The sequence below is a fragment of the Ascaphus truei genome, chromosome 4 (assembly GCF_040206685.1).
Source record: "Ascaphus truei isolate aAscTru1 chromosome 4, aAscTru1.hap1, whole genome shotgun sequence".
Classification (NCBI taxonomy): Eukaryota; Metazoa; Chordata; class Amphibia; order Anura; family Ascaphidae; genus Ascaphus; species Ascaphus truei.
Genome location: NC_134486.1, coordinates 160,151,513 through 160,295,691, shown reverse-complemented (window position 1 = coordinate 160,295,691; position 144,179 = coordinate 160,151,513).

Genomic DNA, 144,179 nt, shown 5'->3' with positions numbered 1-144,179 from the left:
TTTCACTCTCACAACATTATGGCTGGTTGGAGACAGTCCGAACCACAAGTACCGGGTCCATGGTTCTGGGCGTATACTGGGGGGACGGGGACGACTCCCATTAACCCCTGACTATACCGGGGATACGCTTATCACAATGCCTTTCTGGTCTGTGCTGAAGCAGGACATTCTGGCAGCCAAGTGGCTTGACCTTTATTAGTGAGCCTGGTTACCTGCTCTCGGAACCACAGACTTAGAAATCGCCAGCTCGTATACAGTGCATAAAATATATTTAAATATATACCCTTATACACCATTTTAATAAAAAATATCACAAAATTCTTCTAAGTCCCTCAGGAAGAGTGAAAGATGCGCACGTTCATTGACAGAGCTCCTAGACCTTCCTATAAGAAGTTAGCCAAAAAGTAGCTTCGAAAAACGCTTAGGTTAAGTTTGAGAGTTGCTTCTAATGTACCAAAGCTGGAAATAGACATAATTTCACTCACAACATTATGGCTGGTTGGAGACAGTCCGAACCACAAGTACCGGGTCCATGGTTCTGGGCGTATACTGGGGGGACGGGAACGACTCCCATTAACCCCTGACTATACCGGGGATACGCTTATCACAATGCCTTTCTGGTCTGTGCTGAAGCAGGACATTCTGGCAGCCAAGTGGCTTGACCTTTATTAGTGAGCCTGGTTACCCCCTCTCGGAACCACAGACTTAGAAATCGCCAGCTCATATACAGTGCATAAAATATATTTAAATATATACCCTTATACACCATTTTAATAAAAAACACCACAAAATTCTTCTAAGTCCCTCAGGAAGAGTGAAAGATGCGCACGTTCATTTTCAGAGCTCCTAGACCTTCCTATAAGAAGTTAGCCAAAAAGTAGCTTCGAAAAACGCTTAGGTTAAGTTTGAGAGTTGCTTCTAATGTACCAAAGCTGGACTTAGACATAATTTCACTCACAACATTATGGCTGGTTGGAGACAGTCCGAACCACAAGTACCGGGTCCATGGTTCTGGGCGTATACTGGGGGGACGGGGACGACTCCCATTAACCCCTGACTATACCGGGGATACGCTTATCACAATGGCTTTCTGGTCTGTGCTGAAGCAGGGCATTCTGGCAGCCAAGTGGCTTGACCTTTATTAGTGAGCCAGGTTACCCCCTCTCGGAACCACAGACTTAGAAATCGCCAGCTCATATACAGTGCATAAAATATATTTATATAATATATTTATATATATACCCTTATACACCACTTTAATAAAAAATATCACAAAATTCTTCTAAGTCCCTTGGGAAGAGTGAACGAAGCGCACGTTCATTTTCAGAGCTCCTAGACCTTCCTATAAGAAGTTAGCCAAAAAGTAGCTTCGAAAAACGCTTAGGTTAAGTTTCAGAGTTGCTTCTAATGTACCAAAGCTGGACTTAGACATAATTTCACTCTCACAACATTATGGCTGGTTGGAGACAGTCCGAACCACAAGTACCGGGTCCATGGTTCTGGGCGTATACTGGGGGGACGGGGACGACTCCCATTAACCCCTGACTATACCGGGAATACGCTTATCACAATGCCTTTCTGGTCTGTGCTGAAGCAGGGCATTCTGGCAGCCAAGTGGCTTGACCTTTATTAGTGAGCCTGGTTACCCCCTCTCGGAACCACAGACTTAGAAATCGCCAGCTCATATACAGTGCATAAAATATATTTAAATATATACCCTTATACACCATTTTAATAAAAAATATCACAAAATTCTTCTAAGACATTCGGGAAGAGTGAAAGATACGCACGTTTATTTTCAGAGCTCCTAGACCTTCCTATAAGAAGTTAGCCAAAAAGTAGCTTCGAAAAACGCTTAGGTTAAGTTTGAGAGTTCCTTCTAATGTACCAAAGCTGGACTTAGACATAATTTCACTCACAACATTATGGCTGGTTGGAGACAGTCCGAACCACAAGTACCGGGTCCATGGTTCTGGGTGTATTCTGGGGGGACGGGGACGACTCCCATTAACCCCTGACTATACCGGGGATACGCTTATCACACTGCCTTTCTGGTCTGTGCTGAGGCAGGACATTCTGGCAGCCAAGTGGCTTGACCTTTATTAGTGAGCCTGGTTACCCCCTCTCGGAACCACAGACTTAGAAATCGCCAGCTCATATACAGTGCATACAATATATTTAAATATATACCCTTATACACCATTTTAATAAAAAATATCACAAAATTCTTCTAAGTCCCTCGGGAAGAGTGAAAGATGCGCACGTTCATTTTCAGAGCTCCTAGACATTCCTAAAGGAAGTTAGCCAAATAGTAGCTTCGAAAAGCGCTTAGGTTACAGTAAGTTTGAGAGTTGCTACTAATGTACCAAAGCTGGACATAGACATAATTTCACTCTCACAACATTATGGCTGTTTGGAGACAGTCCGAACCACAAGTACCGGGTCCATGGTTCTGGGTGTATTCTGGGGGGACGGGGACGACTCCCATTAACCCCTGACTATACCGGGGATACGCTTATCACAATGCCTTTCTGGTCTGTGCTGAAGCAGGACATTCTGGCAGCCAAGTGGCTTGACCTTTATTAGTGAGCCTGGTTACCCCCTCTCGGAACCACAGACTTAGAAATCGCCAGCTCATATACAGTGCATAAAATATATTTAAATATATACTCTTATACACCATTTTATTAAAAAATATCACAAAATTCTTCTAAGTCCCTCAGGAAGAGTGAAAGATGCGCACGTTCATTGACAGAGCTCCTAGACCTTCCTATAAGAAGTTAGCCAAAAAGTAGCTTCGAAAAACGCTTAGGTTAAGTTTGAGAGTTGCTTCTAATGTACCAAAGCTGGAAATAGACATAATTTCACTCACAACATTATGGCTGGTTGGAGACAGTCCGAACCACAAGTACCGGGTCCATGGTTCTGGGCGTATACTGGGGGGACGGGAACGACTCCCATTAACCCCTGACTATACCGGGGATACGCTTATCACAATGCCTTTCTGGTCTGTGCTGAAGCAGGACATTCTGGCAGCCAAGTGGCTTGACCTTTATTAGTGAGCCTGGTTACCCCCTCTCGGAACCACAGACTTAGAAATCGCCAGCTCATATACAGTGCATAAAATATATTTAAATATATACCCTTATACACCATTTTAATAAAAAATACCACAAAATTCTTCTAAGTCCCTCAGGAAGAGTGAAAGATGCGCACGTTCATTTTCAGAGCTCCTAGACCTTCCTATAAGAAGTTAGCCAAAAAGTAGCTTCGAAAAACGCTTAGGTTAAGTTTGAGAGTTGCTTCTAATGTACCAAAGCTGGACTTAGACATAATTTCACTCACAACATTATGGCTGGTTGGAGACAGTCCGAACCACAAGTACCGGGTCCATGGTTCTGGGCGTATACTGGGGGGACGGGGACGACTCCCATTAACCCCTGACTATACCGGGGATACGCTTATCACAATGGCTTTCTGGTCTGTGCTGAAGCAGGGCATTCTGGCAGCCAAGTGGCTTGACCTTTATTAGTGAGCCAGGTTACCCCCTCTCGGAACCACAGACTTAGAAATCGCCAGCTCATATACAGTGCATAAAATATATTTATATAATATATTTATATATATACCCTTATACACCACTTTAATAAAAAATATCACAAAATTCTTCTAAGTCCCTTGGGAAGAGTGAACGAAGCGCACGTTCATTTTCAGAGCTCCTAGACCTTCCTATAAGAAGTTAGCCAAAAAGTAGCTTCGAAAAACGCTTAGGTTAAGTTTCAGAGTTGCTTCTAATGTACCAAAGCTGGACTTAGACATAATTTCACTCTCACAACATTATGGCTGGTTGGAGACAGTCCGAACCACAAGTACCGGGTCCATGGTTCTGGGCGTATACTGGGGGGACGGGGACGACTCCCATTAACCCCTGACTATACCGGGAATACGCTTATCACAATGCCTTTCTGGTCTGTGCTGAAGCAGGGCATTCTGGCAGCCAAGTGGCTTGACCTTTATTAGTGAGCCTGGTTACCCCCTCTCGGAACCACAGACTTAGAAATCGCCAGCTCATATAAAGTGCATAAAATATATTTAAATATATACCCTTATACACCATTTTAATAAAAAATATCACAAAATTCTTCTAAGACATTCGGGAAGAGTGAAAGATACGCACGTTTATTTTCAGAGCTCCTAGACCTTCCTATAAGAAGTTAGCCAAAAAGTAGCTTCGAAAAACGCTTAGGTTAAGTTTGAGAGTTCCTTCTAATGTACCAAAGCTGGACTTAGACATAATTTCACTCACAACATTATGGCTGGTTGGAGACAGTCCGAACCACAAGTACCGGGTCCATGGTTCTGGGTGTATTCTGGGGGGACGGGGACGACTCCCATTAACCCCTGACTATACCGGGGATACGCTTATCACACTGCCTTTCTGGTCTGTGCTGAGGCAGGACATTCTGGCAGCCAAGTGGCTTGACCTTTATTAGTGAGCCTGGTTACCCCCTCTCGGAACCACAGACTTAGAAATCGCCAGCTCATATACAGTGCATAAAATATATTTAAATATATACCCTTATACACCATTTTAATAAAAAATATCACAAAATTCTTCTAAGTCCCTCGGGAAGAGTGAAAGATGCGCACGTTCATTTTCAGAGCTCCTAGACATTCCTAAAGGAAGTTAGCCAAATAGTAGCTTCGAAAAACGCTTAGGTTACAGTAAGTTTGAGAGTTGCTACTAATGTACCAAAGCTGGACATAGACATAATTTCACTCTCACAACATTATGGCTGTTTGGAGACAGTCCGAACCACAAGTACCGGGTCCATGGTTCTGGGTGTATTCTGGGGGGACGGGGACGACTCCCATTAACCCCTGACTATACCGGGGATACGCTTATCACAATGCCTTTCTGGTCTGTGCTGAAGCAGGACATTCTGGCAGCCAAGTGGCTTGACCTTTATTAGTGAGCCTGGTTACCCCCTCTCGGAACCACAGACTTAGAAATCGCCAGCTCATATACAGTGCATAAAATATATTTAAATATATACCCTTATACACCATTTTATTAAAAAATATCACAAAATTCTTCTAAGTCCCTCAGGAAGAGTGAAAGATGCGCACGTTCATTGACAGAGCTCCTAGACCTTCCTATAAGAAGTTAGCCAAAAAGTAGCTTCGAAAAACGCTTAGGTTAAGTTTGAGAGTTGCTTCTAATGTACCAAAGCTGGAAATAGACATAATTTCACTCACAACATTATGGCTGGTTGGAGACAGTCCGAACCACAAGTACCGGGTCCATGGTTCTGGGCGTATACTGGGGGGACGGGAACGACTCCCATTAACCCCTGACTATACCGGGGATACGCTTATCACAATGCCTTTCTAGTCTGTGCTGAAGCAGGACATTCTGGCAGCCAAGTGGCTTGACCTTTATTAGTGAGCCTGGTTACCCCCTCTCGGAACCACAGACTTAGAAATCGCCAGCTCATATACAGTGCATAAAATATATTTAAATATATACCCTTATACACCATTTTAATAAAAAATACCACAAAATTCTTCTAAGTCCCTTAGGAAGAGTGAAAGATGCGCACTTTCATTTTCAGAGCTCCTAGACCTTCCTATAAGAAGTTAGCCAAAAAGTAGCTTCGAAAAACGCTTAGGTTAAGTTTCAGAGTTGCTTCTAATGTACCAAAGCTGGACTTAGACATAATTTCACTCTCACAACATTATGGCTGGTTGGAGACAGTCCGAACCACAAGTACCGGGTCCATGGTTCTGGGCGTATACTGGGGGGACGGGGACGACTCCCATTAACCCCTGACTATACCGGGGATACGCTTATCACAATGCCTTTCTGGTCTGTGCTGAAGCAGGGCATTCTGGCAGCCAAGTGGCTTGACCTTTATTAGTGAGCCTGGTTACCCCCTCTCGGAACCACAGACTTACTGTAGAAATCGCTAGCTCATATACAGTGCATAAAATATATTTAAATATATACCCTTATACACCATTTTAATACAAAATACCACAAAATTCTTCTAAGTCCCTCAGGAAGAGTGAAAGATGCGCACTTTCATTTTCAGAGCTCCTAGACCTTCCTATAAGAAGTTAGCCAAAAAGTAGCTTCGAAAAACGCTTAGGTTAAGTTTGAGAGTTGCTTCTAATGTACCAAACCTGTACTTAGACATAATTATACTCTCACAACATTATGGCTGGTTGGAGACAGTCCGAACCACAAGTACCGGGTCCATGGTTCTGGGCGTATACTGGGGGGACGGGGACGACTCCAATTAACCCCTGACTATACCGGGGATACGCTTATCACAATGCCTTTCTGGTCTGTGCTGAAGCAGGGCATTCTGGCAGCCAAGTGGCTTGACCTTTATTAGTGAGCCTGGTTACCCCCTCTCGGAACCACAGACTTAGAAATCGCCAGCTCATATACAGTGCATAAAATATATTTAAATATATACCCTTATACACCATTTTAATACAAAATACCTCAAAATTCTTCTAAGTCCCTCAGGAAGAGTGAAAGATGCGCACTTTCATTTTCAGAGCTCCTAGACCTTCCTATAAGAAGTTAGCCAAAAAGTAGCTTCGAAAAACGCTTAGGTTAAGTTTCAGAGTTGCTTCTAATGTACCAAAGCTGGACTTAGACATAATTTCACTCTCACAACATTATGGCTGGTTGGAGAGAGTCCGAACCACAAGTACCGGGTCCATGGTTCTGGCCGTATACTGGGGGGACGGGGACGACTCCCATTAACCCCTGACTATACCGGGGATACGCTTATCACAATGCCTTTCTGGTCTGTGCTGAAGCAGGGCATTCTGGCAGCCAAGTGGCTTGACCTTTATTAGTGAGCCTGGTTACCCCCTCTCGGAACCACAGACTTAGAAATCGGCAGCTCATATACAGTGCATAAAATATATTTAAATATATACCCTTATACAGCATTTTAATAAAAAATATCACAAAATTCTTCTAAGTCCCTCGGGAAGAGTGAAAGATGCGCACGTTGATTTTCAGAGCTCCTAGACCTTCCTATAAGAAGTTAGCCAAAAAGTAGCTTCGAAAAACGCTTAGGTTAAGTTTGAGAGTTGCTTCTAATGTACCAAAGCTGGACTTAGACATAATTTCACTCTCACAACATTATGGCTGGTTGGAGACAGTCCGAACCACAAGTACCGGGTCCATGGTTCTGGCCGTATACTGGGGGGACGGGGACGACTCCCATTAACCCCTGACTATACCGGGGATACGCTTATCACAATGCCTTTCTGGTCTGTGCTGAAGCAGGGCATTCTGGCAGCCAAGTGGCTTGACCTTTATTAGTGAGCCTGGTTACCCCCTCTCGGAACCACAGACTTAGAAATCGCCAGCTCATATACAGTGCATAAAATATATTTATATATATACCCTTATACACCATTTTAATAAAAAATATCACAAAATTCTTCTAAGTCCCTCACGAAGAGTGAAAGATGCGCACGTTCATTTTCAGAGCTCCTAGACCTTCCTATAAGAAGTTAGCCAAAAAGTAGCTTCGAAAAACGCTTAGGTTAAGTTTGAGAGTTGCTTCTAATGTACCAAAGCTGGACTTAGACATAATTTCACTCTCACAACATTATGGCTGGTTGGAGACAGTCCGAACCACAAGTACCGGGTCCATGGTTCTGGCCGTATACTGGGGGGACGGGGACGACTCCCATTAACCCCTGACTATACCGGGGATACGCTTATCACAATGCCTTTCTGGTCTGTGCTGAAGCAGGGCATTCTGGCAGCCAAGTGGCTTGACCTTTATTAGTGAGCCTGGTTACCCCCTCTCGGAACTACAGACATAGAAATCGGCAGCTCATATACAGTGCATAAAATATATTTAAATATATACCCTTATACACCATTTTAATAAAAAATATCACAAAATTATTCTAAGTCCCTCGGGAAGAGTGAAAGATGCGCACGTTGATTTTCAGAGCTCCTAGACCTTCCCATAAGAAGTTAGCCAAAAAGTAGCTTCGAAAAACGCTTAGGTTAAGTTTGAGAGTTGCTTCTAATGTACCAAAGCTGGACTTAGACATAATTTCACTCTCACAACATTATGGCTGGTTGGAGACAGTCCGAACCACAAGTACCGGGTCCATGGTTCTGGCCGTATACTGGGGGGACGGGGACGACTCCCATTAACCCCTGACTATACCGGGGATACGCTTATCACAATGCCTTTCTGGTCTGTGCTGAAGCAGAGCATTCTGGCAGCCAAGTGGCTTGACCTTTATTAGTGAGCCTGGTTACCCCCTCTCGGAACCACAGACTTAGAAATCGCCAGCCCATATACAGTGCATAAAATATATTTAAATATATACCCTTATATACCATTTTAATAAAAAATATCACAAAATTCTTCTAAGACCTTCGGAAAGACTGAAAGATGTGCACGTTCATTTTCAGAGCTCCTAGACCTTCCTATAAGAAGTTAGCCAAAAAGTAGCTTCGAAAAACGCTTAGGTTAAGTTTGAGAGTTGCTTCTAATGTACCAAAGCTGGACTTAGACATAATTTCACTCTCACAACATTATGGCTGGTTGGAGACAGTCCGAACCACAAGTACCGGGTCCATGGTTCTGGGCGTATACTGGGGGGACGGGGACGACTCCCATTAACCCCTGACTATACCGGGGATACGCTTATCACAATGCCTTTCTGGTCTGTGCTGAAGCAGGGCATTCTGGCAGCCAAGTGGCTTGACCTTTATTAGTGAGCCTGGTTACCCCCTCTCGGAACCACAGACTTAGAAATCGCCAGCTCATATACAGTGCATAAAATATATTTAAATATATACCCTTATACACCATTTTAATAAAAAATATCACAAAATTCTTCTAAGTCCCTCGGGAAGAGTGAAAGACGCGCACGTTCATTTTCAGAGCTCCTAGACCTTCCTATAAGAAGTTAGCCAAAAAGTAGCTTCGAAAAACGCTTAGGTTAAGTTTGAGAGTTGCTTCTAATGTACCAAAGCTGGACTTAGACATAATTTCACTCTCACAACATTATGGCTGGTTGGAGACAGTCCGAACCACAAGTACCGGGTCCATGGTTCTGGGCGTATACTGGGGGGACGGGGACGACTCCCATTAACCCCTGACTATACCGGGGAAACGCTTATCACAATGCCTTTCTGGTCTGTGCTGAAGCAGGGCATTCTGGCAGCCAAGTGGCTTGACCTTTATTAGTGAGCCTGGTTACCCCCTCTCGGAACCACAGACTTAGAAATCGCCAGCTCATATACAGTGCATAAAATATATTTAAATATATACCCTTATACACCATTTTAATAAAAAATATCACAAAATTCTTCTAAGTCCCTCGGGAAGAGTGAAAAATGCGCACGTTCATTTTCAGAGCTCCTAGAAATTCCTATAAGAAGTTAGCCAAATAGTAGCTTCGAAAAACGCTTAGGTTAAGTTTGAGAGTTGCTTCTAATGTACCAAAGCTGGATATAGACATAATTTCACTCTCACAACATTATGGCTGGTTGGAGACAGTCCGAACCACAAGTACCGGGTCCATGGTTCTGGGCGTATACTGGGGGGACGGGGACGACTCCCATTAAACCCTGACTATACCGGGGATACGCTTATCACAATGCCTTTCTGGTCTGTGCTGAAGCAGGGCATTCTGGCAGCCAAGTGGCTTGACCTTTATTAGTGAGCCTGGTTACCCCCTCTCGGAACGACAGACTTAGAAATCGCCAGCTCATATACAGTGCATAAAATATATTTATATATATACCCTTATACACCATTTTAATAAAATATATCACAAAATTCTTCTAAGTCCCTCGGGAAGAGTGAAAGATGCGCACGTTCATTTTCAGAGCTCCTAGACCTTCCTATAAGAAGTTAGTCAAAAAGTAGCTTCGAAAAACGCTTAGGTTAAGTTTGAGAGTTGCTTCTAATGTACCAAAGCTGGACTTAGACATAATTTCACTCTCACAACATTATGGCTGGTTGGAGACAGTCCGAACCACAAGTACCGGGTCCATGGTTCTGGCCGTATACTGGGGGGACGGGGACGACTCCCATTAACCCTTGACTATACCGGGGATACGCTTATCACAATGCCTTTCTGGTCTGTGCTGAAGCAGGGCATTCTGGCAGCCAAGTGGCTTGACCTTTATTAGTGAGCCTGGTTACCCCCTCACGGAACCACAGACTTAGAAATCGCCAGCTCATATACAGTGCATAAAATATATTTATATATATACCCTTATACACCATTTTAATAAAAAATATCACAAAATTCTTTTAAGTCCCTCGTGAAGAGTGAAAGACGCGCACGTTCATTTTCAGAGCTCCTAGACCTTCCTATAAGAAGTTAGCCAAAAAGTAGCTTCGAATAACGCTTAGGTTAAGTTTGAGAGTTGCTTCTAATGTACCAAAGCTGGACTTAGACATAATTTCACTCTCACAACATTATGGCTGGTTGGAGACAGTCAGAACCACAAGTACCGGGTCCATGGTTCTGGGCGTATACTGGGGGGACGGGAACGACTCCCATTAACCCCTGACTATACCGGGGTGATACGCTTATCACAATGCCTTTCTGGTCTGTGCTGAAGCAGGGCATTCTGGCAGCCAAGTGGCTTGACCTTTATTAGTGAGCCTGGTTACCCCCTCTCGGAACCACAGACTTAGAAATCGCCAGCTCATATACAGTGCATAAAATATATTTAAATATATACCCTTATACACCATTTTAATAAAAAATATCACAAAATTCTTCTAAGTACCTCGGGAAGAGTGAAAGACGCGCACGTTCATTTTTAGAGCTCCTAGACCTTCCTATAAGAAGTTAGCCAAAAAGTATCTTCGAAAAACGCTTACTGTAGGTTAAGTTTGAGAGTTGCTTCTAATGTACCAAAGCTGGACTTAGACATAATTTCACTCACAACATTATGGCTGGTTGGAGACAGTCCGAACCACAAGTACCGGGTCCATGGTTCTGGGCGTATACTGGGGGGACAGGAACGACTCCCATTAACCCCTGACTATACCGGGGATACGCTTATCACAATGCCTTTCTGGTCTGTGCTGAAGCAGGGCATTCTGGCAGCCAAGTGGCTTGACCTTTATTAGTGAGCCTGGTTACCCCCTCTCGGAACCACAGACTTAGAAATCGCCAGCTCATATACAGTGCATAAAATATATTTAAATATATACCCTTATACACCATTTTAATAAAAAATATCACAAAATTCTTCTAAGTCCCTCAGGAAGAGTGAAAGATGCGCACGTTCATTTTCAGAGCTCCTAGACCTTCCTATAAGAAGTTAGCCAAAAAGTAGCTTCGAAAAACGCTTAGGTTAAGTTTGAGAGTTGCTTCTAATGTACCAAAGCTGGACTTAGACATAATTTCACTCTCACAACATTATGGCTGGTTGGAGACAGTCCGAACCACAAGTACCGGGTCCATGGTTCTGGGCGTATACTGGGGGGACGGGGACGACTCCCATTAACCCCTGACTATACCGGGGATACGCTTATCACAATGCCTTTCTGGTCTGTGCTGAAGCAGGGCATTCTGGCAGCCAAGTGGCTTGACCTTTATTAGTGAGCCTGGTTACCCCCTCTCGGAACGACAGACTTAGAAATCGCCAGCTCATATACAGTGCATAAAATATATTTATATATATACCCTTATACACCATTTTAATAAAAAATATCACAAAATTCTTCTAAGTCCCTCGGGAAGAGTGAAAGATGCGCACGTTCATTTTCAGAGCTCCTAGACCTTCCTATAAGAAGTTAGCCAAAAAGTAGCTTCGAAAAACGCTTAGGTTAAGTTTGAGAGTTGCTTCTAATGTACCAAAGCTGGACTTAGACATAATTTCACTCTCACAACATTATGGCTGGTTGGAGACAGTCCGAACCACAAGTACCGGGTCCATGGTTCTGGCCGTATACTGGGGGGACGGGGACGACTCCCATTAACCCTTGACTATACCGGGGATACGCTTATCACAATGCCTTTCTGGTCTGTGCTGAAGCAGGGCATTCTGGCAGCCAAGTGGCTTGACCTTTATTAGTGAGCCTGGTTACCCCCTCTCGGAACCACAGACTTAGAAATCGCCAGCTCATATACTGTACAGTGCATAAAATATATTTATATATATACCCTTATACACCATTTTAATAAAAAATATCACAAAATTCTTCTACTGTAAGTCCCTCAGGAAGAGTGAAAGATGCGCACGTTCATTTTCAGAGCTCCTAGACCTTCCTATAAGAAGTTAGCCAAAAAGTAGCTTCGAAAAACGCTTAGGTTAAGTTTGAGAGTTGCTTCTAATGTACCAAAGCTGGACTTAGACATAATTTCACTCTCACAACATTATGGCTGGTTGGAGACAGTCCGAACCAGAAGTACCGGGTCCATGGTTCTGGGCGTATACTGGGGGGACGGGGACGACTCCCATTAACCCCTGACTATACCGGGGATACGCTTATCACAATGCCTTTCTGGTCTGTGCTGAAGCAGGGCATTCTGGCAGCCAAGTGGCTTGACCTTTATTAGTGAGCCTGGTTACCTGCTCTCGGAACCACAGACTTAGAAATCGCCAGCTCGTATACAGTGCATAAAATATATTTAAATATATACCCTTATACACCATTTTAATAAAAAATATCACAAAATTCTTCTAAGTCCCTCAGGAAGAGTGAAAGATGCGCACGTTCATTTTCAGAGCTCCTAGACCTTCCTATAAGAAGTTAGCCAAAAAGTAGCTTCGAAAAACGCATAGGTTAAGTTTGAGAGTTGCTTCTAATGTACCAAAGCTGGACTTAGACATAATTTCACTCTCACAACATTATGGCTGGTTGGAGACAGTCCGAACCACAAGTACCGGGTCCATGGTTCTGGGCGTATACTAGGGGGACGGGGACGACTCCCATTAACCCCTGACTATACCGGGGATACGCTTATCACAATGCCTTTCTGGTCTGTGCTGAAGCAGGGCATTCTGGCAGCCAAGTGGCTTGACCTTTATTAGTGAGCCTGGTTACCCCCTCTCGGAACCACAGACTTAGAAATCGCCAGCTCATATACTGTACAGTGCATAAAATATATTTATATATATACCCTTATACACCATTTTAATAAAAAATATCACAAAATTCTTCTAAGTCCCTCGTGAAGAGTGAAAGACGCGCACGTTCATTTTCAGAGCTCCTAGACCTTCCTATAAGAAGTTAGCCAAAAAGTAGCTTCGAATAACGCTTAGGTTAAGTTTGAGAGTTGCTTCTAATGTACCAAAGCTGGACTTAGACATAATTTCACTCTCACAACATTATGGCTGGTTGGAGACAGTCAGAACCACAAGTACCGGGTCCATGGTTCTGGGCGTATACTGGGGGGACGGGAACGACTCCCATTAACCCCTGACTATACCGGGGATACGCTTATCACAATGCCTTTCTGGTCTGTGCTGAAGCAGGGCATTCTGGCAGCCAAGTGGCTTGACCTTTATTAGTGAGCCTGGTTACCCCCTCTCGGAACCACAGACTTAGAAATCGCCAGCTCATATACAGTGCATAAAATATATTTAAATATATACCCTTATACACCATTTTAATAAAAAATATCACAAAATTCTTCTACTGTAAGTCCCTCAGGAAGAGTGAAAGATGCGCACGTTCATTTTCAGAGCTCCTAGACCTTCCTATAAGAAGTTAGCCAAAAAGTAGCTTCGAAAAACGCTTAGGTTAAGTTTGAGAGTTGCTTCTAATGTACCAAAGCTGGACTTAGACATAATTTCACTCTCACAACATTATGGCTGGTTGGAGACAGTCCGAACCAGAAGTACCGGGTCCATGGTTCTGGGCGTATACTGGGGGGACGGGGACGACTCCCATTAACCCCTGACTATACCGGGGATACGCTTATCACAATGCCTTTCTGGTCTGTGCTGAAGCAGGACATTCTGGCAGCCAAGTGGCTTGACCTTTATTAGTGAGCCTGGTTACCTGCTCTCGGAACCACAGACTTAGAAATCGCCAGCTCGTATACAGTGCATAAAATATATTTAAATATATACCCTTATACACCATTTTAATAAAAAATATCACAAAATTCTTCTAAGTCCCTCAGGAAGAGTGAAAGATGCGCACGTTCATTTTCAGAGCTCCTAGACCTTCCTATAAGAAGTTAGCCAAAAAGTAGCTTCGAAAAACGCATAGGTTAAGTTTGAGAGTTGCTTCTAATGTACCAAAGCTGGACTTAGACATAATTTCACTCTCACAACATTATGGCTGGTTGGAGACAGTCCGAACCACAAGTACCGGGTCCATGGTTCTGGGCGTATACTGGGGGGACGGGGACGACTCCCATTAACCCCTGACTATACCGGGGATACGCTTATCACAATGCCTTTCTGGTCTGTGCTGAAGCAGGGCATTCTGGCAGCCAAGTGGCTTGACCTTTATTAGTGAGCCTGGTTACCCCCTCTCGGAACCACAGACTTAGAAATCGCCAGCTCATATACAGTGCATAAAATATATTTAAATATATACCCTTATACACCATTTTAATAAAAAATATCACAAAATTCTTCTAAGTCCCTCGGGAAGAGTGAAAGACGCGCACGTTCATTTTCAGAGCTCCTAGACCTTCCTATAAGAAGTTAGCCAAAAAGTAGCTTCGAAAAACGCTTAGGTTAAGTTTGAGAGTTGCTTCTAATGTACCAAAGCTGGACTTAGACATAATTTCACTCTCACAACATTATGGCTGGTTGGAGACAGTCCGAACCAGAAGTACCGGGTCCATGGTTCTGGGCGTATACTGGGGGGACGGGGACGACTCCCATTAACCCCTGACTATACCGGGGATACGCTTATCACAATGCCTTTCTGGTCTGTGCTGAAGCAGGACATTCTGGCAGCCAAGTGGCTTGACCTTTATTAGTGAGCCTGGTTACCTGCTCTCGGAACCACAGACTTAGAAATCGCCAGCTCGTATACAGTGCATAAAATATATTTAAATATATACCCTTATACACCATTTTAATAAAAAATATCACAAAATTCTTCTAAGTCCCTCAGGAAGAGTGAAAGATGCGCACGTTCATTTTCAGAGCTCCTAGACCTTCCTATAAGAAGTTAGCCAAAAAGTAGCTTCGAAAAACGCATAGGTTAAGTTTGAGAGTTGCTTCTAATGTACCAAAGCTGGACTTAGACATAATTTCACTCTCACAACATTATGGCTGGTTGGAGACAGTCCGAACCACAAGTACCGGGTCCATGGTTCTGGGCGTATACTGGGGGGACGGGGACGACTCCCATTAACCCCTGACTATACCGGGGATACGCTTATCACAATGCCTTTCTGGTCTGTGCTGAAGCAGGGCATTCTGGCAGCCAAGTGGCTTGACCTTTATTAGTGAGCCTGGTTACCCCCTCTCGGAACCACAGACTTAGAAATCGCCAGCTCATATACAGTGCATAAAATATATTTAAATATATACCCTTATACACCATTTTAATAAAAAATATCACAAAATTCTTCTAAGTCCCTCGGGAAGAGTGAAAGACGCGCACGTTCATTTTCAGAGCTCCTAGACCTTCCTATAAGAAGTTAGCCAAAAAGTAGCTTCGAAAAACGCTTAGGTTAAGTTTGAGAGTTGCTTCTAATGTACCAAAGCTGGACTTAGACATAATTTCACTCTCACAACATTATGGCTGGTTGGAGACAGTCCGAACCACAAGTACCGGGTCCATGGTTCTGGGCGTATACTGGGGGGACGGGGACGACTCCCATTAACCCCTGACTATACCGGGGATACGCTTATCACAATGCCTTTCTGGTCTGTGCTGAAGCAGGGCATTCTGGCAGCCAAGTGGCTTGACCTTTATTAGTGAGCCTGATTACCCCCTCTCGGAACCACAGACTTAGAAATCGCCAGCTCATATACAGTGCATAAAATATATTTAAATATATACCCTTATACACCATTTTAATAAAAAATATCACAAAATTCTTCTAAGTCCCTCAGGAAGAGTGAAAGATGCGCACGTTCATTTTCAGATAAGAAGTTAGCCAAAAAGTAGCTTCGAAAAACGCTTAGGTTAAGTTTGAGAGTTGCTTCTAATGTACCAAAGCTGGACTTAGACATAATTTCACTCTCACAACATTATGGCTGGTTGGAGACAGTCCGAACCACAAGTACCGGGTCCATGGTTCTGGGCGTATACTGGGGGGACGGGGACGACTCCCATTAACCCCTGACTATACCGGGGATACGCTTATCACAATGCCTTTCTGGTCTGTGCTGAAGCAGGGCATTCTGGCAGCCAAGTGGCTTGACCTTTATTAGTGAGCCTGGTTACCCCCTCACGGAACCACAGACTTAGAAATCGCCAGCTCATATACAGTGCATAAAATATATTTATATATATACCCTTATACACCATTTTAATAAAAAATATCACAAAATTCTTCTAAGTCCCTCGGGAAGAGTGAAAGATGCGCACGTTCATTTTCAGAGCTCCTAGACCTTCCTATAAGAAGTTAGCCAAAAAGTAGCTTCGAAAAACGCTTAGGTTAAGTTTGAGAGTTGCTTCTAATGTACCAAAGCTGGACTTAGACATAATTTCACTCTCACAACATTATGGCTGGTTGGAGACAGTCCGAACCACAAGTACCGGGTCCATGGTTCTGGCCGTATACTGGGGGGACGGGGACGACTCCCATTAACCCTTGACTATACCGGGGATACGCTTATCACAATGCCTTTCTGGTCTGTGCTGAAGCAGGGCATTCTGGCAGCCAAGTGGCTTGACCTTTATTAGTGAGCCTGGTTACCCCCTCACGGAACCACAGACTTAGAAATCGCCAGCTCATATACAGTGCATAAAATATATTTAAATATATACCCTTATACACCATTTTAATAAAAAATATCACAAAATTCTTCTAAGTCCCTCGGGAAGAGTGAAAAATGCGCACGTTTATTTTCAGAGCTCCTAGAAATTCCTATAAGAAGTTAGCCAAATAGTAGCTTCGAAAAACGCTTAGGTTAAGTTTGAGAGTTGCTTCTAATGTACCAAAGCTGGATATAGACATAATTTCACTCTCACAACATTATGGCTGGTTGGAGACAGTCCGAACCACAAGTACCGGGTCCATGGTTCTGGGCGTATACTGGGGGGACGGGGACGACTCCCATTAAACCCTGACTATACCGGGGATACGCTTATCACAATGCCTTTCTGGTCTGTGCTGAAGCAGGGCATTCTGGCAGCCAAGTGGCTTGACCTTTATTAGTGAGCCTGGTTACCCCCTCTCGGAACGACAGACTTAGAAATCGCCAGCTCATATACAGTGCATAAAATATATTTATATATATACCCTTATACACCATTTTAATAAAAAATATCACAAAATTCTTCTAAGTCCCTCGGGAAGAGTGAAAGATGCGCACGTTCATTTTCAGAGCTCCTAGACCTTCCTATAAGAAGTTAGCCAAAAAGTAGCTTCGAAAAACGCTTAGGTTAAGTTTGAGAGTTGCTTCTAATGTACCAAAGCTGGACTTAGACATAATTTCACTCTCACAACATTATGGCTGGTTGGAGACAGTCCGAACCACAAGTACCGGGTCCATGGTTCTGGCCGTATACTGGGGGGACGGGGACGACTCCCATTAACCCTTGACTATACCGGGGATACGCTTATCACAATGCCTTTCTGGTCTGTGCTGAAGCAGGGCATTCTGGCAGCCAAGTGGCTTGACCTTTATTAGTGAGCCTGGTTACCCCCTCACGGAACCACAGACTTAGAAATCGCCAGCTCATATACAGTGCATAAAATATATTTATATATATACCCTTATACACCATTTTAATAAAAAATATCACAAAATTCTTCTAAGTCCCTCGTGAAGAGTGAAAGACGCGCACGTTCATTTTCAGAGCTCCTAGACCTTCCTATAAGAAGTTAGCCAAAAAGTAGCTTCGAAAAACTCATAGGTTAAGTTTGAGAGTTGCTTCTAATGTACCAAAGCTGGACTTAGACATAATTTCACTCTCACAACATTATGGCTGGTTGGAGACAGTCCGAACCACAAGTACCGGGTCCATGGTTCTGGGCGTATACTGGGGGGACGGGGACGACTCCCATTAACCCCTGACTATACCGGGGATACGCTTATCACAATGCCTTTCTGGTCTGTGCTGAAGCAGGGCATTCTGGCAGCCAAGTGGCTTGACCTTTATTAGTGAGCCTGGTTACCCCCTCTCGGAACCACAGACTTAGAAATCGCCAGCTCATATACAGTGCATAAAATATATTTAAATATATACCCTTATACACCATTTTAATAAAAAATATCACAAAATTCTTCTAAGTCCCTCGGGAAGAGTGAAAGACGCGCACGTTCATTTTCAGAGCTCCTAGACCTTCCTATAAGAAGTTAGCCAAAAAGTAGCTTCGAAAAACGCTTAGGTTAAGTTTGAGAGTTGCTTCTAATGTACCAAAGCTGGACTTAGACATAATTTCACTCTCACAACATTATGGCTGGTTGGAGACAGTCCGAACCACAAGTACCGGGTCCATGGTTCTGGGCGTATACTGGGGGGACGGGGACGACTCCCATTAACCCCTGACTATACCGGGGATACGCTTATCACAATGCCTTTCTGGTCTGTGCTGAAGCAGGGCATTCTGGCAGCCAAGTGGCTTGACCTTTATTAGTGAGCCTGGTTACCCCCTCTCGGAACCACAGACTTAGAAATCGCCAGCTCATATACAGTGCATAAAATATATTTAAATATATACCCTTATACACCATTTTAATAAAAAATATCACAAAATTCTTCTAAGTCCCTCAGGAAGAGTGAAAGATGCGCACGTTCATTTTCAGATAAGAAGTTAGCCAAAAAGTAGCTTCGAAAAACGCTTAGGTTAAGTTTGAGAGTTGCTTCTAATGTACCAAAGCTGGACTTAGACATAATTTCACTCTCACAACATTATGGCTGGTTGGAGACAGTCCGAACCACAAGTACCGGGTCCATGGTTCTGGGCGTATACTGGGGGGACGGGGACGACTCCCATTAACCCCTGACTATACCGGGGATACGCTTATCACAATGCCTTTCTGGTCTGTGCTGAAGCAGGGCATTCTGGCAGCCAAGTGGCTTGACCTTTATTAGTGAGCCTGGTTACCCCCTCACGGAACCACAGACTTAGAAATCGCCAGCTCATATACAGTGCATAAAATATATTTAAATATATACCCTTATACACCATTTTAATAAAAAATATCACAAAATTCTTCTAAGTCCCTCGGGAAGAGTGAAAAATGCGCACGTTCATTTTCAGAGCTCCTAGAAATTCCTATAAGAAGTTAGCCAAATAGTAGCTTCGAAAAACGCTTAGGTTAAGTTTGAGAGTTGCTTCTAATGTACCAAAGCTGGATATAGACATAATTTCACTCTCACAACATTATGGCTGGTTGGAGACAGTCCGAACCACAAGTACCGGGTCCATGGTTCTGGGCGTATACTGGGGGGACGGGGACGACTCCCATTAAACCCTGACTATACCGGGGATACGCTTATCACAATGCCTTTCTGGTCTGTGCTGAAGCAGGGCATTCTGGCAGCCAAGTGGCTTGACCTTTATTAGTGAGCCTGGTTACCCCCTCTCGGAACGACAGACTTAGAAATCGCCAGCTCATATACAGTGCATAAAATATATTTATATATATACCCTTATACACCATTTTAATAAAAAATATCACAAAATTCTTCTAAGTCCCTCGGGAAGAGTGAAAGATGCGCACGTTCATTTTCAGAGCTCCTAGACCTTCCTATAAGAAGTTAGCCAAAAAGTAGCTTCGAAAAACGCTTAGGTTAAGTTTGAGAGTTGCTTCTAATGTACCAAAGCTGGACTTAGACATAATTTCACTCTCACAACATTATGGCTGGTTGGAGACAGTCCGAACCACAAGTACCGGGTCCATGGTTCTGGCCGTATACTGGGGGGACGGGGACGACTCCCATTAACCCTTGACTATACCGGGGATACGCTTATCACAATGCCTTTCTGGTCTGTGCTGAAGCAGGGCATTCTGGCAGCCAAGTGGCTTGACCTTTATTAGTGAGCCTGGTTACCCCCTCACGGAACCACAGACTTAGAAATCGCCAGCTCATATACAGTGCATAAAATATATTTATATATATACCCTTATACACCATTTTAATAAAAAATATCACAAAATTCTTCTAAGTCCCTCGTGAAGAGTGAAAGACGCGCACGTTCATTTTCAGAGCTCCTAGACCTTCCTATAAGAAGTTAGCCAAAAAGTAGCTTCGAATAACGCTTAGGTTAAGTTTGAGAGTTGCTTCTAATGTACCAAAGCTGGACTTAGACATAATTTCACTCTCACAACATTATGGCTGGTTGGAGACAGTCCGAACCACAAGTACCGGGTCCATGGTTCTGGGCGTATACTGGGGGGACGGGAACGACTCCCATTAACCCCTGACTATACCGGGGATACGCTTATCACAATGCCTTTCTGGTCTGTGCTGAAGCAGGGCATTCTGGCAGCCAAGTGGCTTGACCTTTATTAGTGAGCCTGGTTACCCCCTCTCGGAACCACAGACTTAGAAATCGCCAGCTCATATACAGTGCATAAAATATATTTAAATATATACCCTTATACACCATTTTAATAAAAAATATCACAAAATTCTTCTAAGTCCCTCGTGAAGAGTGAAAGACGCGCACGTTCATTTTCAGAGCTCCTAGACCTTCCTATAAGAAGTTAGCCAAAAAGTAGCTTCGAATAACGCTTAGGTTAAGTTTGAGAGTTGCTTCTAATGTACCAAAGCTGGACTTAGACATAATTTCACTCTCACAACATTATGGCTGGTTGGAGACAGTCCGAACCACAAGTACCGGGTCCATGGTTCTGGCCGTATACTGGGGGGACGGGGACGACTCCCATTAACCCTTGACTATACCGGGGATACGCTTATCACAATGCCTTTCTGGTCTGTGCTGAAGCAGGGCATTCTGGCAGCCAAGTGGCTTGACCTTTATTAGTGAGCCTGGTTACCCCCTCACGGAACCACAGACTTAGAAATCGCCAGCTCATATACAGTGCATAAAATATATTTATATATATACCCTTATACACCATTTTAATAAAAAATATCACAAAATTCTTCTAAGTCCCTCGTGAAGAGTGAAAGACGCGCACGTTCATTTTCAGAGCTCCTAGACCTTCCTATAAGAAGTTAGCCAAAAAGTAGCTTCGAATAACGCTTAGGTTAAGTTTGAGAGTTGCTTCTAATGTACCAAAGCTGGACTTAGACATAATTTCACTCTCACAACATTATGGCTGGTTGGAGACAGTCCGAACCAGAAGTACCGGGTCCATGGTTCTGGGCGTATTCTGGGGGGACGGGGACGACTCCCATTAACCCCTGACTATACCGAGGATACGCTTATCACAATGCCTTTCTGGTCTGTGCTGAAGCAGGACATTCTGGCAGCCAAGTGGCTTGACCTTTATTAGTGAGCCTGGTTACCCCCTCTCGGAACCACAGACTTAGAAATCGCCAGCTCATATACAGTGCATAAAATATATTTAAATATATACCCTTATACACCATTTTAATAAAAAATATCACAAAATTCTTCTAAGTCCCTCAGGAAGAGTGAAAGATGCGCACGTTCATTTTCAGAGCTCCTAGACCTTCCTATAAGAAGTTAGCCAAAAAGTAGCTTCGAAAAACGCTTAGGTTAAGTTTGAGAGTTGCTTCTAATGTACCAAAGCTGGACTTAGACATAATTTCACTCTCACAACATTATGGCTGGTTGGAGACAGTCCGAACAACAAGTACCGGGTCCATGGTTCTGGGCGTATACTGGGGGGACGGGGACGACTCCCATTAACCCTTGACTATACCGGGGATACGCTTATCACAATGCCTTTCTGGTCTGTGCTGAAGCAGGGCATTCTGGCAGCCAAGTGGCTTGACCTTTATTAGTGAGCCTGGTTACCCCCTCTCGGAACCACAGACTTAGAAATCGCCAGCTCATATACAGTGCATAAAATATATTTATATAATATATTTATATATATACCCTTATACACCATTTTAATAAAAAATATCACAAAATTCTTCTAAGTCCCTCGGGAAGAGTGAAAGACGCGCACGTTCATTTTCAGAGCTCCTAGACCTTCCTATAATAAGTTAGCCAAAAAGTATCTTCGAAAAACGCTTACTGTAGGTTAAGTTAGAGAGTTGCTTCTAATGTACCAAAGCTGGACTTAGACATAATTTCACTCACAACATTATGGCTGGTTGGAGACAGTCCGAACCACAAGTACCGGGTCCATGGTTCTGGGCGTATACTGGGGGGACAGGAACGACTCCCATTAACCCCTGACTATACCGGGGATACGCTTATCACAATGCCTTTCTGGTCTGTGCTGAAGCAGGGCATTCTGGCAGCCAAGTGGCTTGACCTTTATTAGTGAGCCTGGTTACCCCCTCTCGGAACCACAGACTTAGAAATCGCCAGCTCATATACAGTGCATAAAATATATTTAAATATATACCCTTATACACCATTTTAATAAAAAATATCACAAAATTCTTCTAAGTCCCTCAGGAAGAGTGAAAGATGCGCACGTTCATTTTCAGAGCTCCTAGACCTTCCTATAAGAAGTTAGCCAAAAAGTAGCTTCGAAAAACGCTTAGGTTAAGTTTGAGAGTTGCTTCTAATGTACCAAAGCTGGACTTAGACATAATTTCACTCTCACAACATTATGGCTGGTTGGAGACAGTCCGAACCACAAGTACCGGGTCCATGGTTCTGGGTGTATACTGGGGGGACGGGGACGACTCCCATTAACCCCTGACTATACCGGGGATACGCTTATCACAATGCCTTTCTGGTCTGTGCTGAAGCAGGGCATTCTGGCAGCCAAGTGGCTTGACCTTTATTAGTGAGCCTGGTTACCCCAGCTCGGAACGACAGACTTAGAAATCGCCAGCTCATATACAGTGCATAAAATATATTTATATATATACCCTTATACACCATTTTAATAAAAAATATCACAAAATTCTTCTAAGTCCCTCGGGAAGAGTGAAAGATGCGCACGTTCATTTTCAGAGCTCCTAGACCTTCCTATAAGAAGTTAGCCAAAAAGTAGCTTCGAAAAACGCTTAGGTTAAGTTTGAGAGTTGCTTCTAATGTACCAAAGCTGGACTTAGACATAATTTCACTCTCACAACATTATGGCTGGTTGGAGACAGTCCGAACCACAAGTACCGGGTCCATGGTTCTGGCCGTATACTGGGGGGACGGGGACGACTCCCATTAACCCTTGACTATACCGGGGATACGCTTATCACAATGCCTTTCTGGTCTGTGCTGAAGCAGGGCATTCTGGCAGCCAAGTGGCTTGACCTTTATTAGTGAGCCTGGTTACCCCCTCTCGGAACCACAGACTTAGAAATCGCCAGCTCATATACAGTGCATAAAATATATTTATATATATACCCTTATACACCATTTTAATAAAAAATATCACAAAATTCTTCTAAGTCCCTCGTGAAGAGTGAAAGACGCGCACGTTCATTTTCAGAGCTCCTAGACCTTCCTATAAGAAGTTAGCCAAAAAGTAGCTTCGAATAACGCTTAGGTTAAGTTTGAGAGTTGCTTCTAATGTACCAAAGCTGGACTTAGACATAATTTCACTCTCACAACATTATGGCTGGTTGGAGACAGTCAGAACCACAAGTACCGGGTCCATGGTTCTGGGCGTATACTGGGGGGACGGGAACGACTCCCATTAACCCCTGACTATACCGGGGATACGCTTATCACAATGCCTTTCTGGTCTGTGCTGAAGCAGGGCATTCTGGCAGCCAAGTGGCTTGACCTTTATTAGTGAGCCTGGTTACCCCCTCTCGGAACCACAGACTTAGAAATCGCCAGCTCATATACAGTGCATAAAATATATTTAAATATATACCCTTATACACCATTTTAATAAAAAATATCACAAAATTCTTCTACTGTAAGTCCCTCAGGAAGAGTGAAAGATGCGCACGTTCATTTTCAGAGCTCCTAGACCTTCCTATAAGAAGTTAGCCAAAAAGTAGCTTCGAAAAACGCTTAGGTTAAGTTTCAGAGTTGCTTCTAATGTACCAAAGCTGGACTTAGACATAATTTCACTCTCACAACATTATGGCTGGTTGGAGACAGTCCGAACCAGAAGTACCGGGTCCATGGTTCTGGGCGTATTCTGGGGGGACGGGGACGACTCCCATTAACCCCTGACTATACCGAGGATACGCTTATCACAATGCCTTTCTGGTCTGTGCTGAAGCAGGACATTCTGGTACCCAAGTGGCTTGACCTTTATTAGTGAGCCTGGTTACCCCCTCTCGGAACCACAGACTTAGAAATCGCCAGCTCATATACAGTGCATAAAATATATTTAAATATATACCCTTATACACCATTTTAATAAAAAATATCACAAAATTCTTCTAAGTCCCTCAGGAAAAGTGAAAGATGCGCACGTTCATTTTCAGAGCTCCTAGACCTTCCTATAAGAAGTTAGCCAAAAAGTAGCTTCGAAAAACGCTTAGGTTACGTTTGAGAGTTGCTTCTAATGTACCAAAGCTGGACTTAGACATAATTTCACTCTCACAACATTATGGCTGGTTGGAGACAGTCCGAACAACAAGTACCGGGTCCATGGTTCTGGGCGTATACTGGGGGGACGGGGACGACTCCCATGAACCCTTGACTATACCGGGGATACGCTTATCACAATGCCTTTCTGGTCTGTGCTGAAGCAGGGCATTCTGGCAGCCAAGTGGCTTGACCTTTATTAGTGAGCCTGGTTACCCCATCTCGGAACCACAGACTTAGAAATCGCCAGCTCATATACAGTGCATAAAATATATTTATAAAATATATTTATATATATACCCTTATACACCATTTTAATAAAAATTATCACAAAATTCTTCTAAGTCCCTCGGGAAGAGTGAAAGACGCGCACGTTCATTTTCAGAGCTCCTAGACCTTCCTATAAGAAGTTAGCCAAAAAGTATCTTCGAAAAACGCTTACTGTAGGTTAAGTTTGAGAGTTGCTTCTAATGTACCAAAGCTGGACTTAGACATAATTTCACTCACAACATTATGGCTGGTTGGAGACAGTCCGAACCACAAGTACCGGGTCCATGGTTCTGGGCGTATACTGGGGGGACAGGAACGACTCCCATTAACCCCTGACTATACCGGGGATACGCTTATCACAATGCCTTTCTGGTCTGTGCTGAAGCAGGGCATTCTGGCAGCCAAGTGGCTTGACCTTTATTAGTGAGCCTGGTTACCCCCTCTCGGAACCACAGACTTAGAAATCGCCAGCTCATATACAGTGCATAAAATATATTTAAATATATACCCTTATACACCATTTTAATAAAAAATATCACAAAATTCTTCTAAGTCCCTCAGGAAGAGTGAAAGATGCGCACGTTCATTTTCAGAGCTCCTAGACCTTCCTATAAGAAGTTAGCCAAAAAGTAGCTTCGAAAAACGCTTAGGTTAAGTTTGAGAGTTGCTTCTAATGTACCAAAGCTGGACTTAGACATAATTTCACTCTCACAACATTATGGCTGGTTGGAGACAGTCCGAACCACAAGTACCGGGTCCATGGTTCTGGGCGTATACTGGGGGGACGGGGACGACTCCCATTAACCCCTGACTATACCGGGGATACGCTTATCACAATGCCTTTCTGGTCTGTGCTGAAGCAGGGCATTCTGGCAGCCAAGTGGCTTGACCTTTATTAGTGAGCCTGGTTACCCCCTCTCGGAACCACAGACTTAGAAATCGCCAGCTCATATACAGTGCACAAAATATATTTATATATATACCCTTATACACCATTTTAATAAAAAATATCACAAAATTCTTCTAAGTCCCTCGTGAAGAGTGAAAGACGCGCACGTTCATTTTCAGAGCTCCTAGACCTTCCTATAAGAAGTTAGCCAAAAAGTAGCTTCGAAAAACGCTTAGGTTAAGTTTGAGAGTTGCTTCTAATGTACCAAAGCTGGACATAGACATAATTTCACTCTCACAACATTATGGCTGGTTGGAGACATTCCGAACTACAAGTACCGGGTCCATGGTTCTGGGCGTATTCTGGGGGGACGGGGACGACTCCCATTAATCCCTGACTATACCGAGGATACGCTTATCACAATGCCTTTCTGGTCTGTGCTGAAGCAAGACATTCTGGCAGCCAAGTGGCTTGACCTTTATTAGTGAGCCTGGTTACCCCCTCTCGGAACCACAGACTTAGAAATCGCCAGCTCATATACAGTTCATAAAATATATTTGTATATACCCTTATACACCATTTTAATAAAAAATATCACAAAATTCTTCTAAGTCCCTCAGGAAGAGTGAAAGATGCGCACGTTCATTTTCAGAGCTCCTAGACCTTCCTATAAGAAGTTAGCCAAAAAGTAGCTTCGAAAAACGCTTAGGTTAAGTTTGAGAGTTGCTTCTAATGTACCAAAGCTGGACTTAGACATAATTTCACTCTCACAACATTATGGCTGGTTGGAGACAGTCCGAACAACAAGTACCGGGTCCATGGTTCTGGGCGTATACTGGGGGGACGGGGACGACTCCCATTAACCCTTGACTATACCGGGGATACGCTTATCACAATGCCTTTCTGGTCTGTGCTGAAGCAGGGCATTCTGGCAGCCAAGTGGCTTGACCTTTATTAGTGAGCCTGGTTACCCCCTCTCGGAACCACAGACTTAGAAATCGCCAGCTCATATACAGTACAGTGCATAAAATATATTTAAATATATACCCTTATACACCATTTTAATAAAAAATATCACAAAATTCTTCTAAGACCCTCGGGAAGAGTGAAAGATGTGCACGTTCATTTTCAGAGCTCCTAGACCTTCCTATAAGAAGTTAGCCAAAAAGTAGCTTCGAAAAACGCTTAGGTTAAGTTTAAGAGTTGCTTCTAATGTACCAAAGCTGGACTTAGACATAATTTCACTCTCACAACATTATGGCTGGTTGGAGACAGTCCGAACCACAAGTACCGGGTCCATGGTTCTGTGCATATTCTGGGGGGACGGGGACGACTCCCATTAATCCCTGACTATACCGAGGATACGCTTATCACAATGCCTTTCTGGTCTGTGCTGAAGCAGGACATTCTGGCAGCCAAGTGGCTTGACCTTTATTAGTGAGCCTGGTTACCCCCTCTCGGAACGACAGACTTAGAAATCGCCAGCTCATATACAGTGCATAAAATATATTTAAATATATACCCTTATACACCATTTTAATAAAAAATATCACAAAATTCTTCTAAGTCCCTCGGGAAGAGTGAAAGATGCGCACGTTCATTTTCAGAGCTCCTAGACATTCCTATAAGAAGTTAGCCAAATAGTAGCTTCGAAAAACGCTTAGGTTAAGTTTGAGAGTTGCTTCTAATGTACCAAAGCTGGATATAGACATAATTTCACTCTCACAACATTATGGCTGGTTGGAGACAGTCCGAACCACAAGTACCGGGTCCATGGTTCTGGGCGTATACTGGGGGGGACGGGGACGACTCCCATTAACCCCTGACTATACCGGGGATACGCTTATCACAATGCCTTTCTGGTCTGTGCTGAAGCAGGGCATTCTGGCAGCCAAGTGGCTTGACCTTTATTAGTGAGCCTGGTTACCCCCTCTCGGAACGACAGACTTAGAAATCGCCAGCTCATATACAGTGCATAAAATATATTTAAATATATACCCTTATACACCATTTTAATAAAAAATATCACAAAATTCTTCAAAGTCCCTCAGGAAGAGTGAAAGATGCGCACGTTCATTTTCAGAGCTCCTAGACCTTCCTATAAGAAGTTAGCCAAAAAGTAGCTTCGAAAAACGCTTAGGTTAAGTTTGAGAGTTGCTTCTAATGTACCAAAGCTGGACTTAGACATAATTTCACTCTCACAACATTATGGCTGGTTGGAGACAGTCCGAACCACAAGTACCGGGTCCATGGTTCTGTGCGTATTCTGGGGGGACGGGGACGACTCCCATTAATCCCTGACTATACCGAGGATACGCTTATCACAATGCCTTTCTGGTCTGTGCTGAAGCAAGACATTCTGGCAGTCAAGTGGCTTGACCTTTATTAGTGAGCCTGGTTACCCCCTCTCGGAACCACAGACTTAGAAATCGCCAGCTCATATACAGTGCATAAAATATATTTGTATATACCCTTATACACCATTTTAATAAAAAATATCACAAAATTCTTCTAAGTCCCTCAGGAAGAGTGAAAGATGCGCACGTTCATTTTCAGAGCTCCTAGACCTTCCTATAAGAAGTTAGCCAAAAAGTAGCTTCGAAAAACGCTTAGGTTAAGTTTGAGAGTTGCTTCTAATGTACCAAAGCTGGACTTAGACATAATTTCACTCTCACAACATTATGGCTGGTTGGAGACAGTCCGAACAACAAGTACCGGGTCCATGGTTCTGGGCGTATACTGGGGGGACGGGGACGACTCCCATTAACCCTTGACAATACCGGGGATACGCTTATCACAATGCCTTTCTGGTCTGTGCTGAAGCAGGGCATTCTGGCAGCCAAGTGGCATGACCTTTATTAGTGAGCCTGGTTACCCCCTCTCGGAACCACAGACTTAGAAATCGCCAGCTCATATACAGTGCATAAAATATATTTGTATATACCCTTATACACCATTTTAATAAAAAATATCACAAAATTCTTCTACAGTAAGTCCCTCGGGAAGAGTGAAAGACGCGCACGTTCATTTTCAGAGCTCCTAGACCTTCCTATAAGAAGTTAGCCAAAAAGTAGCTTCGAAAAACGCTTAGGTTAAGTTTGAGAGTTGCTTCTAATGTACCAAAGCTGGACTTAGACATAATTTCACTCTCACAACATTATGGCTGGTTGGAGACAGTCCGAACCAGAAGTACCGGGTCCATGGTTCTGGGCGTATTCTGGGGGGACGGGGACGACTCCCATTAACCCCTGACTATACCGAGGATACGCTTATCACAATGCCTTTCTGGTCTGTGCTGAAGCAGGACATTCTGGCAGCCAAGTGGCTTGACCTTTATTAGTGAGCCTGGTTACCCCCTCTCGGAACCACAGACTTAGAAATCGCCAGCTCATATACAGTGCATAAAATATATTTAAATATATACCCTTATACACCATTTTAATAAAAAATATCACAAAATTCTTCTAAGTCCCTCAGGAAGAGTGAAAGACGCGCACGTTCATTTTCAGAGCTCCTAGACCTTCCTATAAGAAGTTAGCCAAAAAGTAGGTTCTAAAAACGCTTAGGTTAAGTTTGAGAGTTGCTTCTAATGTACCAAAGCTGGACATAGACATAATTTCACTCTCACAACATTATGGCTGGTTGGAGACAGTCCGAACCACAAGTACCGGGTCCATGGTTCTGGGCGTATTCTGGGGGGACGGGGACGACTCCCATTAACCCCTGACTATACCGAGGATACGCTTATCACAATGCCTTTCTGGTCTGTGCTGAAGCAGGACATTCTGGCAGCCAAGTGGCTTGACCTTTATTAGTGAGCCTGGTTACCCCTCTCGGAACCACAGACTTAGAAATCGCCAGCTCATATACAGTGCATAAAATATATTTAAATATATACCCTTATACACCATTGTAATAAAAAATATCACAAAATTCTTCTAAGTCCCTCGGGAAGAGTGAAAGATGCGCACGTTCATTTTCAGAGCTCCTAGACATTCCTATAAGAAGTTAGCCAAATAGTAGCTTCGAAAAACGCTTAGGTTAAGTTTGAGAGTTGCTTCTAATGTACCAAAGCTGGACTTAGACATAATTTCACTCTCACAACATTATGGCTGGTTGGAGACAGTCCGAACCACAAGTACCGGGTCCATGGTTCTGGGCGTATACTGGGGGGACGGGGACGACTCCCATTAACCCCTGACTATACCGGGGATACGCTTATCACAATGCCTTTCTGGTCTGTGCTGAAGCAGGGCATTCTGGCAGCCAAGTGGCTTGACCTTTATTAGTGAGCCTGGTTACCCCCTCTCGGAACCACAGACTTAGAAATCGCAAGCTCATATACAGTGCATAAAATATATTTATATATATATACCCTTATACACCATTTTAATAAAAAATATCACAAAATTCTTCTAAGTCCCTCAGGAAGAGTGAAAGATGCGCACGTTCATTTTCAGAGCTCCTAGACCTTCCTATAAGAAGTTAGCCAAAAAGTAGCTTCGAAAAACGCTTAGGTTAAGTTTGAGAGTTGCTTCTAATGTACCAAAGCTGGACTTAAACATAATTTCACTCACAACATTATGGCTGGTTGGAGACAGTCCGAACCACAAGTACCGGGTCCATGGTTCTGGGCGTATACTGGGGAGACGGGGACGACTCCCATTAACCCTTGACTATACCGGGGATACGCTTATCACAATGCCTTTCTGGTCTGTGCTGAAGCAGGGCATTCTGGCAGCCAAGTGGCTTGACCTTTATTAGTGAGCCTGGTTACCCCCTCTCGGAACCACAGACTTAGAAATCGCCAGCTCATATACAGTGCATAAAATATATTTATATATATACCCTTATACACCATTTTAATAAAAAATATCACAAAATTCTTCTAAGTCCCTCAGGAAGAGTGAAAGATGCGCACGTTCATTTTTAGAGCTCCTAGACCTTCCTATAAGAAGTTAGCCAAAAAGTAGCTTCGAAAAACGCTTACTTTAGGTTAAGTTTGAGAGTTGCTTCTAATGTACCAAAGCTGGACTTAGACATAATTTCACTCTCACAACATTATGGCTGGTTGGAGACAGTCCGAACCACAAGTACCGGGTCCATGGTTCTGGGCGTATACTGGGGGGACGGGGACGACTCCAATTAACCCCTGACTATACCGGGGATACGCTTATCACAATGCCTTTCTGGTCTGTGCTGAAGCAGGGCATTCTGGCAGCCAAGTGGCTTGACCTTTATTAGTGAGCCTGGTTACCCCCTCTCGGAACCACAGACTTAGAAATCGCCAGCTCATATACAGTGCATAAAATATATTTATATATATACCCTTATACACCATTTTAATAAAAAACATCACAAAATTCTTCTAAGTCCCTCAGGAAGAGTGAAAGATGCGCACGTTCATTTTTAGAGCTCCTAGACCTTCCTATAAGAAGTTAGCCAAAAAGTAGCTTCGAAAAACGCTTACTGTAGGTTAAGTTTGAGAGTTGCTTCTAATGTACCAAAGCTGGACTTAGACATAATTTCACTCTCACAACATTATGGCTGGTTGGAGACAGTCCGAACCACATGTACCGGGTCCATGGTTCTGGGCGTATACTGGGGGGACGGGGACGACTCCCATTCACCCCTGACTATACCGGGTATACGCTTATCACAATGCCTTTCTGGTCTGTGCTGAAGCAGGACATTCTGGCAGCCAAGTGGCTTGACCTTTATTAGTGAGCCTGGTTACCCGCTCTCGGAACCACAGACTTAGAAATCGCCAGCTCATATACAGTGCATAAAATATATTTATATATATACCCTTATACACCATTTTAATAAAAAATATCACAAAATTCTTCTAAGTCCCTCAGGAAGAGTGAAAGATGCGCACGTTCATTTTCAGAGCTCCTAGACCTTCCTATAAGAAGTTAGCCAAAAAGTAGCTTCGAAAAACGCTTAGGTTAAGTTTGAGAGTTGCTTCTAATGTACCAAAGCTGGACTTAAACATAATTTCACTCACAACATTATGGCTGGTTGGAGACAGTCCGAACCACAAGTACCGGGTCCATGGTTCTGGGCGTATACTGGGGAGACGGGGACGACTCCCATTAACCCTTGACTATACCGGGGATACGCTTATCACAATGCCTTTCTGGTCTGTGCTGAAGCAGGGCATTCTGGCAGCCAAGTGGCTTGACCTTTATAAGTGAGCCTGGTTACCCCCTCTCGGAACCACAGACTTAGAAATCGCCAGCTCATATACTGTACAGTGCATAAAATATATTTATATATATACCCTTATACACCATTTTAATAAAAAATATCACAAAATTCTTCTAAGTCCCTCGTGAAGAGTGAAAGACGCGCACGTTCATTTTCAGAGCTCCTAGACCTTCCTATAAGAAGTTAGCCAAAAAGTAGCTTCGAAAAACGCTTAGGTGAAGTTTCAGAGTTGCTTCTAATGTACCAAAGCTAGACTTAGACATAATTTCACTCTCACAACATTATGGCTGGTTGGAGACAGTCCGAACCACAAGTACCGGGTCCATGGTTCTGGGCGTATACTGGGGGGACGGGGACGACTCCAATTAACCCCTGACTATACCGGGGATACGCTTATCACAATGCCTTTCTGGTCTGTGCTGAAGCAGGGCATTCTGGCAGCCAAGTGGCTTGACCTTTATTAGTGAGCCTGGTTACCCCCTCTCGGAACCACAGACTTAGAAATCGCCAGCTCATATACAGTGCATAAAATATATTTATATATATACCCTTATACACCATTTTAATAAAAAATATCACAAAATTCTTCTAAGTCCCTCAGGAAGAGTGAAAGATGCGCACGTTCATTTTTAGAGCTCCTAGACCTTCCTATAAGAAGTTAGCCAAAAAGTAGCTTCGAAAAACGCTTACTGTAGGTTAAGTTTGAGAGTTGCTTCTAATGTACCAAAGCTGGACTTAGACATAATTTCACTCTCACAACATTATGGCTGGTTGGAGACAGTCCGAACCACATGTACCGGGTCCATGGTTCTGGGCGTATACTGGGGGGACGGGGACGACTCCCATTCACCCCTGACTATACCGGGTATACGCTTATCACAATGCCTTTCTGGTCTGTGCTGAAGCAGGACATTCTGGCAGCCAAGTGGCTTGACCTTTATTAGTGAGCCTGGTTACCCGCTCTCGGAACCACAGACTTAGAAATCGCCAGCTCATATACAGTGCATAAAATATATTTATATATATACCCTTATACACCATTTTAATAAAAAATATCACAAAATTCTTCTAAGTCCCTCAGGAAGAGTGAAAGATGCGCACGTTCATTTTCAGAGCTCCTAGACCTTCCTATAAGAAGTTAGCCAAAAAGTAGCTTCGAAAAACGCTTAGGTTAAGTTTGAGAGTTGCTTCTAATGTACCAAAGCTGGACTTAAACATAATTTCACTCACAACATTATGGCTGGTTGGAGACAGTCCGAACCACAAGTACCGGGTCCATGGTTCTGGGCGTATACTGGGGAGACGGGGACGACTCCCATTAACCCTTGACTATACCGGGGATACGCTTATCACAATGCCTTTCTGGTCTGTGCTGAAGCAGGGCATTCTGGCAGCCAAGTGGCTTGACCTTTATAAGTGAGCCTGGTTACCCCCTCTCGGAACCACAGACTTAGAAATCGCCAGCTCATATACTGTACAGTGCATAAAATATATTTATATATATACCCTTATACACCATTTTAATAAAAAATATCACAAAATTCTTCTAAGTCCCTCGTGAAGAGTGAAAGACGCGCACGTTCATTTTCAGAGCTCCTAGACCTTCCTATAAGAAGTTAGCCAAAAAGTAGCTTCGAAAAACGCTTAGGTGAAGTTTCAGAGTTGCTTCTAATGTACCAAAGCTAGACTTAGACATAATTTCACTCTCACAACATTATGGCTGGTTGGAGACAGTCCGAACCACAAGTACCGGGTCCATGGTTCTGGGCGTATACTGGGGGGACGGGGACGACTCCAATTAACCCCTGACTATACCGGGGATACGCTTATCACAATGCCTTTCTGGTCTGTGCTGAAGCAGGGCATTCTGGCAGCCAAGTGGCTTGACCTTTATTAGTGAGCCTGGTTACCCCCTCTCGGAACCACAGACTTAGAAATCGCCAGCTCATATACAGTGCATAAAATATATTTATATATATACCCTTATACACCATTTTAATAAAAAATATCACAAAATTCTTCTAAGTCCCTCAGGAAGAGTGAAAGATGCGCACGTTCATTTTTAGAGCTCCTAGACCTTCCTATAAGAAGTTAGCCAAAAAGTAGCTTCGAAAAACGCTTACTGTAGGTTAAGTTTGAGAGTTGCTTCTAATGTACCAAAGCTGGACTTAGACATAATTTCACTCTCACAACATTATGGCTGGTTGGAGACAGTCCGAACCACAAGTACCGGGTCCATGGTTCTGGGCATATACTGGGGGGACGGGGACGACTCCCATTAACCCCTGACTATACCGGGGATACGCTTATCACAATGCCTTTCTGGTCTGTGCTGAAGCAGGGCATTCTTGCAGCCAAGTGGCTTGACCTTTATTAGTGAGCCTGGTTACCCCCTCTCGGAACCACAGACTTAGAAATCGCCAGCTCATATACAGTGCATAAAATATATTTATATATATACCCTTATACACCATTTTAATAAAAAATATCACAAAATTCTTCTACAGTAAGTCCCTCGGGAAGAGTGAAAGACGCGCACGTTCATTTTCAGAGCTCCTAGACCTTCCTATAAGAAGTTAGCCAAAAAGTAGCTTCGAAAAACGCTTAGGTTAAGTTTGAGAGTTGCTTCTAATGTACCAAAGCTGGACTTAGACATAATTTCACTCTCACAACATTATGGCTGGTTGGAGACAGTCCGAACCAGAAGTACCGGGTCCATGGTTCTGGGAATATTCTGGGGGGACGGGGACGACTCCCATTAACCCCTGACTATACCGAGGATACGCTTATCACAATGCCTTTCTGGTCTGTGCTGAAGCAGGACATTCTGGCAGCCAAGTGGCTTGACCTTTATTAGTGAGCCTGGTTACCCCCTCTCGGAACCACAGACTTAGAAATCGCCAGCTCATATACAGTGCATAAAATATATTTAAATATATACCCTTATACACCATTTTAATAAAAAATATCACAAAATTCTTCTAAGTTCCTCAGGAAGAGTGAAAGATGCGCACGTTCATTTTCAGAGCTCCTATACCTTCCTATAAGAAGTTAGCCAAAAAGTAGCTTCGAAAAACGCTTAGGTTAAGTTTGAGAGTTGCTTCTAATGTACCAAAGCTGGACTTAGACATAATTTCACTCTCACAACATTATGGCTGGTTGGAGACAGTCCGAACAACAAGTACCGGGTCCATGGTTCTGGGCGTATACTGGGGGGACGGGGACGACTCCCATTAACCCTTGACTATACCGGGGATACGCTTATCACAATGCCTTTCTGGTCTGTGCTGAAGCAGGGCATTCTGGCAGCCAAGTGGCTTGACCTTTATTAGTGAGCCTGGTTACCCCCTCTCGGAACCACAGACTTAGAAATCGCCAGCTCATATACAGTGCATAAAATATATTTATATATATACCCTTATACACCATTTTAATAAAAAATATCACAAAATTCTTCTAAGTCCCTCAGGAAGAGTGAAAGATGCGCACGTTCATTTTTAGAGCTCCTAGACCTTCCTATAAGAAGTTAGCCAAAAAGTAGCTTCGAAAAACGCTTACTGTAGGTTAAGTTTGAGAGTTGCTTCTAATGTACCAAAGCTGGACTTAGACATAATTTCACTCTCACAACATTATGGCTGGTTGGAGACAGTCCGAACCACATGTACCGGGTCCATGGTTCTGGGCGTATACTGGGGGGACGGGGACGACTCCCATTCACCCCTGACTATACCGGGTATACGCTTATCACAATGCCTTTCTGGTCTGTGCTGAAGCAGGACATTCTGGCAGCCAAGTGGCTTGACCTTTATTAGTGAGCCTGGTTACCCGCTCTCGGAACCACAGACTTAGAAATCGCCAGCTCATATACAGTGCATAAAATATATTTATATATATACCCTTATACACCATTTTAATAAAAAATATCACAAAATTCTTCTAAGTCCCTCAGGAAGAGTGAAAGATGCGCACGTTCATTTTTAGAGCTCCTAGACCTTCCTATAAGAAGTTAGCCAAAAAGTAGCTTCGAAAAACGCTTACTGTAGGTTAAGTTTGAGAGTTGCTTCTAATGTACCAAAGCTGGACTTAGACATAATTTCACTCTCACAACATTATGGCTGGTTGGAGACAGTCCGAACCACATGTACCGGGTCCATGGTTCTGGGCGTATACTGGGGGGACGGGGACGACTCCCATTCACCCCTGACTATACCGGGTATACGCTTATCACAATGCCTTTCTGGTCTGTGCTGAAGCAGGACATTCTGGCAGCCAAGTGGCTTGACCTTTATTAGTGAGCCTGGTTACCCGCTCTCGGAACCACAGACTTAGAAATCGCCAGCTCATATACAGTGCATAAAATATATTTATATATATACCCTTATACACCATTTTAATAAAAAATATCACAAAATTCTTCTAAGTCCCTCAGGAAGAGTGAAAGATGCGCACGTTCATTTTCAGAGCTCCTAGACCTTCCTATAAGAAGTTAGCCAAAAAGTAGCTTCGAAAAACGCTTAGGTTAAGTTTGAGAGTTGCTTCTAATGTACCAAAGCTGGACTTAAACATAATTTCACTCACAACATTATGGCTGGTTGGAGACAGTCCGAACCACAAGTACCGGGTCCATGGTTCTGGGCGTATACTGGGGGGACGGGGACGACTCCCATTAACCCCTGACTATACCGGGGATACGCTTATCACAATGCCTTTCTGGTCTGTGCTGAAGCAGGGCATTCTGGCAGCCAAGTGGCTTGACCTTTATTAGTGAGCCTGGTTACCCCTCTCGGAACCACAGACTTAGAAATCGCAAGCTCATATACAGTGCATAAAATATATTTATATATATACCCTTATACACCATTTTAATAAAAAATATCACAAAATTCTTCTAAGTCCCTCAGGAAGAGTGAAAGATGCGCACGTTCATTTTCAGAGCTCCTAGACCTTCCTATAAGAAGTTAGCCAAAAAGTAGCTTCGAAAAACGCTTAGGTTAAGTTTGAGAGTTGCTTCTAATGTACCAAAGCTGGACTTAAACATAATTTCACTCACAACATTATGGCTGGTTGGAGACAGTCCGAACCACAAGTACCGGGTCCATGGTTCTGGGCGTATACTGGGGGGACGGGGACGACTCCCATTAACCCTTGACTATACCGGGGATACGCTTATCACAATGCCTTTCTGGTCTGTGCTGAAGCAGGGCATTCTGGCAGCCAAGTGGCTTGACCTTTATAAGTGAGCCTGGTTACCCCCTCTCGGAACCACAGACTTAGAAATCGCCAGCTCATATACAGTGCATAAAATATATTTATATATATACCCTTATACACCATTTTAATAAAAAATATCACAAAATTCTTCTAAGTCCCTCGTGAAGAGTGAAAGACGCGCACGTTCATTTTCAGAGCTCCTAGACCTTCCTATAAGAAGTTAGCCAAAAAGTAGCTTCGAAAAACGCTTAGAGTAGGTTAAGTTTCAGAGTTGCTTCTAATGTACCAAAGCTGGACTTAGACATAATTTCACTCTCACAACATTATGGCTGGTTGGAGACAGTCCGAACCACAAGTACCGGGTCCATGGTTCTGGGCGTATACTGGGGGGACGGGGACGACTCCAATTAACCCCTGACTATACCGGGGATACGCTTATCACAATGCCTTTCTGGTCTGTGCTGAAGCAGGGCATTCTGGCAGCCAAGTGGCTTGACCTTTATTAGTGAGCCTGGTTACCCCCTCTCGGAACCACAGACTTAGAAATCGCCAGCTCATATACAGTGCATAAAATATATTTATATATACCCTTATACACCATTTTAATAAAAAATATCACAAAATTCTTCTAAGTCCCTCAGGAAGAGTGAAAGATGCGCACGTTCATTTTTAGAGCTCCTAGACCTTCCTATAAGAAGTTAGCCAAAAAGTAGCTTCGAAAAACGCTTACTGTAGGTTAAGTTTGAGAGTTGCTTCTAATGTACCAAAGCTGGACTTAGACATAATTTCACTCTCACAACATTATGGCTGGTTGGAGACAGTCCGAACCACAAGTACCGGGTCCATGGTTCTGGGCGTATACTGGGGGGACGGGGACGACTCCCATTAACCCTTGACTATACCGGGGATACGCTTATCACAATGCCTTTCTGGTCTGTGCTGAAGCAGGGCATTCTGGCAGCCAAGTGGCTTGACCTTTATTAGTGAGCCTGGTTACCCCCTCTCGGAACCACAGACTTAGAAATCGCCAGCTCATATACAGTGCATAAAATATATTTAAATATATACCCTTATACAGTACACCATTTTAATAAAAAATATCACAAAATTCTTCTAAGTCCCTCAGGAAGAGTGAAAGATGCGCACGTTCATTTTCAGAGCTCCTAGACCTTCCTATAAGAAGTTAGCCAAAAAGTAGCTTCGAAAAACGCTTAGGTTAAGTTTGAGAGTTGCTTCTAATGTACCAAAGCTGGACTTAGACATAATTTCACTCTCACAACATTATGGCTGGTTGGAGACAGTCCGAACCACAAGTACCGGGTCCATGGTTCTGGGCGTATACTGGGGGGACGGGGACGACTCCCATTAACCCCTGACTATACCGGGGATACGCTTATCACAATGCCTTTCTGGTCTGTGCTGAAGCAGGGCATTCTGGCAGCCAAGTGGCTTGACCTTTATTAGTGAGCCTGGTTACCCCCTATCGGAACCACAGACTTAGAAATCGCCAGCTCATATACAGTGCACAAAATATATTTATATATATACCCTTATACACCATTTTAATAAAAAATATCACAAAATTCTTCTAAGTCCCTCGAGAAGAGTGAAAGATGCGCACGTTCATTTTCAGAGCTCCTAGACCTTCCTATAAGAAGTTAGCCAAAAAGTAGCTTCGAAAAACGCTTAGGTTAAGTTTGAGAGTTGCTTCTAATGTACCAAAGCTGGACTTAGACATAATTTCACTCTCACAACATTATGGCTGGTTGGAGACAGTCCGAACCACAAGTACCGGGTCCATGGTTCTGGGCGTATACTGGGGGGACGGGGACGACTCCCATTAACCCTTGACTATACCGGGGATACGCTTATCACAATGCCTTTCTGGTCTGTGCTGAAGCAGGGCATTCTGGCAGCCAAGTGGCTTGACCTTTATTAGTGAGCCTGGTTACCCCCTCTCGGAACCACAGACTTAGAAATCGCCAGCTCATATACAGTGCATAAAATATATTTAAATATATACCCTTATACAGTACACCATTTTAATAAAAAATATCACAAAATTCTTCTAAGTCCCTCAGGAAGAGTGAAAGATGCGCACGTTCATTTTCAGAGCTCCTAGACCTTCCTATAAGAAGTTAGCCAAAAAGTAGCTTCGAAAAACGCTTAGGTTAAGTTTGAGAGTTGCTTCTAATGTACCAAAGCTGGACTTAGACATAATTTCACTCTCACAACATTATGGCTGGTTGGAGACAGTCCGAACCACAAGTACCGGGTCCATGGTTCTGGGCGTATACTGGGGGGACGGGGACGACTCCCATTAACCCCTGACTATACCGGGGATACGCTTATCACAATGCCTTTCTGGTCTGTGCTGAAGCAGGGCATTCTGGCAGCCAAGTGGCTTGACCTTTATTAGTGAGCCTGGTTACCCCCTATCGGAACCACAGACTTAGAAATCGCCAGCTCATATACAGTGCACAAAATATATTTATATATATACCCTTATACACCATTTTAATAAAAAATATCACAAAATTCTTCTAAGTCCCTCGAGAAGAGTGAAAGACGCGCACGTTCATTTTCAGAGCTCCTAGACCTTCCTATAAGAAGTTAGCCAAAAAGTAGGTTCGAAAAACGCTTAGGTTAAGTTTGAGAGTTGCTTCTAATGTACCAAAGCTGGACATAGACATAATTTCACTCTCACAACATTATGGCTGGTTGGAGACAGTCCGAACCACAAGTACCGGGTCCATGGTTCTGGGCGTATTCTGGGGGGACGGGGACGACTCCCATTAACCCCTGACTATACCGAGGATACGCTTATCACAATGCCTTTCTGGTCTGTGCTGAAGCAGGGCATTCTGGCAGCCAAGTGGCTTGACCTTTATTAGTGAGCCTGGTTACCCCCTCTCGGAACCACAGACTTAGAAATCGCCAGCTCATATACAGTGCATAAAATATATTTAAATATATACCCTTATACACCATTTTAATAAAAAATATCACAAAATTCTTCTAAGACCCTCGGGAAGAGTGAAAGATGTGCACGTTAATTTTCAGAGCTCCTAGACCTTCCTATAAGAAGTTAGCCAAAAAGTAGCTTCGAAAAACGCTTAGGTTAAGTTTGAGAGTTGCTTCTAATGTACCAAAGCTGGACTTAGACATAATTTCACTCTCACAACATTATGGCTGGTTGGAGACAGTCCGAACCACAAGTACCGGGTCCATGGTTCTGGGCGTATACTGGGGGGACGGGGACGACTCCCATTAACCCCTGACTATACCGGGGATACGCTTATCACAATGCCTTTCTGGTCTGTGCTGAAGCAGGGCATTCTGGCAGCCAAGTGGCTTGACCTTTATTAGTGAGCCTGGTTACCCCCTCTCGGAACCACAGACTTAGAAATCGCCAGCTCATATACAGTGCACAAAATATATTTATATATATACCCTTATACACCATTTTAATAAAAAATATCACAAAATTCTTCTAAGTCCCTCGTGAAGAGTGAAAGACGCGCACTTTCATTTTCAGAGCTCCTAGACCTTCCTATAAGAAGTTAGCCAAAAAGTATCTTCGAAAAACGCTTAGGTTAAGTTTGAGAGTTCCTTCTAATGTACCAAAGCTGGACTTAGACATAATTTCACTCTCACAACATTATGGCTGGTTGGAGACAGTCCGAACCACAAGTACCGGGTCCATGGTTCTGGGCGTATACTGGGGGGACGGGGACGACTCCCATTAACCCCTGACTATACCGGGGATACGCTTATCACAATGCCTTTCTGGTCTGTGCTGAAGCAGGGCATTCTGGCAGCCAAGTGGCTTGACCTTTATTAGTGAGCCTGGTTACCCCCTCTCGGAACCACAGACTTAGAAATCGCCAGCTCATATACAGTGCATAAAATATATTTATATATATACCCTTATACACCATTTTAATAAAAAATATCACAAAATTCTTCTAAGACCCTCGGGAAGAGTGAAAGATGCGCACGTTCATTTTTAGAGCTCCTAGACCTTCCTATAAGAAGTTAGCCAAAAAGTAGCTTCGAAAAACGCTTAGGTTAAGTTTGAGAGTTGCTTCTAATGTACCAAAGCTGGACTTAGACATAATTTCACTCTCACAACATTATGGCTGGTTGGAGACAGTCCGAACCACAAGTACCGGGTCCATGGTTCTGGGCGTATACTGGGGGGACGGGGACGACTCCCATTAACCCCTGACTATACCGGGGATACGCTTATCACAATGCCTTTCTGGTCTGTGCTGAAGCAGGGCATTCTGGCAGCCAAGTGGCTTGACCTTTATTAGTGAGCCTGGTTACCCCCTCTCGGAACCACAGACTTAGAAATCGCCAGCTCATATACAGTGCACAAAATATATTTATATATATACCCTTATACACCATTTTAATAAAAAATATCACAAAATTCTTCTAAGTCCCTCGTGAAGAGTGAAAGACGCGCACTTTCATTTTCAGAGCTCCTAGACCTTCCTATAAGAAGTTAGCCAAAAAGTATCTTCGAAAAACGCTTAGGTTAAGTTTGAGAGTTCCTTCTAATGTACCAAAGCTGGACTTAGACATAATTTCACTCTCACAACATTATGGCTGGTTGGAGACAGTCCGAACCACAAGTACCGGGTCCATGGTTCTGGGCGTATACTGGGGGGACGGGGACGACTCCCATTAACCCCTGACTATACCGGGGATACGCTTATCACAATGCCTTTCTGGTCTGTGCTGAAGCAGGGCATTCTGGCAGCCAAGTGGCTTGACCTTTATTAGTGAGCCTAGTTACCCCCTCTCGGAACCACAGACTTAGAAATCGCCAGCTCATATACAGTGCATAAAATATATTTAAATATACTGTATACCCTTATACACCATTTTAATAAAAAATATCACAAAATTCTTCTAAGTCCCTCGGGAAGAGTGAAAGAAGCGCACGTTCATTTTCAGAGCTCCTAGACCTTCCTATAAGAAGTTAGCCAAAAAGTAGGTTCGAAAAACGCTTAGGTTAAGTTTGAGAGTTGCTTCTAATGTACCAAAGCTGGACATAGACATAATTTCACTCTCACAACATTATGGCTGGTTGGAGAAAGTCCGAACCACAAGTACCGGGTCCATGGTTCTGGGCGTATTCTGGGGGGACGGGGACGACTCCCATTAACCCCTGACTATACCGAGGATTCGCTTATCACAATGCCTTTCTGGTCTGTGCTGAAGCAGGACATTCTGGCAGCCAAGTGGCTTGACCTTTATTAGTGAGCCTGGTTACCCCCTCTCGGAACCACAGACTTAGAAATCGCCAGCTCATATACAGTGCATAAAATATATTTAAATATATACCCTTATACACCATTTTAATAAAAAATATCACAAAATTCTTCTAAGTCCCTCGGGAAGAGTGAAAGATGCGCACGTTCATTTTCAGAGCTCCTAGACCTTCCTATAAGAAGTTAGCCAAATAGTAGCTTCGAAAAACGCTTAGGTTAAGTTTGAGAGTTGCTTCTAATGTACCAAAGCTGGATATAGACATAATTTCACTCTCACAACATTATGGCTGGTTGGAGACAGTCCGAACCACAAGTACCGGGTCCATGGTTCTGGGCGTATACTGGGGGGACGGGGACGACTCCCATTAACCCTTGACTATACCGGGGATACGCTTATCACAATGCCTTTCTGGTCTGTGCTGAAGCAGGGCATTCTGGCAGCCAAGTGGCTTGACCTTTATTAGTGAGCCTGGTTACCCCCTCTCGGAACCACAGACTTAGAAATCGCCAGCTCATATACAGTGCATAAAATATATTTAAATATATACCCTTATACAGTACACCATTTTAATAAAAAATATCACAAAATTCTTCTAAGTCCCTCAGGAAGAGTGAAAGATGCGCACGTTCATTTTCAGAGCTCCTAGACCTTCCTATAAGAAGTTAGCCAAAAAGTAGCTTCGAAAAACGCTTAGGTTAAGTTTGAGAGTTGCTTCTAATGTACCAAAGCTGGACTTAGACATAATTTCACTCTCACAACATTATGGCTGGTTGGAGACAGTCCGAACCACAAGTACCGGGTCCATGGTTCTGGGCGTATACTGGGGGGACGGGGACGACTCCCATTAACCCCTGACTATACCGGGGATACGCTTATCACAATGCCTTTCTGGTCTGTGCTGAAGCAGGGCATTCTGGCAGCCAAGTGGCTTGACCTTTATTAGTGAGCCTGGTTACCCCCTATCGGAACCACAGACTTAGAAATCGCCAGCTCATATACAGTGCACAAAATATATTTATATATATACCCTTATACACCATTTTAATAAAAAATATCACAAAATTCTTCTAAGTCCCTCGAGAAGAGTGAAAGACGCGCACGTTCATTTTCAGAGCTCCTAGACCTTCCTATAAGAAGTTAGCCAAAAAGTAGGTTCGAAAAACGCTTAGGTTAAGTTTGAGAGTTGCTTCTAATGTACCAAAGCTGGACATAGACATAATTTCACTCTCACAACATTATGGCTGGTTGGAGACAGTCCGAACCACAAGTACCGGGTCCATGGTTCTGGGCGTATTCTGGGGGGACGGGGACGACTCCCATTAACCCCTGACTATACCGAGGATACGCTTATCACAATGCCTTTCTGGTCTGTGCTGAAGCAGGGCATTCTGGCAGCCAAGTGGCTTGACCTTTATTAGTGAGCCTGGTTACCCCCTCTCGGAACCACAGACTTAGAAATCGCCAGCTCATATACAGTGCATAAAATATATTTAAATATATACCCTTATACACCATTTTAATAAAAAATATCACAAAATTCTTCTAAGACCCTCGGGAAGAGTGAAAGATGTGCACGTTAATTTTCAGAGCTCCTAGACCTTCCTATAAGAAGTTAGCCAAAAAGTAGCTTCGAAAAACGCTTACTGTAGGTTAAGTTTGAGAGTTGCTTCTAATGTACCAAAGCTGGACTTAGACATAATTTCACTCTCACAACATTATGGCTGGTTGGAGACAGTCCGAACCACAAGTACCGGGTCCATGGTTCTGGGCGTATACTGGGGGGACGGGGACGACTCCCATTAACCCCTGACTATACCGGGGATACGCTTATCACAATGCCTTTCTGGTCTGTGCTGAAGCAGGGCATTCTGGCAGCCAAGTGGCTTGACCTTTATTAGTGAGCCTGGTTACCCCCTCTCGGAACCACAGACTTAGAAATCGCCAGCTCATATACAGTGCACAAAATATATTTATATATATACCCTTATACACCATTTTAATAAAAAATATCACAAAATTCTTCTAAGTCCCTCGTGAAGAGTGAAAGACGCGCACTTTCATTTTCAGAGCTCCTAGACCTTCCTATAAGAAGTTAGCCAAAAAGTATCTTCGAAAAACGCTTAGGTTAAGTTTGAGAGTTCCTTCTAATGTACCAAAGCTGGACTTAGACATAATTTCACTCTCACAACATTATGGCTGGTTGGAGACAGTCCGAACCACAAGTACCGGGTCCATGGTTCTGGGCGTATACTGGGGGGACGGGGACGACTCCCATTAACCCCTGACTATACCGGGGATACGCTTATCACAATGCCTTTCTGGTCTGTGCTGAAGCAGGGCATTCTGGCAGCCAAGTGGCTTGACCTTTATTAGTGAGCCTGGTTACCCCCTCTCGGAACCACAGACTTAGAAATCGCCAGCTCATATACAGTGCATAAAATATATTTATATATATACCCTTATACACCATTTTAATAAAAAATATCACAAAATTCTTCTAAGACCCTCGGGAAGAGTGAAAGATGCGCACGTTCATTTTTAGAGCTCCTAGACCTTCCTATAAGAAGTTAGCCAAAAAGTAGCTTCGAAAAACGCTTAGGTTAAGTTTGAGAGTTGCTTCTAATGTACCAAAGCTGGACTTAGACATAATTTCACTCTCACAACATTATGGCTGGTTGGAGACAGTCCGAACCACAAGTACCGGGTCCATGGTTCTGGGCGTATACTGGGGGGACGGGGACGACTCCCATTAACCCCTGACTATACCGGGGATACGCTTATCACAATGCCTTTCTGGTCTGTGCTGAAGCAGGGCATTCTGGCAGCCAAGTGGCTTGACCTTTATTAGTGAGCCTGGTTACCCCCTCTCGGAACCACAGACTTAGAAATCGCCAGCTCATATACAGTGCACAAAATATATTTATATATATACCCTTATACACCATTTTAATAAAAAATATCACAAAATTCTTCTAAGTCCCTCGTGAAGAGTGAAAGACGCGCACTTTCATTTTCAGAGCTCCTAGACCTTCCTATAAGAAGTTAGCCAAAAAGTATCTTCGAAAAACGCTTAGGTTAAGTTTGAGAGTTCCTTCTAATGTACCAAAGCTGGACTTAGACATAATTTCACTCTCACAACATTATGGCTGGTTGGAGACAGTCCGAACCACAAGTACCGGGTCCATGGTTCTGGGCGTATACTGGGGGGACGGGGACGACTCCCATTAACCCCTGACTATACCGGGGATACGCTTATCACAATGCCTTTCTGGTCTGTGCTGAAGCAGGGCATTCTGGCAGCCAAGTGGCTTGACCTTTATTAGTGAGCCTAGTTACCCCCTCTCGGAACCACAGACTTAGAAATCGCCAGCTCATATACAGTGCATAAAATATATTTAAATATACTGTATACCCTTATACACCATTTTAATAAAAAATATCACAAAATTCTTCTAAGTCCCTCGGGAAGAGTGAAAGAAGCGCACGTTCATTTTCAGAGCTCCTAGACCTTCCTATAAGAAGTTAGCCAAAAAGTAGGTTCGAAAAACGCTTAGGTTAAGTTTGAGAGTTGCTTCTAATGTACCAAAGCTGGACATAGACATAATTTCACTCTCACAACATTATGGCTGGTTGGAGAAAGTCCGAACCACAAGTACCGGGTCCATGGTTCTGGGCGTATTCTGGGGGGACGGGGACGACTCCCATTAACCCCTGACTATACCGAGGATTCGCTTATCACAATGCCTTTCTGGTCTGTGCTGAAGCAGGACATTCTGGCAGCCAAGTGGCTTGACCTTTATTAGTGAGCCTGGTTACCCCCTCTCGGAACCACAGACTTAGAAATCGCCAGCTCATATACAGTGCATAAAATATATTTAAATATATACCCTTATACACCATTTTAATAAAAAATATCACAAAATTCTTCTAAGTCCCTCGGGAAGAGTGAAAGATGCGCACGTTCATTTTCAGAGCTCCTAGACATTCCTATAAGAAGTTAGCCAAATAGTAGCTTCGAAAAACGCTTAGGTTAAGTTTGAGAGTTGCTTCTAATGTACCAAAGCTGGATATAGACATAATTTCACTCTCACAACATTATGGCTGGTTGGAGACAGTCCGAACCACAAGTACCGGGTCCATGGTTCTGGGCGTATACTGGGGGGACGGGGACGACTCCCATTAACACCTGACTATACCGGGGATACGCTTATCACAATGCCTTTCTGGTCTGTGCTGAAGCAGGGCATTCTGGCAGCCAAGTGGCTTGACCTTTATTAGTGAGCCTGGTTACCCCCTCTCGGAACCACAGACTTAGAAATCGCCAGCTCATATACAGTGCATAAAATATATTTATATAATATATTTATATATATACCCTTATACACCATTTTAATAAAAAATATCACAAAATTCTTCTAAGTCCCTCGGGAAGAGTGAAAGACGAGCACGTTCATTTTCAGAGCTCCTAGACCTTCCTATAAGAAGTTAGCCAAAAAGTATCTTCGAAAAACGCTTACTATAGGTTAAGTTTGAGAGTTGCTTCTAATGTACCAAAGCTGGACTTAGACATAATTTCACTCACAACATTATGGCTGGTTGGAGACAGTCCGAACCACAAGTACCGGGTCCATGGTTCTGGGCGTATACTGGGGGGACAGGAATGACTCCCATTAACCCCTGACTATACCGGGGATACGCTTATCACAATGCCTTTCTGGTCTGTGCTGAAGCAGGGCATTCTGGCAGCCAAGTGGCTTGACCTTTATTAGTGAGCCTGGTTACCCCCTCTCGGAACCACAGACTTAGAAATCGCCAGCTCATATACAGTGCATAAAATATATTTAAATATATACCCTTATACAGTACACCATTTTAATAAAAAATATCACAAAATTCTTCTAAGTCCCTCAGGAAGAGTGAAAGATGCGAACGTTCATTTTCAGAGCTCCTAGACCTTCCTATAAGAAGTTAGCCAAAAAGTAGCTTCGAAAAACGCTTAGGTTAAGTTTGAGAGTTGCTTCTAATGTACCAAAGCTGGACTTAGACATAATTTCACTCTCACAACATTATGGCTGGTTGGAGACAGTCCGAACCACAAGTACCGGGTCCATGGTTCTGGGCGTATACTGGGGGGACGGGGACGACTCCCATTAACCCCTGACTATACCGGGGATACGCTTATCACAATGCCTTTCTGGTCTGTGCTGAAGCAGGGCATTCTGGCAGCCAAGTGGCTTGACCTTTATTAGTGAGCCTGGTTACCCCCTATCGGAACCACAGACTTAGAAATCGCCAGCTCATATACAGTGCACAAAATATATTTATATATATACCCTTATACACCATTTTAATAAAAAATATCACAAAATTCTTCTAAGTCCCTCGAGAAGAGTGAAAGACGCGCACGTTCATTTTCAGAGCTCCTAGACCTTCCTATAAGAAGTTAGCCAAAAAGTAGGTTCGAAAAACGCTTAGGTTAAGTTTGAGAGTTGCTTCTAATGTACCAAAGCTGGACATAGACATAATTTCACTCTCACAACATTATGGCTGGTTGGAGACAGTCCGAACCACAAGTACCGGGTCCATGGTTCTGGGCGTATTCTGGGGGGACGGGGACGACTCCCATTAACCCCTGACTATACCGAGGATACGCTTATCACAATGCCTTTCTGGTCTGTGCTGAAGCAGGGCATTCTGGCAGCCAAGTGGCTTGACCTTTATTAGTGAGCCTGGTTACCCCCTCTCGGAACCACAGACTTAGAAATCGCCAGCTCATATACAGTGCATAAAATATATTTAAATATATACCCTTATACACCATTTTAATAAAAAATATCACAAAATTCTTCTAAGACCCTCGGGAAGAGTGAAAGATGTGCACGTTAATTTTCAGAGCTCCTAGACCTTCCTATAAGAAGTTAGCCAAAAAGTAGCTTCGAAAAACGCTTAGGTTAAGTTTGAGAGTTGCTTCTAATGTACCAAAGCTGGACTTAGACATAATTTCACTCTCACAACATTATGGCTGGTTGGAGACAGTCCGAACCACAAGTACCGGGTCCATGGTTCTGGGCGTATACTGGGGGGACGGGGGGGACTCCCATTAACCCCTGACTATACCGGGGATACGCTTATCACAATGCCTTTCTGGTCTGTGCTGAAGCAGGGCATTCTGGCAGCCAAGTGGCTTGACCTTTATTAGTGAGCCTGGTTACCCCCTCTCGGAACCACAGACTTAGAAATCGCCAGCTCATATACAGTGCACAAAATATATTTATATATATACCCTTATACACCATTTTAATAAAAAATATCACAAAATTCTTCTAAGTCCCTCGTGAAGAGTGAAAGACGCGCACTTTCATTTTCAGAGCTCCTAGACCTTCCTATAAGAAGTTAGCCAAAAAGTATCTTCGAAAAACGCTTAGGTTAAGTTTGAGAGTTCCTTCTAATGTACCAAAGCTGGACTTAGACATAATTTCACTCTCACAACATTATGGCTGGTTGGAGACAGTCCGAACCACAAGTACCGGGTCCATGGTTCTGGGCGTATACTGGGGGGACGGGGACGACTCCCATTAACCCCTGACTATACCGGGGATACGCTTATCACAATGCCTTTCTGGTCTGTGCTGAAGCAGGGCATTCTGGCAGCCAAGTGGCTTGACCTTTATTAGTGAGCCTGGTTACCCCCTCTCGGAACCACAGACTTAGAAATCGCCAGCTCATATACAGTGCATAAAATATATTTATATATATACCCTTATACACCATTTTAATAAAAAATATCACAAAATTCTTCTAAGACCCTCGGGAAGAGTGAAAGATGCGCACGTTCATTTTTAGAGCTCCTAGACCTTCCTATAAGAAGTTAGCCAAAAAGTAGCTTCGAAAAACGCTTAGGTTAAGTTTGAGAGTTGCTTCTAATGTACCAAAGCTGGACTTAGACATAATTTCACTCTCACAACATTATGGCTGGTTGGAGACAGTCCGAACCACAAGTACCGGGTCCATGGTTCTGGCCGTATACTGGGGGGACGGGGATGACTCCCATTAACCCCTGACTATACCGGGGATACGCTTATCATAATGCCTTTCTGGTCTGTGCTGAAGCAGGGCATTCTGGCAGCCAAGTGGCTTGACCTTTATTAGTGAGCCTAGTTACCCCCTCTCGGAACCACAGACTTAGAAATCGCCAGCTCATATACAGTGCATAAAATATATTTAAATATACTGTATACCCTTATACACCATTTTAATAAAAAAATATCACAAAATTCTTCTAAGTCCCTCGGGAAGAGTGAAAGAAGCGCACGTTCATTTTCAGAGCTCCTAGACCTTCCTATAAGAAGTTAGCCAAAAAGTAGGTTCGAAAAACGCTTAGGTTAAGTTTGAGAGTTGCTTCTAATGTACCAAAGCTGGACATAGACATAATTTCACTCTCACAACATTATGGCTGGTTGGAGAAAGTCCGAACCACAAGTACCGGGTCCATGGTTCTGGGCGTATTCTGGGGGGACGGGGACGACTCCCATTAACCCCTGACTATACCGAGGATTCGCTTATCACAATGCCTTTCTGGTCTGTGCTGAAGCAGGACATTCTGGCAGCCAAGTGTCTTGACCTTTATTAGTGAGCCTGGTTACCCCCTCTCGGAACCACAGACTTAGAAATCGCCAGCTCATATACAGTGCATAAAATATATTTAAATATATACCCTTATACACCATTTTAATAAAAAATATCACAAAATTCTTCTAAGTCCCTCGGGAAAAGTGAAAGATGCGCACGTTCATTTTCAGAGCTCCTAGACATTCCTATAAGAAGTTAGCCAAATAGTAGCTTCGAAAAACGCTTAGGTTAAGTTTGAGAGTTGCTTCTAATGTACCAAAGCTGGATATAGACATAATTTCACTCTCACAACATTATGGCTGGTTGGAGACAGTCCGAACCACAAGTACCGGGTCCATGGTTCTGGGCGTATACTGGGGGGACGGGGACGACTCCCATTAACACCTGACTATACCGGGGATACGCTTATCACAATGCCTTTCTGGTCTGTGCTGAAGCAGGGCATTCTGGCAGCCAAGTGGCTTGACCTTTATTAGTGAGCCTGGTTACCCCCTCTCGGAACCACAGACTTAGAAATCGCCAGCTCATATACAGTGCATAAAATATATTTATATATATACCCTTATACACCATTTTAATAAAAAATATCACAAAATTCTTCTAAGTCCCTCGGGAAGAATGAAAGACGCGCACGTTCATTTTTAGATCTCCTAGACCTTCCTATAAGAAGTTAGCCAAAAAGTAGCTTCGAAAAACGCTTAGGTTAAGTTTGAGAGTTGCTTCTAATGTACCAAAGCTGGACTTAGACATAATTTCACTCTCACAACATTATGGCTGGTTGGAGACAGTCCGAACCACAAGTACCGGGTCCATGGTTCTGGGCGTATACTGGGGGGACGGGGACGACTCCCATTAACCCCTGACTATACCGGGGATACGCTTATCACAATGCCTTTCTGGTCTGTGCTGAAGCAGGGCATTCTGGCAGCCAAGTGGCTTGACCTTTATTAGTGAGCCTGGTTACCCCCTCTCGGAACCACAGACTTAGAAATCGCCAGCTCATATACAGTGCATAAAATATATTTATATATATACCCTTATACACCATTTTAATAAAAAATATCACAAAATTCTTCTAAGTCCCTCAGGAAGAGTGAAAGATGCGCACGTTCATTTTCAGAGCTCCTAGACCTTCCTATAAGAAGTTAGCCAAAAAGTAGCTTCGAAAAACGCTTAGGTTAAGTTTGAGAGTTGCTTCTAATGTACCAAAGCTGGACTTAAACATAATTTCACTCACAACATTATGGCTGGTTGGAGACAGTCCGAACCACAAGTACCGGGTCCATGGTTCTGGGCGTATACTGGGGGGACGGGGACGACTCCCATTAACCCTTGACTATACCGGGGATACGCTTATCACAATGCCTTTCTGGTCTGTGCTGAAGCAGGGCATTCTGGCAGCCAAGTGGCTTGACCTTTATAAGTGAGCCTGGTTACCCCCTCTCGGAACCACAGACTTAGAAATCGCCAGCTCATATACAGTGCATAAAATATATTTATATATATACCCTTATACACCATTTTAATAAAAAATATCACAAAATTCTTCTAAGTCCCTCGTGAAGAGTGAAAGACGCGCACGTTCATTTTCAGAGCTCCTAGACCTTCCTATAAGAAGTTAGCCAAAAAGTAGCTTCGAAAAACGCTTACAGTAGGTTAAGTTTCAGAGTTGCTTCTAATGTACCAAAGCTGGACTTAGACATAATTTCACTCTCACAACATTATGGCTGGTTGGAGACAGTCCGAACCACAAGTACCGGGTCCATGGTTCTGGGCGTATACTGGGGGGACGGGGACGACTCCCATTAACCCCTGACTATACCGGGGATACGCTTATCACAATGCCTTTCTGGTCTGTGCTGTAGTAGGGCATTCTGGCAGCCAAGTGGCTTGACCTTTATTAGTGAGCCTGGTTACCCCCTCTCGGAACCACAGACTTAGAAATCGCCAGCTCATATACAGTGCATAAAATATATTTATATATATACCCTTATACACCATTTTAATAAAAAATATCACAAAATTCTTCTAAGTCCCTCAGGAAGAGTGAAAGATGCGCACGTTCATTTTTAGAGCTCCTAGACCTTCCTATAAGAAGTTAGCCAAAAAGTAGCTTCGAAAAACGCTTACTGTAGGTTAAGTTTGAGAGTTGCTTCTAATGTACCAAAGCTGGACTTAGACATAATTTCACTCTCACAACATTATGGCTGGTTGGAGACAGTCCGAACCACAAGTACCGGGTCCATGGTTCTGGGCGTATACTGGGGGGACGGGGACGACTCCCATTAACCCCTGACTATACCGGGGATACGCTTATCACAATGCCTTTCTGGTCTGTGCTGAAGCAGGGCATTCTAACAGCCAAGTGGCTTGACCTTTATTAGTGAGCCTGGTTACCCCCTCTCGGAACCACAGACTTAGAAATCGCCAGCTCATATACAGTGCATAAAATATATTTATATATATACCCTTATACACCATTTTAATAAAAAATATCACAAAATTCTTCTAAGTCCCTCAGGAAGAGTGAAAGATGCGCACGTTCATTTTTAGAGCTCCTAGACCTTCCTATAAGAAGTTAGCCAAAAAGTAGCTTCGAAAAACGCTTACTGTAGGTTAAGTTTGAGAGTTGCTTCTAATGTACCAAAGCTGGACTTAGACATAATTTCACTCTCACAACATTATGGCTGGTTGGAGACAGTCCGAACCACAAGTACCGGGTCCATGGTTCTGGGCGTATACTGGGGGGACGGGGACGACTCCAATTAACCCCTGACTATACCGGGGATACGCTTATCACAATGCCTTTCTGGTCTGTGCTGAAGCAGGGCATTCTAACAGCCAAGTGGCTTGACCTTTATTAGTGAGCCTGGTTACCCCCTCTCGGAACCACAGACTTAGAAATCGCCAGCTCATATACAGTGCATAAAATATATTTATATATATACCCTTATACACCATTTTAATAAAAAATATCACAAAATTCTTCTAAGTCCCTCAGGAAGAGTGAAAGATGCGCACGTTCATTTTTAGAGCTCCTAGACCTTCCTATAAGAAGTTAGCCAAAAAGTAGCTTCGAAAAACGCTTACTGTAGGTTAAGTTTGAGAGTTGCTTCTAATGTACCAAAGCTGGACTTAGACATAATTTCACTCTCACAACATTATGGCTGGTTGGAGACAGTCCGAACCACATGTACCGGGTCCATGGTTCTGGGCGTATACTGGGGGGACGGGGACGACTCCCATTCACCCCTGACTATACCGGGTATACGCTTATCACAATGCCTTTCTGGTCTGTGCTGAAGCAGGACATTCTGGCAGCCAAGTGGCTTGACCTTTATTAGTGAGCCTGGTTACCCGCTCTCGGAACCACAGACTTAGAAATCGCCAGCTCATATACAGTGCATAAAATATATTTATATATATACCCTTATACACCATTTTAATAAAAAATATCACAAAATTCTTCTAAGTCCCTCAGGAAGATTGAAAGATGCGCACGTTCATTTTCAGAGCTCCTAGACCTTCCTATAAGAAGTTAGCCAAAAAGTAGCTTCGAAAAACGCTTAGGTTAAGTTTGAGAGTTGCTTCTAATGTACCAAAGCTGGACTTAAACATAATTTCACTCACAACATTATGGCTGGTTGGAGACAGTCCGAACCACAAGTACCGGGTCCATGGTTCTGGGCGTATACTGGGGGGACGGGGACGACTCCCATTAACCCTTGACTATACCGGGGATACGCTTATCACAATGCCTTTCTGGTCTGTGCTGAAGCAGGGCATTCTGGCAGCCAAGTGGCTTGACCTTTATAAGTGAGCCTGGTTACCCCCTCTCGGAACCACAGACTTAGAAATCGCCAGCTCATATACAGTGCATAAAATATATTTATATATATACCCTTATACAGTACACCATTTTAATAAAAAATATCACAAAATTCTTCTAAGTCCCTCGTGAAGAGTGAAAGACGCGCACGTTCATTTTCAGAGCTCCAAGACCTTCCTATAAGAAGTTAGCCAAAAAGTAGCTTCGAAAAACGCTTACAGTAGGTTAAGTTTCAGAGTTGCTTCTAATGTACCAAAGCTGGACTTAGACATAATTTCACTCTCACAACATTATGGCTGGTTGGAGACAGTCCGAACCACAAGTACCGGGTCCATGGTTCTGGGCATATACTGGGGGGACGGGGACGACTCCCATTAACCCCTGACTATACCGGGGATACGCTTATCACAATGCCTTTCTGGTCTGTGCTGAAGCAGGGCATTCTGGCAGCCAAGTGGCTTGACCTTTATTAGTGAGCCTGGTTACCCCCTCTCGGAACCACAGACTTAGAAATCGCCAGCTCATATACAGTGCATAAAATATATTTATATATATACCCTTATACACCATTTTAATAAAAAATATCACAAAATTCTTCTAAGTCCCTCAGGAAGAGTGAAAGATGCGCACGTTCATTTTTAGAGCTCCTAGACCTTCCTATAAGAAGTTAGCCAAAAAGTAGCTTCGAAAAACGCTTACTGTAGGTTAAGTTTGAGAGTTGCTTCTAATGTACCAAAGCTGGACTTAGACATAATTTCACTCTCACAACATTATGGCTGGTTGGAGACAGTCCGAACCACATGTACCGGGTCCATTGTTCTGGGCGTATACTGGGGGGACGGGGACGACTCCCATTCACCCCTGACTATACCGGGTATACGCTTATCACAATGCCTTTCTGGTCTGTGCTGAAGCAGGACATTCTGGCAGCCAAGTGGCTTGACCTTTATTAGTGAGCCTGGTTACCCGCTCTCGGAACCACAGACTTAGAAATCGCCAGCTCATATACAGTGCATAAAATATATTTATATATATACCCTTATACACCATTTTAATAAAAAATATCACAAAATTCTTCTAAGTCCCTCAGGAAGATTGAAAGATGCGCACGTTCATTTTCAGAGCTCCTAGACCTTCCTATAAGAAGTTAGCCAAAAAGTAGCTTCGAAAAACGCATAGGTTAAGTTTGAGAGTTGCTTCTAATGTACCAAAGCTGGACTTAAACATAATTTCACTCACAACATTATGGCTGGTTGGAGACAGTCCGAACCACAAGTACCGGGTCCATGGTTCTGGGCGTATACTGGGGGGACGGGGACGACTCCCATTAACCCTTGACTATACCGGGGATACGCTTATCACAATGCCTTTCTGGTCTGTGCTGAAGCAGGGCATTCTGGCAGCCAAGTGGCTTGACCTTTATTAGTGAGCCTGGTTACCCCCTCTCGGAACCACAGACTTAGAAATCGCCAGCTCATATACAGTGCATAAAATATATTTATATATATACCCTTATACACCATTTTAATAAAAAATATCACAAAATTCTTCTAAGTCCCTCAGGAAGAGTGAAAGATGCGCACGTTCATTTTTAGAGCTCCTAGACCTTCCTATAAGAAGTTAGCCAAAAAGTAGCTTCGAAAAACGCTTACTGTAGGTTAAGTTTGAGAGTTGCTTCTAATGTACCAAAGCTGGACTTAGACATAATTTCACTCTCACAACATTATGGCTGGTTGGAGACAGTCCGAACCACATGTACCGGGTCCATGGTTCTGGGCGTATACTGGGGGGACGGGGACGACTCCCATTCACCCCTGACTATACCGGGTATACGCTTATCACAATGCCTTTCTGGTCTGTGCTGAAGCAGGACATTCTGGCAGCCAAGTGGCTTGACCTTTATTAGTGAGCCTGGTTACCCGCTCTCGGAACCACAGACTTAGAAATCGCCAGCTCATATACAGTGCATAAAATATATTTATATATATACCCTTATACACCATTTTAATAAAAAATATCACAAAATTCTTCTAAGTCCCTCAGGAAGATTGAAAGATGCGCACGTTCATTTTCAGAGCTCCTAGACCTTCCTATAAGAAGTTAGCCAAAAAGTAGCTTCGAAAAACGCTTAGGTTAAGTTTGAGAGTTGCTTCTAATGTACCAAAGCTGGACTTAAACATAATTTCACTCACAACATTATGGCTGGTTGGAGACAGTCCGAACCACAAGTACCGGGTCCATGGTTCTGGGCGTATACTGGGGGGACGGGGACGACTCCCATTAACCCTTGACTATACCGGGGATACGCTTATCACAATGCCTTTCTGGTCTGTGCTGAAGCAGGGCATTCTGGCAGCCAAGTGGCTTGACCTTTATAAGTGAGCCTGGTTACCCCCTCTCGGAACCACAGACTTAGAAATCGCCAGCTCATATACAGTGCATAAAATATATTTATATATATACCCTTATACAGTACACCATTTTAATAAAAAATATCACAAAATTATTCTAAGTCCCTCGTGAAGAGTGAAAGACGCGCACGTTCATTTTCAGAGCTCCAAGACCTTCCTATAAGAAGTTAGCCAAAAAGTAGCTTCGAATAACGCTTAGGTTAAGTTTCAGAGTTGCTTCTAATGTACAGTACCAAAGCTGGACTTAGACATAATTTCACTCTCACAACATTATGGCTGGTTGGAGACAGTCCGAACCACAAGTACCGGGTCCATGGTTCTGGGCGTATACTGGGGGGACGGGGACGACTCCCATTAACCCCTGACTATACCGGGGATACGCTTATCACAATGCCTTTCTGGTCTGTGCTGAAGCAGGGCATTCTGGCAGCCAAGTGGCTTGACCTTTATTAGTGAGCCTTGTTACCCCCTCTCGGAACCACAAACTTAGAAATCGCCAGCTCATATACAGTGCATAAAATATATTTATATATATACCCTTATACACCATTTTAATAAAAAATATCACAAAATTCTTCTAAGTCCCTCGGGAAGAGTGAAAGACGCGCACGTTCATTTTCAGAGCTCCTAGACCTTCCTATAAGAAGTTAGCCAAAAAGTAGGTTCGAAAAACGCTTAGGTTAAGTTTGAGAGTTGCTTCTAATGTACCAAAGCTGGACATAGACATAATTTCACTCTCACAACATTATTGCTGGTTGGAGACAGTCCGAACCACAAGTACCGGGTCCATGGTTCTGGGCGTATTCTGGGGGGACGGGGACGACTCCCATTAACCCCTGACTATAACGAGGATACGCTTATCACAATGCCTTTCTGGTCTGTGCTGAAGCAGGGCATTCTGGCAGCCAAGTGGCTTGACCTTTATAAGTGAGCCTGGTTACCCCCTCTCGGAACCACAGACTTAGAAATCGCCAGCTCATATACAGTGCATAAAATATATTTATATATATACCCTTATACACCATTTTAATAAAAAATATCACAAAATTCTTCTAAGTCCCTCGTGAAGAGTGAAAGACGCGCACGTTCATTTTCAGAGCTCCAAGACCTTCCTATAAGAAGTTAGCCAAAAAGTAGCTTCGAAAAACGCTTACAGTAGGTTAAGTTTCAGAGTTGCTTCTAATGTACCAAAGCTGAACTTAGACATAATTTCACTCTCACAACATTATGGCTGGTTGGAGACAGTCCGAACCACAAGTACCGGGTCCATGGTTCTGGGCATATACTGGGGGGACGGGGACGACTCCCATTAACCCCTGACTATACCGGGGATACGCTTATCACAATGCCTTTCTGGTCTGTGCTGAAGCAGGGCATTCTGGCAGCCAAGTGGCTTGACCTTTATTAGTGAGCCTGGTTACCCCCTCTCGGAACCACAGACTTAGAAATCGCCAGCTCATATACAGTGCATAAAATATATTTATATATATACCCTTATACACCATTTTAATAAAAAATATCACAAAATTCTTCTAAGTCCCTCGTGAAGAGTGAAAGATGCGCACGTTCATTTTCAGAGCTCCTAGACCTTCCTATAAGAAGTTAGCCAAAAAGTAGCTTCGAGTAACGCTTAGGTTAAGTTTCAGAGTTGCTTCTAATGTACAGTACCAAAGCTGGACTTAGACATAATTTCACTCTCACAACATTATGGCTGGTTGGAGACAGTCCGAACCACAAGTACCGGGTCCATGGTTCTGGGCGTATTCTGGGGGGACGGGGACGACTCCCATTAACCCCTGACTATACCGAGGATACGCTTATCACAATGCCTTTCTGGTCTGTGCTGAAGCAGGACATTCTGGCAGCCAAGTGGCTTGACCTTTATTAGTGAGCCTGGTTACCCCCTCTCGGAACCACAGACTTAGAAATCGCCAGCTCATATACAGTGCATAAAATATATTTATATATATACCCTTATACACCATTTTAATAAAAAATATCACAAAATTCTTCTAAGTCCCTCGTGAAGAGTGAAAGACGCGCACGTTCATTTTCAGAGCTCCAAGACCTTCCTATAAGAAGTTAGCCAAAAAGTAGCTTCGAAAAACGCTTACTGTAGGTTAAGTTTGAGAGTTGCTTCTAATGTACCAAAGCTGGACTTAGACATAATTTCACTCTCACAACATTATGGCTGGTTGGAGACAGTCCGAACCACAAGTACCGGGTCCATGGTTCTGGGCGTATACTGGGGGGACGGGGACGACTCCCATTAACCCCTGACTATACCGGGGATACGCTTATCACAATGCCTTTCTGGTCTGTGCTGAAGCAGGGCATTCTGGCAGCCAAGTGGCTTGACCTTTATTAGTGAGCCTGGTTACCCCCTCTCGGAACCACAGACTTAGAAATCGCCAGCTCATATACAGTGCATAAAATATATTTATATATATACCCTTATACACCATTTTAATAAAAAATATCACAAAATTCTTCTAGGTCCCTCAGGAAGAGTGAAAGATGCGCACGTTCATTTTTAGAGCTCCTAGACCTTCCTATAAGAAGTTAGCCAAAAAGTAGCTTCGAAAAACGCTTACTGTAGGTTAAGTTTGAGAGTTGCTTCTAATGTACCAAAGCTGGACTTAGACATAATTTCACTCTCACAACATTATGGCTGGTTGGAGACAGTCCGAACCACATGTACCGGGTCCATGGTTCTGGGCGTATACTGGGGGGACGGGGATGACTCCCATTCACCCCTGACTATACCGGGTATACGCTTATCACAATGCCTTTCTGGTCTGTGCTGAAGCAGGACATTCTGGCAGCCAAGTGGCTTGACCTTTATTAGTGAGCCTGGTTACCCGCTCTCGGAACCACAGACTTAGAAATCGCCAGCTCATATACAGTGCATAAAATATATTTATATATATACCCTTATACACCATTTTAATAAAAAATATCACAAAATTCTTCTAAGTCCCTCAGGAAGAGTGAAAGATGCGCACGTTCATTTTCAGAGCTCCTAGACCTTCCTATAAGAAGTTAGCCAAAAAGTAGCTTCGAAAAACGCTTACAGTAGGTTAAGTTTCAGAGTTGCTTCTAATGTACCAAAGCTGGACTTAGACATAATTTCACTCTCACAACATTATGGCTGGTTGGAGACAGTCCGAACCACAAGTACCGGGTCCATGGTTCTGGGCATATACTGGGGGGACGGGGACGACTCCCATTAACCCCTGACTATACCGGGGATACGCTTATCACAATGCCTTTCTGGTCTGTGCTGAAGCAGGGCATTCTGGCAGCCAAGTGGCTTGACCTTTATTAGTGAGCCTGGTTACCCCCTCTCGGAACCACAGACTTAGAAATCGCCAGCTCATATACAGTGCATAAAATATATTTAAATATATACCCTTATACACCATTTTAATAAAAAATATCACAAAATTCTTCTAAGTCCCTCAGGAAGAGTGAAAGATGCGCACGTTCATTTTCAGAGCTCCTAGACCTTCCTATAAGAAGTTAGCCAAAAAGTAGCTTCGAAAAACGCTTAGGTTAAGTTTGAGAGTTGCTTCTAATGTACCAAAGCTGGACTTAGACATAATTTCACTCTCACAACATTATGGCTGGTTGGAGACAGTCCGAACAACAAGTACCGGGTCCATGGTTCTGGGCGTATACTGGGGGGACGGGGACGACTCCCATTAACCCTTGACTATACCGGGGATACGCTTATCACAATGCCTTTCTGGTCTGTGCTGAAGCAGGGCATTCTGGCAGCCAAGTGGCTTGACCTTTATTAGTGAGCCTGGTTACCCCCTCTCGGAACCACAGACTTAGAAATCGCCAGCTCATATACAGTGCATAAAATATATTTATATAATATATTTATATATATACCCTTATACACCATTTTAATAAAAAATATCACAAAATTCTTCTAAGTCCCTCGGGAAGAGTGAAAGACGCGCACGTTCATTTTCAGAGCTCCTAGACCTTCCTATAAGAAGTTAGCCAAAAAGTATCTTCGAAAAATGCTTACTATAGGTTAAGTTTGAGAGTTGCTTCTAATGTACCAAAGCTGGACTTAGACATAATTTCACTCACAACATTATGGCTGGTTGGAGACAGTCCGAACCACAAGTACCGGGTCCATGGTTCTGGGCGTATACTGGGGGGACAGGAACGACTCCCATTAACCCCTGACTATACCGGGGATACGCTTATCACAATGCCTTTCTGGTCTGTGCTGAAGCAGGGCATTCTGGCAGCCAAGTGGCTTGACCTTTATTAGTGAGCCTGGTTACCCCCTCTCGGAACCACAGACTTAGAAATCGCCAGCTCATATACAGTGCATAAAATATATTTAAATATATACCCTTATACAGTACACCATTTTAATAAAAAATATCACAAAATTCTTCTAAGTCCCTCAGGAAGAGTGAAAGATGCGCACGTTCATTTTCAGAGCTCCTAGACCTTCCTATAAGAAGTTAGCCAAAAAGTAGCTTCGAAAAACGCTTAGGTTAAGTTTGAGAGTTGCTTCTAATGTACCAAAGCTGGACTTAGACATAATTTCACTCTCACAACATTATGGCTGGTTGGAGACAGTCCGAACCACAAGTACCGGGTCCATGGTTCTGGGCGTATACTGGGGGGACGGGGACGACTCCCATTAACCCCTGACTATACCGGGGATACGCTTATCACAATGCCTTTCTGGTCTGTGCTGAAGCAGGGCATTCTGGCAGCCAAGTAGCTTGACCTTTATTAGTGAGCCTGGTTACCCCCTATCGGAACCACAGACTTAGAAATCGCCAGCTCATATACAGTGCACAAAATATATTTATATATATACCCTTATACACCATTTTAATAAAAAATATCACAAAATTCTTCTAAGTCCCTCGAGAAGAGTGAAAGACGCGCACGTTCATTTTCAGAGCTCCTAGACCTTCCTATAAGAAGTTAGCCAAAAAGTAGGTTCGAAAAACGCTTAGGTTAAGTTTGAGAGTTGCTTCTAATGTACCAAAGCTGGACATAGACATAATTTCACTCTCACAACATTATGGCTGGTTGGAGACAGTCCGAACCACAAGTACCGGGTCCATGGTTCTGGGCGTATTCTGGGGGGACGGGGACGACTCCCATTAACCCCTGACTATACCGAGGATACGCTTATCACAATGCCTTTCTGGTCTGTGCTGAAGCAAGACATTCTGGCAGCCAAGTGGCTTGACCTTTATTAGTGAGCCTGGTTACCCCCTCTCGGAACCACAGACTTAGAAATCGCCAGCTCATATACAGTGCATAAAATATATTTGTATATACCCTTATACACTATTTTAATAAAAAATATCACAAAATTCTTCTAAGTCCCTCAAGAAGAGTGAAAGATGCGCACGTTCATTTTCAGAGCTCCTAGACCTTCCTATAAGAAGTTAGCCAAAAAGTAGCTTCGAAAAACGCTTAGGTTAAGTTTGAGAGTTGCTTCTAATGTACCAAAGCTGGATTTAGACATAATTTCACTCTCACAACATTATGGCTGGTTGGAGACAGTCCGAACAACAAGTACCGGGTCCATGGTTCTGGGCGTATACTGGGGGGACGGGGACGACTCCCATTAACCCTTGACTATACCGGGGATACGCTTATCACAATGCCTTTCTGGTCTGTGCTGAAGCAGGGCATTCTGGCAGCCAAGTGGCTTGACCTTTATTAGTGAGCCTGGTTACCCCCTCTCGGAACCACAGACTTAGAAATCGCCAGCTCATATACAGTGCATAAAATATATTTAAATATATACCCTTATACACCATTTTAATAAAAAATATCACAAAATTCTTCTAAGACCCTCGGGAAGAGTGAAAGATGTGCACGTTAATTTTCAGAGCTCCTAGACCTTCCTATAAGAAGTTAGCCAAAAAGTAGCTTCGAAAAACGCTTAGGTTAAGTTTGAGAGTTGCTTCTAATGTACCAAAGCTGGACTTAGACATAATTTCACTCTCACAACATTATGGCTGGTTGGAGACAGTCCGAACCACAAGTACCGGGTCCATGGTTCTGGGCGTATACTGGGGGGACGGGGACGACTCCCATTAACCCCTGACTATACCGGGGATACGCTTATCACAATGCCTTTCTGGTCTGTGCTGAAGCAGGGCATTCTGGCAGCCAAGTGGCTTGACCTTTATTAGTGAGCCTGGTTACCCCCTCTCGGAACCACAGACTTAGAAATCGCCAGCTCATATACAGTGCACAAAATATATTTATATATATACCCTTATACACCATTTTAATAAAAAATATCACAAAATTCTTCTAAGTCCCTCGTGAAGAGTGAAAGACGCGCACTTTCATTTTCAGAGCTCCTAGACCTTCCTATAAGAAGTTAGCCAAAAAGTATCTTCGAAAAACGCTTAGGTTAAGTTTGAGAGTTCCTTCTAATGTACCAAAGCTGGACTTAGACATAATTTCACTCTCACAACATTATGGCTGGTTGGAGACAGTCCGAACCACAAGTACCGGGTCCATGGTTCTGGGCGTATACTGGGGGGACGGGGACGACTCCCATTAACCCCTGACTATACCGGGGATACGCTTATCACAATGCCTTTCTGGTCTGTGCTGAAGCAGGGCATTCTGGCAGCCAAGTGGCTTGACCTTTATTAGTGAGCCTGGTTACCCCCTCTCGGAACCACAGACTTAGAAATCGCCAGCTCATATACAGTGCATAAAATATATTTAAATATACTGTATACCCTTATACACCATTTTAATAAAAAATATCACAAAATTCTTCTAAGTCCCTCGGGAAGAGTAAAAGAAGCGCACGTTCATTTTCAGAGCTCCTAGACCTTCCTATAAGAAGTTAGCCAAAAAGTAGTTTCGAAAAACGCTTAGGTTAAGTTTGAGAGTTGCTTCTAATGTACCAAAGCTGGACATAGACATAATTTCACTCTCACAACATTATGGCTGGTTGGAGAAAGTCCGAACCACAAGTACCGGGTCCATGGTTCTGGGTGTATTCTGGGGGGACGGGGACGACTCCCATTAACCCCTGACTATACCGAGGATTCGCTTATCACAATGCCTTTCTGGTCTGTGCTGAAGCAGGACATTCTGGCAGCCAAGTGGCTTGACCTTTATTAGTGAGCCTGGTTACCCCCTCTCGGAACCACAGACTTAGAAATCGCCAGCTCATATACAGTGCATAAAAGATATTTAAATATATACCCTTATACACCATTTTAATAAAAAATATCACAAAATTCTTCTAAGTCCCTCGGGAAGAGTGAAAGATGCGCACGTTCATTTTCAGAGCTCCTAGACATTCCTATAAGAAGTTAGCCAAATAGTAGCTTCGAAAAACGCTTAGGTTAAGTTTGAGAGTTGCTTCTAATGTACCAAAGCTGGATATAGACATAATTTTACTCTCACAACATTATGGCTGGTTGGAGACAGTCCGAACCACAAGTACCGGGTCCATGGTTCTGGGCGTATACTGGGGGGACGGGGACGACTCCCATTAACACCTGACTATACCGGGGACACGCTTATCACAATGCCTTTCTGGTCTGTGCTGAAGCAGGGCATTCTGGCAGCCAAGTGGCTTGACATTTATTAGTGAGCCTGGTTACCCCCTCTCGGAACCACAGACTTAGAAATCGCCAGCTCATATACAGTGCATAAAATATATTTATATATATACCCTTATACACCATTTTAATAAAAAATATCACAAAATTCTTCTAAGTCCCTCGGGAAGAATGAAAGACGCGCACGTTCATTTTTAGAGCTCCTAGACCTTCCTATAAGAAGTTAGCCAAAAAGTAGCTTCGAAAAACGCTTAGGTTAAGTTTGAGAGTTGCTTCTAATGTACCAAAGCTGGACTTAGACATAATTTCACTCTCACAACATTATGGCTGGTTGGAGACAGTCCGAACCACAAGTACCGGGTCCATGGTTCTGGGCGTATACTGGGGGGACGGGGATGACTCCCATTAACCCCTGACTATACCGGGATACGCTTATCACAATGCCTTTCTGGTCTGTGCTGAAGCAGGGCATTCTGGCAGCCAAGTGGCTTGACCTTTATTAGTGAGCCTGGTTACCCCCTCTCGGAACCACAGACTTAGAAATCGCCAGCTCATATACAGTGCATAAAATATATTTATATATATACCCTTATACACCATTTTAATAAAAAATATCACAAAATTCTTCTAAGTCCCTCAGGAAGAGTGAAAGATGCGCACGTTCATTTTCAGAGCTCCTAGACCTTCCTATAAGAAGTTAGCCAAAAAGTAGCTTCGAAAAACGCTTAGGTTAAGTTTGAGAGTTGCTTCTAATGTACCAAAGCTGGACTTAAACATAATTTCACTCACAACATTATGGCTGGTTGGAGACAGTCCGAACCACAAGTACCGGGTCCATGGTTCTGGGCGTATACTGGGGGGACGGGGACGACTCCCATTAACCCTTGACTATACCGGGGATACGCTTATCACAATGCCTTTCTGGTCTGTGCTGAAGCAGGGCATTCTGGCAGCCAAGTGGCTTGACCTTTATAAGTGAGCCTGGTTACCCCCTCTCGGAACCACAGACTTAGAAATCGCCAGCTCATATACAGTGCATAAAATATATTTATATATATACCCTTATACACCATTTTAATAAAAAATATCACAAAATTCTTCTAAGTCCCTCGTGAAGAGTGAAAGACGCGCACGTTCATTTTCAGAGCTCCTAGACCTTCCTATAAGAAGTTAGCCAAAAAGTAGCTTCGAAAAACGCTTACAGTAGGTTAAGTTTCAGAGTTGCTTCTAATGTACCAAAGCTGGACTTAGACATAATTTCACTCTCACAACATTATGGCTGGTTGGAGACAGTCCGAACCACAAGTACCGGGTCCATGGTTCTGGGCGTATACTGGGGGGACGGGGACGACTCCCATTAACCCCTGACTATACCGGGGATACGCTTATCACAATGCCTTTCTGGTCTGTGCTGTAGCAGGGCATTCTGGCAGCCAAGTGGCTTGACCTTTATTAGTGAGCCTGGTTACCCCCTCTCGGAACCACAGACTTAGAAATCGCCAGCTCATATACAGTGCATAAAATATATTTATATATATACCCTTATACACCATTTTAATAAAAAATATCACAAAATTCTTCTAAGTCCCTCAGGAAGAGTGAAAGATGCGCACGTTCATTTTTAGAGCTCCAAGACCTTCCTATAAGAAGTTAGCCAAAAAGTAGCTTCGAAAAACGCTTACTGTAGGTTAAGTTTGAGAGTTGCTTCTAATGTACCAAAGCTGGACTTAGACATAATTTCACTCTCACAACATTATGGCTGGTTGGAGACAGTCCGAACCACAAGTACCGGGTCCATGGTTCTGGGCGTATACTGGGGGGACGGGGACGACTCCAATTAACCCCTGACTATACCGGGGATACGCTTATCACAATGCCTTTCTGGTCTGTGCTGAAGCAGGGCATTCTAACAGCCAAGTGGCTTGACCTTTATTAGTGAGCCTGGTTACCCCCTCTCGGAACCACAGACTTAGAAATCGCCAGCTCATATACAGTGCATAAAATATATTTATATATATACCCTTATACAGTACACCATTTTAATAAAAAATATCACAAAATTCTTCTAAGTCCCTCGTGAAGAGTGAAAGACGCGCACGTTCATTTTCAGAGCTCCAAGACCTTCCTATAAGAAGTTAGCCAAAAAGTAGCTTCGAAAAACGCTTACAGTAGGTTAAGTTTCAGAGTTGCTTCTAATGTACCAAAGCTGGACTTAGACATAATTTCACTCTCACAACATTATGGCTGGTTGGAGACAGTCCGAACCACAAGTACCGGGTCCATGGTTCTGGGCATATACTGGGGGGACGGGGACGACTCCCATTAACCCCTGACTATACCGGGGATACGCTTATCACAATGCCTTTCTGGTCTGTGCTGAAGCAGGGCATTCTGGCAGCCAAGTGGCTTGACCTTTATTAGTGAGCCTGGTTACCCCCTCTCGGAACCACAGACTTAGAAATCGCCAGCTCATATACAGTGCATAAAATATATTTATATATATACCCTTATACACCATTTTAATAAAAAATATCACAAAATTCTTCTAAGTCCCTCGTGAAGAGTGAAAGACGCGCACGTTCATTTTCAGAGCTCCTAGACCTTCCTATAAGAAGTTAGCCAAAAAGTAGCTTCGAATAACGCTTAGGTTAAGTTTCAGAGTTGCTTCTAATGTACCAAAGCTGGACATAGACATAATTTCACTCTCACAACATTATGGCTGGTTGGAGACAGTCCGAACCACAAGTACCGGGTCCATGGTTCTGGGCGTATACTGGGGGGACGGGGACGACTCCCATTAACCCCTGACTATACCGGGGATACGCTTATCACAATGCCTTTCTGGTCTGTGCTGAAGCAGGGCATTCTGGCAGCCAAGTGGCTTGACCTTTATTAGTGAGCCTTGTTACCCCCTCTCGGAACCACAAACTTAGAAATCGCCAGCTCATATACAGTGCATAAAATATATTTATATATATACCCTTATACACCATTTTAATAAAAAATATCACAAAATTCTTCTAAGTCCCTCGGGAAGAGTGAAAGACGCGCACGTTCATTTTCAGAGCTCCTAGACCTTCCTATAAGAAGTTAGCCAAAAAGTAGGTTCGAAAAACGCTTAGGTTAAGTTTGAGAGTTGCTTCTAATGTACCAAAGCTGGACATAGACATAATTTCACTCTCACAACATTATGGCTGGTTGGAGACAGTCCGAACCACAAGTACCGGGTCCATGGTTCTGGGCGTATTCTGGGGGGACGGGGACGACTCCCATTAACCCCTGACTATAACGAGGATACGCTTATCACAATGCCTTTCTGGTCTGTGCTGAAGCAGGGCATTCTGGCAGCCAAGTGGCTTGACCTTTATAAGTGAGCCTGGTTACCCCCTCTCGGAACCACAGACTTAGAAATCGCCAGCTCATATACAGTGCATAAAATATATTTATATATATACCCTTATACACCATTTTAATAAAAAATATCACAAAATTCTTCTAAGTCCCTCGTGAAGAGTGAAAGACGCGCACGTTCATTTTCAGAGCTCCAAGACCTTCCTATAAGAAGTTAGCCAAAAAGTAGCTTCGAAAAACGCTTACAGTAGGTTAAGTTTCAGAGTTGCTTCTAATGTACCAAAGCTGGACATAGACATAATTTCACTCTCACAACATTATGGCTGGTTGGAGACAGTCCGAACCACAAGTACCGGGTCCATGGTTCTGGGCATATACTGGGGGGACGGGGACGACTCCCATTAACCCCTGACTATACCGGGGATACGCTTATCACAATGCCTTTCTGGTCTGTGCTGAAGCAGGGCATTCTGGCAGCCAAGTGGCTTGACCTTTATTAGTGAGCCTGGTTACCCCCTCTCGGAACCACAGACTTAGAAATCGCCAGCTCATATACAGTGCATAAAATATATTTATATATATACCCTTATACACCATTTTAATAAAAAATATCACAAAATTCTTCTAAGTCCCTCGTGAAGAGTGAAAGATGCGCACGTTCATTTTCAGAGCTCCTAGACCTTCCTATAAGAAGTTAGCCAAAAAGTAGCTTCGAATAACGCTTAGGTTAAGTTTCAGAGTTGCTTCTAATGTACAGTACCAAAGCTGGACTTAGACATAATTTCACTCTCACAACATTATGGCTGGTTGGAGACAGTCCGAACCACAAGTACCGGGTCCATGGTTCTGGGCGTATACTGGGGGGACGGGGACGACTCCCATTAACCCCTGACTATACCGAGGATACGCTTATCACAATGCCTTTCTGGTCTGTGCTGAAGCAGGACATTCTGGCAGCCAAGTGGCTTGACCTTTATTAGTGAGCCTGGTTACCCCCTCTCGGAACCACAAACTTAGAAATCGCCAGCTCATATACAGTGCATTAAATATATTTATATATATACCCTTATACACCATTTTAATAAAAAATATCACAAAATTCTTCTAAGTCCCTCGGGAAGAGTGAAAGACGCGCACGTTCATTTTCAGAGCTCCTAGACCTTCCTATAAGAAGTTAGCCAATAAGTAGGTTCGAAAAACGCTTAGGTTAAGTTTGAGAGTTGCTTCTAATGTACCAAAGCTGGACATAGACATAATTTCACTCTCACAACATTATGGCTGGTTGGAGACAGTCCGAACCACAAGTACCGGGTCCATGGTTCTGGGCGTATACTGGGGGGACGGGGACGACTCCAATTAACCCCTGACTATACCGGGGATACGCTTATCACAATGCCTTTCTGGTCTGTGCTGAAGCAGGGCATTCTAACAGCCAAGTGGCTTGACCTTTATTAGTGAGCCTGGTTACCCCCTCTCGGAACCACAGACTTAGAAATCGCCAGCTCATATACAGTGCATAAAATATATTTATATATATACCCTTATACTGTACACCATTTTAATAAAAAATATCACAAAATTCTTCTAAGTCCCTCAGGAAGAGTGAAAGATGCGCACGTTCATTTTTAGAGCTCCTAGACCTTCCTATAAGAAGTTAGCCAAAAAGTAGCTTCGAAAAACGCTTACTGTAGGTTAAGTTTGAGAGTTGCTTCTAATGTACCAAAGCTGGACTTAGACATAATTTCACACTCACAACATTATGGCTGGTTGGAGACAGTCCGAACCACATGTACCGGGTCCATGGTTCTGGGCGTATACTGGGGGGACGGGGACGACTCCCATTCACCCCTGACTATACCGGGTATACGCTTATCACAATGCCTTTCTGGTCTGTGCTGAAGCAGGACATTCTGGCAGCCAAGTGGCTTGACCTTTATTAGTGAGCCTGGTTACCCGCTCTCGGAACCACAGACTTAGAAATCGCCAGCTCATATACAGTGCATAAAATATATTTATATATATACCCTTATACACCATTTTAATAAAAAATATCACAAAATTCTTCTAAGTCCCTCGTGAAGAGTGAAAGACGCGCACGTTCATTTTCAGAGCTCCTAGACCTTCCTATAAGAAGTTAGCCAAAAAGTAGCTTCGAATAACGCTTAGGTTAAGTTTGAGAGTTGCTTCTAATGTACCAAAGCTGGACTTAAACATAATTTCACTCACAACATTATGGCTGGTTGGAGACAGTCCGAACCACAAGTACCGGGTCCATGGTTCTGGGCGTATACTGGGGGGACGGGGACGACTCCCATTAACCCTTGACTATACCGGGGATACGCTTATCACAATGCCTTTCTGGTCTGTGCTGAAGCAGGGCATTCTGGCAGCCAAGTGGCTTGACCTTTATAAGTGAGCCTGGTTACCCCCTCTCGGAACCACAGACTTAGAAATCGCCAGCTCATATACAGTGCATAAAATATATTTATATATATACCCTTATACAGTACACCATTTTAATAAAAAATATCACAAAATTCTTCTAAGTCCCTCGTGAAGAGTGAAAGACGCGCACGTTCATTTTCAGAGCTCCAAGACCTTCCTATAAGAAGTTAGCCAAAAAGTAGCTTCGAAAAACGCTTACAGTAGGTTAAGTTTCAGAGTTGCTTCTAATGTACCAAAGCTGGACTTAGACATAATTTCACTCTCACAACATTATGGCTGGTTGGAGACAGTCCGAACCACAAGTACCGGGTCCATGGTTCTGGGCATATACTGGGGGGACGGGGACGACTCCCATTAACCCCTGACTATACCGGGGATACGCTTATCACAATGCCTTTCTGGTCTGTGCTGAAGCAGGGCATTCTGGCAGCCAAGTGGCTTGACCTTTATTAGTGAGCCTGGTTACCCCCTCTCGGAACCACAGACTTAGAAATCGCCAGCTCATATACAGTGCATAAAATATATTTATATATATACCCTTATACACCATTTTAATAAAAAATATCACAAAATTCTTCTAAGTCCCTCGTGAAGAGTGAAAGACGCGCACGTTCATTTTCAGAGCTCCTAGACCTTCCTATAAGAAGTTAGCCAAAAAGTAGCTTCGAATAACGCTTAGGTTAAGTTTCAGAGTTGCTTCTAATGTACCAAAGCTGGACATAGACATAATTTCACTCTCACAACATTATGGCTGGTTGGAGACAGTCCGAACCACAAGTACCGGGTCCATGGTTCTGGGCGTATACTGGGGGGACGGGGACGACTCCCATTAACCCCTGACTATACCGGGGATACGCTTATCACAATGCCTTTCTGGTCTGTGCTGAAGCAGGGCATTCTGGCAGCCAAGTGGCTTGACCTTTATTAGTGAGCCTTGTTACCCCCTCTCGGAACCACAAACTTAGAAATCGCCAGCTCATATACAGTGCATAAAATATATTTATATATATACCCTTATACACCATTTTAATAAAAAATATCACAAAATTCTTCTAAGTCCCTCGGGAAGAGTGAAAGACGCGCACGTTCATTTTCAGAGCTCCTAGACCTTCCTATAAGAAGTTAGCCAAAAAGTAGGTTCGAAAAACGCTTAGGTTAAGTTTGAGAGTTGCTTCTAATGTACCAAAGCTGGACATAGACATAATTTCACTCTCACAACATTATGGCTGGTTGGAGACAGTCCGAACCACAAGTACCGGGTCCATGGTTCTGGGCGTATTCTGGGGGGACGGGGACGACTCCCATTAACCCCTCACTATAACGAGGATACGCTTATCACAATGCCTTTCTGGTCTGTGCTGAAGCAGGGCATTCTGGCAGCCAAGTGGCTTGACCTTTATAAGTGAGCCTGGTTACCCCCTCTCGGAACCACAGACTTAGAAATCGCCAGCTCATATACAGTGCATAAAATATATTTATATATATACCCTTATACACCATTTTAATAAAAAATATCACAAAATTCTTCTAAGTCCCTCGTGAAGAGTGAAAGACGCGCACGTTCATTTTCAGAGCTCCAAGACCTTCCTATAAGAAGTTAGCCAAAAAGTAGCTTCGAAAAACGCTTACAGTAGGTTAAGTTTCAGAGTTGCTTCTAATGTACCAAAGCTGGACATAGACATAATTTCACTCTCACAACATTATGGCTGGTTGGAGACAGTCCGAACCACAAGTACCGGGTCCATGGTTCTGGGCATATACTGGGGGGACGGGGACGACTCCCATTAACCCCTGACTATACCGGGGATACGCTTATCACAATGCCTTTCTGGTCTGTGCTGAAGCAGGGCATTCTGGCAGCCAAGTGGCTTGACCTTTATTAGTGAGCCTGGTTACCCCCTCTCGGAACCACAGACTTAGAAATCGCCAGCTCATATACAGTGCATAAAATATATTTATATATATACCCTTATACACCATTTTAATAAAAAATATCACAAAATTCTTCTAAGTCCCTCGTGAAGAGTGAAAGATGCGCACGTTCATTTTCAGAGCTCCTAGACCTTCCTATAAGAAGTTAGCCAAAAAGTAGCTTCGAATAACGCTTAGGTTAAGTTTCAGAGTTGCTTCTAATGTACAGTACCAAAGCTGGACTTAGACATAATTTCACTCTCACAACATTATGGCTGGTTGGAGACAGTCCGAACCACAAGTACCGGGTCCATGGTTCTGGGCGTATACTGGGGGGACGGGGACGACTCCCATTAACCCCTGACTATACCGAGGATACGCTTATCACAATGCCTTTCTGGTCTGTGCTGAAGCAGGACATTCTGGCAGCCAAGTGGCTTGACCTTTATTAGTGAGCCTGGTTACCCCCTCTCGGAACCACAAACTTAGAAATCGCCAGCTCATATACAGTGCATAAAATATATTTATATATATACCCTTATACACCATTTTAATAAAAAATATCACAAAATTCTTCTAAGTCCCTCGGGAAGAGTGAAAGACGCGCACGTTCATTTTCAGAGCTCCTAGACCTTCCTATAAGAAGTTAGCCAATAAGTAGGTTCGAAAAACGCTTAGGTTAAGTTTGAGAGTTGCTTCTAATGTACCAAAGCTGGACATAGACATAATTTCACTCTCACAACATTATGGCTGGTTGGAGACAGTCCGAACCACAAGTACCGGGTCCATGGTTCTGGGCGTATTCTGGGGGGACGGGGACGACTCCCATTAACCCCTGACTATACCGAGGATACGCTTATCACAATGCCTTTCTGGTCTGTGCTGAAGCAGGACATTCTGGCAGCCAAGTGGCTTGACCTTTATTAGTGAGCCTGGTTACCCCCTCTCGGAACCACAGACTTAGAAATCGCCAGCTCATATACAGTGCATAAAATATATTTATATATATACCCTTATACACCATTTTAATAAAAAATATCACAAAATTCTTCTAAGTCCCTCGTGAAGAGTGAAAGACGCGCACGTTCATTTTCAGAGCTCCAAGACCTTCCTATAAGAAGTTAGCCAAAAAGTAGCTTCGAAAAAAGCTTACAGTAGGTTAAGTTTCAGAGTTGCTTCTAATGTACCAAAGCTGGACTTAGACATAATTTCACTCTCACAACATTATGGCTGGTTGGAGACAGTCCGAACCACAAGTACCGGGTCCATGGTTCTGGGCATATACTGGGGGGACGGGGACGACTCCCATTAACCCCTGATTATACCGGGGATACGCTTATCACAATGCCTTTCTGGTCTGTGCTGAAGCAGGGCATTCTGGCAGCCAAGTGGCTTGACCTTTATTAGTGAGCCTGGTTACCCCCTCTCGGAACCACAGACTTAGAAATCGCCAGCTCATATACAGTGCATAAAATATATTTATATATATACCCTTATACACCATTTTAATAAAAAATATCACAAAATTCTTCTAAGTCCCTCGTGAAGAGTGAAAGATGCGCACGTTCATTTTCAGAGCTCCTAGACCTTCCTATAAGAAGTTAGCCAAAAAGTAGCTTCGAATAACGCTTAGGTTAAGTTTCAGAGTTGCTTCTAATGTACAGTACCAAAGCTGGACTTAGACATAATTTCACTCTCACAACATTATGGCTGGTTGGAGACAGTCCGAACCACAAGTACCGGGTCCATGGTTCTGGGCGTATACTGGGGGGACGGGGACGACTCCCATTAACCCCTGACTATACCGAGGATACGCTTATCACAATGCCTTTCTGGTCTGTGCTGAAGCAGGACATTCTGGCAGCCAAGTGGCTTGACCTTTATTAGTGAGCCTGGTTACCCCCTCTCGGAACCACAAACTTAGAAATCGCCAGCTCATATACAGTGCATAAAATATATTTATATATATACCCTTATACACCATTTTAATAAAAAATATCACAAAATTCTTCTAAGTCCCTCGGGAAGAGTGAAAGACGCGCACGTTCATTTTCAGAGCTCCTAGACCTTCCTATAAGAAGTTAGCCAATAAGTAGGTTCGAAAAACGCTTAGGTTAAGTTTGAGAGTTGCTTCTAATGTACCAAAGCTGGACATAGACATAATTTCACTCTCACAACATTATGGCTGGTTGGAGACAGTCCGAACCACAAGTACCGGGTCCATGGTTCTGGGCGTATTCTGGGGGGACGGGGACGACTCCCATTAACCCCTGACTATACCGAGGATACGCTTATCACAATGCCTTTCTGGTCTGTGCTGAAGCAGGACATTCTGGCAGCCAAGTGGCTTGACCTTTATTAGTGAGCCTGGTTACCCCCTCTCGGAACCACAGACTTAGAAATCGCCAGCTCATATACAGTGCATAAAATATATTTAAATATATACCCTTATACACCATTTTAATAAAAAATATCACAAAATTATTCTAAGTCCCTCGGGAAGAGTGAAAGATGCGCACATTCATTTTCAGAGCTCCTAGACATTCCTATAAGAAGTTAGCCAAAAAGTAGCTTCGAAAAACGCTTACTGTAGGTTAAGTTTGAGAGTTGCTTCTAATGTACCAAAGCTGGACTTAGACATAATTTCACTCTCACAACATTATGGCTGGTTGGAGAGAGTCCGAACCACAAGTACCGGGTCCATGGTTCTGGGCGTATACTGGGGGGACGGGGACGACTCCCATTAACCCCTGACTATACCGGGGATACGCTTATCACAATGCCTTTCTGGTCTGTGCTGAAGCAGGGCATTCTGGCAGCCAAGTGGCTTGACCTTTATTAGTGAGCCTGGTTACCCCCTCTCGGAACCACAGACTTAGAAATCGCCAGCTCATATACAGTGCATAAAATATATTTATATATATACCCTTATACACCATTTTAATAAAAAATATCACAAAATTCTTCTAAGTCCCTCAGGAAGAGTGAAAGATGCGCACGTTCATTTTCAGAGCTCCTAGACCTTCCTATAAGAAGTTAGCCAAAAAGTAGCTTCGAAAAACGCTTACTGTAGGTTAAGTTTGAGAGTTGCTTCTAATGTACCAAAGCTGGACTTAGACATAATTTCACTCTCACAACATTATGGCTGGTTGGAGACAGTCCGAACCACATGTACCGGGTCCATGGTTCTGGGCGTATACTGGGGGGACGGGGATGACTCCCATTCACCCCTGACTATACCGGGTATACGCTTATCACAATGCCTTTCTGGTCTGTGCTGAAGCAGGACATTCTGGCAGCCAAGTGGCTTGACCTTTATTAGTGAGCCTGGTTACCCGCTCTCGGAACCACAGACTTAGAAATCGCCAGCTCATATACAGTGCATAAAATATATTTATATATATACCCTTATACACCATTTTAATAAAAAATATCACAAAATTCTTCTAAGTCCCTCAGGAAGAGTGAAAGATGCGCACGTTCATTTTCAGAGCTCCTAGACCTTCCTATAAGAAGTTAGCCAAAAAGTAGCTTCGAAAAACGCTTACAGTAGGTTAAGTTTCAGAGTTGCTTCTAATGTACCAAAGCTGGACTTAGACATAATTTCACTCTCACAACATTATGGCTGGTTGGAGACAGTCCGAACCACAAGTACCGGGTCCATGGTTCTGGGCATATACTGGGGGGACGGGGACGACTCCCATTAACCCCTGACTATACCGGGGATACGCTTATCACAATGCCTTTCTGGTCTGTGCTGAAGCAGGGCATTCTGGCAGCCAAGTGGCTTGACCTTTATTAGTGAGCCTGGTTACCCCCTCTCGGAACCACAGACTTAGAAATCGCCAGCTCATATACAGTGCATAAAATATATTTATATATATACCCTTATACACCATTTTAATAAAAAATATCACAAAATTCTTCTAAGTCCCTCGTGAAGAGTGAAAGATGCGCACGTTCATTTTCAGAGCTCCTAGACCTTCCTATAAGAAGTTAGCCAAAAAGTAGCTTCGAATAACGCTTAGGTTAAGTTTCAGAGTTGCTTCTAATGTACAGTACCAAAGCTGGACATAGACATAATTTCACTCTCACAACATTATGGCTGGTTGGAGACAGTCCGAACCACAAGTACCGGGTCCATGGTTCTGGGCGTATTCTGGGGGGACGGGGACGACTCCCATTAACCCCTGACTATACCGAGGATACGCTTATCACAATGCCTTTCTGGTCTGTGCTGAAGCAGGACATTCTGGCAGCCAAGTGGCTTGACCTTTATTAGTGAGCCTGGTTACCCCCTCTCGGAACCACAGACTTAGAAATCGCCAGCTCATATACAGTGCATAAAATATATTTATATATATACCCTTATACACCATTTTAATAAAAAATATCACAAAATTCTTCTAAGTCCCTCAGGAAGAGTGAAAGATGCGCACGTTCATTTTTAGAGCTCCTAGACCTTCCTATAAGAAGTTAGCCAAAAAGTAGCTTCGAAAAACGCTTACTGTAGGTTAAGTTTGAGAGTTGCTTCTAATGTACCAAAGCTGGACTTAGACATAATTTCACACTCACAACATTATGGCTGGTTGGAGACAGTCCGAACCACATGTACCGGGTCCATGGTTCTGGGCGTATACTGGGGGGACGGGGACGACTCCCATTCACCCCTGACTATACCGGGTATACGCTTATCACAATGCCTTTCTGGTCTGTGCTGAAGCAGGACATTCTGGCAGCCAAGTGGCTTGACCTTTATTAGTGAGCCTGGTTACCCGCTCTCGGAACCACAGACTTAGAAATCGCCAGCTCATATACAGTGCATAAAATATATTTATATATATACCCTTATACACCATTTTAATAAAAAATATCACAAAATTCTTCTAAGTCCCTCGTGAAGAGTGAAAGACGCGCACGTTCATTTTCAGAGCTCCTAGACCTTCCTATAAGAAGTTAGCCAAAAAGTAGCTTCGAATAACGCTTAGGTTAAGTTTGAGAGTTGCTTCTAATGTACCAAAGCTGGACTTAAACATAATTTCACTCACAACATTATGGCTGGTTGGAGACAGTCCGAACCACAAGTACCGGGTCCATGGTTCTGGGCGTATACTGGGGGGACGGGGACGACTCCCATTAACCCTTGACTATACCGGGGATACGCTTATCACAATGCCTTTCTGGTCTGTGCTGAAGCAGGGCATTCTGGCAGCCAAGTGGCTTGACCTTTATAAGTGAGCCTGGTTACCCCCTCTCGGAACCACAGACTTAGAAATCGCCAGCTCATATACAGTGCATAAAATATATTTATATATATACCCTTATACAGTACACCATTTTAATAAAAAATATCACAAAATTCTTCTAAGTCCCTCGTGAAGAGTGAAAGACGCGCACGTTCATTTTCAGAGCTCCAAGACCTTCCTATAAGAAGTTAGCCAAAAAGTAGCTTCGAAAAACGCTTACAGTAGGTTAAGTTTCAGAGTTGCTTCTAATGTACCAAAGCTGGACTTAGACATAATTTCACTCTCACAACATTATGGCTGGTTGGAGACAGTCCGAACCACAAGTACCGGGTCCATGGTTCTGGGCATATACTGGGGGGACGGGGACGACTCCCATTAACCCCTGACTATACCGGGGATACGCTTATCACAATGCCTTTCTGGTCTGTGCTGAAGCAGGGCATTCTGGCAGCCAAGTGGCTTGACCTTTATTAGTGAGCCTGGTTACCCCCTCTCGGAACCACAGACTTAGAAATCGCCAGCTCATATACAGTGCATAAAATATATTTATATATATACCCTTATACACCATTTTAATAAAAAATATCACAAAATTCTTCTAAGTCCCTCGTGAAGAGTGAAAGACGCGCACGTTCATTTTCAGAGCTCCTAGACCTTCCTATAAGAAGTTAGCCAAAAAGTAGCTTCGAATAACGCTTAGGTTAAGTTTCAGAGTTGCTTCTAATGTACCAAAGCTGGACATAGACATAATTTCACTCTCACAACATTATGGCTGGTTGGAGACAGTCCGAACCACAAGTACCGGGTCCATGGTTCTGGGCGTATACTGGGGGGACGGGGACGACTCCCATTAACCCCTGACTATACCGGGGATACGCTTATCACAATGCCTTTCTGGTCTGTGCTGAAGCAGGGCATTCTGGCAGCCAAGTGGCTTGACCTTTATTAGTGAGCCTTGTTACCCCCTCTCGGAACCACAAACTTAGAAATCGCCAGCTCATATACAGTGCATAAAATATATTTATATATATACCCTTATACACCATTTTAATAAAAAATATCACAAAATTCTTCTAAGTCCCTCGGGAAGAGTGAAAGACGCGCACGTTCATTTTCAGAGCTCCTAGACCTTCCTATAAGAAGTTAGCCAAAAAGTAGGTTCGAAAAACGCTTAGGTTAAGTTTGAGAGTTGCTTCTAATGTACCAAAGCTGGACATAGACATAATTTCACTCTCACAACATTATGGCTGGTTGGAGACAGTCCGAACCACAAGTACCGGGTCCATGGTTCTGGGCGTATTCTGGGGGGACGGGGACGACTCCCATTAACCCCTGACTATAACGAGGATACGCTTATCACAATGCCTTTCTGGTCTGTGCTGAAGCAGGGCATTCTGGCAGCCAAGTGGCTTGACCTTTATAAGTGAGCCTGGTTACCCCCTCTCGGAACCACAGACTTAGAAATCGCCAGCTCATATACAGTGCATAAAATATATTTATATATATACCCTTATACACCATTTTAATAAAAAATATCACAAAATTCTTCTAAGTCCCTCGTGAAGAGTGAAAGACGCGCACGTTCATTTTCAGAGCTCCAAGACCTTCCTATAAGAAGTTAGCCAAAAAGTAGCTTCGAAAAACGCTTACAGTAGGTTAAGTTTCAGAGTTGCTTCTAATGTACCAAAGCTGGACATAGACATAATTTCACTCTCACAACATTATGGCTGGTTGGAGACAGTCCGAACCACAAGTACCGGGTCCATGGTTCTGGGCATATACTGGGGGGACGGGGACGACTCCCATTAACCCCTGACTATACCGGGGATACGCTTATCACAATGCCTTTCTGGTCTGTGCTGAAGCAGGGCATTCTGGCAGCCAAGTGGCTTGACCTTTATTAGTGAGCCTGGTTACCCCCTCTCGGAACCACAGACTTAGAAATCGCCAGCTCATATACAGTGCATAAAATATATTTATATATATACCCTTATACACCATTTTAATAAAAAATATCACAAAATTCTTCTAAGTCCCTCGTGAAGAGTGAAAGATGCGCACGTTCATTTTCAGAGCTCCTAGACCTTCCTATAAGAAGTTAGCCAAAAAGTAGCTTCGAATAACGCTTAGGTTAAGTTTCAGAGTTGCTTCTAATGTACAGTACCAAAGCTGGACTTAGACATAATTTCACTCTCACAACATTATGGCTGGTTGGAGACAGTCCGAACCACAAGTACCGGGTCCATGGTTCTGGGCGTATACTGGGGGGACGGGGACGACTCCCATTAACCCCTGACTATACCGAGGATACGCTTATCACAATGCCTTTCTGGTCTGTGCTGAAGCAGGACATTCTGGCAGCCAAGTGGCTTGACCTTTATTAGTGAGCCTGGTTACCCCCTCTCGGAACCACAAACTTAGAAATCGCCAGCTCATATACAGTGCATAAAATATATTTATATATATACCCTTATACACCATTTTAATAAAAAATATCACAAAATTCTTCTAAGTCCCTCGGGAAGAGTGAAAGACGCGCACGTTCATTTTCAGAGCTCCTAGACCTTCCTATAAGAAGTTAGCCAATAAGTAGGTTCGAAAAACGCTTAGGTTAAGTTTGAGAGTTGCTTCTAATGTACCAAAGCTGGACATAGACATAATTTCACTCTCACAACATTATGGCTGGTTGGAGACAGTCCGAACCACAAGTACCGGGTCCATGGTTCTGGGCGTATTCTGGGGGGACGGGGACGACTCCCATTAACCCCTGACTATACCGAGGATACGCTTATCACAATGCCTTTCTGGTCTGTGCTGAAGCAGGACATTCTGGCAGCCAAGTGGCTTGACCTTTATTAGTGAGCCTGGTTACCCCCTCTCGGAACCACAGACTTAGAAATCGCCAGCTCATATACAGTGCATAAAATATATTTATATATATACCCTTATACACCATTTTAATAAAAAATATCACAAAATTCTTCTAAGTCCCTCGTGAAGAGTGAAAGACGCGCACGTTCATTTTCAGAGCTCCAAGACCTTCCTATAAGAAGTTAGCCAAAAAGTAGCTTCGAAAAAAGCTTACAGTAGGTTAAGTTTCAGAGTTGCTTCTAATGTACCAAAGCTGGACTTAGACATAATTTCACTCTCACAACATTATGGCTGGTTGGAGACAGTCCGAACCACAAGTACCGGGTCCATGGTTCTGGGCATATACTGGGGGGACGGGGACGACTCCCATTAACCCCTGATTATACCGGGGATACGCTTATCACAATGCCTTTCTGGTCTGTGCTGAAGCAGGGCATTCTGGCAGCCAAGTGGCTTGACCTTTATTAGTGAGCCTGGTTACCCCCTCTCGGAACCACAGACTTAGAAATCGCCAGCTCATATACAGTGCATAAAATATATTTATATATATACCCTTATACACCATTTTAATAAAAAATATCACAAAATTCTTCTAAGTCCCTCGTGAAGAGTGAAAGATGCGCACGTTCATTTTCAGAGCTCCTAGACCTTCCTATAAGAAGTTAGCCAAAAAGTAGCTTCGAATAACGCTTAGGTTAAGTTTCAGAGTTGCTTCTAATGTACAGTACCAAAGCTGGACTTAGACATAATTTCACTCTCACAACATTATGGCTGGTTGGAGACAGTCCGAACCACAAGTACCGGGTCCATGGTTCTGGGCGTATACTGGGGGGACGGGGACGACTCCCATTAACCCCTGACTATACCGAGGATACGCTTATCACAATGCCTTTCTGGTCTGTGCTGAAGCAGGACATTCTGGCAGCCAAGTGGCTTGACCTTTATTAGTGAGCCTGGTTACCCCCTCTCGGAACCACAAACTTAGAAATCGCCAGCTCATATACAGTGCATAAAATATATTTATATATATACCCTTATACACCATTTTAATAAAAAATATCACAAAATTCTTCTAAGTCCCTCGGGAAGAGTGAAAGACGCGCACGTTCATTTTCAGAGCTCCTAGACCTTCCTATAAGAAGTTAGCCAATAAGTAGGTTCGAAAAACGCTTAGGTTAAGTTTGAGAGTTGCTTCTAATGTACCAAAGCTGGACATAGACATAATTTCACTCTCACAACATTATGGCTGGTTGGAGACAGTCCGAACCACAAGTACCGGGTCCATGGTTCTGGGCGTATTCTGGGGGGACGGGGACGACTCCCATTAACCCCTGACTATACCGAGGATACGCTTATCACAATGCCTTTCTGGTCTGTGCTGAAGCAGGACATTCTGGCAGCCAAGTGGCTTGACCTTTATTAGTGAGCCTGGTTACCCCCTCTCGGAACCACAGACTTAGAAATCGCCAGCTCATATACAGTGCATAAAATATATTTAAATATATACCCTTATACACCATTTTAATAAAAAATATCACAAAATTATTCTAAGTCCCTCGGGAAGAGTGAAAGATGCGCACATTCATTTTCAGAGCTCCTAGACATTCCTATAAGAAGTTAGCCAAAAAGTAGCTTCGAAAAACGCTTACTGTAGGTTAAGTTTGAGAGTTGCTTCTAATGTACCAAAGCTGGACTTAGACATAATTTCACTCTCACAACATTATGGCTGGTTGGAGACAGTCCGAACCACAAGTACCGGGTCCATGGTTCTGGGCGTATACTGGGGGGACGGGGACGACTCCCATTAACCCCTGACTATACCGGGGATACGCTTATCACAATGCCTTTCTGGTCTGTGCTGAAGCAGGGCATTCTGGCAGCCAAGTGGCTTGACCTTTATTAGTGAGCCTGGTTACCCCCTCTCGGAACCACAGACTTAGAAATCGCCAGCTCATATACAGTGCATAAAATATATTTATATATATACCCTTATACACCATTTTAATAAAAAATATCACAAAATTCTTCTAAGTCCCTCAGGAAGAGTGAAAGATGCGCACGTTCATTTTCAGAGCTCCTAGACCTTCCTATAAGAAGTTAGCCAAAAAGTAGCTTCGAAAAACGCTTACTGTAGGTTAAGTTTGAGAGTTGCTTCTAATGTACCAAAGCTGGACTTAGACATAATTTCACTCTCACAACATTATGGCTGGTTGGAGACAGTCCGAACCACATGTACCGGGTCCATGGTTCTGGGCGTATACTGGGGGGACGGGGATGACTCCCATTCACCCCTGACTATACCGGGTATACGCTTATCACAATGCCTTTCTGGTCTGTGCTGAAGCAGGACATTCTGGCAGCCAAGTGGCTTGACCTTTATTAGTGAGCCTGGTTACCCGCTCTCGGAACCACAGACTTAGAAATCGCCAGCTCATATACAGTGCATAAAATATATTTATATATATACCCTTATACACCATTTTAATAAAAAATATCACAAAATTCTTCTAAGTCCCTCAGGAAGAGTGAAAGATGCGCACGTTCATTTTCAGAGCTCCTAGACCTTCCTATAAGAAGTTAGCCAAAAAGTAGCTTCGAAAAACGCTTACAGTAGGTTAAGTTTCAGAGTTGCTTCTAATGTACCAAAGCTGGACTTAGACATAATTTCACTCTCACAACATTATGGCTGGTTGGAGACAGTCCGAACCACAAGTACCGGGTCCATGGTTCTGGGCATATACTGGGGGGACGGGGACGACTCCCATTAACCCCTGACTATACCGGGGATACGCTTATCACAATGCCTTTCTGGTCTGTGCTGAAGCAGGGCATTCTGGCAGCCAAGTGGCTTGACCTTTATTAGTGAGCCTGGTTACCCCCTCTCGGAACCACAGACTTAGAAATCGCCAGCTCATATACAGTGCATAAAATATATTTATATATATACCCTTATACACCATTTTAATAAAAAATATCACAAAATTCTTCTAAGTCCCTCGTGAAGAGTGAAAGATGCGCACGTTCATTTTCAGAGCTCCTAGACCTTCCTATAAGAAGTTAGCCAAAAAGTAGCTTCGAATAACGCTTAGGTTAAGTTTCAGAGTTGCTTCTAATGTACAGTACCAAAGCTGGACATAGACATAATTTCACTCTCACAACATTATGGCTGGTTGGAGACAGTCCGAACCACAAGTACCGGGTCCATGGTTCTGGGCGTATTCTGGGGGGACGGGGACGACTCCCATTAACCCCTGACTATACCGAGGATACGCTTATCACAATGCCTTTCTGGTCTGTGCTGAAGCAGGACATTCTGGCAGCCAAGTGGCTTGACCTTTATTAGTGAGCCTGGTTACCCCCTCTCGGAACCACAGACTTAGAAATCGCCAGCTCATATACAGTGCATAAAATATATTTATATATATACCCTTATACACCATTTTAATAAAAAATATCACAAAATTCTTCTAAGTCCCTCAGGAAGAGTGAAAGATGCGCACGTTCATTTTTAGAGCTCCTAGACCTTCCTATAAGAAGTTAGCCAAAAAGTAGCTTCGAAAAACGCTTACAGTAGGTTAAGTTTGAGAGTTGCTTCTAATGTACCAAAGCTGGACTTAGACATAATTTCACTCTCACAACATTATGGCTGGTTGGAGACAGTCCGAACCACATGTACCGGGTCCATGGTTCTGGGCGTATACTGGGGGGACGGGGACGACTCCCATTCACCCCTGACTATACCGGGTATACGCTTATCACAATGCCTTTCTGGTCTGTGCTGAAGCAGGACATTCTGGCAGCCAAGTGGCTTGACCTTTATTAGTGAGCCTGGTTACCCGCTCTCGGAACCACAGACTTAGAAATCGCCAGCTCATATACAGTGCATAAAATATATTTATATATATACCCTTATACACCATTTTAATAAAAAATATCACAAAATTCTTCTAAGTCCCTCAGGAAGAGTGAAAGATGCGCACGTTCATTTTCAGAGCTCCTAGACCTTCCTATAAGAAGTTAGCCAAAAAGTAGCTTCGAAAAACGCTTAGGTTAAGTTTGAGAGTTGCTTCTAATGTACCAAAGCTGGACTTAGACATAATTTCACTCTCACAACATTATGGCTGGTTGGAGACAGTCCGAACCACAAGTACCGGGTCCATGGTTCTGGGCGTATACTGGGGGGACGGGGACGACTCCCATTAACCCCTGACTATACCGGGGATACGCTTATCACAATGCCTTTCTGGTCTGTGCTGAAGCAGGGCATTCTGGCAGCCAAGTGGCTTGACCTTTATTAGTGAGCCTGGTTACCCCCTCTCGGAACCACAGACTTAGAAATCGCCAGCTCATATACAGTGCATAAAATATATTTATATATATACCCTTATACACCATTTTAATAAAAAATATCACAAAATTCTTCTAAGTCCCTCAGGAAGAGTGAAAGATGCGCACGTTCATTTTTAGAGCTCCTAGACCTTCCTATAAGAAGTTAGCCAAAAAGTAGCTTCGAAAAACGCTTACTGTAGGTTAAGTTTGAGAGTTGCTTCTAATGTACCAAAGCTGGACTTAGACATAATTTCACTCTCACAACATTATGGCTGGTTGGAGACAGTCCGAACCACATGTACCGGGTCCATGGTTCTGGGCGTATACTGGGGGGACGGGGATGACTCCCATTCACCCCTGACTATACCGGGTATACGCTTATCACAATGCCTTTCTGGTCTGTGCTGAAGCAGGACATTCTGGCAGCCAAGTGGCTTGACCTTTATTAGTGAGCCTGGTTACCCGCTCTCGGAACCACAGACTTAGAAATCGCCAGCTCATATACAGTGCATAAAATATATTTATATATATACCCTTATACACCATTTTAATAAAAAATATCACAAAATTCTTCTAAGTCCCTCAGGAAGAGTGAAAGATGCGCACGTTCATTTTCAGAGCTCCTAGACCTTCCTATAAGAAGTTAGCCAAAAAGTAGCTTCGAAAAACGCTTACAGTAGGTTAAGTTTCAGAGTTGCTTCTAATGTACCAAAGCTGGACTTAGACATAATTTCACTCTCACAACATTATGGCTGGTTGGAGACAGTCCGAACCACAAGTACCGGGTCCATGGTTCTGGGCATATACTGGGGGGACGGGGACGACTCCCATTAACCCCTGACTATACCGGGGATACGCTTATCACAATGCCTTTCTGGTCTGTGCTGAAGCAGGGCATTCTGGCAGCCAAGTGGCTTGACCTTTATTAGTGAGCCTGGTTACCCCCTCTCGGAACCACAGACTTAGAAATCGCCAGCTCATATACAGTGCATAAAATATATTTATATATATACCCTTATACACCATTTTAATAAAAAATATCACAAAATTCTTCTAAGTCCCTCGTGAAGAGTGAAAGATGCGCACGTTCATTTTCAGAGCTCCTAGACCTTCCTATAAGAAGTTAGCCAAAAAGTAGCTTCGAATAACGCTTAGGTTAAGTTTCAGAGTTGCTTCTAATGTACAGTACCAAAGCTGGACATAGACATAATTTCACTCTCACAACATTATGGCTGGTTGGAGACAGTCCGAACCACAAGTACCGGGTCCATGGTTCTGGGCGTATTCTGGGGGGACGGGGACGACTCCCATTAACCCCTGACTATACCGAGGATACGCTTATCACAATGCCTTTCTGGTCTGTGCTGAAGCAGGACATTCTGGCAGCCAAGTGGCTTGACCTTTATTAGTGAGCCTGGTTACCCCCTCTCGGAACCACAGACTTAGAAATCGCCAGCTCATATACAGTGCATAAAATATATTTATATATATACCCTTATACACCATTTTAATAAAAAATATCACAAAATTCTTCTAAGTCCCTCAGGAAGAGTGAAAGATGCGCACGTTCATTTTTAGAGCTCCTAGACCTTCCTATAAGAAGTTAGCCAAAAAGTAGCTTCGAAAAACGCTTACAGTAGGTTAAGTTTGAGAGTTGCTTCTAATGTACCAAAGCTGGACTTAGACATAATTTCACTCTCACAACATTATGGCTGGTTGGAGACAGTCCGAACCACATGTACCGGGTCCATGGTTCTGGGCGTATACTGGGGGGACGGGGACGACTCCCATTCACCCCTGACTATACCGGGTATACGCTTATCACAATGCCTTTCTGGTCTGTGCTGAAGCAGGACATTCTGGCAGCCAAGTGGCTTGACCTTTATTAGTGAGCCTGGTTACCCGCTCTCGGAACCACAGACTTAGAAATCGCCAGCTCATATACAGTGCATAAAATATATTTATATATATACCCTTATACACCATTTTAATAAAAAATATCACAAAATTCTTCTAAGTCCCTCAGGAAGAGTGAAAGATGCGCACGTTCATTTTCAGAGCTCCTAGACCTTCCTATAAGAAGTTAGCCAAAAAGTAGCTTCGAAAAACGCTTAGGTTAAGTTTGAGAGTTGCTTCTAATGTACCAAAGCTGGACTTAGACATAATTTCACTCTCACAACATTATGGCTGGTTGGAGACAGTCCGAACCACAAGTACCGGGTCCATGGTTCTGGGCGTATTCTGGGGGGACGGGGACGACTCCCATTAACCCCTGACTATACCGAGGATACGCTTATCACAATGCCTTTCTGGTCTGTGCTGAAGCAGGACATTCTGGCAGCCAAGTGGCTTGACCTTTATTAGTGAGCCTGGTTACCCCCTCTCGGAACCACAGACTTAGAAATCGCCAGCTCATATACAGTGCATAAAATATATTTAAATATATACCCTTATACACCATTTTAATAAAAAATATCACAAAATTATTCTAAGTCCCTCGGGAAGAGTGAAAGATGCGCACATTCATTTTCAGAGCTCCTAGACATTCCTATAAGAAGTTAGCCAAAAAGTAGCTTCGAAAAACGCTTACTGTAGGTTAAGTTTGAGAGTTGCTTCTAATGTACCAAAGCTGGACTTAGACATAATTTCACTCTCACAACATTATGGCTGGTTGGAGACAGTCCGAACCACAAGTACCGGGTCCATGGTTCTGGGCGTATACTGGGGGGACGGGGACGACTCCCATTAACCCCTGACTATACCGGGGATACGCTTATCACAATGCCTTTCTGGTCTGTGCTGAAGCAGGGCATTCTGGCAGCCAAGTGGCTTGACCTTTATTAGTGAGCCTGGTTACCCCCTCTCGGAACCACAGACTTAGAAATCGCCAGCTCATATACAGTGCATAAAATATATTTATATATATACCCTTATACACCATTTTAATAAAAAATATCACAAAATTCTTCTAAGTCCCTCAGGAAGAGTGAAAGATGCGCACGTTCATTTTCAGAGCTCCTAGACCTTCCTATAAGAAGTTAGCCAAAAAGTAGCTTCGAAAAACGCTTACTGTAGGTTAAGTTTGAGAGTTGCTTCTAATGTACCAAAGCTGGACTTAGACATAATTTCACTCTCACAACATTATGGCTGGTTGGAGACAGTCCGAACCACATGTACCGGGTCCATGGTTCTGGGCGTATACTGGGGGGACGGGGATGACTCCCATTCACCCCTGACTATACCGGGTATACGCTTATCACAATGCCTTTCTGGTCTGTGCTGAAGCAGGACATTCTGGCAGCCAAGTGGCTTGACCTTTATTAGTGAGCCTGGTTACCCGCTCTCGGAACCACAGACTTAGAAATCGCCAGCTCATATACAGTGCATAAAATATATTTATATATATACCCTTATACACCATTTTAATAAAAAATATCACAAAATTCTTCTAAGTCCCTCAGGAAGAGTGAAAGATGCGCACGTTCATTTTCAGAGCTCCTAGACCTTCCTATAAGAAGTTAGCCTAAAAGTAGCTTCGAAAAACGCTTACAGTAGGTTAAGTTTCAGAGTTGCTTCTAATGTACCAAAGCTGGACTTAGACATAATTTCACTCTCACAACATTATGGCTGGTTGGAGACAGTCCGAACCACAAGTACCGGGTCCATGGTTCTGGGCATATACTGGGGGGACGGGGACGACTCCCATTAACCCCTGACTATACCGGGGATACGCTTATCACAATGCCTTTCTGGTCTGTGCTGAAGCAGGGCATTCTGGCAGCCAAGTGGCTTGACCTTTATTAGTGAGCCTGGTTACCCCCTCTCGGAACCACAGACTTAGAAATCGCCAGCTCATATACAGTGCATAAAATATATTTATATATATACCCTTATACACCATTTTAATAAAAAATATCACAAAATTCTTCTAAGTCCCTCGTGAAGAGTGAAAGATGCGCACGTTCATTTTCAGAGCTCCTAGACCTTCCTATAAGAAGTTAGCCAAAAAGTAGCTTCGAATAACGCTTAGGTTAAGTTTCAGAGTTGCTTCTAATGTACAGTACCAAAGCTGGACATAGACATAATTTCACTCTCACAACATTATGGCTGGTTGGAGACAGTCCGAACCACAAGTACCGGGTCCATGGTTCTGGGCGTATTCTGGGGGGACGGGGACGACTCCCATTAACCCCTGACTATACCGAGGATACGCTTATCACAATGCCTTTCTGGTCTGTGCTGAAGCAGGACATTCTGGCAGCCAAGTGGCTTGACCTTTATTAGTGAGCCTGGTTACCCCCTCTCGGAACCACAGACTTAGAAATCGCCAGCTCATATACAGTGCATAAAATATATTTATATATATACCCTTATACACCATTTTAATAAAAAATATCACAAAATTCTTCTAAGTCCCTCAGGAAGAGTGAAAGATGCGCACGTTCATTTTTAGAGCTCCTAGACCTTCCTATAAGAAGTTAGCCAAAAAGTAGCTTCGAAAAACGCTTACAGTAGGTTAAGTTTGAGAGTTGCTTCTAATGTACCAAAGCTGGACTTAGACATAATTTCACTCTCACAACATTATGGCTGGTTGGAGACAGTCCGAACCACATGTACCGGGTCCATGGTTCTGGGCGTATACTGGGGGGACGGGGACGACTCCCATTCACCCCTGACTATACCGGGTATACGCTTATCACAATGCCTTTCTGGTCTGTGCTGAAGCAGGACATTCTGGCAGCCAAGTGGCTTGACCTTTATTAGTGAGCCTGGTTACCCGCTCTCGGAACCACAGACTTAGAAATCGCCAGCTCATATACAGTGCATAAAATATATTTATATATATACCCTTATACACCATTTTAATAAAAAATATCACAAAATTCTTCTAAGTCCCTCAGGAAGAGTGAAAGATGCGCACGTTCATTTTCAGAGCTCCTAGACCTTCCTATAAGAAGTTAGCCAAAAAGTAGCTTCGAAAAACGCTTAGGTTAAGTTTGAGAGTTGCTTCTAATGTACCAAAGCTGGACTTAGACATAATTTCACTCTCACAACATTATGGCTGGTTGGAGACAGTCCGAACCACAAGTACCGGGTCCATGGTTCTGGGCGTATACTGGGGGGACGGGGACGACTCCCATTAACCCCTGACTATACCGGGGATACGCTTATCACAATGCCTTTCTGGTCTGTGCTGAAGCAGGGCATTCTGGCAGCCAAGTGGCTTGACCTTTATTAGTGAGCCTGGTTACCCCCTCTCGGAACCACAGACTTAGAAATCGCCAGCTCATATACAGTGCATAAAATATATTTATATATATACCCTTATACACCATTTTAATAAAAAATATCACAAAATTCTTCTAAGTCCCTCAGGAAGAGTGAAAGATGCGCACGTTCATTTTTAGAGCTCCTAGACCTTCCTATAAGAAGTTAGCCAAAAAGTAGCTTCGAAAAACGCTTACTGTAGGTTAAGTTTGAGAGTTGCTTCTAATGTACCAAAGCTGGACTTAGACATAATTTCACTCTCACAACATTATGGCTGGTTGGAGACAGTCCGAACCACATGTACCGGGTCCATGGTTCTGGGCGTATACTGGGGGGACGGGGATGACTCCCATTCACCCCTGACTATACCGGGTATACGCTTATCACAATGCCTTTCTGGTCTGTGCTGAAGCAGGACATTCTGGCAGCCAAGTGGCTTGACCTTTATTAGTGAGCCTGGTTACCCGCTCTCGGAACCACAGACTTAGAAATCGCCAGCTCATATACAGTGCATAAAATATATTTATATATATACCCTTATACACCATTTTAATAAAAAATATCACAAAATTCTTCTAAGTCCCTCAGGAAGAGTGAAAGATGCGCACGTTCATTTTCAGAGCTCCTAGACCTTCCTATAAGAAGTTAGCCAAAAAGTAGCTTCGAAAAACGCTTACAGTAGGTTAAGTTTCAGAGTTGCTTCTAATGTACCAAAGCTGGACTTAGACATAATTTCACTCTCACAACATTATGGCTGGTTGGAGACAGTCCGAACCACAAGTACCGGGTCCATGGTTCTGGGCATATACTGGGGGGACGGGGACGACTCCCATTAACCCCTGACTATACCGGGGATACGCTTATCACAATGCCTTTCTGGTCTGTGCTGAAGCAGGGCATTCTGGCAGCCAAGTGGCTTGACCTTTATTAGTGAGCCTGGTTACCCCCTCTCGGAACCACAGACTTAGAAATCGCCAGCTCATATACAGTGCATAAAATATATTTATATATATACCCTTATACACCATTTTAATAAAAAATATCACAAAATTCTTCTAAGTCCCTCGTGAAGAGTGAAAGATGCGCACGTTCATTTTCAGAGCTCCTAGACCTTCCTATAAGAAGTTAGCCAAAAAGTAGCTTCGAATAACGCTTAGGTTAAGTTTCAGAGTTGCTTCTAATGTACAGTACCAAAGCTGGACATAGACATAATTTCACTCTCACAACATTATGGCTGGTTGGAGACAGTCCGAACCACAAGTACCGGGTCCATGGTTCTGGGCGTATTCTGGGGGGACGGGGACGACTCCCATTAACCCCTGACTATACCGAGGATACGCTTATCACAATGCCTTTCTGGTCTGTGCTGAAGCAGGACATTCTGGCAGCCAAGTGGCTTGACCTTTATTAGTGAGCCTGGTTACCCCCTCTCGGAACCACAGACTTAGAAATCGCCAGCTCATATACAGTGCATAAAATATATTTATATATATACCCTTATACACCATTTTAATAAAAAATATCACAAAATTCTTCTAAGTCCCTCAGGAAGAGTGAAAGATGCGCACGTTCATTTTTAGAGCTCCTAGACCTTCCTATAAGAAGTTAGCCAAAAAGTAGCTTCGAAAAACGCTTACAGTAGGTTAAGTTTGAGAGTTGCTTCTAATGTACCAAAGCTGGACTTAGACATAATTTCACTCTCACAACATTATGGCTGGTTGGAGACAGTCCGAACCACATGTACCGGGTCCATGGTTCTGGGCGTATACTGGGGGGACGGGGACGACTCCCATTCACCCCTGACTATACCGGGTATACGCTTATCACAATGCCTTTCTGGTCTGTGCTGAAGCAGGACATTCTGGCAGCCAAGTGGCTTGACCTTTATTAGTGAGCCTGGTTACCCGCTCTCGGAACCACAGACTTAGAAATCGCCAGCTCATATACAGTGCATAAAATATATTTATATATATACCCTTATACACCATTTTAATAAAAAATATCACAAAATTCTTCTAAGTCCCTCAGGAAGAGTGAAAGATGCGCACGTTCATTTTCAGAGCTCCTAGACCTTCCTATAAGAAGTTAGCCAAAAAGTAGCTTCGAAAAACGCTTAGGTTAAGTTTGAGAGTTGCTTCTAATGTACCAAAGCTGGACTTAGACATAATTTCACTCTCACAACATTATGGCTGGTTGGAGACAGTCCGAACCACAAGTACCGGGTCCATGGTTCTGGGCGTATACTGGGGGGACGGGGACGACTCCCATTAACCCCTGACTATACCGGGGATACGCTTATCACAATGCCTTTCTGGTCTGTGCTGAAGCAGGGCATTCTGGCAGCCAAGTGGCTTGACCTTTATTAGTGAGCCTGGTTACCCCCTCTCGGAACCACAGACTTAGAAATCGCCAGCTCATATACAGTGCATAAAATATATTTATATATATACCCTTATACACCATTTTAATAAAAAATATCACAAAATTCTTCTAAGTCCCTCAGGAAGAGTGAAAGATGCGCACGTTCATTTTTAGAGCTCCTAGACCTTCCTATAAGAAGTTAGCCAAAAAGTAGCTTCGAAAAACGCTTACTGTAGGTTAAGTTTGAGAGTTGCTTCTAATGTACCAAAGCTGGACTTAGACATAATTTCACTCTCACAACATTATGGCTGGTTGGAGACAGTCCGAACCACATGTACCGGGTCCATGGTTCTGGGCGTATACTGGGGGGACGGGGATGACTCCCATTCACCCCTGACTATACCGGGTATACGCTTATCACAATGCCTTTCTGGTCTGTGCTGAAGCAGGACATTCTGGCAGCCAAGTGGCTTGACCTTTATTAGTGAGCCTGGTTACCCGCTCTCGGAACCACAGACTTAGAAATCGCCAGCTCATATACAGTGCATAAAATATATTTATATATATACCCTTATACACCATTTTAATAAAAAATATCACAAAATTCTTCTAAGTCCCTCAGGAAGAGTGAAAGATGCGCACGTTCATTTTCAGAGCTCCTAGACCTTCCTATAAGAAGTTAGCCAAAAAGTAGCTTCGAAAAACGCTTACAGTACTGTAGGTTAAGTTTCAGAGTTGCTTCTAATGTACCAAAGCTGGACTTAGACATAATTTCACTCTCACAACATTATGGCTGGTTGGAGACAGTCCGAACCACAAGTACCGGGTCCATGGTTCTGGGCATATACTGGGGGGACGGGGACGACTCCCATTAACCCCTGACTATACCGGGGATACGCTTATCACAATGCCTTTCTGGTCTGTGCTGGAGCAGGGCATTCTGGCAGCCAAGTGGCTTGACCTTTATTAGTGAGCCTGGTTACCCCCTCTCGGAACCACAGACTTAGAAATCACCAGCTCATATACAGTGCATAAAATATATTTATATATATACCCTTATACACCATTTTAATAAAAAATATCACAAAATTCTTCTAAGTCCCTCGTGAAGAGTGAAAGATGCGCACGTTCATTTTCAGAGCTCCTAGACCTTCCTATAAGAAGTTAGCCAAAAAGTAGCTTCGAATAACGCTTAGGTTAAGTTTCAGAGTTGCTTCTAATGTACAGTACCAAAGCTGGACATAGACATAATTTCACTCTCACAACATTATGGCTGGTTGGAGACAGTCCGAACCACAAGTACCGGGTCCATGGTTCTGGGCGTATTCTGGGGGGACGGGGACGACTCCCATTAACCCCTGACTATACCGAGGATACGCTTATCACAATGCCTTTCTGGTCTGTGCTGAAGCAGGACATTCTGGCAGCCAAGTGGCTTGACCTTTATTAGTGAGCCTGGTTACCCCCTCTCGGAACCACAGACTTAGAAATCGCCAGCTCATATACAGTGCATAAAATATATTTATATATATACCCTTATACACCATTTTAATAAAAAATATCACAAAATTCTTCTAAGTCCCTCAGGAAGAGTGAAAGATGCGCACGTTCATTTTTAGAGCTCCTAGACCTTCCTATAAGAAGTTAGCCAAAAAGTATCTTCGAAAAACGCTTACAGTAGGTTAAGTTTGAGAGTTGCTTCTAATGTACCAAAGCTGGACTTAGACATAATTTCACTCTCACAACATTATGGCTGGTTGGAGACAGTCCGAACCACATGTACCGGGTCCATGGTTCTGGGCGTATACTGGGGGGACGGGGACGACTCCCATTCACCCCTGACTATACCGGGTATACGCTTATCACAATTCCTTTCTGGTCTGTGCTGAAGCAGGACATTCTGGCAGCCAAGTGGCTTGACCTTTATTAGTGAGCCTGGTTACCCGCTCTCGGAACCACAGACTTAGAAATCGCCAGCTCATATACAGTGCATAAAATATATTTATATATATACCCTTATACACCATTTTAATAAAAAATATCACAAAATTCTTCTAAGTCCCTCGGGAAGAGTGAAAGACGCGCACGTTCATTTTCAGAGCTCCTAGACCTTCCTATAAGAAGTTAGCCAAAAAGTAGCTTCGAAAAACGCTTAGGTTAAGTTTCAGAGTTGCTTCTAATGTACCGAAGCTGGACTTAGACATAATTTCACTCTCACAACATTATGGCTGGTTGGAGACAGTCCGAACCACAAGTACCGGGTCCATGGTTCTGGGCATATACTGGGGGGACGGGGACGACTCCCATTAACCCCTGACTATACCGGGGATACGCTTATCACAATGCCTTTCTGGTCTGTGCTGAAGCAGGGCATTCTGGCAGCCAAGTGGCTTGACCTTTATTAGTGAGCCTGGTTACCCCCTCTCGGAACCACAGACTTAGAAATCGCCAGCTCATATACAGTGCATAAAATATATTTATATATATACCCTTATACACCATTTTAATAAAAAATATCACAAAATTCTTCTAAGTCCCTCGTGAAGAGTGAAAGATGCGCACGTTCATTTTCAGAGCTCCTAGACCTTCCTATAAGAAGTTAGCCAAAAAGTAGCTTCGAATAACGCTTAGGTTAAGTTTCAGAGTTGCTTCTAATGTACAGTACCAAAGCTGGACATAGACATAATTTCACTCTCACAACATTATGGCTGGTTGGAGACAGTCCGAACCACAAGTACCGGGTCCATGGTTCTGGGCGTATTCTGGGGGGACGGGGACGACTCCCATTAACCCCTGACTATACCGAGGATACGCTTATCACAATGCCTTTCTGGTCTGTGCTGAAGCAGGACATTCTGGCAGCCAAGTGGCTTGACCTTTATTAGTGAGCCTGGTTACCCCCTCTCGGAACCACAGACTTAGAAATCGCCAGCTCATATACAGTGCATAAAATATATTTATATATATACCCTTATACACCATTTTAATAAAAAATATCACAAAATTCTTCTAAGTCCCTCAGGAAGAGTGAAAGATGCGCACGTTCATTTTTAGAGCTCCTAGACCTTCCTATAAGAAGTTAGCCAAAAAGTAGCTTCGAAAAACGCTTACAGTAGGTTAAGTTTGAGAGTTGCTTCTAATGTACCAAAGCTGGACTTAGACATAATTTCACTCTCACAACATTATGGCTGGTTGGAGACAGTCCGAACCACATGTACCGGGTCCATGGTTCTGGGCGTATACTGGGGGGACGGGGACGACTCCCATTCACCCCTGACTATACCGGGTATACGCTTATCACAATGCCTTTCTGGTCTGTGCTGAAGCAGGACATTCTGGCAGCCAAGTGGCTTGACCTTTATTAGTGAGCCTGGTTACCCGCTCTCGGAACCACAGACTTAGAAATCGCCAGCTCATATACAGTGCATAAAATATATTTATATATATACCCTTATACACCATTTTAATAAAAAATATCACAAAATTCTTCTAAGTCCCTCAGGAAGAGTGAAAGATGCGCACGTTCATTTTCAGAGCTCCTAGACCTTCCTATAAGAAGTTAGCCAAAAAGTAGCTTCGAAAAACGCTTAGGTTAAGTTTGAGAGTTGCTTCTAATGTACCAAAGCTGGACTTAGACATAATTTCACTCTCACAACATTATGGCTGGTTGGAGACAGTCCGAACCACAAGTACCGGGTCCATGGTTCTGGGCGTATACTGGGGGGACGGGGACGACTCCCATTAACCCCTGACTATACCGGGGATACGCTTATCACAATGCCTTTCTGGTCTGTGCTGAAGCAGGGCATTCTGGCAGCCAAGTGGCTTGACCTTTATTAGTGAGCCTGGTTACCCCCTCTCGGAACCACAGACTTAGAAATCGCCAGCTCATATACAGTGCATAAAATATATTTATATATATACCCTTATACACCATTTTAATAAAAAATATCACAAAATTCTTCTAAGTCCCTCAGGAAGAGTGAAAGATGCGCACGTTCATTTTTAGAGCTCCTAGACCTTCCTATAAGAAGTTAGCCAAAAAGTAGCTTCGAAAAACGCTTACTGTAGGTTAAGTTTGAGAGTTGCTTCTAATGTACCAAAGCTGGACTTAGACATAATTTCACTCTCACAACATTATGGCTGGTTGGAGACAGTCCGAACCACATGTACCGGGTCCATGGTTCTGGGCGTATACTGGGGGGACGGGGATGACTCCCATTCACCCCTGACTATACCGGGTATACGCTTATCACAATGCCTTTCTGGTCTGTGCTGAAGCAGGACATTCTGGCAGCCAAGTGGCTTGACCTTTATTAGTGAGCCTGGTTACCCGCTCTCGGAACCACAGACTTAGAAATCGCCAGCTCATATACAGTGCATAAAATATATTTATATATATACCCTTATACACCATTTTAATAAAAAATATCACAAAATTCTTCTAAGTCCCTCGTGAAGAGTGAAAGATGCGCACGTTCATTTTCAGAGCTCCTAGACCTTCCTATAAGAAGTTAGCCAAAAAGTAGCTTCGAATAACGCTTAGGTTAAGTTTCAGAGTTGCTTCTAATGTACAGTACCAAAGCTGGACATAGACATAATTTCACTCTCACAACATTATGGCTGGTTGGAGACAGTCCGAACCACAAGTACCGGGTCCATGGTTCTGGGCGTATTCTGGGGGGACGGGGACGACTCCCATTAACCCCTGACTATACCGAGGATACGCTTATCACAATGCCTTTCTGGTCTGTGCTGAAGCAGGACATTCTGGCAGCCAAGTGGCTTGACCTTTATTAGTGAGCCTGGTTACCCCCTCTCGGAACCACAGACTTAGAAATCGCCAGCTCATATACAGTGCATAAAATATATTTATATATATACCCTTATACACCATTTTAATAAAAAATATCACAAAATTCTTCTAAGTCCCTCAGGAAGAGTGAAAGATGCGCACGTTCATTTTTAGAGCTCCTAGACCTTCCTATAAGAAGTTAGCCAAAAAGTATCTTCGAAAAACGCTTACAGTAGGTTAAGTTTGAGAGTTGCTTCTAATGTACCAAAGCTGGACTTAGACATAATTTCACTCTCACAACATTATGGCTGGTTGGAGACAGTCCGAACCACATGTACCGGGTCCATGGTTCTGGGCGTATACTGGGGGGACGGGGACGACTCCCATTCACCCCTGACTATACCGGGTATACGCTTATCACAATGCCTTTCTGGTCTGTGCTGAAGCAGGACATTCTGGCAGCCAAGTGGCTTGACCTTTATTAGTGAGCCTGGTTACCCGCTCTCGGAACCACAGACTTAGAAATCGCCAGCTCATATACAGTGCATAAAATATATTTATATATATACCCTTATACACCATTTTAATAAAAAATATCACAAAATTCTTCTAAGTCCCTCAGGAAGAGTGAAAGATGCGCACGTTCATTTTCAGAGCTCCTAGACCTTCCTATAAGAAGTTAGCCAAAAAGTAGCTTCGAAAAACGCTTACAGTAGGTTAAGTTTCAGAGTTGCTTCTAATGTACCAAAGCTGGACTTAGACATAATTTCACTCTCACAACATTATGGCTGGTTGGAGACAGTCCGAACCACAGGTACCGGGTCCATGGTTCTGGGCGTATACTGGGGGGACGGGGACGACTCCCATTAACCCCTGACTATACCGGGGATACGCTTATCACAATGCCTTTCTGGTCTGTGCTGAAGCAGGGCATTCTGGCAGCCAAGTTGCTTGACCTTTATTAGTGAGCCTGGTTACCCCCTCTCGGAACCACAAACTTAGAAATCGCCAGCTCATATACAGTGCATAAAATATATTTATATATATACCCTTATACACCATTTTAATAAAAAATATCACAAAATTCTTCTAAGTCCCTCGGGAAGAGTGAAAGACGCGCACGTTCATTTTCAGAGCTCCTAGACCTTCCTATAAGAAGTTAGCCAAAAAGTAGGTTCGAAAAACGCTTAGGTTAAGTTTGAGAGTTGCTTCTAATGTACCAAAGCTGGACATAGACATAATTTCACTCTCACAACATTATGGCTGGTTGGAGACAGTCCGAACCACAAGTACTGGGTCCATGGTTCTGGGCGTATTCTGGGGGGACGGGGACGACTCCCATTAACCCCTGACTATACCGAGGATACGCTTATCACAATGCCTTTCTGGTCTGTGCTGAAGCAGGGCATTCTGGCAGCCAAGTGGCTTGACCTTTATAAGTGAGCCTGGTTACCCCCTCTCGGAACCACAGACTTAGAAATCGCCAGCTCATATACAGTGCATAAAATATATTTATATATATACCCTTATACACCATTTTAATAAAAAATATCACAAAATTCTTCTAAGTCCCTCGTGAAGAGTGAAAGACGCGCACGTTCATTTTCAGAGCTCCAAGATCTTCCTATAAGAAGTTAGCCAAAAAGTAGCTTCGAAAAACGCTTACAGTAGGTTAAGTTTCAGAGTTGCTTCTAATGTACCAAAGCTGGACTTAGACATAATTTCACTCTCACAACATTATGGCTGGTTGGAGACAGTCCGAACCACAAGTACCGGGTCCATGGTTCTGGGCATATACTGGGGGGACGGGGACGACTCCCATTAACCCCTGACTATACCGGGGATACGCTTATCACAATGCCTTTCTGGTCTGTGCTGAAGCAGGGCATTCTGGCAGCCAAGTGGCTTGACCTTTATTAGTGAGCCTGGTTACACCCTCTCGGAACCACAGACTTAGAAATCGCCAGCTCATATACAGTGCATAAAATATATTTATATATATACCCTTATACACCATTTTAATAAAAAATATCACAAAATTCTTCTAAGTCCCTCAGGAAGAGTGAAAGATGCGCACGTTCATTTTCAGAGCTCCTAGACCTTCCTATAAGAAGTTAGCCAAAAAGTAGCTTCGAAAAACGCTTAGGTTAAGTTTGAGAGTTGCTTCTAATGTACCAAAGCTGGACTTAGACATAATTTCACTCTCACAACATTATGGCTGGTTGGAGACAGTCCGAACCACAAGTACCGGGTCCATGGTTCTGGGCGTATACTGGGGGGACGGGGACGACTCCCATTAACCCCTGACTATACCGGGGATACGCTTATCACAATGCCTTTCTGGTCTGTGCTGAAGCAGGGCATTCTGGCAGCCAAGTGGCTTGACCTTTATTAGTGAGCCTGGTTACCCCCTCTCGGAACCACAGACTTAGAAATCGCCAGCTCATATACAGTGCATAAAATATATTTATATATATACCCTTATACACCATTTTAATAAAAAATATCACAAAATTCTTCTAAGTCCCTCAGGAAGAGTGAAAGATGCGCACGTTCATTTTTAGAGCTCCTAGACCTTCCTATAAGAAGTTAGCCAAAAAGTAGCTTCGAAAAACGCTTACTGTAGGTTAAGTTTGAGAGTTGCTTCTAATGTACCAAAGCTGGACTTAGACATAATTTCACTCTCACAACATTATGGCTGGTTGGAGACAGTCCGAACCACATGTACCGGGTCCATGGTTCTGGGCGTATACTGGGGGGACGGGGATGACTCCCATTCACCCCTGACTATACCGGGTATACGCTTATCACAATGCCTTTCTGGTCTGTGCTGAAGCAGGACATTCTGGCAGCCAAGTGGCTTGACCTTTATTAGTGAGCCTGGTTACCCGCTCTCGGAACCACAGACTTAGAAATCGCCAGCTCATATACAGTGCATAAAATATATTTATATATATACGCTTATACACCATTTTAATAAAAAATATCACAAAATTCTTCTAAGTCCCTCAGGAAGAGTGAAAGATGCGCACGTTCATTTTCAGAGCTCCTAGACCTTCCTATAAGAAGTTAGCCAAAAAGTAGCTTCGAAAAACGCTTACAGTAGGTTAAGTTTCAGAGTTGCTTCTAATGTACCAAAGCTGGACTTAGACATAATTTCACTCTCACAACATTATGGCTGGTTGGAGACAGTCCGAACCACAAGTACCGGGTCCATGGTTCTGGGCATATACTGGGGGGACGGGGACGACTCCCATTAACCCCTGACTATACCGGGGATACGCTTATCACAATGCCTTTCTGGTCTGTGCTGGAGCAGGGCATTCTGGCAGCCAAGTGGCTTGACCTTTATTAGTGAGCCTGGTTACCCCCTCTCGGAACCACAGACTTAGAAATCACCAGCTCATATACAGTGCATAAAATATATTTATATATATACCCTTATACACCATTTTAATAAAAAATATCACAAAATTCTTCTAAGTCCCTCGTGAAGAGTGAAAGATGCGCACGTTCATTTTCAGAGCTCCTAGACCTTCCTATAAGAAGTTAGCCAAAAAGTAGCTTCGAATAACGCTTAGGTTAAGTTTCAGAGTTGCTTCTAATGTACAGTACCAAAGCTGGACATAGACATAATTTCACTCTCACAACATTATGGCTGGTTGGAGACAGTCCGAACCACAAGTACCGGGTCCATGGTTCTGGGCGTATTCTGGGGGGACGGGGACGACTCCCATTAACCCCTGACTATACCGAGGATACGCTTATCACAATGCCTTTCTGGTCTGTGCTGAAGCAGGACATTCTGGCAGCCAAGTGGCTTGACCTTTATTAGTGAGCCTGGTTACCCCCTCTCGGAACCACAGACTTAGAAATCGCCAGCTCATATACAGTGCATAAAATATATTTATATATATACCCTTATACACCATTTTAATAAAAAATATCACAAAATTCTTCTAAGTCCCTCAGGAAGAGTGAAAGATGCGCACGTTCATTTTTAGAGCTCCTAGACCTTCCTATAAGAAGTTAGCCAAAAAGTAGCTTCGAAAAACGCTTACAGTAGGTTAAGTTTGAGAGTTGCTTCTAATGTACCAAAGCTGGACTTAGACATAATTTCACTCTCACAACATTATGGCTGGTTGGAGACAGTCCGAACCACATGTACCGGGTCCATGGTTCTGGGCGTATACTGGGGGGACGGGGACGACTCCCATTCACCCCTGACTATACCGGGTATACGCTTATCACAATGCCTTTCTGGTCTGTGCTGAAGCAGGACATTCTGGCAGCCAAGTGGCTTGACCTTTATTAGTGAGCCTGGTTACCCGCTCTCGGAACCACAGACTTAGAAATCGCCAGCTCATATACAGTGCATAAAATATATTTATATATATACCCTTATACACCATTTTAATAAAAAATATCACAAAATTCTTCTAAGTCCCTCAGGAAGAGTGAAAGATGCGCACGTTCATTTTCAGAGCTCCTAGACCTTCCTATAAGAAGTTAGCCAAAAAGTAGCTTCGAAAAACGCTTACAGTAGGTTAAGTTTCAGAGTTGCTTCTAATGTACCAAAGCTGGACTTAGACATAATTTCACTCTCACAACATTATGGCTGGTTGGAGACAGTCCGAACCACAAGTACCGGGTCCATGGTTCTGGGCGTATACTGGGGGGACGGGGACGACTCCCATTAACCCCTGACTATACCGGGGATACGCTTATCACAATGCCTTTCTGGTCTGTGCTGAAGCAGGGCATTCTGGCAGCCAAGTTGCTTGACCTTTATTAGTGAGCCTGGTTACCCCCTCTCGGAACCACAAACTTAGAAATCGCCAGCTCATATACAGTGCATAAAATATATTTATATATATACCCTTATACACCATTTTAATAAAAAATATCACAAAATTCTTCTAAGTCCCTCGGGAAGAGTGAAAGACGCGCACGTTCATTTTCAGAGCTCCTAGACCTTCCTATAAGAAGTTAGCCAAAAAGTAGGTTCGAAAAACGCTTCGGTTAAGTTTGAGAGTTGCTTCTAATGTACCAAAGCTGGACATAGACATAATTTCACTCTCACAACATTATGGCTGGTTGGAGACAGTCCGAACCACAAGTACTGGGTCCATTGTTCTGGGCGTATTCTGGGGGGACGGGGACGACTCCCATTAACCCCTGACTATACCGAGGATACGCTTATCACAATGCCTTTCTGGTCTGTGCTGAAGCAGGGCATTCTGGCAGCCAAGTGGCTTGACCTTTATAAGTGAGCCTGGTTACCCCCTCTCGGAACCACAGACTTAGAAATCGCCAGCTCATATACAGTGCATAAAATATATTTATATATATACCCTTATACACCATTTTAATAAAAAATATCACAAAATTCTTCTAAGTCCCTCGTGAAGAGTGAAAGACGCGCACGTTCATTTTCAGAGCTCCAAGATCTTCCTATAAGAAGTTAGCCAAAAAGTAGCTTCGAAAAACGCTTACAGTAGGTTAAGTTTCAGAGTTGCTTCTAATGTACCAAAGCTGGACTTAGACATAATTTCACTCTCACAACATTATGGCTGGTTGGAGACAGTCCGAACCACAAGTACCGGGTCCATGGTTCTGGGCATATACTGGGGGGACGGGGACGACTCCCATTAACCCCTGACTATACCGGGGATACGCTTATCACAATGCCTTTCTGGTCTGTGCTGAAGCAGGGCATTCTGGCAGCCAAGTGGCTTGACCTTTATTAGTGAGCCTGGTTACACCCTCTCGGAACCACAGACTTAGAAATCGCCAGCTCATATACAGTGCATAAAATATATTTATATATATATACCCTTATACACCATTTTAATAAAAAATATCACAAAATTCTTCTAAGTCCCTCGTGAAGAGTGAAAGACGCGCACGTTCATTTTCAGAGCTCCTAGACCTTCCTATAAGAAGTTAGCCAAAAAGTAGCTTCGAATAACGCTTACTGTAGGTTAAGTTTCAGAGTTGCTTCTAATGTACCAAAGCTGGACTTAGACATAATTTCACTCTCACAACATTATGGCTGGTTGGAGACAGTCCGAACCACAAGTACCGGGTCCATGGTTCTGGGCGTATACTGGGGGGACGGGGACGACTCCCATTAACCCCTGACTATACCGGGGATACGCTTATCACAATGCCTTTCTGGTCTGTGCTGAAGCAGGGCATTCTGGGAGCCAAGTGGCTTGACCTTTATTAGTGAGCCTGGTTACCCCCTCTCGGAACCACAGACTTAGAAATCGACAGCTCATATACAGTGCATAAAATATATGTAAATATATACCCTTATACACCATTTTAATAAAAAAAATCACAAAATTCTTCTAAGTCCCTCGTGAAGAGTGAAAGACGCGCACGTTCATTTTCAGAGCTCCTAGACCTTCCTATAAGAAGTTAGCCAAAAAGTAGCTTCGAAAAACGCTTAGGTTAAGTTTCAGAGTTGCTTCTAATGTACCAAAGCTGGACTTAGACATAATTTCACTCTCACAACATTATGGCTGGTTGGAGACAGTCCGAACCAAAAGTACCGGGTCCATGGTTCTGGGCGTATACTGTGGGGACGGGGACGACTCCCATTAACCCCTGACTATACCGGGGATACGCTTATCACAATGCCTTTCTGGTCTGTGCTGAAGCAGGACATTCTGGCAGCCAAGTGGCTTGACCTTTATTAGTGAGCCTGGTTACCCCCTCTCGGAACCACAGACTTAGAAATCGCCAGCTCATATACAGTGCATAAAATATATTTATATATATACCCTTATACACCATTTTAATAAAAAATATCACAAAATTCTTCTAAGTCCCTCGTGAAGAGTGAAAGATGCGCACGTTCATTTTCAGAGCTCCTAGACCTTCCTATAAGAAGTTAGCCAAAAAGTAGCTTCGAATAACGCTTAGGTTAAGTTTCAGAGTTGCTTCTAATGTACAGTACCAAAGCTGGACATAGACATAATTTCACTCTCACAACATTATGGCTGGTTGGAGACAGTCCGAACCACAAGTACCGGGTCCATGGTTCTGGGCGTATTCTGGGGGGACGGGGACGACTCCCATTAACCCCTGACTATACCGAGGATACGCTTATCACAATGCCTTTCTGGTCTGTGCTGAAGCAGGACATTCTGGCAGCCAAGTGGCTTGACCTTTATTAGTGAGCCTGGTTACCCCCTCTCGGAACCACAGACTTAGAAATCGCCAGCTCATATACAGTGCATAAAATATATTTAAATATATACCCTTATACACCATTTTAATAAAAAATATCACAAAATTCTTCTAAGTCCCTCGGGAAGAGTGAAAGATGCGCACGTTCATTTTCAGAGCTCCTAGACATTCCTATAAGAAGTTAGCCAAAAAGTAGCTTCGAAAAACGCTTACTGTAGGTTAAGTTTGAGAGTTGCTTCTAATGTACCAAAGCTGGACTTAGACATAATTTCACTCTCACAACATTATGGCTGGTTGGAGACAGTCCGAACCACAAGTACCGGGTCCATGGTTCTGGGCGTATACTGGGGGGACGGGGACGACTCCCATTAACCCCTGACTATACCGGGGATACGCTTATCACAATGCATTTCTGGTCTGTGCTGAAGCAGGGCATTCTGGCAGCCAAGTGGCTTGACCTTTATTAGTGAGCCTGGTTACCCCCTCTCGGAACCACAGACTTAGAAATCGCCAGCTCATATACAGTGCATAAAATATATTTATATATATACCCTTATACACCATTTTAATAAAAAATATCACAAAATTCTTCTAAGTCCCTCAGGAAGAGTGAAAGATGCGCACGTTCATTTTTAGAGCTCCTAGACCTTCCTATAAGAAGTTAGCCAAAAAGTAGCTTCGAAAAACGCTTACAGTAGGTTAAGTTTGAGAGTTGCTTCTAATGTACCAAAGCTGGACTTAGACATAATTTCACTCTCACAACATTATGGCTGGTTGGAGACAGTCCGAACCACATGTACCGGGTCCATGGTTCTGGGCGTATACTGGGGGGACGGGGACGACTCACATTCACCCCTGACTATACCGGGTATACGCTTATCACAATGCCTTTCTGGTCTGTGCTGAAGCAGGACATTCTGGCAGCCAAGTGGCTTGACCTTTATTAGTGAGCCTGGTTACCCGCTCTCGGAACCACAGACTTAGAAATCGCCAGCTCATATACAGTGCATAAAATATATTTATATATATACCCTTATACACCATTTTAATAAAAAATATCACAAAATTCTTCTAAGTCCCTCAGGAAGAGTGAAAGATGCGCACGTTCATTTTCAGAGCTCCTAGACCTTCCTATAAGAAGTTAGCCAAAAAGTAGCTTCGAAAAACGCTTAGGTTAAGTTTGAGAGTTGCTTCTAATGTACCAAAGCTGGACTTAGACATAATTTCACTCTCACAACATTATGGCTGGTTGGAGACAGTCCGAACCACAAGTACCGGGTCCATGGTTCTGGGCGTATACTGGGGGGACGGGGACGACTCCCATTAACCCCTGACTATACCGGGGATACGCTTATCACAATGCATTTCTGGTCTGTGCTGAAGCAGGGCATTCTGGCAGCCAAGTGGCTTGACCTTTATTAGTGAGCCTGGTTACCCCCTCTCGGAACCACAGACTTAGAAATCGCCAGCTCATATACAGTGCATAAAATATATTTATATATATACCCTTATACACCATTTTAATAAAAAATATCACAAAATTCTTCTAAGTCCCTCGTGAAGAGTGAAAGACGCGCACGTTCATTTTCAGAGCTCCTAGACCTTCCTATAAGAAGTTAGCCAAAAAGTAGCTTCGAATAACGCTTAGGTTAAGTTTCAGAGTTGCTTCTAATGTACAGTACCAAAGCTGGACTTAGACATAATTTCACTCTCACAACATTATGGCTGGTTGGAGACAGTCCGAACCACAAGTACCGGGTCCATGGTTCTGGGCATATTCTGGGGGGACGGGGACGACTCCCATTAACCCCTGACTATACCGAGGATACGCTTATCACAATGCCTTTCTGGTCTGTGCTGAAGCAGGACATTCTGGCAGCCAAGTGGCTTGACCTTTATTAGTGAGCCTGGTTACCCCCTCTCGGAACCACAGACTTAGAAATCGCCAGCTCATATACAGTGCATAAAATATATTTATATATATACCCTTATACACCATTTTAATAAAAAATATCACAAAATTCTTCTAAGTCCCTCAGGCAGAGTGAAAGATGTGCACGTTCATTTTTAGAGCTTCCAGACCTTCCTATAAGAAGTTAGCCAAAAAGTGGCTTCGAAAAACGCTTACTGTAGGTTAAGTTTGAGAGTTGCTTCTAATGTACCAAAGCTGGACTTAGACATAATTTCACTCTCACAACATTATGGCTGGTTGGAGACAGTCCGAACCACATGTACCGGGTCCATGGTTCTGGGTGTATACTGGGGGGACGGGGACGACTCCCATTCACCCCTGACTATACCGGGTATACGCTTATCACAATGCCTTTCTGGTCTGTGCTGAAGCAGGACATTCTGGCAGCCAAGTGGCTTGACCTTTATTAGTGAGCCTGGTTACCCGCTCTCGGAACCACAGACTTAGAAATCGCCAGCTCATATACAGTGCATAAAATATATTTATATATATACCCTTATACACCATTTTAATAAAAAATATCACAAAATTCTTCTAAGTCCCTCAGGAAGAGTGAAAGATGCGCACGTTCATTTTCAGAGCTCCTAGACCTTCCTATAAGAAGTTAGCCAAAAAGTAGCTTCGAAAAACGCTTAGGTTAAGTTTGAGAGTTGCTTCTAATGTACCAAAGCTGGACTTAAACATAATTTCACTCACAACATTATGGCTGTTTGGAGACAGTCCGAACCACAAGTACCGGGTCCATGGTTCTGGGCGTATACTGGGGGGACGGGGACGACTCCCATTAACCCCTGACTATACCGGGGATACGCTTATCACAATGCCTTTCTGGTCTGTGCTGAAGCAGGGCATTCTGGCAGCCAAGTGGCTTGACCTTTATTAGTGAGCCTGGTTACCCCCTCTCGGAACCACAGACTTAGAAATCGCCAGCTCATATACAGTGCATAAAATATATTTATATATATACCCTTATACACCATTTTAATAAAAAATATCACAAAATTCTTCTAAGTCCCTCGTGAAGAGTGAAAGACGCGCACGTTCATTTTCAGAGCTCCTAGACCTTCCTATAAGAAGTTAGCCAAAAAGTAGCTTCGAATAACGCTTAGGTTAAGTTTCAGAGTTGCTTCTAATGTACAGTACCAAAGCTGGACTTAGACATAATTTCACTCTCACAACATTATGGCTGGTTGGAGACAGTCCGAACCACAAGTACCGGGTCCATGGTTCTGGGCGTATTCTGGGGGGACGGGGACGACTCCCATTAACCCCTGACTATACCGAGGATACGCTTATCACAATGCCTTTCTGGTCTGTGCTGAAGCAGGACATTCTGGCAGCCAAGTGGCTTGACCTTTATTAGTGAGCCTGGTTACCCCCTCTCGGAACCACAGACTTAGAAATCGCCAGCTCATATACAGTGCATAAAATATATTTAAATATATACCCTTATACACCATTTTAATAAAAAATATCACAAAATTCTTCTAAGTCCCTCGGGAAGAGTGAAAGATGCGCACGTTCATTTTCAGAGCTCCTAGACATTCCTATAAGAAGTTAGCCAAATAGTAGCTTCGAAAAACGCTTAGGTTAAGTTTGAGAGTTGCTTCTAATGTACCAAAGCTGGATATAGACATCATTTCACTCTCACAACATTATGGCTGGTTGGAGACAGTCCGAACCACAAGTACCGGGTCCATGGTTCTGGGCGTATACTGGGGGGACGGGGGGGACTCCCATTAACCCCTGACTATACCGGGGATACGCTTATCACAATGCCTTTCTGGTCTGTGCTGAAGCAGGGCATTCTGGCAGCCAAGTGGCTTGACCTTTATTAGTGAGCCTGGTTACCCCCTCTCGGAACCACAGACTTAGAAATCGCCAGCTCATATACAGTGCATAAAATATATTTATATATATACCCTTATACACCATTTTAATAAAAAATATCACAAAATTCTTCTAAGTCCCTCAGGAAGAGTGAAAGATGCGCACGTTCATTTTCAGAGCTCCTAGACCTTCCTATAAGAAGTTAGCCAAAAAGTAGCTTCGAAAAACGCTTAGGTTAAGTTTGAGAGTTGCTTCTAATGTACCAAAGCTGGACTTAAACATAATTTCACTCACAACATTATGGCTGGTTGGAGACAGTCCGAACCACAAGTACCGGGTCCATGGTTCTGGGCGTATACTGGGGGGACGGGGACGACTCCCATTAACCCTTGACTATACCGGGGATACGCTTATCACAATGCCTTTCTGGTCTGTGCTGAAGCAGGGCATTCTGGCAGCCAAGTGGCTTGACCTTTATAAGTGAGCCTGGTTACCCCCTCTCGGAACCACAGACTTAGAAATCGCCAGCTCATATACAGTGCATAAAATATATTTATATATATACCCTTATACACCATTTTAATAAAAAATATCACAAAATTCTTCTAAGTCCCTCAGGAAGAGTGAAAGATGTGCACGTTCATTTTTAGAGCTCCTAGACCTTCCTATAAGAAGTTAGCCAAAAAGTAGCTTCGAAAAACGCTTACTGTAGGTTAAGTTTGAGAGTTGCTTCTAATGTACCAAAGCTGGACTTAGACATAATTTCACTCTCACAACATTATGGCTGGTTGGAGACAGTCCGAACCACATGTACCGGGTCCATGGTTCTGGGCGTATACTGGGGGGACGGGGACGACTCCCATTCACCCCTGACTATACCGGGTATACGCTTATCACAATGCCTTTCTGGTCTGTGCTGAAGCAGGACATTCTGGCAGCCAAGTGGCTTGACCTTTATTAGTGAGCCTGGTTACCCGCTCTCGGAACCACAGACTTAGAAATCGCCAGCTCATATACAGTGCATAAAATATATTTATATATATACCCTTATACACCATTTTAATAAAAAATATCACAAAATTCTTCTACAGTAAGTCCCTCAGGAAGAGTGAAAGATGCGCACGTTCATTTTCAGAGCTCCTAGACCTTCCTATAAGAAGTTAGCCAAAAAGTAGCTTCGAAAAACGCTTAGGTTAAGTTTGAGAGTTGCTTCTAATGTACCAAAGCTGGACTTAAACATAATTTCACTCACAACATTATGGCTGGTTGGAGACAGTCCGAACCACAAGTACCGGGTCCATGGTTCTGGGCGTATACTGAGGGGACGGGGACGACTCCCATTAACCCTTGACTATACCGGGGATACGCTTATCACAATGCCTTTCTGGTCTGTGCTGAAGCAGGGCATTCTGGCAGCCAAGTGGCTTGACCTTTATAAGTGAGCCTGGTTACCCCCTCTCGGAACCACAGACTTAGAAATCGCCAGCTCATATACAGTGCATAAAATATATTTATATATATACCCTTATACACCATTTTAATAAAAAATATCACAAAATTCTTCTAAGTCCCTCAGGAAGAGTGAAAGATGCGCACGTTCATTTTCAGAGCTCCTAGACCTTCCTATAAGAAGTTAGCCAAAAAGTAGCTTCGAAAAACGCTTAGGTTAAGTTTGAGAGTTGCTTCTAATGTACCAGAGCTGGACTTAAACATAATTTCACTCACAACATTATGGCTGGTTGGAGACAGTCCGAACCACAAGTACCGGGTCCATGGTTCTGGGCGTATACTGGGGGGACGGGGACGACTCCCATTAACCCCTGACTATACCGGGGATACGCTTATCACAATGCCTTTCTGGTCTGTGCTGAAGCAGGGCATTCTGGCAGCCAAGTGGCTTGACCTTTATTAGTGAGCCTGGTTACCCCCTCTCGGAACCACAGACTTAGAAATCGCCAGCTCATATACAGTGCATAAAATATATTTATATATATACCCTTATACACCATTTTAATAAAAAATATCACAAAATTCTTCTAAGTCCCTCGGGAAGAATGAAAGACGCGCACGTTCATTTTTAGAGCTCCTAGACCTTCCTATAAGAAGTTAGCCAAAAAGTAGCTTCGAAAAACGCTTAGGTTAAGTTTGAGAGTTGCTTCTAATGTACAGTACCAAAGCTGGACTTAGACATAATTTCACTCTCACAACATTATGGCTGGTTGGAGACAGTCCGAACCACAAGTACCGGGTCCATGGTTCTGGGCATATTCTGGGGGGACGGGGACGACTCCCATTAACCCCTGACTATACCGAGGATACGCTTATCACAATGCCTTTCTGGTCTGTGCTGAAGCAGGACATTCTGGCAGCCAAGTGGCTTGACCTTTATTAGTGAGCCTGGTTACCCCCTCTCGGAACCACAGACTTAGAAATCGCCAGCTCATATACAGTGCATAAAATATATTTATATATATACCCTTATACACCATTTTAATAAAAAATATCACAAAATTCTTCTAAGTCCCTCAGGCAGAGTGAAAGATGTGCACGTTCATTTTTAGAGCTTCCAGACCTTCCTATAAGAAGTTAGCCAAAAAGTGGCTTCGAAAAACGCTTACTGTAGGTTAAGTTTGAGAGTTGCTTCTAATGTACCAAAGCTGGACTTAGACATAATTTCACTCTCACAACATTATGGCTGGTTGGAGACAGTCCGAACCACATGTACCGGGTCCATGGTTCTGGGTGTATACTGGGGGGACGGGGACGACTCCCATTCACCCCTGACTATACCGGGTATACGCTTATCACAATGCCTTTCTGGTCTGTGCTGAAGCAGGACATTCTGGCAGCCAAGTGGCTTGACCTTTATTAGTGAGCCTGGTTACCCGCTCTCGGAACCACAGACTTAGAAATCGCCAGCTCATATACAGTGCATAAAATATATTTATATATATACCCTTATACACCATTTTAATAAAAAATATCACAAAATTCTTCTAAGTCCCTCAGGAAGAGTGAAAGATGCGCACGTTCATTTTCAGAGCTCCTAGACCTTCCTATAAGAAGTTAGCCAAAAAGTAGCTTCGAAAAACGCTTAGGTTAAGTTTGAGAGTTGCTTCTAATGTACCAAAGCTGGACTTAAACATAATTTCACTCACAACATTATGGCTGTTTGGAGACAGTCCGAACCACAAGTACCGGGTCCATGGTTCTGGGCGTATACTGGGGGGACGGGGACGACTCCCATTAACCCCTGACTATACCGGGGATACGCTTATCACAATGCCTTTCTGGTCTGTGCTGAAGCAGGGCATTCTGGCAGCCAAGTGGCTTGACCTTTATTAGTGAGCCTGGTTACCCCCTCTCGGAACCACAGACTTAGAAATCGCCAGCTCATATACAGTGCATAAAATATATTTATATATATACCCTTATACACCATTTTAATAAAAAATATCACAAAATTCTTCTAAGTCCCTCGTGAAGAGTGAAAGACGCGCACGTTCATTTTCAGAGCTCCTAGACCTTCCTATAAGAAGTTAGCCAAAAAGTAGCTTCGAATAACGCTTAGGTTAAGTTTCAGAGTTGCTTCTAATGTACAGTACCAAAGCTGGACTTAGACATAATTTCACTCTCACAACATTATGGCTGGTTGGAGACAGTCCGAACCACAAGTACCGGGTCCATGGTTCTGGGCGTATTCTGGGGGGACGGGGACGACTCCCATTAACCCCTGACTATACCGAGGATACGCTTATCACAATGCCTTTCTGGTCTGTGCTGAAGCAGGACATTCTGGCAGCCAAGTGGCTTGACCTTTATTAGTGAGCCTGGTTACCCCCTCTCGGAACCACAGACTTAGAAATCGCCAGCTCATATACAGTGCATAAAATATATTTAAATATATACCCTTATACACCATTTTAATAAAAAATATCACAAAATTCTTCTAAGTCCCTCGGGAAGAGTGAAAGATGCGCACGTTCATTTTCAGAGCTCCTAGACATTCCTATAAGAAGTTAGCCAAATAGTAGCTTCGAAAAACGCTTAGGTTAAGTTTGAGAGTTGCTTCTAATGTACCAAAGCTGGATATAGACATCATTTCACTCTCACAACATTATGGCTGGTTGGAGACAGTCCGAACCACAAGTACCGGGTCCATGGTTCTGGGCGTATACTGGGGGGACGGGGGGGACTCCCATTAACCCCTGACTATACCGGGGATACGCTTATCACAATGCCTTTCTGGTCTGTGCTGAAGCAGGGCATTCTGGCAGCCAAGTGGCTTGACCTTTATTAGTGAGCCTGGTTACCCCCTCTCGGAACCACAGACTTAGAAATCGCCAGCTCATATACAGTGCATAAAATATATTTATATATATACCCTTATACACCATTTTAATAAAAAATATCACAAAATTCTTCTAAGTCCCTCAGGAAGAGTGAAAGATGCGCACGTTCATTTTCAGAGCTCCTAGACCTTCCTATAAGAAGTTAGCCAAAAAGTAGCTTCGAAAAACGCTTAGGTTAAGTTTGAGAGTTGCTTCTAATGTACCAAAGCTGGACTTAAACATAATTTCACTCACAACATTATGGCTGGTTGGAGACAGTCCGAACCACAAGTACCGGGTCCATGGTTCTGGGCGTATACTGGGGGGACGGGGACGACTCCCATTAACCCTTGACTATACCGGGGATACGCTTATCACAATGCCTTTCTGGTCTGTGCTGAAGCAGGGCATTCTGGCAGCCAAGTGGCTTGACCTTTATAAGTGAGCCTGGTTACCCCCTCTCGGAACCACAGACTTAGAAATCGCCAGCTCATATACAGTGCATAAAATATATTTATATATATACCCTTATACACCATTTTAATAAAAAATATCACAAAATTCTTCTAAGTCCCTCAGGAAGAGTGAAAGATGTGCACGTTCATTTTTAGAGCTCCTAGACCTTCCTATAAGAAGTTAGCCAAAAAGTAGCTTCGAAAAACGCTTACTGTAGGTTAAGTTTGAGAGTTGCTTCTAATGTACCAAAGCTGGACTTAGACATAATTTCACTCTCACAACATTATGGCTGGTTGGAGACAGTCCGAACCACATGTACCGGGTCCATGGTTCTGGGCGTATACTGGGGGGACGGGGACGACTCCCATTCACCCCTGACTATACCGGGTATACGCTTATCACAATGCCTTTCTGGTCTGTGCTGAAGCAGGACATTCTGGCAGCCAAGTGGCTTGACCTTTATTAGTGAGCCTGGTTACCCGCTCTCGGAACCACAGACTTAGAAATCGCCAGCTCATATACAGTGCATAAAATATATTTATATATATACCCTTATACACCATTTTAATAAAAAATATCACAAAATTCTTCTACAGTAAGTCCCTCAGGAAGAGTGAAAGATGCGCACGTTCATTTTCAGAGCTCCTAGACCTTCCTATAAGAAGTTAGCCAAAAAGTAGCTTCGAAAAACGCTTAGGTTAAGTTTGAGAGTTGCTTCTAATGTACCAAAGCTGGACTTAAACATAATTTCACTCACAACATTATGGCTGGTTGGAGACAGTCCGAACCACAAGTACCGGGTCCATGGTTCTGGGCGTATACTGAGGGGACGGGGACGACTCCCATTAACCCTTGACTATACCGGGGATACGCTTATCACAATGCCTTTCTGGTCTGTGCTGAAGCAGGGCATTCTGGCAGCCAAGTGGCTTGACCTTTATAAGTGAGCCTGGTTACCCCCTCTCGGAACCACAGACTTAGAAATCGCCAGCTCATATACAGTGCATAAAATATATTTATATATATACCCTTATACACCATTTTAATAAAAAATATCACAAAATTCTTCTAAGTCCCTCAGGAAGAGTGAAAGATGCGCACGTTCATTTTCAGAGCTCCTAGACCTTCCTATAAGAAGTTAGCCAAAAAGTAGCTTCGAAAAACGCTTAGGTTAAGTTTGAGAGTTGCTTCTAATGTACCAGAGCTGGACTTAAACATAATTTCACTCACAACATTATGGCTGGTTGGAGACAGTCCGAACCACAAGTACCGGGTCCATGGTTCTGGGCGTATACTGGGGGGACGGGGACGACTCCCATTAACCCCTGACTATACCGGGGATACGCTTATCACAATGCCTTTCTGGTCTGTGCTGAAGCAGGGCATTCTGGCAGCCAAGTGGCTTGACCTTTATTAGTGAGCCTGGTTACCCCCTCTCGGAACCACAGACTTAGAAATCGCCAGCTCATATACAGTGCATAAAATATATTTATATATATACCCTTATACACCATTTTAATAAAAAATATCACAAAATTCTTCTAAGTCCCTCGGGAAGAATGAAAGACGCGCACGTTCATTTTTAGAGCTCCTAGACCTTCCTATAAGAAGTTAGCCAAAAAGTAGCTTCGAAAAACGCTTAGGTTAAGTTTGAGAGTTGCTTCTAATGTACCAAAGCTGGACTTAGACATAATTTCACTCTCACAACATTATGGCTGGTTGGAGACAGTCCGAACCACAAGTACCGGGTCCATGGTTCTGGGCGTATACTGGGGGGACGGGGACGACTCCCATTAACCCCTGACTATACCGGGGATACGCTTATCACAATGCCTTTCTGGTCTGTGCTGAAGCAGGGCATTCTGGCAGCCAAGTGGCTTGACCTTTATTAGTGAGCCTGGTTACCCCCTCTCGGAACCACAGACTTAGAAATCGCCAGCTCATATACAGTGCATAAAATATATTTATATATATACCCTTATACACCATTTTAATAAAAAATATCACAAAATTCTTCTAAGTCCCTCAGGAAGAGTGAAAGATGCGCACGTTCATTTTCAGAGCTCCTAGACCTTCCTATAAGAAGTTAGCCAAAAAGTAGCTTCGAAAAACGCTTAGGTTAAGTTTGAGAGTTGCTTCTAATGTACCAGAGCTGGACTTAAACATAATTTCACTCACAACATTATGGCTGGTTGGAGACAGTCCGAACCACAAGTACCGGGTCCATGGTTCTGGGCGTATACTGGGGGGACGGGGACGACTCCCATTAACCCCTGACTATACCGGGGATACGCTTATCACAATGCCTTTCTGGTCTGTGCTGAAGCAGGGCATTCTGGCAGCCAAGTGGCTTGACCTTTATTAGTGAGCCTGGTTACCCCCTCTCGGAACCACAGACTTAGAAATCGCCAGCTCATATACAGTGCATAAAATATATTTATATATATACCCTTATACACCATTTTAATAAAAAATATCACAAAATTCTTCTAAGTCCCTCGGGAAGAATGAAAGACGCGCACGTTCATTTTTAGAGCTCCTAGACCTTCCTATAAGAAGTTAGCCAAAAAGTAGCTTCGAAAAACGCTTAGGTTAAGTTTGAGAGTTGCTTCTAATGTACCAAAGCTGGACTTAGACATAATTTCACTCTCACAACATTATGGCTGGTTGGAGACAGTCCGAACCACAAGTACCGGGTCCATGGTTCTGGGCGTATACTGGGGGGACGGGGACGACTCCCATTAACCCCTGACTATACCGGGGATACGCTTATCACAATGCCTTTCTGGTCTGTGCTGAAGCAGGGCATTCTGGCAGCCAAGTGGCTTGACCTTTATTAGTGAGCCTGGTTACCCCCTCTCGGAACCACAGACTTAGAAATCGCCAGCTCATATACAGTGCATAAAATATATTTATATATATACCCTTATACACCATTTTAATAAAAAATATCACAAAATTCTTCTAAGTCCCTCAGGAAGAGTGAAAGATGCGCACGTTCATTTTCAGAGCTCCTAGACCTTCCTATAAGAAGTTAGCCAAAAAGTAGCTTCGAAAAACGCTTAGGTTAAGTTTGAGAGTTGCTTCTAATGTACCAGAGCTGGACTTAAACATAATTTCACTCACAACATTATGGCTGGTTGGAGACAGTCCGAACCACAAGTACCGGGTCCATGGTTCTGGGCGTATACTGGGGGGACGGGGACGACTCCCATTAACCCTTGACTATACCGGGGATACGCTTATCACAATGCCTTTCTGGTCTGTGCTGAAGCAGGGCATTCTGGCAGCCAAGTGGCTTGACCTTTATAAGTGAGCCTGGTTACCCCCTCTCGGAACCACAGACTTAGAAATCGCCAGCTCATATACAGTGCATAAAATATATTTATATATATACCCTTATACACCATTTTAATAAAAAATATCACAAAATTCTTCTAAGTCCCTCGGGAAGAATGAAAGACGCGCACGTTCATTTTTAGAGCTCCTAGACCTTCCTATAAGAAGTTAGCCAAAAAGTAGCTTCCAAAAACGCTTACTGTAGGTTAAGTTTGAGAGTTGCTTCTAATGTACCAAAGCTGGACTTAGACATAATTTCACTCTCACAACATTATGGCTGGTTGGAGACAGTCCGAACCACATGTACCGGGTCCATGGTTCTGGGCGTATACTGGGGGGACGGGGACGACTCCAATTCACCCCTGACTATACCGGGTATACGCTTATCACAATGCCTTTCTGGTCTGTGCTGAAGCAGGACATTCTGGCAGCCAAGTGGCTTGACCTTTATTAGTGAGCCTGGTTACCCGCTCTCGGAACCACAGACTTAGAAATCGCCAGCTCATATACAGTGCATAAAATATATTTATATATATATACCCTTATACACCATTTTAATAAAAAATATCACAAAATTCTTCTAAGTCCCTCGGGAAGAGTGAAAGACGCGCACGTTCATTTTCAGAGCTCCTAGACCTTCCTATAAGAAGTTAGCCAAAAAGTAGCTTCGAAAAACGCTTAGGTTAAGTTTGAGAGTTGCTTCTAATGTACCAAAGCTGGACTTAAACATAATTTCACTCACAACATTATGGCTGGTTGGAGACAGTCCGAACCACAAGTACCGGGTCCATGGTTCTGGGCGTATACTGGGGGGACGGGGACGACTCCCATTAACCCTTGACTATACCGGGGATACGCTTATCAAAATGCCTTTCAGGTCTGTGCTGAAGCAGGGCATTCTGGCAGCCAAGTGGCTTGACCTTTATTAGTGAGCCTGGTTACCCCCTCTCGGAACCACAGACTTAGAAATCGCCAGCTCATATACAGTGCATAAAATATATTTATATATATACCCTTATACACTATTTTAATAAAAAATATCACAAAATTCTTCTAAGTCCCTCAGGAAGAGTGAAAGATGCGCACGTTCATTTTTAGAGCTCCTAGACCTTCCTATAAGAAGTTAGCCAAAAAGTAGCTTCGAAAAACGCTTACTGTAGGTTAAGTTTGAGAGTTGCTTCTAATGTACCAAAGCTGGACTTAGACATAATTTCACTCTCACAACATTATGGCTGGTTGGAGACAGTCCGAACCACAAGTAACGGGTCCATGGTTCTGGGCGTATACTGGGGGGACGGGGACGACTCCCATTAACCCCTGACTATACCGGGGATACGCTTATCACAATGCCTTTCTGGTCTGTGCTGAAGCAGGGCATTCTGGCAGCCAAGTGGCTTGACCTTTATTAGTGAGCCTGGTTACCCCCTCTCGGAACCACAGACTTAGAAATCGCCAGCTCATATACAGTGCATAAAATATATTTATATATAAACCCTTATACACCATTTTAATAAAAAATATCACAAAATTCTTCTAAGTCCCTCAGGAAGAGTGAAAGATGCGCACGTTCATTTTTAGAGCTCCTAGACCTTCCTATAAGAAGTTAGCCAAAAAGTAGCTTTGAAAAAAGCTTACTGTAGGTTAAGTTTGAGAGTTGCTTCTAATGTACCAAAGCTGGACTTAGACATAATTTCACTCTCACAACATTATGGCTGGTTGGAGACAGTCCGAACCACAAGTACCGGGTCCATGGTTCTGGGCGTATACTGGGGGGACGTGGACGACTCCCATTAACCCCTGACTATACCGGGGATACGCTTATCACAATGCCTTTCTGGTCTGTGCTGAAGCAGGGCATTCTGGCAGCCAAGTGGCTTGACCTTTATTAGTGAGCCTGGTTACCCCCTCTCGGAACCACAGACTTAGAAATCGCAAGCTCATATACAGTGCATAAAATATATTTATATATATACCCTTATACACCATTTTAATAAAAAATATCACAAAATTCTTCTAAGTCCCTCGGGAAGAATGAAAGACGCGCACGTTCATTTTTAGAGCTCCTAGACCTTCCTATAAGAAGTTAGCCAAAAAGTAGCTTCCAAAAACGCTTACTGTAGGTTAAGTTTGAGAGTTGCTTCTAATGTACCAAAGCTGGACTTAGACATAATTTCACTCTCACAACATTATGGCTGGTTGGAGACAGTCCGAACCACATGTACCGGGTCCATGGTTCTGGGCGTATACTGGGGGGACGGGGACGACTCCAATTCACCCCTGACTATACCGGGTATACGCTTATCACAATGCCTTTCTGGTCTGTGCTGAAGCAGGACATTCTGGCAGCCAAGTGGCTTGACCTTTATTAGTGAGCCTGGTTACCCGCTCTCGGAACCACAGACTTAGAAATCGCCAGCTCATATACAGTGCATAAAATATATTTATATATATACCCTTATACACCATTTTAATAAAAAATATCACAAAATTCTTCTAAGTCCCTCAGGAAGAGTGAAAGATGCGCACGTTCATTTTCAGAGCTCCTAGACCTTCCTATAAGAAGTTAGCCAAAAAGTAGCTTCGAAAAACGCTTAGGTTAAGTTTGAGAGTTGCTTCTAATGTACCAAAGCTGGACTTAAACATAATTTCACTCACAACATTATGGCTGGTTGGAGACAGTCCGAACCACAAGTACCGGGTCCATGGTTCTGGGCGTATACTGGGGGGACGGGGACGACTCCCATTAACCCTTGACTATACCGGGGATACGCTTATCAAAATGCCTTTCTGGTCTGTGCTGAAGCAGGGCATTCTGGCAGCCAAGTGGCTTGACCTTTATTAGTGAGCCTGGTTACCCCCTCTCGGAACCACAGACTTAGAAATCGCCAGCTCATATACAGTGCATAAAATATATTTATATATATACCCTTATACACCATTTTAATAAAAAATATCACAAAATTCTTCTAAGTCCCTCAGGAAGAGAGAAAGATGCGCACGTTCATTTTTAGAGCTCCTAGACCTTCCTATAAGAAGTTAGCCAAAAAGTAGCTTCGAAAAACGCTTACTGTAGGTTAAGTTTGAGAGTTGCTTCTAATGTACCAAAGCTGGACTTAGACATAATTTCACTCTCACAACATTATGGCTGGTTGGAGACAGTCCGAACCACATGTACCGGGTCCATGGTTCTGGGCGTATACTTTGGGGACGGGGACGACTCCCATTCACCCCTGACTATACCGGGTATACGCTTATCACAATGCCTTTCTGGTCTGTGCTGAAGCAGGACATTCTGGCAGCCAAGTGGCTTGACCTTTATTAGTGAGCCTGGTTACCCGCTCTCGGAACCACAGACTTAGAAATCGCCAGCTCATATACAGTGCATAAAATATATTTATATATATACCCTTATACACCATTTTAATAAAAAATATCACAAAATTCTTCTAAGTCCCTCAGGAAGAGTGAAAGATGCGCACGTTCATTTTCAGAGCTCCTAGACCTTCCTATAAGAAGTTAGCCAAAAAGTAGCTTCGAAAAACGCTTAGGTTAAGTTTGAGAGTTGCTTCTAATGTACCAAAGCTGGACTTAAACATAATTTCACTCACAGCATTATGGCTGGTTGGAGACAGTCCGAACCACAAGTACCGGGTCCATGGTTCTGGGCGTATACTGGGGGGACGGGGACGACTCCCATTAACCCTTGACTATACCGGGGATACGCTTATCACAATGCCTTTCTGGTCTGTGCTGAAGCAGGGCATTCTGGCAGCCAAGTGGCTTGACCTTTATAAGTGAGCCTGGTTACCCCCTCTCGGAACCACAGACTTAGAAATCGCCAGCTCATATACAGTGCATAAAATATATTTATATATATACCCTTATACACCATTTTAATAAAAAATATCACAAAATTCTTCTAAGTCCCTCGTGAAGAGTGAAAGACGCGCACGTTCATTTTCAGAGCTCCTAGACCTTCCTATAAGAAGTTAGCCAAAAAGTAGCTTCGAAAAACGCTTACAGTAGGTTAAGTTTCAGAGTTGCTTCTAATGTACCAAAGCTGGACTTAGACATAATTTCACTCTCACAACATTATGGCTGGTTGGAGACAGTCCGAACCACAAGTACCGGGTCCATGGTTCTGGGCGTATACTGGGGGGACGGGGACGACTCCCATTAACCCCTGACTATACCGGGGATACGCTTATCACAATGCCTTTCTGGTCTGTGCTGAAGCAGGGCATTCTGGTAGCCAAGTGGCTTGACCTTTATTAGTGAGCCTGGTTACCCCCTCTCGGAACCACAGACTTAGAAATCGCCAGCTCATATACAGTGCATAAAATATATTTATATATATACCCTTATACCATTTTAATAAAAAATATCACAAAATTCTTCTAAGTCCCTCAGGAAGAGTGAAAGATGCGCACGTTCATTTTTAGAGCTCCTAGACCTTCCTATAAGAAGTTAGCCAAAAAGTAGCTTCGAAAAAAGCTTACTGTAGGTTAAGTTTGAGAGTTGCTTCTAATGTACCAAAGCTGGACTCAAACATAATTTCACTCTCACAACATTATGGCTGGTTGGAGACAGTCCGAACCACAAGTACCGGGTCCATGGTTCTGGGCGTATATTGGGGGGACGGGGACGACTCCCATTAACCCCTGACTATACCGGGGATACGCTTATCACAATGTCTTTCTGGTCTGTGCTGAAGCAGGGCATTCTGGCAGCCAAGTGGCTTGACCTTTATTAGTGAGCCTGGTTACCCCCTCTCGGAACCACAGACTTAGAAATCGCCAGCTCATATACAGTGCATAAAATATATTTATATATATACCCTTATACACCATTTTAATAAAAAATATCACAAAATTCTTCTAAGTCCCTCGGGAAGAATGAAAGACGCGCACGTTCATTTTTAGAGCTCCTAGACCTTCCTATAAGAAGTTAGCCAAAAAGTAGCTTCCAAAAACGCTTACTGTAGGTTAAGTTTGAGAGTTGCTTCTAATGTACCAAAGCTAGACTTAGACATAATTTCACTCTCACAACATTATGGCTGGTTGGAGACAGTCCGAACCACATGTACCGGGTCCATGGTTCTGGGCGTATACTGGGGGGACGGGGACGACTCCAATTCACCCCTGACTATACCGGGTATACGCTTATCACAATGCCTTTCTGGTCTGTGCTGAAGCAGGACATTCTGGCAGCCAAGTGGCTTGACCTTTATTAGTGAGCCTGGTTACCCGCTCTCGGAACCACAGACTTAGAAATCGCCAGCTCATATACAGTGCATAAAATATATTTATATATATACCCTTATACACCATTTTAATAAAAAATATCACAAAATTCTTCTAAGTCCCTCAGGAAGAGTGAAAGATGCGCACGTTCATTTTCAGAGCTCCTAGACCTTCCTATAAGAAGTTAGCCAAAAAGTAGCTTCGAAAAACGCTTAGGTTAAGTTTGAGAGTTGCTTCTAATGTACCAAAGCTAGACTTAGACATAATTTCACTCTCACAACATTATGGCTGGTTGGAGACAGTCCGAACCACATGTACCGGGTCCATGGTTCTGGGCGTATACTGGGGGGACGGGGACGACTCCAATTCACCCCTGACTATACCGGGTATACGCTTATCACAATGCCTTTCTGGTCTGTGCTGAAGCAGGACATTCTGGCAGCCAAGTGGCTTGACCTTTATTAGTGAGCCTGGTTACCCGCTCTCGGAACCACAGACTTAGAAATCGCCAGCTCATATACAGTGCATAAAATATATTTATATATATACCCTTATACACCATTTTAATAAAAAATATCACAAAATTCTTCTAAGTCCCTCAGGAAGAGTGAAAGATGCGCACGTTCATTTTCAGAGCTCCTAGACCTTCCTATAAGAAGTTAGCCAAAAAGTAGCTTCGAATAACGCTTAGGTTAAGTTTCAGAGTTGCTTCTAATGTACAGTACCAAAGCTGGACTTATACATAATTTCACTCTCACAACATTATGGCTGGTTGGAGACAGTCCGAACCACAAGTACCGGGTCCATGGTTCTGGGCGTATACTGGGGGGACGGGGACGACTCCCATTAACCCCTGACTATACCGGGAATACGCTTATCACAATGCCTTTCTGGTCTGTGCTGAAGCAGGGCATTCTGGCAGCCAAGTGGCTTGACCTTTATTAGTGAGCCTGGTTACCCCCTCTCGGAACCACAGACTTAGAAATCGCCAGCTCATATACAGTGCATAAAATATATTTATATATATACCCTTATACACCATTTTAATAAAAAATATCACAAAATTCTTCTAAGTCCCTCGTGAAGAGTGAAAGACGCGCACGTTCATTTTCAGAGCTCCAAGACCTTCCTATAAGAAGTTAGCCAAAAAGTAGCTTCGAAAAACGCTTACAGTAGGTTAAGTTTCAGAGTTGCTTCTAATGTACCAAAGCTGGACTTAGACATAATTTCACTCTCACAACATTATGGCTGGTTGGAGACAGTCCGAACCACAAGTACCGGGTCCATGGTTCTGGGCGTATACTGGGGGGACGGGGACGACTCCCATTAACCCCTGACTATACCGGGGATACGCTTATCACAATGCCTTTCTGGTCTGTGCTGAAGCAGGGCATTCTGGCAGCCAAGTGGCTTGACCTTTATTAGTGAGCCTGGTTACCCCCTCTCGGAACCACAGACTTAGAAATCGCCAGCTCATATACAGTGCATAAAATATATTTATATATATACCCTTATACACCATTTTAATAAAAAATATCACAAAATTCTTCTAAGTCCCTCGTGAAGAGTGAAAGACGCGCACGTTCATTTTCAGAGCTCCTAGACCTTCCTATAAGAAGTTAGCCAAAAAGTAGCTTCGAATAACGCTTAGGTTAAGTTTCAGAGTTGCTTCTAATGTACAGTACCAAAGCTGGACTTATACATAATTTCACTCTCACAACATTATGGCTGGTTGGAGACAGTCCGAACCACAAGTACCGGGTCCATGGTTCTGGGCGTATACTGGGGGGACGGGGACGACTCCCATTAACCCCTGACTATACCGGGAATACGCTTATCACAATGCCTTTCTGGTCTGTGCTGAAGCAGGGCATTCTGGCAGCCAAGTGGCTTGACCTTTATTAGTGAGCCTGGTTACCCCCTCTCGGAACCACAGACTTAGAAATCGCCAGCTCATATACAGTGCATAAAATATATTTATATATATACCCTTATACACCATTTTAATAAAAAATATCACAAAATTCTTCTAAGTCCCTCGTGAAGAGTGAAAGACGCGCACGTTCATTTTCAGAGCTCCAAGACCTTCCTATAAGAAGTTAGCCAAAAAGTAGCTTCGAAAAACGCTTACAGTAGGTTAAGTTTCAGAGTTGCTTCTAATGTACCAAAGCTGGACTTAGACATAATTTCACTCTCACAACATTATGGCTGGTTGGAGACAGTCCGAACCACAAGTACCGGGTCCATGGTTCTGGGCGTATACTGGGGGGACGGGGACGACTCCCATTAACCCCTGACTATACCGGGGATACGCTTATCACAATGCCTTTCTGGTCTGTGCTGAAGCAGGGCATTCTGGCAGCCAAGTGGCTTGACCTTTATTAGTGAGCCTGGTTACCCCCTCTCGGAACCACAGACTTAGAAATCGCCAGCTCATATACAGTGCATAAAATATATTTATATATATACCCTTATACACCATTTTAATAAAAAATATCACAAAATTCTTCTAAGTCCCTCGTGAAGAGTGAAAGACGCGCACGTTCATTTTCAGAGCTCCTAGACCTTCCTATAAGAAGTTAGCCAAAAAGTAGCTTCGAATAACGCTTAGGTTAAGTTTCAGAGTTGCTTCTAATGTACAGTACCAAAGCTGGACTTATACATAATTTCACTCTCACAACATTATGGCTGGTTGGAGACAGTCCGAACCACAAGTACCGGGTCCATGGTTCTGGGCGTATACTGGGGGGACGGGGACGACTCCCATTAACCCCTGACTATACCGGGAATACGCTTATCACAATGCCTTTCTGGTCTGTGCTGAAGCAGGGCATTCTGGCAGCCAAGTGGCTTGACCTTTATTAGTGAGCCTGGTTACCCCCTCTCGGAACCACAGACTTAGAAATCGCCAGCTCATATACAGTGCATAAAATATATTTATATATATACCCTTATACACCATTTTAATAAAAAATATCACAAAATTCTTCTAAGTCCCTCGTGAAGAGTGAAAGACGCGCACGTTCATTTTCAGAGCTCCAAGACCTTCCTATAAGAAGTTAGCCAAAAAGTAGCTTCGAAAAACGCTTACAGTAGGTTAAGTTTCAGAGTTGCTTCTAATGTACCAAAGCTGGACTTAGACATAATTTCACTCTCACAACATTATGGCTGGTTGGAGACAGTCCGAACCACAAGTACCGGGTCCATGGTTCTGGGCGTATACTGGGGGGACGGGAACGACTCCCATTAACCCCTGACTATACCGGGGATACGCTTATCACAATGCCTTTCTGGTCTGTGCTGAAGCAGGGCATTCTGGCAGCCAAGTGGCTTGACCTTTATTAGTGAGCCTGGTTACCCCCTCTCGGAACCACAGACTTAGAAATCGCCAGCTCATATACAGTGCATAAAATATATTTATATATATACCCTTATACACCATTTTAATAAAAAATATCACAAAATTCTTCTAAGTCCCTCGTGAAGAGTGAAAGACGCGCACGTTCATTTTCAGAGCTCCTAGACCTTCCTATAAGAAGTTAGCCAAAAAGTAGCTTCGAATAACGCTTAGGTTAAGTTTCAGAGTTGCTTCTAATGTACAGTACCAAAGCTGGACTTATACATAACTTCACTCTCACAACATTATGGCTGGTTGGAGACAGTCCGAACCACAAGTACCGGGTCCATGGTTCTGGGCGTATACTGGGGGGACGGGGACGACTCCCATTAACCCCTGACTATACCGGGGATACGCTTATCACAATGCCTTTCTGGTCTGTGCTGAAGCAGGGCATTCTGGCAGCCAAGTGGCTTGACCTTTATTAGTGAGCCTGGTTACCCCCTCTCGGAACCACAGACTTAGAAATCGCCAGCTCATATACAGTGCATAAAATATATTTATATATATACCCTTATACACCATTTTAATAAAAAATATCACAAAATTCTTCTAAGTCCCTCGTGAAGAGTGAAAGACGCGCACGTTCATTTTCAGAGCTCCAAGACCTTCCTATAAGAAGTTAGCCAAAAAGTAGCTTCGAAAAACGCTTACAGTAGGTTAAGTTTCAGAGTTGCTTCTAATGTACCAAAGCTGGACTTAGACATAATTTCACTCTCACAACATTATGGCTGGTTGGAGACAGTCCGAACCACAAGTACCGGGTCCATGGTTCTGGGCGTATACTGGGGGGACGGGGACGACTCCCATTAACCCCTGACTATACCGGGGATACGCTTATCACAATGCCTTTCTGGTCTGTGCTGAAGCAGGGCATTCTGGCAGCCAAGTGGCTTGACCTTTATTAGTGAGCCTGGTTACCCCCTCTCGGAACCACAGACTTAGAAATCGCCAGCTCATATACAGTGCATAAAATATATTTATATATATACCCTTATACACCATTTTAATAAAAAATATCACAAAATTCTTCTAAGTCCCTCGTGAAGAGTGAAAGACGCGCACATTCATTTTCAGAGCTCCTAGACCTTCCTATAAGAAGTTAGCCAAAAAGTAGCTTCGAATAACGCTTAGGTTAAGTTTCAGAGTTGCTTCTAATGTACAGTACCAAAGCTGGACTTATACATAATTTCACTCTCACAACATTATGGCTGGTTGGAGACAGTCCGAACCACAAGTACCGGGTCCATGGTTCTGGGCGTATACTGGGGGGACGGGGACGACTCCCATTAACCCCTGACTATACCGGGGATACGCTTATCACAATGCCTTTCTGGTCTGTGCTGAAGCAGGGCATTCTGGCAGCCAAGTGGCTTGACCTTTATTAGTGAGCCTGGTTACCCCCTCTCGGAACCACAGACTTAGAAATCGCCAGCTCATATACAGTGCATAAAATATATTTATATATATACCCTTATACACCATTTTAATAAAAAATATCACAAAATTCTTCTAAGTCCCTCGTGAAGAGTGAAAGACGCGCACGTTCATTTTCAGAGCTCCTAGACCTTCCTATAAGAAGTTAGCCAAAAAGTAGCTTCGAATAACGCTTAGGTTAAGTTTCAGAGTTGCTTCTAATGTACAGTACCAAAGCTGGACTTATACATAATTTCACTCTCACAACATTATGGCTGGTTGGAGACAGTCCGAACCACAAGTACCGGGTCCATGGTTCTGGGCGTATACTGGGTGGACGGGGACGACTCCCATTAACCCCTGACTATACCGGGAATACGCTTATCACAATGCCTTTCTGGTCTGTGCTGAAGCAGGGCATTCTGGCAGCCAAGTGGCTTGACCTTTATTAGTGAGCCTGGTTACCCCCTCTCGGAACCACAGACTTAGAAATCGCCAGCTCATATACAGTGCATAAAATATATTTATATATATACCCTTATACACCATTTTAATAAAAAATATCACAAAATTCTTCTAAGTCCCTCGTGAAGAGTGAAAGACGCGCACGTTCATTTTCAGAGCTCCAAGACCTTCCTATAAGAAGTTAGCCAAAAAGTAGCTTCGAAAAACGCTTACAGTAGGTTAAGTTTCAGAGTTGCTTCTAATGTACCAAAGCTGGACTTAGACATAATTTCACTCTCACAACATTATGGCTGGTTGGAGACAGTCCGAACCACAAGTACCGGGTCCATGGTTCTGGGCGTATACTGGGGGGACGGGGACGACTCCCATTAACCCCTGGCTATACCGGGGATACGCTTATCACAATGCCTTTCTGGTCTGTGCTGAAGCAGGGCATTCTGGCAGCCAAGTGGCTTGACCTTTATTAGTGAGCCTGGTTACCCCCTCTCGGAACCACAGACTTAGAAATCGCCAGCTCATATACAGTGCATAAAATATATTTATATATATACCCTTATACACCATTTTAATAAAAAATATCACAAAATTCTTCTAAGTCCCTCGTGAAGAGTGAAAGACGCGCACATTCATTTTCAGAGCTCCTAGACCTTCCTATAAGAAGTTAGCCAAAAACTACCTTCGAATAACGCTTAGGTTAAGTTTCAGAGTTGCTTCTAATGTACAGTACCAAAGCTGGACTTATACATAATTTCACTCTCACAACATTATGGCTGGTTGGAGACAGTCCGAACCACAAGTACCGGGTCCATGGTTCTGGGCGTATACTGGGGGGACGGGGACGACTCCCATTAACCCCTGACTATACCGGGAATACGCTTATCACAATGCCTTTCTGGTCTGTGCTGAAGCAGGGCATTCTGGCAGCCAAGTGGCTTGACCTTTATTAGTGAGCCTGGTTACCCCCTCTCGGAACCACAGACTTAGAAATCGCCAGCTCATATACAGTGCATAAAATATATTTATATATATACCCTTATACACCATTTTAATAAAAAATATCACAAAATTCTTCTATGTCCCTCGTGAAGAGTGAAAGACGCGCACGTTCATTTTCAGAGCTCCAAGACCTTCCTATAAGAAGTTAGCCAAAAAGTAGCTTCGAAAAACGCTTACAGTAGGTTAAGTTTCAGAGTTGCTTCTAATGTACCAAAGCTGGACTTAGACATAATTTCACTCTCACAACATTATGGCTGGTTGGAGACAGTCCGAACCACAAGTACCGGGTCCATGGTTCTGGGCGTATACTGGGGGGACGGGGACGACTCCCATTAACCCCTGACTATACCGGGGATACGCTTATCACAATGCCTTTCTGGTCTGTGCTGAAGCAGGGCATTCTGGCAGCCAAGTGGCTTGACCTTTATTAGTGAGCCTGGTTACCCCCTCTCGGAACCACAGACTTAGAAATCGCCAGCTCATATACAGTGCATAAAATATATTTATATATATACCCTTATACACCATTTTAATAAAAAATATCACAAAATTTTTCTAAGTCCCTCGTGAAGAGTGAAAGACGGGCACGTTCATTTTCAGAGCTCCTAGACCTTCCTATAAGAAGTTAGCCAAAAAGTAGCTTCGAAAAACGCTTAGGTTAAGTTTCAGAGTTGCTTCTAATGTACCAAAGCTGGACTTAGACATAATTTCACTCTCACAACATTATGGCTGGTTGGAGACAGTCCGAACCACAAGTACCGGGTCCATGGTTCTGGGCGTATACTGGGGGGACGGGGACGACTCCCATTAACCCCTGACTATACCGGGGATACGCTTATCACAATGCCTTTCTTGTCTGTGCTGAAGCAGGGCATTCTGGCAGCCAAGTGGCTTGACCTTTATTAGTGAGCCTGGTTACCCCCTCTCGGAACCACAGACTTAGAAATCGCCAGCTCATATACAGTGCATAAAATATATTTATATATATACCCTTATACACCATTTTAATAAAAAATATCACAAAATTCTTCTAAGACCCTCGGGAAGAGAGAAAGACGCGCACGTTCATTTTCAGAGCTCCTAGACCTTCCTATAAGAAGTTAGCCAAAAAGTAGCTTCGAAAAACGCTTAGGTTAAGTTTCAGAGTTGCTTCTAATGTACCAAAGCTGGACTTCGACATAATTTCACTCTCACAACATTATGGCTGGTTGGAGACAGTCCGAACCACAAGTACCGGGTCCATGGTTCTGGGCGTATACTGGGGGGACGGGGACGACTCCCATTAACACCTGACTATACCGGGGATACGCTTATCACAATGCCTTTCTGGTCTGTGCTGAAGCAGGGCATTCTGGCAGCCAAGTGGCTTGACCTTTATTAGTGAGCCTGGTTACCCCCTCTCGGAACCACAGACTTAGAAATCGCCAGCTCATATACAGTGCATAAAATATATTTATATACTGTATATACCCTTATACACCATTTTAATAAAAAATATCACAAAATTCTTCTAAGTCCCTCGTGAAGAGTGAAAGACGCGCATGTTCATTTTCAGAGCTCCTAGACCTTCCTATAAGAAGTTAGCCAAAAAGTAGCTTCGAAAAACGCTTAGGTTAAGTTTGAGAGTTGCTTCTAATGTACCAAAGCTGGACTTAGACATAATTTCACTCACAACATTATGGCTGGTTGGAGACAGTCCGAACCACAAGTACCGGGTCCATGGTTCTGGGCGTATAGTGGGTGGACGGGAACGACTCCCATTAACCCCGACTATACCGGGGATACGCTTATCACAATGCCTTTCTGGTCTGTGCTGAAGCAGGGCATTCTGGCAGCCAAGTGGCTTGACCTTTATTAGTGAGCCTGGTTACCCCCTCTCGGAACCACAGACTTAGAAATTGCCAGCTCATATACAGTGCATAAAATATATTTATATATATACCCTTATACACCATTTTAATAAAAAATATCACAAAATTCTTCTAAGTCCCTCGTGAAGAGTGAAAGACGCGCACGTTCATTTTCAGAGCTCCTAGACCTTCCTATAAGAAGTTAGCCAAAAAGTAGCTTCGAATAACGCTTACTGTAGGTTAAGTTTCAGAGTTGCTTCTAATGTACCAAAGCTGGACTTAGACATAATTTCACTCTCACAAGATTATGGCTCTTTGGAGACAGTCCGAACCACAAGTACCGGGTCCATGGTTCTGGGCGTATACTGGGGGGACGGGGACGACTCCCATTAACCCCTGACTATACCGGGGATACGCTTATCACAATGCCTTTCTGGTCTGTGCTGAAGCAGGGCATTCTGGCAGCCAAGTGGCTTGACCTTTATTAGTGAGCCTGGTTACCCCCTCTCGGAACCACAGACTTAGAAATCGCCAGCTCATATACAGTGCATAAAATATATTTATATATATACCCTTATACACCATTTTAATAAAAAATATCACAAAATTCTTCTAAGTCCCTCGTGAAGAGTGAAAGACGCGCACGTTCATTTTCAGAGCTCCTAGACCTTCCTATAAGAAGTTAGCCAAAAAGTAGCTTCGAATAACACTTAGGTTAAGTTTCAGAGTTGCTTCTAATGTACCAAAGCTGGACTTAGACATAATTTCACTCTCACAACATTATGGCTGGTTGGAGACAGTCCGAACCACAAGTACCGGGTCCATGGTTCTGGGCGTATACTGGGGGGACGGGGACAACTCCCATTAACCCCTGACTATACCGGGGATACGCTTATCACAATGCCTTTCTGGTCTGTGCTGAAGCAGGGCATTCTGGCAGCCAAGTGGCTTGACCTTTATTAGTGAGCCTGGTTACCCCCTCTCGGAACCACAGACTTAGAAATTGCCAGCTCATATACAGTGCATAAAATATATTTATATATATACCCTTATACACCATTTTAATAAAAAATATCACAAAATTCTTCTAAGTCCCTCGTGAAGAGTGAAAGACGCGCACGTTCATTTTCAGAGCTCCTAGACCTTCCTATAAGAAGTTAGCCAAAAAGTAGCTTCGAATAACGCTTACTGTAGGTTAAGTTTCAGAGTTGCTTCTAATGTACCAAAGCTGGACTTAGACATAATTTCACTCTCACAAGATTATGGCTCTTTGGAGACAGTCCGAACCACAAGTACCGGGTCCATGGTTCTGGGCGTATACTGGGGGGACGGGGACGACTCCCATTAACCCCTGACTATACCGGGGATACGCTTATCACAATGCCTTTCTGGTCTGTGCTGAAGCAGGGCATTCTGGCAGCCAAGTGGCTTGACCTTTATTAGTGAGCCTGGTTACCCCCTCTCGGAACCACAGACTTAGAAATCGCCAGCTCATATACAGTGCATAAAATATATTTATATATATACCCTTATACACCATTTTAATAAAAAATATCACAAAATTCTTCTAAGTCCCTCGTGAAGAGTGAAAGACGCGCACGTTCATTTTCAGAGCTCCTAGACCTTCCTATAAGAAGTTAGCCAAAAAGTAGCTTCGAATAACACTTAGGTTAAGTTTCAGAGTTGCTTCTAATGTACCAAAGCTGGACTTAGACATAATTTCACTCTCACAACATTATGGCTGGTTGGAGACAGTCCGAACCACAAGTACCGGGTCCATGGTTCTGGGCGTATACTGGGGGGACGGGGACAACTCCCATTAACCCCTGACTATACCGGGGATACGCTTATCACAATGCCTTTCTGGTCTGTGCTGAAGCAGGGCATTCTGGCAGCCAAGTGGCTTGACCTTTATTAGTGAGCCTGGTTACACCCTCTCGGAACCACAGACTTAGAAATCGCCAGCTCATATACAGTGCATAAAATATATTTATATATATATACCCTTATACACCATTTTAATAAAAAATATCACAAAATTCTTCTAAGTCCCTCGTGAAGAGTGAAAGACGCGCACGTTCATTTTCAGAGCTCCTAGACCTTCCTATAAGAAGTTAGCCAAAAAGTAGCTTCGAATAACGCTTACTGTAGGTTAAGTTTCAGAGTTGCTTCTAATGTACCAAAGCTGGACTTCGACATAATTTCACTCTCACAACATTATGGCTGGTTGGAGACAGTCCGAACCACAAGTACCGGGTCCATGGTTCTGGGCGTATACTGGGGGGACGGGGACGACTCCCATTAACCCCTGACTATACCGGGGATACGCTTATCACAATGCCTTTCTGGTCTGTGCTGAAGCAGGGCATTCTGGCAGCCAAGTGGCTTGACCTTTATTAGTGAGCCTGGTTACCCCCTCTCGGAACCACAGACTTAGAAATCGCCAGCTCATATACAGTGCATAAAATATATTTATATATATACCCTTATACACCATTTTAATAAAAAATATCACAAAATTCTTCTAAGTCCCTCGTGAAGAGTGAAAGACGCGCATGTTCATTTTCAGAGCTCCTAGACCTTCCTATAAGAAGTTAGCCAAAAAGTAGCTTCGAAAAACGCTTAGGTTAAGTTTGAGAGTTGCTTCTAATGTACCAAAGCTGGACTTAGACATAATTTCACTCACAACATTATGGCTGGTTGGAGACAGTCCGAACCACAAGTACCGGGTCCATGGTTCTGGGCGTATAGTGGGTGGACGGGAACGACTCCCATTAACCCCTGACTATACCGGGGATACGCTTATCACAATGCCTTTCTGGTCTGTGCTGAAGCAGGGCATTCTGGCAGCCAAGTGGCATGACCTTTATTAGTGAGCCTGGTTACCCCCTCTCGGAACCACAGACTTAGAAATTGCCAGCTCATATACAGTGCATAAAATATATTTATATATATACCCTTATACACCATTTTAATAAAAAATATCACAAAATTCTTCTAAGTCCCTCGTGAAGAGTGAAAGACGCGCACGTTCATTTTCAGAGCTCCTAGACCTTCCTATAAGAAGTTAGCCAAAAAGTAGCTTCGAAAAACGCTTAGGTTAAGTTTCAGAGTTGCTTCTAATGTACCAAAGCTGGACTTAGACATAATTTCACTCTCACAACATTATGGCTGGTTGGAGACAGTCCGAACCAAAAGTACCGGGTCCATGGTTCTGGGCGTATACTGTGGGGACGGGGACGACTCCCATTAACCCCTGACTATACCGGGGATACGCTTATCACAATGCCTTTCTGGTCTGTGCTGAAGCAGGGCATTCTGGCAGCCAAGTGGCTTGACCTTTATTAGTGAGCCTGGTTACCCCCTCTCGGAACCACAGACTTAGAAATCGCAAGCTCATATACAGTGCATAAAATATATTTATATACAGTATATACCCTTATACACCATTTTAATAAAAAATATCACAAAATTCTTCTAAGTCCCTCGTGAAGAGTGAAAGACGCGCACGTTCATTTTCAGAGCTCCTAGACCTTCCTATAAGAAGTTAGCCAAAAAGTAGCTTCGAATAACACTTACAGTAGGTTAAGTTTCAGAGTTGCTTCTAATGTACCAAAGCTGGACTTAGACATAATTTCACTCTCACAACATTATGGCTGGTTGGAGACAGTCCGAACCACAAGTACCGGGTCCATGGTTCTGGGCGTATACTGGGGGGACGGGGACAACTCCCATTAACCCCTGACTATACCGGGGATACGCTTATCACAATGCCTTTCTGGTCTGTGCTGAAGCAGGGCATTCTGGCAGCCAAGTGGCTTGACCTTTATTAGTGAGCCTGGTTACACCCTCTCGGAACCACAGACTTAGAAATCGCCAGCTCATATACAGTGCATAAAATATATTTATATATATATACCCTTATACACCATTTTAATAAAAAATATCACAAAATTCTTCTAAGTCCCTCGTGAAGAGTGAAAGACGCGCACGTTCATTTTCAGAGCTCCTAGACCTTCCTATAAGAAGTTAGCCAAAAAGTAGCTTCGAATAACGCTTACTGTAGGTTAAGTTTCAGAGTTGCTTCTAATGTACCAAAGCTGGACTTAGACATAATTTCACTCTCACAACATTATGGCTGGTTGGAGACAGTCCGAACCACAAGTACCGGGTCCATGGTTCTGGGCGTATACTGGGGGGACGGGGACGACTCCCATTAACCCCTGACTATACCGGGGATACGCTTATCACAATGCCTTTCTGGTCTGTGCTGAAGCAGGGCATTCTGGGAGCCAAGTGGCTTGACCTTTATTAGTGAGCCTGGTTACACCCTCTCGGAACCACAGACTTAGAAATCGCCAGCTCATATACAGTGCATAAAATATATTTATATATATATACCCTTATACACCATTTTAATAAAAAATATCACAAAATTCTTCTAAGTCCCTCGTGAAGAGTGAAAGACGCGCACGTTCATTTTCAGAGCTCCTAGACCTTCCTATAAGAAGTTAGCCAAAAAGTAGCTTCGAATAACGCATACTGTAGGTTAAGTTTCAGAGTTGCTTCTAAGGTACCAAAGCTGGACTTAGACATAATTTCACTCTCACAACATTATGGCTGGTTGGAGACAGTCCGAACCACAAGTACCGGGTCCATGGTTCTGGGCGTATACTGGGGGGACGGGGACGACTCCCATTAACCCCTGACTATACCGGGGATACGCTTATCACAATGCCTTTCTGGTCTGTGCTGAAGCAGGGCATTCTGGGAGCCAAGTGGCTTGACCTTTATTAGTGAGCCTGGTTACCCCCTCTCGGAACCACAGACTTAGAAATCGACAGCTCATATACAGTGCATAAAATATATGTAAATATATACCCTTATACACCATTTTAATAAAAAATAACCCAAATTTCTTCTAAGACCATCGGGAAGAGTGAAAGATGCGCACGTTCATTTTCAGAGCTCCTAGACCTTCCTATAAGGAGTTAGCCAAAAAGTAGCTTCGAAAACGCTTAGGTTAAGTTTGAGAGTTGCTTCTAATGTACCAAAGCTGGACTTAGACATAATTTCACTCTCACAACATTATGGCTGGTTGGAGACAGTCCGAACCACAAGTACCGGGTCCATGGTTCTGGGCGTATACTGGGGGGACGGGGACGACTCCCATTAACCCCTGACTATACCGGGGATACGCTTATCACAATGCCTTTCTGGTCTGTGCTGAAGCAGGGCATTCTGGCAGCCAAGTGGCTTGACCTTTATTAGTGAGCCTGGTTACCCCCTCTCGGAACCACAGACTTAGAAATCGCCAGCTCATATACAGTGCATAAATATATTTATATATATACCCTTATACACCATTTTAATAAAAAATATCACAAAATTCTTCTACTGTAAGTCCCTCGGGAAGAGTGAAAGACGCGCACGTTCATTTTCAGAGCTCCTAGACCTTCCTATAAGAAGTTAGCCAAAAAGTAGCTTCGAAAAACGCTTAGGTTAAGTTTGAGAGTTGCTTCTAATGTACCAAAGCTGGACTTAGACATAATTTCACTCTCACAACATTATGGCTGGTTGGAGACAGTCCGAACCACAAGTACCGGGTCCATGGTTCTGGGCGTATACTGGGGGGACGGGGACAACTCCCATTAACCCCTGACTATACCGGGGATACGCTTATCACAATGCCTTTCTGGTCTGTGCTGAAGCAGGGCATTCTGGCAGCCAAGTGGCTTGACCTTTATTAGTGAGCCTGGTTACACCCTCTCGGAACCACAGACTTAGAAATCGCCAGCTCATATACAGTGCATAAAATATATTTATATATATATACCCTTATACACCATTTTAATAAAAAATATCACAAAATTCTTCTAAGTCCCTCGTGAAGAGTGAAAGACGCGCACGTTCATTTTCAGAGCTCCTAGACCTTCCTATAAGAAGTTAGCCAAAAAGTAGCTTCGAAAAACGCTTAGGTTAAGTTTCAGAGTTGCTTCTAATGTACCAAAGCTGGACTTAGACATAATTTCACTCTCACAACATTATGGCTGGTTGGAGACAGTCCGAACCAAAAGTACCGGGTCCATGGTTCTGGGCGTATACTGTGGGGACGGGGACGACTCCCATTAACCCCTGACTATACCGGGGATACGCTTATCACAATGCCTTTCTGGTCTGTGCTGAAGCAGGGCATTCTGGCAGCCAAGTGGCTTGACCTTTATTAGTGAGCCTGGTTACCCCCTCTCGGAACCACAGACTTAGAAATCGCCAGCTCATATACAGTGCATAAAATATATTTATCTATATACCCTTATACACCATTTTAATAAAAAATATCACAAAATTCTTCTAAGTCCCTCGGGAAGAGTGAAAGACGCGCACGTTCATTTTCAGAGCTCCTAGACCTTCCTATAAGAAGTTAGCCAAAAAGTAGCTTCGAAAAACGCTTAGGTTAAGTTTCAGAGTTGCTTCTAATGTACCAAAGCTGTACTGAGACATAATTTCACTCTCACAACATTATGGCTGGTTGGAGACAGTCCGAACCACAAGTACCGGGTCCATGGTTCTGGCCGTATACTGGGGGGACGGGGACGACTCCCATTAACCCCTGACTATACCGGGTATACGCTTATCACAATGCCTTTCTGGTCTGTGCTGAAGCAGGGCATTCTGGCAGCCAAGTGGCTTGACCTTTATTAGTGAGCCTGGTTACCCCCTCTCGGAACCACAGACTTAGAAATCGCCAGCTCATATACAGTGCATAAAATAAATTTATATATATACCCTTATACTGTACACCATTTTAATAAAAAATATCACAAAATTCTTCTAAGTCCCTCGGGAAGAGTGAAAGACGCGCACGTTCATTTTCAGAGCTACTAGACCTTCCTATAAGAAGTTAGCCAAAAAGTAGGTTCGAAAAACGCTTAGGTTAAGTTTCAGAGTTGCTTCTAATGTACCAAAGCTGGACTTAGACATAATTTCACTCTCACAACATTATGGCTGGTTGGAGACAGTCCGAACCACAAGTACCGGGTCCATGGTTCTGGGCGTATACTGGGGGGACGGGGACGACTGCCATTAACCCCTGACTATACCGGGGATACGCTTATCACAATGCCTTTCTGGTCTGTGCTGAAGCAGGGCATTCTGGCAGCCAAGTGGCTTGACCTTTATTAGTGAGCCTGGTTACCCCCTCTCGGAACCACAGACTTAGAAATCGCCAGCTCATATACAGTGCATAAAATAAATTTATATATATACCCTTATGCTGTACACCATTTTAATAAAAAATATCACAAAATTCTTCTAAGTCCCTCGGGAAGAGTGAAAGACGCGCACGTTCATTTTCAGAGCTCCTACACCTTCCTACTGTATAAGAAGTTAGCCAAAAAGTAGCTTCGAAAAACGCTTAGGTTAAGTTTCAGAGTTGCTTCTAATGTACCAAAGCTGTACTGAGACATAATTTCACTCTCACAACATTATGGCTGGTTGGAGACAGTCCGAAACACAAGTACCGGGTCCATGGTTCTGGGCGTATACTGGGAGGACGGGGACGACTGCCATTAACCCCTGACTATACCGGGGATACGCTTATCACAATGCCTTTCTTGTCTGTGCTGAAGCAGGGCATTCTGGCAGCCAAGTGGCTTGACCTTTATTAGTGAGCCTGGTTACCCCCTCTCGGAACCACAGACTTAGAAATCGCCAGCTCATATACAGTGCATAAAATATATTTATCTATATACCCTTATACACTATTTTAATAAAAAATATCACAAAATTCTTCTAAGTCCCTCGGGAAGAGTGAAAGACGCGCACGTTCATTTTCAGAGCTCCTAGACCTTCCTATAAGAAGTTAGCCAAAAAGTAGGTTCGAAAAACGCTTAGGTTAAGTTTCAGAGTTGCTTCTAATGTACCAAAGCTGGACTTAGACATAATTTCACTCTCACAACATTATGGCTGGTTGGAGACAGTCTGAACCACAAGTACCGGGTCCATGGTTCTGGGCGTATACTGGGGGGACGGGGACGACTGCCATTAACCCCTGACTATACCGGGGATACGCTTATCACAATGCCTTTCTGGTCTGTGCTGAAGCAGGGCATTCTGGCAGCCAAGTGGCTTGACCTTTATTAGTGAGCCTGGTTACCCCCTCTCGGAACCACAGACTTAGAAATCGCCAGCTCATATACAGTGCATAAAATAAATTTATATATATACCCTTATACTGTACACCATTTTAATAAAAAATATCACAAAATTCTTCTATGTCCCTCGGGAAGAGTGAAAGACGCGCACGTTCATTTTCAGAGCTCCTAGACTTTCCTATAAGAATTTAGCCAAAAAGTAGGTTCGAAAAACGCTTAGGTTAAGTTTCAGAGTTGCTTCTAATGTACCAAAGCTGGACTTAGACATAATTTCACTCTCACAACATTATGGCTGGTTGGAGACAGTCCGAACCATATGTACCGGGTCCATGGTTCTGGGCGTATACTGGGGGGACGGGGACGACTCCCATTAACCCCTGACTATACCGGGGATACGCTTATCACAATGCCTTTCTGGTCTGTGCTGAAGCAGGGCATTCTGGCAGCCAAGTGGCTTGACCTTTATTAGTGAGCCTGGTTACCCCCTCTCGGAACCACAGACTTAGAAATCGCCAGCTCATATACAGTGCATAAAATATATTTATCTATATACCCTTATACACTATTTTAATAAAAAATATCACAAAATTCTTCTAAGTCCCTCGGGAAGAGTGAAAGACGCGCACGTTCATTTTCAGAGCTCCTAGACCTTCCTATAAGAAGTTAGCCAAAAAGTAGCTTCGAAAAACGCTTAGGTTAAGTTTCAGAGTTGCTTCTAATGTACCAAAGCTGGACTTAGACATAATTTCACTCTCACAACATTATGGCTGGTTGGAGACAGTCCGAACCACAAGTACCGGGTCCATGGTTCTGGGCGTATACGGGGGGGACGGGGACGACTGCCATTAACCCCTGACTATACCGGGGATACGCTTATCACAATGCCTTTCTGGTCTGTGCTGAAGCAGGGCATTCTGGCAGCCAAGTGGCTTGACCTTTATTAGTGAGCCTGGTTACCCCCTCTCGGAACCACAGACTTAGAAATCGCCAGCTCATATACAGTGCATAAAATAAATTTATATATATACCCTTATACTGTACACCATTTTAATAAAAAATATCACAAAATTCTTCTAAGTCCCTCGGGAAGAGTGAAAGACGCGCACGTTTATTTTCAGAGCTCCTAGACCTTCCTATAAGAAGTTAGCCAAAAAGTAGCTTCGAAAAACGCTTAGGTTAAGTTTCAGAGTTGCTTCTAATATACCAAAGCTGGACTTAGACATAATTTCACTCTCACAACATTATGGCTGGTTGGAGAGAGTCCGAACCACAAGTACCGGGTGCATGGTTCTGGGCGTATACTGGGGGGACGGGGACGACTCCCATTAACCCCTGACTATACCGGGGATACGCTTATCACAATGCCTTTCTGGTCTGTGCTGAAGCAGGGCATTCTGGCAGCCAAGTGGCTTGACCTTTATTAGTGAGCCTGGTTACCCCCTCTCGGATCCACAGACTTAGAAATCGCCAGCTCATATACAGTGCATAAAATATATTTATCTATATACCCTTATACACTATTTTAATAAAAAATATCACAAAATTCTTCTAAGTCCCTCGGGAAGAGTGAAAGACGCGCACGTTCATTTTCAGAGCTCCTAGACCTTCCTATAAGAAGTTAGCCAAAAAGTAGCTTCGAAAAACGCTTAGGTTAAGTTTCAGAGTTGCTTCTAATGTACAGTACCAAAGCTGGACTTAGACATAATTTCACTCTCACAACATTATGGCTGGTTGGAGACAGTCCGAACCACAAGTACCGGGTCCATGGTTCTGGGCGTATACTGGGGGGACGGGGACGACTCCCATTAACCCCTGACTATACCGGGTATACGCTTATCACAATGCCTTTCTGGTCTGTGCTGAAGCAGGGCATTCTGGCAGCCAAGTGGCTTGACCTTTATTAGTGAGCCTGGTTACCCCCTCTCGGAACCACAGACTTAGAAATCGCCAGCTCATATACAGTGCATAAAATGTATTTATATATATACCCTTATACACCATTTTAATAAAAAATATCACAAAATTCTTCTAAGTCACTCGGGAAGAGTGAAAGACGCGCACGTTCATTTTCAGAGCTCCTAGACCTTCCTATAAGAATTTAGCCAAAAAGTAGCTTCGAAAAACGCTTAGGTAAAGTTTCAGAGTTGCTTCTAATGTACCAAAGCTGGACTTACTGTAGACATAATTTCACTCTCACAACATTATGGCTGGTTGGAGACAGTCCGAACCACAAGTACCGGGTCCATGGTTCTGGGCGTATACTGGGACGATGGGGACGACTGCCATTAACCCCTGACTATACCGGGGATACGCTTATCACAATGCCTTTCTGGTCTTTGCTGAAGCAGGGCATTCTGGCAGCCAAGTGGCTTGACCTTTATTAGTGAGCCTGGTTACCCCCTCTCGGAACCACAGACTTAGAAATCGCCAGCTCATATACAGTGCATAAAATATATTTATCTATATACCCTTATACACTATTTTAATAAAAAATATCACAAAATTCTTCTAAGTCCCTCGGGAAGAGTGAAAGACGCGCACGTTCATTTTCAGAGCTCCTAGACCTTCCTATAAGAAGTTAGCCAAAAAGTAGCTTCGAAAAACGCTTAGGTTAAGTTTCAGAGTTGCTTCTAATGTACCAAAGCTGGACTTAGACATAATTTCACTCTCACAACATTATGGCTGGTTGGAGACAGTCCGAACCACAAGTACCGGGTCCATGGTTCTGGGCGTATACGGGGGGGACGGGGACGACTGCCATTAACCCCTGACTATACCGGGGATACGCTTATCACAATGCCTTTCTGGTCTGTGCTGAAGCAGGGCATTCTGGCAGCCAAGTGGCTTGACCTTTATTAGTGAGCCTGGTTACCCCCTCTCGGAACCACAGACTTAGAAATCGCCAGCTCATATACAGTGCATAAAATAAATTTAAATATATACCCTTATACTGTACACCATTTTAATAAAAAATATCACAAAATTCTTCTAAGTCCCTCGGGAAGAGTGAAAGACGCGCACGTTTATTTTCAGAGCTCCTAGACCTTCCTATAAGAAGTTAGCCAAAAAGTAGCTTCGAAAAACGCTTAGGTTAAGTTTCAGAGTTGCTTCTAATATACCAAAGCTGGACTTAGACATAATTTCACTCTCACAACATTATGGCTGGTTGGAGAGAGTCCGAACCACAAGTACCGGGTCCATGGTTCTGGGCGTATACTGGGGGGACGGGGACGACTTCCATTAACCCCTGACTATACCGGGGATACGCTTATCACAATGCCTTTCTGGTCTGTGCTGAAGCAGGGCATTCTGGCAGCCAAGTGGCTTGACCTTTATTAGTGAGCCTGGTTACCCCCTCTCGGATCCACAGACTTAGAAATCGCCAGCTCATATACAGTGCATAAAATATATTTATCTATATACCCTTATACACTATTTTAATAAAAAATATCACAAAATTCTTCTAAGTCCCTCGGGAAGAGTGAAAGACGCGCACGTTCATTTTCAGAGCTCCTAGACCTTCCTATAAGAAGTTAGCCAAAAAGTAGCTTCGAAAAACGCTTAGGTTAAGTTTCAGAGTTGCTTCTAATGTACAGTACCAAAGCTGGACTTAGACATAATTTCACTCTCACAACATTATGGCTGGTTGGAGACAGTCCGAACCACAAGTACCGGGTCCATGGTTCTGGGCGTATACTGGGGGGACGGGGACGACTCCCATTAACCCCTGACTATACCGGGTATACGCTTATCACAATGCCTTTCTGGTCTGTGCTGAAGCAGGGCATTCTGGCAGCCAAGTGGCTTGACCTTTATTAGGGAGCCTGGTTACCCCCTCTCGGAACCACAGACTTAGAAATCGCCAGCTCATATACAGTGCATAAAATATATTTATCTATATACCCTTATACACTATTTTAATAAAAAATATCACAAAATTCTTCTAAGTCCCTCGGGAAGAGTGAAAGACGCGCACGTTCATTTTCAGAGCTCCTAGACCTTCCTATAAGAAGTTAGCCAAAAAGTAGCTTCGAAAAACGCTTAGGTTAAGTTTCAGAGTTGCTTCTAATGTACAGTACCAAAGCTGGACTTAGACATAATTTCACTCTCACAACATTATGGCTGGTTGGAGACAGTCCGAACCACAAGTACCGGGTCCATGGTTCTGGGCGTATACTGGGGGGACGGGGACGACTCCCATTAACCCCTGACTATACCGGGTATACGCTTATCACAATGCCTTTCTGGTCTGTGCTGAAGCAGGGCATTCTGGCAGCCAAGTGTCTTGACCTTTATTAGTGAGCCTGGTTACCCCCTCTCGGAACCACAGACTTAGAAATCGCCAGCTCATATACAGTGCATAAAATGTATTTATATATATACCCTTATACACCATTTTAATAAAAAATATCACAAAATTCTTCTAAGTCACTCGGGAAGAGTGAAAGACGCGCACGTTCATTTTCAGAGCTCCTAGACCTTCCTATAAGAATTTAGCCAAAAAGTAGCTTCGAAAAACGCTTAGGTAAAGTTTCAGAGTTGCTTCTAATGTACCAAAGCTGGACTTAGACATAATTTCACTCTCACAACATTATGGCTGGTTGGAGACAGTCCGAACCACAAGTACCGGGTCCATGGTTCTGGGCGTATACTGGGACGACGGGGACGACTGCCATTAACCCCTGACTATACCGGGGATACGCTTATCACAATGCCTTTCTGGTCTTTGCTGAAGCAGGGCATTCTGGCAGCCAAGTGGCTTGACCTTTATTAGTGAGCCTGGTTACCCCCTCTCGGAACCACAGACTTAGAAATCGCCAGCTCATATACAGTGCATAAAATATATTTATCTATATACCCTTATACACTATTTTAATAAAAAATATCACAAAATTCTTCTAAGTCCCTCGGGAAGAGTGAAAGACGCGCACGTTCATTTTCAGAGCTCCTAGACCTTCCTATAAGAAGTTAGCCAAAAAGTAGCTTCGAAAAACGCTTAGGTTAAGTTTCAGAGTTGCTTCTAATGTACCAAAGCTGGACTTAGACATAATTTCACTCTCACAACATTATGGCTGGTTGGAGACAGTCCGAACCACAAGTACCGGGTCCATGGTTCTGGGCGTATACGGGGGGGACGGGGACGACTGCCATTAACCCCTGACTATACCGGGGATACGCTTATCACAATGCCTTTCTGGTCTGTGCTGAAGCAGGGCATTCTGGCAGCCAAGTGGCTTGACCTTTATTAGTGAGCCTGGTTACCCCCTCTCGGAACCACAGACTTAGAAATCGCCAGCTCATATACAGTGCATAAAATAAATTTAAATATATACCCTTATACTGTACACCATTTTAATAAAAAATATCACAAAATTCTTCTAAGTCCCTCGGGAAGAGTGAAAGACGCGCACGTTTATTTTCAGAGCTCCTAGACCTTCCTATAAGAAGTTAGCCAAAAAGTAGCTTCGAAAAACGCTTAGGTTAAGTTTCAGAGTTGCTTCTAATATACCAAAGCTGGACTTAGACATAATTTCACTCTCACAACATTATGGCTGGTTGGAGAGAGTCCGAACCACAAGTAGCGGGTCCATGGTTCTGGGCGTATACTGGGGGGACGGGGACGACTCCCATTAACCCCTGACTATACCGGGGATACGCTTATCACAATGCCTTTCTGGTCTGTGCTGAAGCAGGGCATTCTGGCAGCCAAGTGGCTTGACCTTTATTAGTGAGCCTGGTTACCCCCTCTCGGATCCACAAACTTAGAAATCGCCAGCTCATATACAGTGCATAAAATATATTTATCTATATACCCTTATACACTATTTTAATAAAAAATATCACAAAATTCTTCTAAGTCCCTCGGGAAGAGTGAAAGACGCGCACGTTCATTTTCAGAGCTCCTAGACCTTCCTATAAGAAGTTAGCCAAAAAGTAGCTTCGAAAAACGCTTAGGTTAAGTTTCAGAGTTGCTTCTAATGTACAGTACCAAAGCTGGACTTAGACATAATTTCACTCTCACAACATTATGGCTGGTTGGAGACAGTCCGAACCACAAGTACCGGGTCCATGGTTCTGGGCGTATACTGGGGGGACGGGGACGACTCCCATTAACCCCTGACTATACCGGGTATACGCTTATCACAATGCCTTTCTGGTCTGTGCTGAAGCAGGGCATTCTGGCAGCCAAGTGGCTTGACCTTTATTAGTGAGCCTGGTTACCCCCTCTCGGAACCACAGACTTAGAAATCGCCAGCTCATATACAGTGCATAAAATGTATTTATATATATACCCTTATACACCATTTTAATAAAAAATATCACAAAATTCTTCTAAGTCACTCGGGAAGAGTGAAAGACGCGCACGTTCATTTTCAGAGCTCCTAGACCTTCCTATAAGAATTTAGCCAAAAAGTAGCTTCGAAAAACGCTTAGGTAAAGTTTCAGAGTTGCTTCTAATGTACCAAAGCTGGACTTAGACATAATTTCACTCTCACAACATTATGGCTGGTTGGAGACAGTCCGAACCACAAGTACCGGGTCCATGGTTCTGGGCGTATACTGGGACGACGGGGACGACTGCCATTAACCCCTGACTATACCGGGGATACGCTTATCACAATGCCTTTCTGGTCTTTGCTGAAGCAGGGCATTCTGGCAGCCAAGTGGCTTGACCTTTATTAGTGAGCCTGGTTACCCCCTCTCGGAACCACAGACTTAGAAATCGCCAGCTCATATACAGTGCATAAAATATATTTATCTATATACCCTTATACACTATTTTAATAAAAAATATCACAAAATTCTTCTAAGTCCCTCGGGAAGAGTGAAAGACGCGCACGTTCATTTTCAGAGCTCCTAGACCTTCCTATAAGAAGTTAGC